Genomic DNA, 144,179 nt, shown 5'->3' with positions numbered 1-144,179 from the left:
TATTCCACAGGTGGAGGTCCACCTCGTTGTCAAACGAGGGGCATGCACACGGTGGGTCGTGCGTGGGCTGCTCTTGGAGGTTCCGGGAGTGGCCTAGTACTTCGTGTCGGTGTGTGTGCTTGGTCGTGGACCGGTAGACGGGCACCGCAACAGCTCGGTGACTAGCACTGCTGGCTGTGCAGATACATGGATTTGGGCCTGTGTCTGTGGGAGTTTGTGCATTCTCCCTGTGGTTGCGTGGGTTTCCTCCGAGCGCTCCAGTTTCCTCCCACACCCCAAAGATGTGCCCTTAGGCTGATTGGTTTACTAAATTGACACTATTCTCCCCTGAATCTGGCTAAGTTAGGGGTTCCATTCGTAGACACGCAGGGTAGAATAGGTGTAGGGTGATGCGGCGGCGCGGGCTCGTTGGGCCGAAGGGCCTGTTTCCCGTGCTGGGTTGTTCTTTGTTCTTTGTTCTTTGTTAATGCTTATATTTTTGCTTTTGACTGACCTAAAATTTTAAAGGTATATTTGTAATGGAGCAATGCGTACTATCTCGGAAATTATTTATATATGGATACAACTGGCAATCCTTGACTTTACAACGTTCAAGTTGCAGCGAATGGCACTTACAATGTTTATAAATTTACACCCTGTTTTGAATTTATGTCAATTTTGACTTTATGATGCCATGTCAGTGAACAAGTTCAGCATTTATGTGGATTGACATTGTGCATTGCCCACCTCCCTGACTCAGGTCGTTTAGTTGCTGTTCCGACACATTTTTACTTGGTGAATCTTTGTAATTCCAAATTTTTAATTTGGTAATATTAATTTGTTCTATATTACTTTTTTATAATTCATTGAGTGCAAAATTCTGGATCATGTTGGTGAAATTGGGTATGAGGCTTTGATTCAGGAGCCAATCCCCAATTTATAACATGTTCTCATGGGAAAATTGTTTCTGACTAATGACATTTTGACTTAAAACATGGTTTTTAGGAACCAACTGTATTTGTTACCTCCTATTGTTTATATGTATCTATTTCTCCCTGGTTTGATGTGTTCTGCTCTTCAAACACAGGCAACCTCCTACCTAGGCCCTTCACGGTTTGCAGCACTTTGTTTTAGCACTTTTAAATTAATAAATCTAACTTCTTCTTTCATGATATGTGCCTTTCTTCTGATGTTTGCCTTACATTTGCTAGTCAGAACAACATTGTAATACTGTGTTACCTTCTGTGTCACATTTACCTCTAACTTTAATCATACAGTGAAAAAAATCCCATGCCTGTTCTTTAAGTGCTATGGGTGCTACTTGAGGACAAAAACAACACCCACATCCTCTGCATACACTTTAAGGATGAGTTGCACCAGGCATTATTAGATACATGGTAAAAAGCTAATGGAATTATGCAGGGCAGACAGATTGTGGTATTAAATCATGCAAAGCTGATTTGATGCTAATAGTGCCATTTTGGAGCTCACCGCTCCAGAAAAAGCACTCTGAGGCTAATCCTACAGTGGTTAACATGCTTTCAGCAGCAGGAAGAACCCACACCTCAACACCACCAATAATATTTACAGATTAGCTATTGGTTGATACCCATATATTGTTATTATTTTTCCAGTGTTTGATGTTTTGTATAGTTGATTCCTGTTGTAAAAGCCTATAGGGAATGATGTGCTGACTTCAAGGCTTCTGCAGATTCTAGTACCTTCTGGACATAACTACATTAATAGTCATTTTGCTTGAAATGCAGCATTACTTGGACAGAGAGGATGCTGAACTGCAGAAACTGTTGGAAAGGGTAGTGGGAGGGGAGGCGTGGGGAGGAGGAGAAGGGATCTCGGTAGGAGATTACAGCTACCCAAGGTGTTTAGGGAGCAATTCTTTTCCTGAACCTCAGTAAAGAATAATGTGTGAGATAGTTGAACTTCAGTAAGATGTCCTCACTGAAATCCTCAACATACTGCATTTGCAACTGCCCAGTGGCACAGTGGTTAGCTCTCCTGTCTCATAGCGTCAGGGACTCGGGCTCAATTCCAGGCTTGAGTCTCTGTGTGGAGTCTGCATGTTCTCCGTGTCTTCATGGATTTCCTCTCAGTCTGAAAGATGTGCTGGTTCGGTGCATTGGCTGTACCAAATTCTCCCTCCGTATACCCGAACAGGTGCTAAAATGTGGCAATTAGAGAATTTTCACAGTAAGTTCATTGCAGTGTTAATGTCAGCCTACTTGTGACACTAATAAATAAATAAATAAACTTCAGAGCAGGAAAAGGAATGTATTGCCAATGGCTAGGAAAGTGATGTTGATGATGAACCTTTAACTGTCTGTCTGGCTTAAGTTTGGAGTTGAAGATTTTTGTTGTCTGCAGCTGGGTAAATGTTCCTGATAGCCTCTATTCATTGAGAGTGGACTACATTTCATTTCCCCTTGAACAGACAGGCCGGTGGAACAAGCATATGGTTTTGGAAGGCATGCAGGCTTTACATTGTTGTAGCATGCCATTAACTGCATGTGCATTACTTTACGGGTGCCACCTGTCTGCTGGATTGCAACCAGATGGACACCCTGGCATTGACCTAGACAGCGGAAATGACAATGGCAAACTCAGCCTTGTCAACTCTGCAAAGTCCCCCTTACTAACATTTGGGGACTAATGCTGAAATTGAGAGAGTAGTCCCACAGATTAGTCAATCAACAGTCTGATATAGCCATTCTTGCAGAATCATATATTACAGATAATGGCCATGACTCTCTTAAAAAAGTTCTAAGTATCAAATTCACAGGAAAAACAGGTGTAAATTATACTGGTTTCTTTCAGTGTGACTGCAGACAAGACTCTCCTACATTCTGTGCAATGCAGAGGTCACAATTGAGAACATCATGAAAAGCTCATGGGACGGGATCTATTCATGTCAGAGGCTGACAATTCTGGGCCTCTGTGCATGTGCCGTGGCCTCAAACTGTCAGCCTGCAGCTTGCTGGCCAGCTCAGGACCCCCACAGTGCTGTCCATCCACAAACAGCATCCCCCACCACCGCCCCCCGTCCCCCCGTCCCCATCTCCATCCCCGTCCCCTCAGCCTGATCATGGCCCCCCCCCCGTCCATTCGTGGGCCAGCCCCGAACACCCTCCTGTCCCATCCCGGACCGCCTGATCTCCAACTCCTCACCCACCCCACCCAGCAGTTTCCGATCCTCACCATACACCCCCGACAGAGACCCCACAAGTAGCCCCCACCTGCCCCCCATAAACTTGTAAATATCGTCCATTAAGCTGACAGGCAGATCCTGGTGGACACCAGCTGGTCGGACATAGGCTGCGTGCATCCGAGCTCCAGAAACTCTGTCATAAAATTCAAACATCTTCTCCCGGGAGGCAGACCCTCCCCCCAGCCTGCTCCAATTGCTGCCTCCTGCCAGCCCACATCAGTGCAATGCAGAGTGGCAATCAGGCCCCCCACCCCCAACAATCGCCCCAGGTCCTGCCTCCAGCAGGCCCCACTCCACTCCTTGACACTGCTTGATACTCCCTGGACATGGGTATTTTTGTCTTGGGAAGTGTCAAGGTGCACAGGCTGGCACTGCCAGTTTGCCCATGCCCAAAGAGCACCAGACCCCCATCACCCAATCCCCTGGGGGAGCCTCGACAGCCCCTTTTCACTCCAGTGGGGTTGTCCTGTTAGTTTTCCAGAAGTGGGGTACTAGTCTGAACTCCTGGGAGTTGTTAGTGGCCCCAGAGAATTTAGTCCTGGACTACTATTCCCATTAAAATAAAATTAAAAACAAATGCCGTTCCCGTCGGTTTCCAGCACTGCTCAGACAGGACTGGATATCCGGCCCTGAGGGACGCACGCGGGGCAGGAACGCATGCACAAATCCCATGAATTGGCTGACATGTGATTCCCCTGGCCCGCCACAAAATTAGCATGGTGGGATGGGAGAATCGCCCCAACATCTCTCACACCATTATCATCATCCATGGTTATATTTTGTCCCACCTGAAGGACAGATCCAGTACAGGTAATGGCACCATTATATACAGTTGGGAGGGAATTCCCCTGCGAGTCCTCAACATCAACTCTGGACCCTATGAAGTCTCATGGCATCAGATCAAACATGTGCAAGCAAGTCACACTGTTGATTACCATCTCAGCTGATGAATCAGTGCTGCTCCATGTTGAACATCACTTGGAAGGAACACGGATCATGGCAGGAGTGCAAAATGTGGAGGAACCTCAATGTTTATCAGCAAGAGTAGCTCAGTTGCACCACTACTGACCAAACTAGAAAACTAGTGTGGCACGGTGGGAGAATTGCCCCCATTGTTTCTGGCCACCTGTGGATTCAGGAAATTTCCAATTCTCCAGTGGAGTATTCAGAAATCCTGGAGTATGCACTTTCCCTTCTTGTGTCATTTTCCTTTGTTTTACCTGTGAGTTTCACATCCTGCCAGCAATTGATTTAACCACAATGCTCCTCCCCTTCAAGAGATTAAGGCAAGCTTTAAGCAGTGTATTCTAGCTTTAACTAACGTTAACCATGTCATGTCAAGTTGCTGCGTGCCAACTTCAGGAGAAGTGTCAGGAGCAGAGTCGCGAGCTCTACACACCCTTTGTTGACCTCGCAAAAGCCTTCGACACTGTCAGCCGACAAGACCTGTGGAGGATCATGTCAAAGTTCGGCTGCCTCCCCCAAATTCATTCAGATCACATGCCAGCTCCATGTTGGCATGATGGCCAGAATACTGGATGGCGGAAAATCCTCTGAGGCATTCCCAGTCACCAATGGCATCAAACAAGGCTGTGTGCTCGCACCCACACTGTTCAGCATGATGCTTACTGCCATGCTGAATGATGCCTTCCAGGACAGTGTTGCTGGGATCAGCCTCAAGTACAGAGTGGATGGGAAGCTCTTCAACCTGAGGAGACTTCAAGCTATTACCAAAATTTTAAAAGGGACCTGGGTGATTGTAAAAGATGGTGAGCCTAGTTACAGCTTAGGTGTCATATGCCCTCTTGTAGGCACATAGTGGATAGACGGAGCCACAACAAATTTGCTATTGAATATTCTGAGAGACTTCCTCTTTGCCGATGACTGCGCCCTGTATACTGGCTCAGAGCCAGAGATGCCAGTCAGTATGGACAAATTTTTCACAGCTTGTGACAACTTTGGACTCACCATCAACATTAAAAAGACTGGAGTCATGCACCAGCTTGCTCCTCATACACCACACACAGAACCCATGATCACAATCATAATCACAACTAAGCAACACCAGTCTCCACTTCCTAATCATTCTCAGTTACATTTCAGGGAACTGATTATAATTCCTGTAAACATGTATTTTCACAGACTTCATTAGTGAACACAAAGGTACTTATTAGTGAGAATTGTACAGCGGCCTCATGTTTGTAGCTTGCTCTGCCTTGGAGCTTTTCTCACCAAGGGATGATTCCATACTCTGAGTCCCAACTGGTCATTCAGGCCATACTCTGCTGAGTCGTCCTTAAAAGGACAATTACTACAATTCATTTATGCATCTTTTGATGTTGTGGATACTTTATTTTTTGCTTCCTCCTAACTCTATTATTTAAGGCTGGGAAAACTCTCTGAATCACCTATTTTCGAATACAATGCTGGAAGCCCTTAGTGATCACAGCTGATGTGAAGGAGTCAATGTTGACACCCAGGTGGAACAGGAGGTTGGTAGTATGGAGATTCAATTGATTTTAACAGCCAACCCGCATCAATATGCTGCTGGTTGACTTCCTAACCGAATCATTCAGGAAGTGTACAGGCACACTTTTATCACTGACAAACTTAGGTGTTAAAGGATTTCAGAGTTTTGCATTTATGTTCTAAAAAACATGTAAAACCGTGAATCATTTCATATATGCACCAAAACATCCGGTATTATGTATAGTAACCCAAAGTAGGTAAGAGAGAGATTGAAAAGGGAAATGATTCCTTTGGGGATCAGTGAGCATCCTTTCAAATAGAAGGATTCTCAGAAGCAAGTGGAAGGAACGGGTGAAAACAATTGGAACAATCTGAAGGAGGCACCATGCAATAGTCCCCTAACATGGATACAGGAGTTATGATGTATCTTTGACCCATGCCCGTTAACTATAATGCGAGCTTCGTGTTGTGAATGGTTTTAAATGATTTTGGTGTCCGTATTGCTGGTTGGCTGGATGCTGAGCAGGAGACCAATTTAGTGAATGGTTAATGTTATTGTTGTTGTTGTTGTTGTTGTTCGTCCGTCGACGTTGATGAGCATCTCGACACCATTAGTCATTTTGTGGCTGGATGCGATGTGTCTGAAGATGACCGATCAGGCCAATTCAGGCACGGAATGTCCTGGCACATATTGGACAGACTTGTGTAGGCACTGTAGTTGTTGCGCTGGGGGCTGTGGACTTGCACAGTTCGTGCTTAAGTTGTGCTTCAGCAATGCACCTTGCTTCGTAAGCTTGATATCCATGTGGATGAGGCAGCACCAGACAGGGCGGTTTTGTGCCAGCGTTTCCTAGGTGGTCATGTCTATGTCAAGCGACTTCAGGGAGGCCTTGAGTGTGTCTTTGTAACGTTTCTTCTGCCCTCCATGCAAGCATCTTCCAGCAGAGAGTTCCCCCAAAAGATGCTTGTCTGGCATACGGATATTATGACCTGCCCATCGGGTCTGCGCTCTCATCAGCAGTGTGTGGACTGATGGTAGACCTGCTCTAGAGAGAACTTCAGTGTCTGGTATTTTGTCTTGCCATCTAATGCATAATTTTCTGCAAAGACAAGTCATATAGAAATGATTGAGCTGTCTTGCATGCCTTCGATACACATTCTATGTTTCACAGGCATATAGGACGGTAATGAGTCCACGGCACTTTAGACTTCAGTTTTGTTGCTGGGCTGATTTCTCGACATTCCCATACAGTGGAGCGCAGTCTACTGAAAGCAGAACGTGCCTTTGCTATTCTGCAGTTAATGTCTATATCAATAGTCACTGCTTGGGAGAGGGTGCTGCCAAGATAAGTGAACTGGTCATGCAAACCCACTAATATGAATGTCATTAATGGGTTTGACAGTTAAATTACCAGCCTCCCAACATTCACCTAGCCTGCCACTGATAATGGCACCAGAGGGGATTTACAGTTTTACCAACAAGCGGAGACTTGGTGTGCTGGACGTCAAGAGTCCAGGAGAGCACTGCCAAACCCTCAGAAAAGAGACACAACCTCCACCCTATCACTCAAATCATGGGTCACACTCTCCACAGACCATGCAGGCATTAGGGTGACCTGACATCCCCTAAGCCCCTCTTCCCTTCAAAACCACCACTCAGCCCTCTTTCCCCTCAGATCTGCTGACCAAACTCCTTCCCCCCTTACACCCCCACTCAGCCTCCCTTCTGGCCACATTCCATGACAATGCCATTGGTGCAGTGCCAATGATGTACTTCCCCATCACCCTGGGACTGACACCCTGACCTGAAGTGCCTCAAGGTGGTGGTTCAGTGTCCAATTGCCTCTTTGCTGCTGAGGAAAGGTCCCTTAAAAGCCCTAGGGGTTGAATGGGACTAAAGGATTGACCTTACCACTCTCCATTGCAATGGGTCTGTCATGGCTGGATTGCTCCTTCTAGCCCTGAAGATCACCCTGGGTATAGTGATTTCAGGCAGGCCTGTGATCAACATCTTCATTCATGCCTGTCAGCTGTACAAATTCTGAAGTGGCCAGGTCACTTTAATTTCTATGCCGCTGGTTATCTGGCAGGCTCTTAAATTGTTGTGGCACAACATTCCGCAGCAGAGATTTTTCTTTCTCCCTGGCAAAAGCTGCAGGTGTGAGCAGATGCCTTTGAAGTCTTCTAACAGAAGAGAGATGTCAATTTTACCTGGGGGTGTGGGTTCCAGTCTGCATTGCTGTTCACTCAACCCCAATTTATCCACACAGCATTTGAAATTTCAGAGGCTTCCTTGCAAGTTGAATCTTTTGAAAACCTTTTCACTCCAATGGAAGCCTTTGATTTCTAACAAATTCGATGTGTAATGCCTTGAAAAATGTCTATTGACAGCACAATGGATTTTTATCATCCTCTAGCTACCTGTGTTGATTTTCATTTCCTCTCAAGTATCCTGCTGATCCTAACCAGTAAGTTGACAGAGTCTAAGCCTGACTGACAGCCTGTGGTTTAGCTTCCTCTTTTGCAAATCACAATTGATTTGAAGAAATTGCAAATTGTCAGGATCACCCTCGTGCCTCTGTGGTGTGGGCAGGGGTAGTAGAGGTGAGGCATTATCCAATATTTGTGGATGGGGAGAGCATGCTCCTCTTTGGTGAGGGGTTTGTGGTGCTCCCTTTGTCAGTATTGTGGGGTCACCATTTAATTTTTTGTTTAGAAGGGGTGCCTGTCTCTGAGCACAGAGATCTTTCAAAAATGATGGCTCAGTCTCAGAACAACAGGGCTGGCTGGTGCATTGCTCGAAATGAGCTCACCTGCATCTTTCAGGTGGGTGAATCCCATCTGGCAGGTGTTGCCATTGCCAACAGGAAAGATCCCCATTGTCCAGTCAACGTGGGCACTTAGCCTTAAAACGGGAGAATCAGGCCATAATATAAACAGAAAAAAATTCAAATTGATAGTGATCAAAGATGCTGTGGAAGAAGGCCTGTTGGGGGAAAATAAATCTTGTAGAACAAAAACAGGAAATGTTGGAAAATCTCAGCAGGTCTGACAACATCTGTGAGGAGAGGAGAGAGCCATTGTTTCGAGTCTAGGTGAAGGGTTTCAGATTCTCGCATCCACAATATTTTGCTTTTAGCTTTTTGCCTATATCTTGTAGATACGGTAGGATAAACTCCTGAGGAAATTGTAATAGAGAAGCTATTGAAACTTTCAGGACTGAAATCAATAGATTTTTATTAGGAAGGGTTTCAGTTTTTGTTGGGGAAATGGAGTTGAGGTGCAGGTCAACCACAATGTAATTGAATAGTGGAGCAGGCTGGAGGAGTGAATTGACCTACTTCATTTCCCATGTTCTTATTCTTTGCAGTACAATATAGATTAAAACAATTTATAAATAGCTAAGTGATATTACGTTAGAAGTTCCAAGATAGTTGGCAGAAGTTGCAGATGTTTCTCAAACATGATCAGTGAAATCCAGGAAACTACAAACCCATTAGTCTTACATCAATATCAGGTAAAATAACTGAATTAATCATTAGAAGCAAACTTGTAGACAAGAGCATAAAAGTAAATAGCAGATAACAGTACAATTAACAGTATTGTTCCAGTATAACCACAACAGTGGCACCTACCTGGCAATGTGAATAATTACCCAGATATGCCCTGTACAGAAAAAGCAGGACCAATTCAACCCAGCCAATTACTGTACCATCAGTCTCATTTTGATTTGATTTGATTTATTATTGTCACATGTATTAGTACACAACGAAAAGTATTATTTCCTGCATGCTACACAGATAAAGCATACCACACATACAGAATGAAAGGAGAGGGTGCAGAATGTAGTGTTACCATTATATCTGTGGTGTAGAGAAAGGTTATGAGATAGGTCCATTCCAAAATCTGATGACAGCAGGGAAGAAATTGCCCTCGAGTCTTTTGGTATGTGTCCTCAGACTTCTGCATCTTTTTTCCTGACAGAAAAATGTGGAAGAAAGTATGTCTGAGGTGCGTGGGGTCCTTGATTATGCTAGCTGCTTTTCTGAGGCAGCTAGAGTCAATGGATAAGAGTTTGGTTTGCATGATGGACTGGGCTTTGTTCACGACCCTTTGTTGTTTCTTGAGGTCTTGGACAGAGCAGGAGCAATACCAAGCTGTGATACAACCTGGAAGAATGCTTTCTGTGGTGCGTCTGTAAAAGTTGGCGAGAGTTGCAGTAGACACACTGAATTTTCTTAGCCTCCTGAAAAAGTAGAGAAAGTAAGAAAAGTTGGTGGACTTTCTTAACTATATAGTCAGCATGGAGGGACCAGGACAGGTTGTTGGTGATCTGAACACCTAGAAATTTAAAGCTCTCGACTATTTCCACTTCGTCTTTGTTGAACTAGGCAGGGGCATGTCCTCCATTGCACTTCCTGAAGTCAATGACTATTCCCTTAGCTTTACTGACATTGAGGGAGAGGTTATTGTTGTCACACCAATTCACCAGGTTCTCTATTTCTTTCCTGTACTCCGACTCATCATTGTTTGAGATCTGACCCACGATGGTGGTGTCAGCAATCTTGAAAATCAAGTTGGAAGGGAATTTGGCTACACAATCATGGGTGTATAAGGAGTAGGGTAAGGGTTGAGCCTACTCTCAGTCATCAGTAAAGTGATGGAAAGGACCATCAATAATTCTATCAAACAGCATTTGTTGAGCTGTAACTTGCTTACTGATGCTCAGTTTTGATTCAGCAGGGTCACTCAATTCCTTACCTCATTTTAGCCTTAATTCAAACATGCAAAGGAACGCTGAACTCCAGAGGTGAGTTGAGAGTGATTGTCCTTGACATCAAGGTATCCTTTGATCAAGTGTGGTATCAAAGATCCCGAGAAAAACTGGAATCAATGGGGATTGGGAGAAATCTCTCTGTAGGTTGGAGTTATACTTAGCACACAGGAAAATAGTTGTGGTGTTGGACATCAATCATTCCAGGACAAGAGAACTGCAGGAGTTCCTCAGGGTAGGATGGATAAGAAGTGGCTTGAAAGGAATAAAATTATCAGAAAATTGTCATTTGGATATCAGAATGATAGAGGTGCACCTCGGGAATCAGTGCTGTGATTCTTATTGTTTGTAATTTGCATCAGTCACCAGCTTTGTGAATCCAGTGCAAAGTGAAGAGGTTATCAGATGATACCAAACTAGGATGGAAGACTGAGGTTAGGTACTACACGAAATTGAAGGCATGGAGAATTAGACAGGAATAGGTGGAGGTTGTGATTGCGCACATTTAGCTGTAGAGTTGGATGATATGGAAAAAGTGATGCAAATTTGAAAACGAATTACTTTGAGCGAAATGTATGGAAGGTAAGAGTACAAGGGAAATTGAGAGTGAACAATTTGGAGGGGAGTTGGAGTGCATGCTGGATAAGAAATAAATGACAGCAGAATTAGGAGGAAAGAATAAAACAAGGGCTGAGTGATAGCATTGTAAAGAAGAAAATTAAAGGAGAGTTAAGGATTAACAACGTGGATGAAGCTAAGAGGATAGTACTGATGGAAGATGCAGGGGTACAGATGCAATAGGCAGAAAAGCATACGATGAGGGAATAGAACCTCTGGGTTAAAGATGGCGGTAGGAATTAAGGGGAATGCTGGGGTCACATTTTCCTTGTAGCCCCATTACAAAATATAATTCATAGCGCTTGGTGGTTTCTTTCCATGCTACACCATGTCAAGACAGCCATTTCCTCCCATTCAAAAGGATGTAACGAAAAGTCAGAGTCACAGATATGGAGAGAGTAAGAAGAAAAGGGGTGGGATAAAGTAGCAACATAAAGATAACAGAGGGAGAAACTGTATCATCCAGTCTACTGTGTGCAATGCACTGGTGATCCACTGGTACATCAAAGTATTGGGATGTGTTTGCCATGCCACAGGTGCCACTTCTTGCAGTTGTTTGTATTCAACAATCATAATAACTTACATTTATATAGCATCTTTTCAGTTATGAATCTTAACAGGAGCAAGGCATTGTGGAAAAAAATATGACAATGAGACATGTTTGGAGATATTAGATTAACTGACCAAGAACTTGGTCAAAAATGTGTTTTGAAGAGTGTTTTAAGGAGGAAATTGAGATAGAGAGGCAGAAAGATAAGGGAAAAAATTCCAAAACTTAGGATTTCAGCAGCTGAAGACATGGCCATAAAAGATGGAGTAATTAAAATTGGAAGTGCTCAAGCATCCAGAATTATATAAGCACAGTTATCTCAGAGGGTTCTGGGGCTTGTGGCAACTACAGAGATAGCCTGGGAGCAAGAACATGGAGGGTTTGAAAACAAGATGAATGCCAAAATCTTGCTGCCATTCAAGCTGGCAGGATCTTACATTCCCACTAATGGTACACTCTTGCTGCAGATTTCCCAGTGGCAATGGGTGCATTCAATGGAAACCTCAATGACAATGGCAGGACTATAAAATCCTGCCGCCAGCGAGCGACATGCCACCGTGCAGAGCCACAAAACATGCCGTGGAAAGGGAGAAAAATCCTGCCCAAGGATTTTAAATTCAAGATGCTCCTTGACTGGGAGTCTGTGTCCCAGCCTGGGAGTGAGTATAGTGTTGATAGGTGAACAGCATTTGGTGAGTTTTAAGATATGGACAGCAAAGTGTTAGATGGCCTCAAATTTATAGAGAGTTGAATGTGGAAGATCAACCAGGAGTACTTTGGAATAGTTAAGTCTTGAGGTAAGAAGCATGAATCGAGGTTTCAGCAGCAGATAAACAGAGGCAGGCAAAGTTGGGAAATGTTACAGAGGTGAATACAGATGATTTTGATGGAAATATGATTATGCGGTCAGAAACTCATCTCAGGATTAACTTATATCACCAAAATTGCAAACAGACTGGATTTGTCTCTGGTTATTGCAGGGATCAGAATGTATTTAACTATTTAAGCTGTGAGCAAAAAAATAGACCATCAAACAAGATTTTCTTTGTTTCAAGAAAGACCAAACAACTTATTAACTACTGAACCCGAGAAAAATAATACAAAGGCATTTGGCCCTCATGCAGTCTTCTGGACATGTGCACAAATGCACACATACACTTAAACTAACACACACATATATGTCAGAAATAAAGGGAATTCGAGTCCAATAAAAAAGTTTTAAAATTATACAGTTGAATATAATTTGAATGTCCTTGAGGCTTAGATATTTTAACTGTGGTTGATTTAATTTATCCGGTTTCTTGTATACAGTCAGCTGTGGACAATATTGCAGTTTTATAAAATTTCAGTTCACCAGTTTCTGGTGGTGTTGGCTTCTAAACTGGACAACGCTCTCATTCCAAAAGAGAGAAAGAGAGAATAGCACCAACCTGTTCCCTGAGCTGTGAACTTTCTTAACACCTCCTGTGTCACTTGCAATCTCTCTTTGGTGGCTAGGGAGCCTTGCCTTGAAATACTTCACTAATTGTGTTTTTCTAAGAGGTTTTAGGTGTATCTGTCAGATATTTCAATATCCAGGACTTTGCATTTTCAATGTCTCTCCTTGGACAGTTACAAGTTTCAGTGGGTGTTTGGATTGGAGAAAATGTCTCTCCCATCAGACTCCCAGAGGATGATTTATCTGTTTCTCACCTTCACCTTGGAAGGTGGCCTTGGATTTTGAAACAGTTTGCTCTATCTCAAATTGCAACATTTCCTGTCAGTTGAACATTGAAAAATCGTATTTTCAAAAGTAAAGAGGTTTTACCTTATGACAGTATACATGAACAGGAGGAAGAGCATTTGTCAGTTTCAATGCTTCCTCAGCAAAATAAAAACAAAACATTTCAATTATTCTCAGGGTATTCCTCCGAGCAATTGTTAACTGAATTTAAGACTGGCTATTTACTGAATTAATCGTTTCGCCTTAAAAGAATAAACCAGATCATACACGACACAATCCAGCTGCAAAACAATGCATTGAGAATTACATCCTCCCATATTCTCCATCTGTTGCAAATAATATTGCAAAGAATCTGTTTGATACTATACATATTTATATTACTACTTGTTGCTGTGTCACTGGACAGGCTGATGTAGTGACTGGAGCAGCTTCAAATACAACTGAGGCTGACCCTCAGGATGACATTACAGTTTATGCCTCAAGGACAATCACATTTATGCTAATAGTGGATTCACCAGAAAATGGAAAAAGAAAAGCCAGTTGCAGAGTAATGGCTGGAGCTAGATGAGTTGTAGAGTCATGGTCAAGAATGGTAGCATTCTAGTTATGTGACTGGACTAGTAAGCTAGAGGACTGAACTCCAGCTCCAGAGACATCAGTTCAAATCATAAAAAATGAGTTCAGAGCAATGGGGAAATTTAAATTCAACTCAGTTAATCTGGAATTAAAAAATAATCTCAATTTGGTGGTGATGATCAGATTGTTGTAAAAACCCATTTAGATTATTGTTGTCCTTTAGGGAATGAAATCTGCCATTGTCAACTGGTGTGCCCTACATGTAACTCCAAATAAACAGAAATGTGGTCGAATCTTTGTTGGTTCCTGAAACTAACTAGTAGGTCACTTGATTGTATCAAAGCATGACAAAAAGGTTAAATAAGAATAAAATGGGATGGACTACCTGGCATCGTCCAAGACATCGGATATGGCTCAGGCACATGCAATCCAGCTGACCACATTGACACCTCTTTACTACTATCTAAGAATTTGTGTCAAAGTTGTGATTCAAACTGTTTAAGCAGCAGACTGAGATAATTGCCAAAGACCTCTGACATTGTCTGTGGCTGGGATTCTCCAGTGCTGCTGCAGTGAATGTAGTTTTAGTTGAGTGCCAAATTCCATTTTCACAGGCAGCGAGAAAGGAATAGTCGATAACAGAGAATCCCACCCAATCATACTTACCTTTCAACCAATGTCCCAGATACCTCCATCAACATCCCTGGGCAGGTCCTGTTCCAGTTGCACTGTGGTACACATATGTCAGGGAATGGTCCTAGGGAGGACTCAATATCAACTTTGAACCCATTAATTCTTTGAGGTTCCAGCAAGGAAATTGCCTGTTGATTACCATCCACTGCTGTCTCACTTGCTGAATTAGTATGCCTCCATTTTGAGCACCACATTGAAGAAGCACTGAATGTAGAAGGCATGCAGCATACAATCTGGTTGGAGGACTTTAATGCCCATCACCAAGAGCGATAGCATCAGAACTAACTGAATAAGCTGAGTGTTGAAGGACGTATCTCTCAGGCTGGGCCTGCAGCAAGTGATGAGAAAACCAACATGAGGGAAAAACCTATTTGATCTCATGCCTGCAAATCTACCTGCTGCTAGTACATCTTTTTATGACAATGTTGGTAGGAGTGACTACAGCATAGTCTCTATGAGACATCCTCTGAGGACACAAACTAAGGATACTCTCCATTATGTTGAGTGACACGATCATCATATTAAATGGGATAGAATCAGGACAGGTTTGGCAGCTCAAAACTAGGTACATTGTGGGCTATCATCAACAGCAGAAATGTATTTCACACATTGGTAACCTCCTGACACAGGATACCCATTATCATCAAGCCGAGGGATCAACCCTAGTTCAATGAAAGGTATTGAAGATTATGCCAGGAGCATTACTAAGCACACCTAAAATTGAGTTGCCAAACTTGTGGTGCTACAACAAGGAACTTTATGCATGTTAAAGATTGGAAAAAGCATGCTTCAGATAGAAATATGCAATCTTACAACAAACAAATCATAAACAACATTCTGGATTTCTGCCACATCCAGTTATGAATGGTTGTGAACAATTAAAGAAATAATGGGAGGAGAATGAACCATGAACATCCCTATCCTCACTAATGGGAGAGCCCAGTAGGTCAGTATAAAAGGCAAGACTGAAGCATTTTCAACCATCTCCAGCCAGAAGCCTACACATGACTCCAGATAAACAGAAATGTGGTTGAACTATCATCTGTCTTGAGATCCTGTCTTTTGCTAATTTGATTTGTTCCACATGATATCAGAAAATTGCTGAAGGTATTAGATGCAAAAATGTCTATTGGTCCCATCCTACTTGCCTATGCTATTTAAGATTTGAACTTCAGAACTAACTGTATCCCTAACCAAGCTGTTCCAGCACAGCTACAAAACTGGTGCATAGTAATCAAGGAATCATAGAATTCCTACAGTACAGAAGCCAGCCATTTGGCCCATCAAGTCTGTAATTACCACAGTTCCACCCAGGCTCTATTCCTGTAACTCCACACATTTACCCTGCTAATCCCCCTGACATTAAAGTCAATTTAGCATGGCCAATCAATCTAACCTGCACATCTTTGGAGTGTGGGAGGAAATAGAGCACCTGGAGGAAACCCACGCAGATAGGGAAGAACATGAAGACTCCACACAAACAGTCACCGGAGGCCGGGAATCAAACTTGGTCCCTGGCACGGTAACCGCTGTGCACCGTACCACCCATGTCAAGGGTGAAAAATTTCTCAGTTATGTCCTGTACACAAAAACAGGACAAATCCAAAACAATTACTACACCATCAGTCTACTTTTAATCATTTCAAAATGATGGGAGCTGTTGTCAATATTGTTATCAAACAACACTCACTCACCAAAAACATGTTCAACTATGGCCTGTTTGGATTGTTCTTGGACAACTCACCTCCAGTCCTTCCTCCAACCAATGTTCAAAAGTGCTGAATTCCACAGGTGAGGTGAGAATGACTGCCCTCGACATCAAGGCAGAATTTGATTGAATGTGGCGCTAAGAAGCCCTAATAAAATTGAAATCAATGGGAACCAAGGGGAAAACTCTCCACTAATGGAACACGCTAGCACAAAGGAAAATGGTTGTGGTCAGTGGAGGTCAATCATCTCAGCCAAGGATATCACTGCAGGAGTTCGTCCAGGCAATATTCTACATTCAACCATCTTTAGCTGCTTCATCAATGACTTTCTGATTATAAGATCAGAAGTATTCTTCTTTGGCTGCATGGCAATGCAGCAACTCAGAAGTTCTCTCAATGGGCACAAGACTCTTCCCTTAAGGTACTTGTAAGTGCATGGCAATGCAGAAGAATTTATAGAATCCTTAAATGAGGAGGCTGTGAAGAACAAAGACAAATTCAAGGGAATGCTGGTTAGAAGTGGAGATATTTGATGATAATTGCAGTGTCCCGTTTCACCCACAACTCCTTAGGTAATGAAGCTGTTTGTGTCTACAGGTAGTAAGACCTTTCTACATAACATTCAGGCTTGGGATAATAACTGGCTAGTAACATTTATGCAATAATGTCCAAGAGAATGACCATCTCCAATTACAGAGCATCTAACCACCTCACTATTCAATGGTATTACCATTTCTGAATTCCCTACCATCAACATCTGAGGAATCACCATTGATCTGAGAGTTAATTGGTCCAGCCACATAAATTCTGTAGCCATGACAGAGCAACCTGCTTGACAGGCATCCCGTCCACCATATTAAACATTCACTCCCTACCCCACCTGTGCATTGTGGTAGCAGTTTGTACCATCTTCAAGATTTCCTACAACAACTTTCCAAAGGTCCTTTGCCAATATCTTTCAACTCATGACTTCTACCACCAGGAAGAACATGGCAAACGTCTGCGTGAGAACACCACCACTTGCAAAATTATCTCTGAATCATACACCATTGACATGGAAATATGCTAACATTCTTTCACTATTGCTGGATCAGATTCCTGGAACTCCGTTACTAACAATATTGCTCACGCAGCTACACCATAGGAATGCTAATGGTTCAAGAGGGTGGCTCCTCTCACTTCCTACCAACTTCCCAGGGGCAATTAAAGAGGGCAATATATGTTGGCTATGCCAATCCCCACATCCCACAAAGCAATAAAAATAAATAATCTAAAGAATGAAAGAAATAGCTTTGTGTGCACAGTGCCTTTCATATTCTTAGGATATCCAAAAGTACTTGACAACCATTGAATTACTTTTGAAGTGCAGTCATTGTTATTACCTAGGCCACCTGAATCCTGGCTGGCGTGAAATCCCATAGGCAGCCACCATACTTATTCATTCAATAGATCTTTTGCTTAGAAGAAGTCATAGGTTAGCGGCTAAACATAATGAAAAACATTGACACTGCTCACATATCACAAAGACAAGGAATAAATTGATTACATTCTGTTTGTACTTTGTCCAGAGATTTCCTTTGTGATTGTGCAGAATAAGGTATCAACAAGGAAAAGAATCATAGAATCATCGAAACCCTACAATGCAGAAAGGGGCCTTTTGGCCCATCGAGTCTGCACAGACCACAATCCCACCAAGGTCCTATCCCGTATCCATCCACTAATCGCTCTAACCTACACATTTCAGGACACTAAGCGGCAATTTTAGCATGGCCAATCAACCTAACCAGCACATCTTTGGACTGTGGGAGGAAACCAGAGCAACCTGGAGGAAAACCAGTGTGTGAATAGTGGTGGAATAAGTGCAGAATAAACTTTACTGATGGTTTTTTAGACAACTTTAATGTGGATATATGAACAAAGGGAAGGGAAACTTGGAAACTTTAGTGAGGGCCAGGTTTTTCTGGTGGAGGCAGGAAACAGAACACAGGTTCATTTCTGACTCATAAGCTTAACCCTGACAGGAAGCAAAAACTTTCCATTATTTTGGCGAGGGTGAGCAGTCAATTGGGTCAGGGATGTGCCTGCCAATTAGTGGCTGGGTGGGAACAGAGATTGGTCACTGGAAATGCAGACTACATTCTGATTCACTTAAGCACACATTGCTCTGGTTCTTATTTAGATAGTAACTTATAAATTTGGAAGAATAGTAAGTGCAGACTTATCACATTTCAGAGTTCAGATGGAAACATGGAACCTGGGATAGAATAGCAATATGGGAATTGTAAAGATGTTCTAGAATTATCCTGTGATGGAACAAGTTCGTCCACTTCATTTAACTTATTCACCATAACTTACTAGTTGGTTTTCTCAAAATGCAGCTGACCCTGTTCTTGATTGCCACGCTTGTATTGGCCTACATTAAATAGTTCATGAAGGCTATCTGCCCTTCATGCTCCCACCGACCTCACCCCCCCCGCCCCGAAAATTTATAGAGAATCAAAACTGTGCTCCTAATGAGTGCCTTAATTGGCTTGATTCATGGTGCAGGCAAGTTTGCAAGTCACCTCTTCTATCCCAGCTTTCCTTTTGTTCACACAAAACTCCTAGGCCAGGAACAGAGACAGCAGCCCAACTCCAGGTTGAGGCCAAAGTCTCCAATCCCAAAGAAGGGATCATTGGCAGTGAAGGCAGACCCTATGGCCCTGATGATTCTCCCATTGAGGCTTCCCTAAAACCTTTGTCCCCTTACTTTGTTTTAGTTCATTTTCCAGAAGATGTCCCAAAGTCTCCTAGTTGCCTTAGCAGTGATCAGTTTTCACAATGATGCTGTTGAGACTAAGAGCTGTCATCCCTCTGATTGGAGTAGCAGAATCAGAAGCCCACCCACTATCCTGAATTGGATGTGTTAATCAAAAAGGGATTTCCAATGAAGCTATTATGATCAAACCTAAACCAAAATAATCAAATGTACTGAATGATCCCCAGTAAAGAAATTACCAGTTCGCTTTCTTTTTCAGTAACTTTTACTGTTGCAGGAATTAGAACCAAGGTAAATTAAACATGAATTAACAGGCAAGTCATACCTTAAATAAAAAATAAAATTTAATTTAAATGGTTTAGATAACAGCCGTATTCAGCTCTTCATACTCCACATCCTGTAAGAACTCCATCCCATTCTTTCAGTTCCTCCACCTCCACCGCATCTGCCTTGATAATGCCACTTTTCAAAATAGCTTTGCCAATATATCTTCCTTCTTCTCAGTTGTGGTTTTCCACTCACCATGATTGATTGGCTCTCACTGTGTCCAACCCATCACCCGGACCACTGCTCTTACCCCCTCCCCTCCTTCCCAGAACCAGGATAGGTTCCCTCTTTCCCTCACTTTTCATCTCACCAGTCTTCGCACTCAAAGGATCATCCTCCACCATTTCTGCCAACCCTAGCATGATGGCACTACTCAACACATCTTCCTGTCAACCCTCCCCTGCCGCACTCTTCAGGGACCGTTTTCTCTGGGACACCATGGTGCACTCCTCCATCATATCCAACACCTCACCCCCTGCCCACGGCACCTTTCCATATAACCATGTAGAAGGTACAACATCGTGTCTCTGTCTCCTCCCTGCTCACCATCCCAGGTCCTAAACACCCCTTTCAGGTGAAGCAGCATTTCGTATGCATCTTCTTCAATCTGGTCTATTGCATTCGTTGCTCCCAATGCAGTCTAATCTACATCGGAGAAACCAAATGCAGACTGGGTGACCGCTTTGCTGAACACCTTCGGTCTGTCCGCAAGCAGAATCCAAACATTCCTGTCGCTTGCCATTTCAACACACCACTCTACTCTTCTGTCCGCATGTTCATCCTTGGCCTTTTACAATGTTCTAGTGAACCCCAAAGCAAACTGAAGGAATAGCACCTCGTCTTCCGATTGGGCACTTTACAGCCTTCTGGACTAAACATTGACTTCAACAAATTCAAAGCATGAACTCTCTCCTCCACCTTCATCCTATTTCCATTTATTTTATTTTGTTTCATTTCAGCTCATTCATTCATTTTATCAACCTTTGTTCTCACTTGTATTTTTCCACTTCTCCATTCCAGCCCCCCCTCTTCCAGCATGCGCCTCTGCACCCGCTAACCCCCCTCAACACACACACACACACACACACACACACACACACACACACTTTCAGGGCAACTGCTATATTCCCCAGGCAACTGCTATATTCCCCAGATGGTCCCTATACCATCTGTACTTCTGTTCTGCCATTACACATTCTGATCACTTGATGGACACTTTTAGCACTTCCTCAACCTTTGGTATCATCATGTACATTCCCTTTGTCCCACTGCATCCATATCCCCCACCCTCATGGTATAAATCTCTGCTGATTCCCTTTGCTCTTAGCTCTAACAAAGAGTCACCTAAACTCAAAATGTTAACTCTATTCTCTCCCCACAGTTGCTGTCAGACCTGCTGAGATTTTCCAGCATTTTCTGTTTCTGTTTCAGATTCCAGCATCCTCGGTACTTTGCTTTTATCCAACTGCCAAGCATTGTTTGAAAATTTAAAGCAGCTCGACTCTGATTTGTCAAGACATTACCATGAAGAATGAACAAATGAATGACTACCATGTATTTTGTTGAGCTGAAACAAGCACAATGGGTGGTATTTTTATGACCTCATCATGCCCATTTTGTGGTGGGAAAATGTAAAACCGGACGCAATTTAACTCGTGGGAATGATGCCCGTTTTTGCGCCTATTCCCATTTTACCAAAGAAAATTGGCATGATTGGAAGCAAACCCAAAATGGGCAAAACATCAATTTGCATTTTTCTGCATTCATTACAATGTCATTAGTGAGCTTCACTCCCAATCATCCCAGGTCACCTGCCTTAACAACCTTGTTCACTGCAGCCGTATCAGTTAGGAAAGCACCTCCTTTATAAAAGTCAGATTCAGGTGCTTGATTAGTGTGGGTGAATGAGGAGATTGGTCTCTGCGTTCAAACTGCTCCGTGCTGCTCAGAGGGGGTTGTTTCGTGGTGGCCATGTTACATTTCAGGCCAGGAGGTCCTGCAAGTTGTCGGAGGGAGGGAGACTGTTGTTGCTCATGAGGTCCAACCTCAGACTCTCAGCACAGACCCGGCTCAGAGTGCTGACCTCGAATTTCAGTGCTGATTCTGGGTCCCAGTGCAGGCAGCAGCACTGTTGCAAGTGGGGATAGGCAGGAATCTCTCTGATGTGGCAATGCTGCAGCCTTGGGAGTTGTCAAGCAGCACTGTCTGTGGCCACCACTTTATGGTTTCTGGGTATGTGCTTGTGTGTGGGGGTGGGGGGGTGAAGTAGAGGGTCTTTGTTGCCACAATGGGATGTCATGGGGGGTATGCGAAGTGTGTGTTCCTGGGGATCTCTGGCAGGGGATATGGGGAGTGTGTCTATGCTGTAGGGCTGTGTGGAGGTACGGGATGTATGCGGTGCTGGAGGTCTGTGGAGGGCTATGGGGAATGTGTAGTGCTGGGGGGCTTTGGGGGGGGTGGGGACAGTGTATGGGGAATGTGTGGTGCTGGCCTGGGGGTGAGCAGAGTTCTTTAACCTCTTCATATATCTTTCCCCTTCCCAAAACTCCGCCAGCCCCTTCAGATTAATGAAATGGCTTTTGCAGTGCAACCCATTGATCTTGCAGTTCTTTTGATTGCTGTTGGGGTTGAGGAGGAACAGGAGAATGAATTGCGAGCAGAGGAGGCCCAGGCCTTATCACTTGCAGGCATAGAGGAAGAAGACTACCAAAGGCAGGGTTTGGTGGGGGGTGAGGGGGGGCACAGAAGAAGGAGGGAGTAGAGACCCCAGCAGTTCAGTATATGAGTGTCCTTCGAGCAACTGCTGGACATTGCGTGCCGCTGATGACTCCAGCTCTGAAAGGAGACAGTGCAACACCTGTGCCATTTGTTACAGGACCTGGCACTCAGGTCATGGGGGTCACCCACTCCCAGTGGCTGTGAAAGTTAAGCATTTACGGGTATTTCCACACCACCAGTGGAGACCTCTATGGCATTTCCCAACCACCCATCCACAAGTGTGTAAATGGAGTCACGGATGCCCTGTATGCCTGGGCTGGCCAGAATATTAAATATGACCTGAACCAGGCCTAACAGGAAGACTGGGCTGCAGGATTCATGGCCATCATGGGGATGCCAAATGTGCAGGGGGCTATAGACTGCACCCACATCGCCATCAAGGCCCATCTAGGAAATTTCATGAACAGAAAGGGTTTCCATTCAATAAATGTATAATTGCTGTGTGACCATCAGCTGAATATCATTCATGTTTATACTAGATACCCTGGCAGTGTGCATGACAGCTTCATATTGTGGAGTTCTGATGTTCTGGAGGTCTTTGAGGGGGAGCCCAGAGTGCAGCGATGGCTCATGGGGGACATGGGATACTCACTTTGAACTTGGCTGATGATGCTTAAGTGGAGACCTGAGACTGATGCAGAGACCTGATACAATGAGGCTCATGTTGCCACCTATTCAATAGTGAGGTGCATAAAGCTCCCCACAATTTGGTTCAACTGCCTGGCCCATTCTAGCCCCCTGATATTGTCCAGCATTGTGATGGTGTGCTGTGCCCTACGTAAACTGGCGCAGCAGCAAGAAGACCTTTTGGAGAAGGAGGAGGACGTGGAGGCTGACCAGCCAGGCTTCACTGGTGAGAAGGCTACCCAGCAAGAGGAGGAGGAGGAAGGGGAGGAGGAAAATGAGCAACACCGCCCAGGCGATGGAGGGTTGGTGGCAGCAAGGATCAGGCATGCAAGGCAGTGAGGGAGGCCCTGATTGCCATGCGCTTTGGTAACTAGGGCTTGTGTTGCAGCATATTGGTTCCATTTTCCCCTCCTTCCTCCACCCGCACCCCCACCCCCCGCCTCTCCCTTGCACAATGTCCTGCAACATTGTAATACCAAAGTGGTGGACCTGGGTATGCTGAGTTTGCGAGTTTCTGTGGCAGACAGGAGGGTGGTGACGACTCACTATGCTCCATTGTGATGATGCTGTGGTGCAAACTAGTCTGAGTCCTACCTGAGCTCCGCATGCACATGTCTGCATGGTGGGTAGGGGAGTACTAAAGCCCCTTGCAGGACCCTGGGGTTGGCAGGGAACGGAATCTCTCATGGCAGATGCTATAAGTCGCTGCGAATGCATGCCATTCACTTTAGCCAATGAGTTATTTGAGCACCTTGATTTTCTCAGTAGCAGTGCATTGAGGGCCTTGCCCACTGACATCAACGTGCAACATCCCTCCAGAGATTGCCGGTGTAAGTACATTCCTGTGAGAGACTAATTAGAGACAAGTTAGTCACAGGTGTGGGGTGAAATTACATTTATTGTTGGCAATAATAGTGCTTTCAAAATAAGTGAGAATATATAAACATGTGAATGTAAGACTTTAAAGTGCTTTAATATTCTAATTGCCTCGTGTTGCTCTTCACCTGTACCATCTTAGTGCTGCTACAACTTCTGAACATTACATGGCCTACTATTACTTCTTGGTGCTCTCCAGGATGTACCTCAGAGGTGCAGGTGGCCAGTGCCTGCCATACCCCACATCTGTGTTGCAGTACATTGATTTCATTTTCCACTGCACCCAACCAACTCCCAGCTTGGAGTTTTACAATTTCCTGTGACATTGGCAGCGACTTACAGCATCTGCCGTGACCATGGCATCCCCAGAACCCACAAGAGATTCCTTCCCACCCCTTGGTGAACGTCTTCTGGAGGGCCTGGAACCTGAGGGCCCTACCTGACTTCCAGGTGCCAGGTATTCATGACGCCCTCTTCATCCAGCTGCCTCTAAGATGCCCCAGTGTCAAGAAGGGGGGAGTCAGAAGGTGTAGCCACAGCTGCAGTCCCCTGGGTAGAAGGCCCCGGCACAGGCTCGAGTCCTCCCTCCTCCCTCAGGGTTCTTCCGGGTCAGTCCATGGAATGTTGGTGCTTTTGCAGTAAGCTCCAGAACTCTGGTATCACCTGGCCTCTTGTGTTCTTGCCATGGTGGTTGAGCCTTTTCCGATGGCCCTCTGAATGGACCACATCTTCAAAGGCTGCAGCCATAGCCTGCTGTGTCTCAGCACTGTCCAGTTGGGTCCCCTGCAAGACTCGAGCTTCTTAGCCATGGGCTGCAGAATCTTGAGAAGCATGTTGAGGCCCTTAGCTGTGGCCTACTGTGACTGGCCGTGGCCCCCTGGGACTCTGCTGTGGCCTGCTGTGACTCGGCCATCGCTTGGCCTCTGCTACTCATAATGAGGATCTCCTGCTCCAGGCTTTTCACCATGGACACCGCGCTTGGCCTTGGAACCACGCAAGACAAGCAATAGATGGTCTGCCTAAAAGCTTTGGGGCTCCTCCAACAGTCTTTCAGTTGGCCAAGTGCTGCTGTCAGCCCTTCCTACATTCCTTGGCTCTGTTGCTGCATCTCCAGTAGTTGAGGGAGAAATGATCACAGAGGCCCAGCATGTAGCCTGGGACCAGTTGAAACTTCCCCTCCAGCAGTCCCTCATATGCCAATGACCCTGGACATTTCCTCCTTCACCTGATGTACATCAGCAGATGTGTCATGGTACCAGAGAGCGACCCAGTTGCCTCGCCACTAACTTGACCCACTGATGTGAGAGTCTCTGGGATGGTGAGTTGTAAGGTGTAAGCTGGCGCAAAACTGGTGTCGGTCTCAGAGGTGCTTACATTTGCTTCCCCAAGGAGTCTTCCGAGCTGACAGAGGCAGAATGTGTGGGAGCAGCAGTAGAGGCCGCAATGCCAGATGGCCCAGGTGCATCGGGGTCCCTTCCTGCAACACAGGACACAAGGTTGAGCGCAATGGAGGGAGAGGAATCTGGGCTGAATGCAACTTATTTGAGATTTCTCCAACAAGTGGAAGATTGGTAGGTGTTCACTTCTATGCTCCATTCTAACCATGCAGTCACTAATGGTCCACATGCTGTCATCTCCCACAAACTCCTGTGCCCGCTCCTCAAAGGGGACGAGGACCCAGATCTTGGGTACACCTCCCCCTGTCTTCGTCCACTTCCAGGTATTCTTCTGTGGGGACAGAAGGAGCCATGTCAAATATGATGGCATGAGTTCTGTAGGGTTTCAGGCTGTGGATCTCAGAGAGCAAGGGCTGTGATGAGGAGTGCGAGAAGGGAGATACTTGGAGGTCAGGGGCTGAGGGGGGGTGGGAATCTTGGGGTCATTTAGAGGGAAGTTGTTAGATGAGGTTACTGCCTGAATTAGATCATTCAGTTTTTTGTAGCACTGCTTCCTGGTTCTCCTGGCCAGTGCCCTGGCACTAACTCATTTTGCCACTGTCTTCCAGGCCGTGTTTCCATCCCTTCCTCTGGCATGGTGTCCTTCTGGGCAAAGAGGGTCTCCTGCCTTGCCTCCACTGCCTCTAGCAACCTGGCCAGATTGGCATCTGGAAAATGGATAGCTGTCTTCCTGGAGGCCATTCTTCCTGCGCTGCCTGCATGTCTGTCCATTCCTGGAGTTTCTATGGCACAGTCCCTTGCTAGGGAAGATCAGCTTTAGGCAGTTTGGGCAAGTCACACGCCCTTTAGAGCAATCCAAAGAGTTTAATGCTATTTGCATTCTTACCATGAAGGGGAAACCAAGTCAGTGTGCTGATGGAGGGAGGGGGGGGCATGGATTGTTCCTCTGGCTTGATCAGGGGCAGGAGCAGAGAGGGTCATGTCAGTCAGCCATTGGGGCCAGGGTAGGTGATAAGGGGGTCTGGGGGGGAGACTGATGTGGAGTGGGAGATTGGGAGTCCAGGGGGAGTCTGGGGGGATTGGGTGGATGTCCAAGGTGGGATTGATGTGGGGTAAGGGAAGGAAGTCTGGGGAGGGGTCTGGGGGATTGGGAGGGGGCCAGGGGTGGGGTTGGTGTGAGGGTAAGGAGAGAGAGTCCAGGGTGATGTTGGTGTGGGGCAGGGGGAGGGTGTCCCAGGTGGGATTGATATGAGGGTTAGGGGTCGGTAATGTTATGGGTGTTCTCCAATGTCCATGGCGGGTGATTGGGAGACTGTATCTGGCTGTATTGTGCGAGTTCTGTCAGGAGACCTTTTTTTTCCTGATTTTCCTGCATATGTGCAGTTTATGGTTCTGATCTGAGCTGCAGGCTGTCTGGTGAATTAGGCCCTGCCCACTGCCTGAAGTGGCTAGAAACAGTCTTGCCTATATCTTCAAAAATTAAGTGCATAAGTTCATGAAAACTCATCCGAAAAATGGGTTATCAGCCCTCCCATTTTCACGCATGTAAAATTCCACCCAATGTGTGTACATATTCTTTTTGTTTGGAAAGAACAGGGTCATGTGTATTAATATATGCAGTTTTCAATACACACAAATGTTTCACATTGTAAGCCTGACTGACAATCTTAAATTGATTGTCAGTGTAATTTTTAGCACACTGTAGATTATTTAGTAATTGTAGAATCACATCTAATGTTGGACACTGTAGCTGGAACTTTCTGGCTGTTCACGCTGACAGGGTCTTCTGGTCCCATCAATGGCATATCTCCACTGTGGTTTTCACAGTGGTGGGAGTACATTCGACAGGAAACAACAGGACCAAAGGACTCTGCTGCTGGTCAGTGGAGGTCTTCCCCTACCACCATTAAACATATGGTGGGTAGGATGGAATATCCTGCCCTGTGTTTTGAGACCTTTCCCATTGAGAACAGCAGAAAGGCATGCTGTTTGATACGATCTGCCAGTTTTTACGACATATTGCCTACATAACTAGCATCGCACTGAAATTCATAAACAACATTATTCATTTATGTGATAGGCTGTATGCTTTTTTAGCTTGGCAGCAGCATCCTGTTATTAGTTAATCCCACTCGCATAGCTACTGTATAGTAGCAGTATGAAGCAACTAGTTTCACCTGTTGCTCAAAGTTTCAAGATAGCATGCACTTCCAGGGTAATCTGGTTTGGATTGGGCACTTTTCAGGGCCAAAAATTCCAACCTTAGGTCTGTTCATGAGTATTTGCATCATACAGTGCAAAACAATCTGGTTAGGGCAGCCATTATCCCAAAGCATGTCTTGATGTGCCCTATTTCACCATCAAGTTTGTATGGTGAGCAAATGTCTTGGGCCCTCGTTAAAAGATTGCCAATATAGCCAATCTTGCAACTCATGGAACTATAAGAATCATGCACCTGTTTTGACCAATGTAGGAAGGCTCACGGTAGATCTTGGTAGAGAAGCCCTTGGTAGATTTTTCATCAAAGAAAGAGAGCTCATTTGACTACTCCATTTCAAAGGTGAACTTGTGTGCAGGATGGAGTCCATGAAGGCTTACAAAAAAATTATTAAATGCTGCTATGGATTTAAATATAGTGGACGCATCATTCACATAATGGAAATATTCAAGGAGTAGGGGGTTAATGGCATTCCATCAAAAGCACATTTTGCATGACACTCAACAAAAATGTTTGCAAGAACTGGACCTAGAGGGGATCCCATGAGAACATTATGGTAGGGAATTTCTGCCCACAACAGGAATCATAGCAGCCAGGACAGAAAATTCAGCAGACCCCATTGAAAGAGCTGTTGACCTTGGGTGGAAATTTCCAATCTTGGGGCATGCATGGTTGGGAAATCACGCATGGTGCTGTTAAAGCTGAACTCAGTGGTATGATTTGTTGTGTTCAGAAGCTCAGTGAATGCTGATCATCACTTATCCATGCTAAAGAGGCTTAGGGTTCAGAATCATTTATGGCTAGGTGCAGCAAGGTGACTAGAGTTTAGAGAAACCCTAGGGCAGTGCCAGCTAACTGAAACTAGCAGTTTGCGACAGAGCTGGCCAGCAATTAGAGGCAGGAACGCAGCTTTGTGAATGCTGTGGAATGCAATTTTAGGAAGAGGGATTGAACCATTGTGAGGTGAGCTGTCACTGAGGCAATACAAATTAAGTGACTTTCAAGGGAATTTAGAGGCAGATATTCAAGTGAAGAGTTAAAAATCCCTGATGAGGGAGTTTGAGTTTTACTGAGGTATTGTGATTAACAGTGGTCAACTCCTGGCTGAAATCCAGAAGACCTATCTTAAACATACCTGCTATTTAAGGTACAGTGTAATAAGGTAGGCTATAGCTTTCCTGTTAATTCACACCTACCTCATATTATTTTTGAATGACTGAGAGTAAAGTATGTTGCAGATTGATTTGCTTTTTTGACTTTGTTTGGTAAAGTTTATTTTGTTCGCTTAAAACCATGAAATCTTGTGGCTTTATTCTATGAGTGGATAACTTAGATTTCAAACTTTGTGTACATGAAACAAAAAATTACTGATCCTTAACCGGATAGTAACAAGGCACAAACATTGCACCATGATCACAACCTCAGCACACTTCACCCACTATGTACCAACATTTACTCACTCCATACTATTGTTACTGAACATCAGTGAGGTTTCTTTGATTGTTACTGATACTGATATTCCTCTATGTGACATAGTTTGTAGGTCCTTCTGAAACAGATGCCACAGCTATTTAACTACCTCTGTGAAGCTTCCAGAAGCACCTGCCACATTAATACATTTAAGCCAATAGGTAAAATGGCTAAATAATTTGGTTTGGTGCCATTCAACATCCCCAGACCTGTTCTCTACTCCTGCTCATTCTGTTTCACTAAGTACAAGGAGAATAATAGAAGCAATCCTGTGTGTCATGACCTTACAATCAGTAGAGACTTAGTGAATAGCAGTTCCTTGTATGGGTAGTAGCAGCACTGTAAATATACAATGCATGAGCTACGATCTGGTGGCTTACACTCTCCCCAATCTCAAATCAACAATTACCCAGGAAATAACAAATACCACAATAGGAGTGGACAGGCAAATACATCTTCAATGTCTAAAACTATCTAAATTTTTGGACCAAGTGGAGATCAGTCAGGAATTAATTATGCAACAGAGTCAACACATGTCTGCTCAGGATTTCATATTTTTGTTGTCATAAATGTTTATGGCAACTGTAATTTCGTGGCTATTTATATCATCAGCAACTGTAACTAGTTTATAGCACAGGATTTGAAATTCACACAATAACAAATTTGGATGAATCAGTCTGGTGTGTGTTATACGTGCCAATAAACATTAAAAGTAAATTAAGATTCATCCAAATGCCATTCCAGAAAAAAAAACAAACCTATCTATGAGAATTTCTTGCATTTCTGAAAAGATTAAATATGTGGAGAAATAATTTTGCCAGGACCAAAGGAATTATTTTGGAGAAAGAATAAAAGAGATCTAAGGAGATCCATCAAAGAAGCCAAAAGACAATATCGGACCAAGCTAAAGTCCTTGGCTAGCCACATGGACCCCCGCCGACTATGGTAAGGTCTGCAAGTCATAACAGGCTACAAAATGAAGGCATGTAAAATCACCAGTACCAACACATCCCTCTCTGATGAGCTCAATGCATTCTATGCCTGTTTTGAGCAAGAGGTCAGCGAGAGCATGACAACCACCCCAGAAGCCTCGGATGAAGCTGTATCCAACGTCATCATTGCAGATGTCAGAGCAGTCTTCTCGAAGGTCAACTATGGAAAGCAACTGGCTTTAAAGGGGTACCTAAACAAGCACTCAGATCCTGCATGGACCTGCTGGTGGGGTATTTGCAGACATCTTCAGCCTCGCTTTACAACATTATGAGGTCCCTATCTGCTTCAAGAAGACGGCCATCACTGCGGTACCAAAGGCAATGTGCCTTAATAAATATCATTTGGTGGCTCTGGCATCCATCATTATGAAGTGCTTTGAAAGGTTAGTCATGGCAAAAATCAATTCCGGACCCCCAGATTGTTTGGCTCCACTACAGTTCATTTACCAGTACAACAGATCCACTATAGACGCCATTTCCCTGGCCTTGCACTCAACCCTGGAATACCTAGATAACAAAGACACCTATGTCAGACTCCTATTTATTGAGTGCAGCTCAGACTTCAACACCATTAATCCTACGAAACTCATCTCCAAACTCCATGGTCTGGGGCTTGGCTCCTCCCTCAGCAACTGGATCCTGAACTTCCTAACCCACAGACCATAATCAGTAGTGATAGACAACAAGACCTCCTCCATGATCATCCTTAACCCTGATGCCCTACAAGGCTGTGTCCTCAGCCTCTTACTACATTCCTTATACATCTATGACTGTATGGCTAAATTCTCCTCCAATTCAATTTTCAAGTTTGCTGATGGTAGCACTGAGTGGGTCAGATCTCAAACAATGATGAGACAGAGTACAGGAAAGAGATAGAGATCCTGGTGAACTGGTGCAACGATAATAATCTCTCCCTCAATGTCAGTAAAGCTAAGGAAATAGTCATCAATTTCAGGAAGCACATCAATGGGGATGAAGTAGAAATGATCGAGAGCTTCAGGTTTTCAGGTGTCGAGATCACCAACAAGCTATCCTGGTCCGCTCATGCCAACATTACAGTGAAGAAAGCTATCAACGCCTCTACTTTCTCAGAAGAATAAGGGAATTTGGCAGGTCCTCTATGACTCTCACTAATTTTTACAGATCGACTATAGAAAGCAGTCTTTCTGGTTGTATCACAGTTTAGTATGGCTTCTGATCTGTCTAAGACCGCACAAAATTACAAAGGGTTGTGAACGAAGCCCAGTTCATCACTCAAACCAGCCTCCCAGATATTGACACTGTCTAAACTTCCTGCTGCCTCAGCAAAGCAGCCAGCATAATTAAGGACCCAACGCACCCTCAACATACTCTTTCCCACCTTCTTCTGTTGGGAAAGAGATACAAAAGTCTGAGGACACATACCAATCGATTCAAGAACAACTTCTTCTCTGTTGCCATCAATAGGCCTAGCTCGCATTAAATTGATCTTTCTCTACATCCTAGCTATGACTGTAACATTTCATTCTGCACACTCTCCTTTCTTTCTCTATGAATGGTATGCTTTGTCTGTATAATATGCAGAAAACAATACTTTTCATGACAATAATAAATCAAACCAAATCAAAACAAATCAAATCAATTTCCCCAAAACCATTTCTCCACTAATGCTGATTTCCTTCAGATCCTCATTAAACCTTGTTTCTCTTGGAACTTTTGATACATTTGTGAAGACTAAAGAAAAGTACAAATTTAATTCCTACGCTATTTCTTCATTTCCCATTATGAATTCTCCTGTCTCTGTGAGGGGCCTACATTCATATAGAAACTTTTATAGCCAGTTTTTATGTTCTCTGCTAGCTTACTTTCATACTCTACTTTTCCCTTCTTAATCAATCCCTTGGTCTTCCTTTGCTGAGTGTTAAACTGCTCCCAATCCTCAGGCGTATTGCTTTTTCTTGCCAATTTGCATGCTCCTTCCTTGAATCTGATACTATTTCTAATTTTCCTTGTGAGCTATGACTTGGCCACAATTCCCGTATCACTTTTGCGCAAAACAGGAATAAGCAATTTCTGGAGTTCATCTGTTCATTCTTTAAATGCCTGCCTTTGCCTGTCCACTATCTTTCCTTTCAGTACTGTTTCCCAGTCAATTATGGCCAATTCATGCCTCATACTAACATAGGTACCTTTATTGAGATTCAGGACCCTGATCTGAGAATCAATTACATCACCATCCACCTTGATAAAGAATTCTACCATATTATGGTTACTCATCCCCAAGAGTTTATTCACAACTAGATTGCCAACAAATCCTTTTTCATCACACAACACCCAGTACAAGATGGCCTGTTCCCTTGTTGGTTCCTCAACGTATTGGTCCAAAAAGCCATCCCTATGCACTCCAGAAATTCCTCCTCTATTGCAGTGACTAATTTGATTAAATCACCCATAATCACAGATGTTCCTTTAACACACGCATCTCTGATTTCCTGGTTAATGCTTTTCCCAACAAAACACTGATGTTTGGTCGCCTGTATACCACTGCCACTAATTTTTTTTGCCCGTTGTTGTTTCTTAACTTGACCCATATAGATTCCATATCATCTATGCTAATACCTTTCTTCAGTTTCATATCAATATCAGCTTTGATCAGTAATGCAACTCCATCACCTTTTCCTTTTTGTCTGTCCTTCCTAAACACTGAATAACCCTCAATGTTTCGTTCCCATCCTTGGTTAACTTCAAGCACTATATCATACCCCTTTACATCTATCTGTGCAACTAATTCATCCATTTTGTTTTGAATACTCCAAGCATTCAGGTACAAAACCTTAAAGTGAGCACGTTATACAGGTCCCACCTCCCACCGAACTAGTCCCAGTTACGTAGGAATCTGAAACCCTCCCCCTCACACCATCTTTTCAGTCAAATATTCATCCTGTTGTTTCTACTCTGACTCGCACTTGGCACAGATAATAATCCTGAGATCACTATCTTTGATGTCCTACTTTTCAGCTTGCTTCTTTGCTCACTATATTCTGCTTTGAGGACTCATCCCTTTTTTAGCTATGTTGTTTGTGCAAACATGTACCATGACCACTGGCTGTTCATCATCCCCCTTAATAGATCATAGATCTAGATCATAAAATCCTACAGTGCAGAAGGATGCCATTTGGCCCATTGAGTTTGCGTTGACCACTATCCCATGCAAAACCTATCCCCATAACCCCATGTACTTATCTTAGCTAGGCCCCCTAACATTAAGGGGCAATTTAGCTTGGCCAATCCACCTAACCTGCACATCTTTGGACTGTGGGAAGAAACTGGAGCACCCGGAGGAAACCCACACAGACACGAGGAGAATGTGCAAATTCCACATAGCGAGTGACCCAAGCCAGGAATTGAACTCGGGTCCTTGACACTGTGCGACAGCAGTGCTAACCACTGTATCACCATGACCCCAACTTCAGAATGACTTGCAGCTGTTCTGAGACATCCTTAACCCTAGCACCATAAAGGCAACATACCACCCTGGAGTCTCGTTTGCATCCACAGAAACACCTATCTATTCCCCTTACAATTGAATCCCCCATAACTATTGCATTACCACACTTTTTAGTCCTTCTCAATGCAGCAGAACTAACCATAGTGCAATGGATTTGGCTGTTGCTATTTTCCCCTGAAAGTCCATTCCCCGCAACAGTATCCCAAATTGTCTTGCAGGGTAATAGCCGCAGGAGATTCCTGCATTGCCTGCATAGCTTTCTTGCTCTGCCTGGTGATCACCTATTCCTTTCTTGCCTGTGGAGTCTAAGCCTGCAGTGTGGCCACTCGCTATATATGATACTCTCTGCCTTGGATGCTCCACAGTGTCCCCAGCTGCCACTCCAGCTCTGTAATGTGGGCTTCCAGGAGATTCAGCTGGAGACACTTCCTGCACGCGTTCTGGCTCTGGGCACTGGAAACATTCCTGGCCGACCACATGGAGCATGAAGAGCAGAACACGGCTTGAACTCTCCTGACATGTCTTGCCCATTTAGATTAAACTTTTGAAAGATGCTTTGTTTCAGATTGTATTCAATTCTCTAGGGTCCTTCTTTCCTGCTCCTCGTTACTACCGAATTTAACCTTTACCGACTACAAACCACAGAAATGACCTCTGAGACTACAAATGATAAAATGATTAACAACTTACCCCACCTTTCTACTTACCATTCAGCTTTTTCCCTTATGTCCTCTACTACTGCAGCAGGGCAAGATCACACCTTGCTTTTACCTTCCTTGCCCTCCTCACAGTGCCTTTTTTTTTGGTTGGGCGTTTCTTATGTTAAATCTATTGCTTCATTTCCGGTATGTGTATTAATACAGCATAGCTCCAGTGAGCCTGTAGGAATAAATATAAGTTCATAACAATTATGATTTTACTTTGAACGATCCTTGTAGAATTATTTAATTAAATAAAAAGTGACACTTGGATTTAATTGAAATTACTACGTATTTAATACATTTCAAAATGGTGATTCCTCACTTCCATGCAGGTGATTCATATTTTATACTTGCCATCAAAGTCGATCCACTTTTTGGAAGGATATTTTGAAGTTTCAAAAGTCGATTTATACATCTCAATCTACAGTACTTACAATAAATAAATGGGGTTTTTTAATATTGTACTATGTTGACAAGAGCACAGAGCAAATTTATCAGTCAGCAAATAGGAAATTCCAAGGTCAAGGCTTCAGTCTATCAGCATAATTAAGATGAGTGTGTTACAAAAGGGGTCAAAGGTTCAAGGGATTACTCAAATCTGTTTGTCAAGCTTCAAGAGTAAATTCAAACCCTGTATATAAAAATAATAATCAGGAGCCCTATGTTACCCACAATTCAGTGTTAGTAATGAGGCGATGTGTGAATATATTGAGCTTTATTTTCATAAAAGTCATCTTAGTAATTAAAATTTGTGCCAAAATAACTGATATAAAGAGTACAGTTTAAAAAAACTAAGACGTATATTATGTTGTGATAAAATAAATAAAATAATGGGCTGGTGTTTAAAGTGCACACATGTGAATAGACAGGGAGGATCATTAAATAATGAAAACACTGGGCCTGGCAAATACGTCAGGCCCAGTTTTTATCCTGGTTTGAAAAAGAGGAGCTAGGAGATCAACAACACAGGAAGGAAGCCAACACTTATTGCATTGATGAAATAGCTCCTCTGTGATAAGTCCAAATAAATTTTGATAGCATTCAATCAAATTTAATAATTAACAGTAAGTGTTTGACCCTTCCGCTATGAACCCCAATGATATTTGGAATTCTAAGGAATGCAAATCACATTATGAAGGATTTCTTTGGTAATACAGAAGCTGTCTACGAATGGCTAGTAAGCATGCAAAGTGTTCAAGATGATCAGTGGAGCAGTTTGGGGATGTAGCTTGTTTCCAACTTATTCTTCATTGCTCCAACATAGAGTATTGATAAAGAAATAGTGGACAAGATAAGTGAATACCATCTGAGATCTGAGGATAACGTCAATGACTTAGATTTTGATGCTGATATCTCTCACTGTCGGTACATCCAAAGCCTAATAAGGCAATTACAAGCAAACAACAGTCACCAAAATCATCTTAGAAATTATCAACAAGAACAAAACAAAGACATCAAGATAGCAAGAACTGTCTCCCCCTGGTGAATGTTGCAGGCCACTTAAAGTGGCGTTTCTTTCAGCAGATCTGCAATATCCTGCCAAGCAGGAGGGGCCATAAAATCCTGACCATGGTTTTTCAGGTGACTGTTTATACAATTAAGCTTGTAGTGGCCACAACTTAATATTGTATGAAACTGTTGTACAGTACCATTTTTTAAAAAAATTACAACATGGTTAATACATTTGTTCAGTTGGCACTTGCAACACAGGCTTACATTATGATTGCTTGCATTACAAGACCCAGATCATGTCAATATTTTTAAGAGGAAACTCTCAGCTTATGCAGGCACTTCTGTACAGAAGATGAGAATTAATCAGGTGGTAGATCAGTCCTGGAATACTCTATCATGTCTCAGACCACCTGGCATTTAGCAGTGGTGAAAGAATGACATGTGTGAGGAATCTAAAAGAGAAACTCACTTTACAAAAAACAGCAAAAACAATTTTTCAAAAAGTCAAGAGGATTAGAAGAAAATGCATGAGGGGAAAGGTAGTGAGGGTTGCAAGGGTGGACAGATAAACAATCAGCACACAAGCAGTTTGGATGTTCTTCTTGTTTTTATACTTTGGTTTGGTCTTGTTAATGCATTAAAAGGTGGGGGAATCACAGGACATTGCCTTCTCAGTATATATATGAAATACCGGCAGGAATATTAACATCGTGCAGTATATTAATCCTCAACAGAACAACAAGTTACAATTATATAGCATATTTAATGTAACAAAATATCCTGAGGTGCTTAACATGGCAATATCATAAAAATGTTTTGACATTAGGCCACAGAAGGAGATATCAGGACAGATGGCTAAAAGCTTGGTCAAAGACGTATGATATAATAAGCAGCTTAAAGATGGAGAGATGTTTCAAGAGGTTTAGGGAAGGAGTTTAGAGCTTTGGGCCCAAGCACAAGAATGATGATAAAATTGTGGCGGTGTCAGAATGGGAGTCAGTGTAGATAGATCAGCAAGTACATGAAAGGTGAATGAGACTGGTGATAAGATAATTAGGAACACAAGAACAGGGGTAGGGTATTTAGTGGAAGTGGGGTAGACTAATTAGTCATTTGGGCCTGTACCACAATATAATGAGATCATTGCTGATCTGTGACCCAACTCCATATAACTGCCTTTGCCCCATATGCTTTAATACCTTTGTTTATAACATATAAAGCTTCTTTAATGTACTGAAACATTCAAGGTGCTTCCCAGGAACATTACAAAACAAAATATGACATTATGACCCATAAGGCAATATCAGGTCAGATGACAAAGAGGTAGGAGGGACAATTCTCCCAAAAAAATGCTAAGTGCCGAATTCACATAAAAACTGGAGTAACTCCTGCTGGTTCTTTTAGCAGGGTTTTAAAAATGAACTCCCACATTCTGAGCACTGCAGAGAGCTCTAGCAGGATTCCCTCAGTGGGTGGGGCCTACTTCCACTGGAGAGGCCAGCAGCATAGCGCTGAGTGGGTCACTATGCATGCACTGATCTGTCATTGTGGAGAATAGCACAAGTGCAGCGGTTCTGCACTGCCAGCCTCCCGATCGCTGTCCAGCCCCATGACTCCATCACTGCCCCTCTGACCACCACCCCCTGATCGCTGGCCACTCGGACCTCTCCAGACTATGTCCACCTGACCCTGGCCACCTGAGCCTGGCCCACCTCAGCCCAATCTCCCCGCCCCCAGCTGACAGTCCCAACCCCCACCCCCTACAAGCCCTGACAGCAACCCCCCTGCCATCCCCACTGCAGCCCTGACCCCCTAGACATCTCTTGCAATAAAACATAGCATACTACTTGGTTTCCCCGTTACTTGCTGTACTTCTATACTAACCTTTCGTGATTCATGCACTAGGATACCCAGATCCCTCTGCATCACAGAGCTCTGCAATCTCACCATTTAGATACTATGCTTTTTTTAAATTTTTCCTGCCAAAATGGACAAGTTCACATTTTCTCACATTTTACTCCATTTACCAGATCTTTGCTCACTTACAATTAATTAGGAATGAATGAGGGTTTCAGCAACAGATAAGTTGAGACAGGCAAAATTCAGCAATGTTATAGGGGTGAAAATAGATGGCCTTATTGATTGCATGAATATGAGGTCGGCAGCTGATCTCATGTAACACCAAAATAGCTACAGATTCGCTTAATGTCAAAGTGTGGCCAGAGAGAATATTGAAGTCAGTAGCTGGAGAATGAAGTTTGATTAGGATCAGAAAGAATTACTTCTGTCTTTCCAACATTTAATTGGAGGAAATGTTTGCTCAACCAGCACTGAATTTTGGATAAGCAGTTTGATAATATAGCAGCAGTAGAATGGTTCTGGAAGGGTAGTGTGTGGATGACAAATAGGATGGAGGACCAAGAATTAATCCTTGGGGGAAGCAGAAATAACAGTGTGGGAGCAGGAAGATAAGCAATTACTACTGATTCTCTAGCTATGCTTAGGTAGATATGAATTGAACCATAGGACAGAAGTCCCACCAGTTGGACAAAAGATAAGCTTTGGCAAAGGCTGCTATGGTCAAGAAAATCAAAGGCTGCACACAGGTAAGGTTACCTTTGTCATAGTCACATTGGGTATCATTTGTGACTTTGACAAGAGATGTTTCAGTCCTCTGGTGGGGTGGAAACCTGATTGGAGAGATTCAAACATGAAATTTCAAGAAAGGTGGAAATGTGTTCGGGAGGCAATCCAATCTATGCAGTGTAGATATAACCATAATGCTGTGATGAAGGGAGTTCTAGATGTTTGATCCAGCAATACAGTTCCAAGTTAGAATGGTGTGTGATTGGAAGAGGAACTTGTAAGTGATGACGTTCCCAAGAATCATTCAGATGGTACACAAGACTGCCACTGTGTGCTGCTGATGGAGGGATTGAATGTTTAAGGTGATGGATGGGATGGATGGCACCACCTGCCCCACATGTGGTAGAGTTTGCAGTTCCACATTGGACTTACTAGCCATATCGGAACCCCTTGAATTGAAATGGAAGAAAATTATCCTCATTCCTGTGGGACTGTCAAAGAAGAAGAAGGAGAATGGGGTATTGATTAAGTGGGATGCTTTGTCATTGATGGTGTGCAGACATCCAGGCGAGTCCCAAAGCATTCTATCATACTCCTGCTTTGGGAATTGGAAACGTGGCAGACACGCGAGGGAGCAACGTGGAGCAGAGGATATAGAATGGCAACGAGAGTCAAGGCTTATATGCACATCTTGGCAGTCAGAGAGGCACACCAGTCAACTGCTCAGAACTAACCTGAACTGGGTGAAAAATAATAAATAGTAACGTCACAACAAATAAGTAATTTGACTGGTTGGTGAGTACCTGGTGAGTATTGAATAATGTTCAAGGTTTATCCTATACCTAGGATTTAAAATAGTTTAAGATCTGTACTTTTGTAAGTTGATAGTAAGTTGATTGGCCATTAAGTGCTTAATGTTAGATTAAAGGCAGGAGAACAAAATAGTAATGATGGTCCGAGAATGGTAGGAAGGAAGAAAGAGGAAAACCTAAGAATACACCAACGGTCAAAAGTAAATGTCACAAAGATAAAGGTTCTGTTTTTAAATGCCTGTAGCGTTCATAACAAAGTAAATGAATCGATAGCACACACTGAAGTAAATAAATATGACCTGATAGACATTACAGAAATGTGGCTGTAGGATGACAAGGATTCCTTTTGAGATTGTTTCTGAGAGTTGCACATTCTGGAACCACAGTAAGAAGTCTCACAACACTAGGTTAAAGTCCAACAGGTTTATTTGGTAGCAAAAGCCATAAGCTTTCGGAGCGCTGTTGCCCCTTTGTCAGGGCTCACCTGATGAAGGGGCAACAAGCGCTCCGAAAGCTAGCGGCTATTGCGACCAAATAAACATGTTGGACTTTAACCTGGTGTTGTGAGACTTCTTACTGTGTCTACCCCAGCCCAATGCCGGCATCTCCACTTCATTTTGGAACCAACCAGACAGCAGGTAAATTAGACTCGGGGCAGAATTTTATGAGATTAAAAAGGATGCTCGCCCAGTCAGAACGCATGTGAAATTGTGTGTGAAAACATTGGGTGCTCATCCCTACGCTGTTGTGCACATGAATGATATTACAGTTGGCAGGCACACATGGAAGTCAGAAACATTCCAGTCAATACTTAAAGGGCCAATTAAGGCCATTCATTTACCAATTGAAAATGATATAATATTGCCTGTGTAATTTTGCAATCATCACAAGGGCAGCGTGAGAGGTGGCCAACACATTTTCTTTACATCCTCATCCAGAGATGGGATAAAAGGTCCCCAGAGAAAAGGGTCTCTTTTGGCTAGCATTCTTGACTATACGACCACAAAATGTAGAAACAGAAGCAGACTATTTGCCCCATTGAGTCTGCCTGCCATTCAATGAGATTGTGATTGATTTGATGTGATAATTCTCAACTACACTTAACCTGCCAATTCCCATGCCCATTGATTCCCTTCCTGATTAAAAGTCTGTCCAACTCATACCTAACAACCCAGCCTATACAGCCCTTTGGGGTGAAGAATGCCACAGATTCACTACTCTCTGTGAGAAGAAATTCCTCCTCATGGCTGTCTTAAATGGGTGGCCCCTTACTCTGAGATTAGGCTCTCTGGTCCTGGACTCTACCACAAAGTGAAGCTCCCTGGTATGTCTCGATTAAGTCACCTCTTGTTCTTCTAAACTCCAATGAATAAAGGCCCAACTTAATCAACCTCTCTTCATTAGAAAATCCCTCCATACCCAGGGTCAACCCAGTGAACCTCTTTCAGACTGCTTGCAAAGCCAGTATTCTTTCCTTAGACAAAGGGACCAAATCTGTTCACAGTATTCCAGGTGTGGTCTAACTAGTGTCTTGTATAGTTTTAGCAAGATTTCCCTATTTTTATACACCATTCTCTTTGAAATAAAGGCTGGCATTCTGTTTGCCTTTCTGCTGTGAGGTTGATTCGATTTGTGAGGTTTCTCTGTCATTCCTGGTGCATTTCTGGATAGATTTCTTTTGTAATACCTTTCCTTGCTATCTTTTGTCTGAAGATTTCAGCAGACTGCACCAGTAAATGAATGAGACAGTGCATTTCTAATCAGGGGCATTGCATACACTGCTGTTGAGACCTCTTTTGAGGAGGAAGTGAGGGTCAGGAGGAAGAGGAGACCAGATGGCCCCAGGAGTAACCTGTGGGAGGCGAGGTACAGGCATGAGACTGTGCATCAGGGCCACCAGAGAAACAAAATGGAGAGGTCCACAGGAAACACCACTGCCCTGTAGCTAAAGTGTGTAGGCAGTTCTCCAACTACCTCAAAATGTCTGAGGTTTACTGCCAAAGGGCTCTGTTTTTCTAGGGACACAGTCACCACCATTTGCCAGATGATTGGGCCGAAGATTGCCTCTAACTGTGTGGATTGGAACCCTTTCTCAGTGCCACTGAAGGTCACAGTGGCCCTCCACTTCTTCCCAGGGGTCAGTGGAGGATCTATGTTGTATGTGAAATCTGCTGCCCACATTTGTATCAAGCCAATCAATGATGCTGTCTTCTGATGGATAGTTATAGTCGTCTATTACCGGAAGGATGACGCCAGCCAGGCTGAGAGATCCAGAGGCTTTGTGGTGATTGCAGTCTCCCCACATTCAGTGTACCAGGAACTGCACTCATGTGGCCATCAAGACACCTGCAGTTGATCCAGGGGCCTTTGTGAACTGAAAGTGGTTCCACTCAATGAACGTGCAGATCATTTACAATTACTAGACACAGACCTTGCAAGTCTATGACTGTTACCCTGGCAACTCATAGAATGCTTACAACTTGCAACACTCACAGATGCAAAGGCTATTCATTGCTACTCCTCATTTGAATAGTCTCAAGGGCAATGCCTTGAAAAGGTGTTTCATGACCCAAGACATCTAGGAGCATCTGAGAACAGGACTGGATGAGAGCTACAATAGTAGTCACACATTCATAACGGTAGGCGTAGAGAAGATTATTAGGCTGCTGAAGATAAAGTTCAGATGCCTGGACTGGTCAGGGGGCACTACAACATCCTCCAGAACATGTGTCCCGTTTTGTCATTGTCTGCTACGGTCTGCAAAAACTAGCTTGGGTACCTACCGGAGGCTGAAATCAAAAGGCAGCTCCAAATGCCATGAAGGATCTAATGAGGAGCCCAGGCAGGCATAGGGTGAGGACTTGCAGGCATATGTCAGGAATCTCCAGGGAGGCAAGCACAACAGTAAGACCTTGACCTTCAGCTTAGCTGCCATGTTATCAATTCCAGTTCATGCCAAAGGCACTGCCTCCGTGCCAGACATTTGTGATGCACAAACCTGGACCTCAAATTCCAATTGGAGCCCGTGTAATAAAATTCAAAGCTCCAATGGCCCCTGCACCATCACGTATACTCAGCCCATTACAACAAAATCAATGTTTATGTAATATTCAAAGAGATAGGGAGAAGCATAACATTTTTTATTTTGAATAATCACACCATCAAGAGAGTTTTGAAACGTGAATGGAAGTAAAGTCACCTATGAGAAGCACCTGTTGTGCTCAAGGAACCTTAAATTTACTGCACCTTTGATGGGAGTGGCAGTGGAGGCAGTCTGCTAACTGCCATTGTATCAGACCTGATGCCCTTGGCAGTTGGCCTTTGGACAGCTGAGCTTTAGTCTGGAAGTGTGTGCCCTTTGCCATTGCTGGGCACTCCTCAGTCATTATGGCTTCATCAGATGCATTGGTCACTGGCAGAAGGGTGGAGAAGCTGCTGCCCTTGTCCAAACCATCCTGAGAGGAGTTCTCAGAGACACATTCAGTTCATCTACCAGTGTGAACTTCGTTTGAACCTTGCTGCTCACCGCTGATGGACTTAATTGGGGATCAAATACTTCATCCGTCTCTCAATCCAGCAGTGATCTCCTGAGGTCATTGTGTGAGGGCTTGCAGGTCTGAGTGCCACCCCCGGACACCTGATTCTGTTTCTGGAATTGCCTCTTCTTGAGAGTTGCCACACTCTCAATGAAGAAGGCTCTGCGTTTGGTGCTCTCTCCTCATGAACTCCTCCATGACAGAGACCATGGAGTACAGACTTCCAGGAATATCTGCCAAATTTTCCTACACATTCTGCTACCTAGCATCTGCCACCTGATTGATATCTCCAAAGGCTCATTATTTGTTTTGGACATCATTTGCATTGTCCCTGTCTTCAGCAGTCCTCTGATGCCAGCACCCTAGGCACTCTCTGCCTCCACCAGCTTTCCATGTGAGTGTACTGTGCCCTCACCACTGTGCAGTACCATCTGAGCTGACATACTAATGCCCCTGATGTTCTTATATCTGTGCCGTGTCTGATTCAGAGGGTGGATGTGATGTGGATCATTCTGTCTATGTGTCATTTTCAGCAGCTAAATTGGGGACCTCAGGGTCTTTGGAGCCACTTGAGGATATTGCATCTGAGGGAAGAATACAATGACTGCTATTCTCCTGAACTGGGACTAAATGCCCATGCCAGCTTGAAACCTGAAGGGTTTCCCATTGACATTAGCAGCATCTATCCGGTGGGTTTCTCCCACCTGAAAGATTTAATTTATTCATGGTGAGCATCTCACTGGCCAGCCCCACTGTTCTGAGCCCAGGTTGCCATTTTTAAATTTCTGCGCTCCTCCTCCCACAAAAACATAAATGGAGGCCCCCATACAGACTAGAGGAGCACCACCAATCTCTCACCAAGAAGGGGCATCCTTTCCCAAACCCACAAATAATAGGTAACCACACCTCTCCACATCACCAGATATGTGGGTGACCTGACCACCTCCACCCCCCTCCCTCCTCTGACGTACTTCCTCCTCAAATCCCCACTCAGGGCCCCTTTTCCCCTTAGACCCCACTCAGGCCCCCTTTCCCCCTCAGACCCCTCCACTCAGGACCTTTCAAGCCATGCACCTTGGCAGTGTCAACAGTGCACTGTCTCCCAGTATCCTGACACTGATGCCCTGACTTGGCAACTTGGGGTTTGTGGGGGTTCATGGAGGTAGGTCCAGTGGCTGTTTGCCCTTTGCTACTGCCAGGCTGCAGAGAAAGGATCTCTCAAAGGTCCTGGGGCTTGAGTGAGTTCTAGCTGGAGGCATGAAATTGACCTTGCTGGGTAGCCTCAGCAGCTTCAAATCAAAGCTGTGTGAATACATTGAGGCTGAGTGTGGGGATGGGAGTGTAGTGGCTGGGCTTCTCTGTAGCCCTGGGAGACCTATAGTTCACTCCTGGCATGGTGATTTCAGGCAGCCCTGTGATCAATATCTGCATTCCTGCCTGTCAGCTGTGCAAATTCTGAAGTGGTCAGGTCACTTTAACCTCCATATCTCCTGATCACCTGGATTTTAAATCATTGCAGCACTCCATTGGGCAGCAGTGATTTTCTTTCTTCCCTATCAGAAGGTGTAGGTGAGAGCAGACCCCGCTGAAGTGGAGGCGGCAGAGAGGGATGGTTCCAGTTTGCCCAGCTGTGCACTCAACTTCAGAGTATTTACACAGCTTTGATTTGAAGTTGTTGAGGCTTCCCTGCAAGCTGAAATTGTTGAAACTCTCTCCATTGCACTTGAAACCTTTGATCTGTAACATGTTCAATGTGTGATGCCTCGTAAGAAATTCAGCTGTTGGCTCAATGGATTTCTATCAACCTCCAGCTACCTGTGTTTAATTTTATTTCCCTTCATAGTTGAATGCACCTGAAGTACCTCATTGACCCTGACCTCAATGTTAATAGCCTAATCATGATTGACAGAGGTGATCTAGCTTCTACTTTGAAGTGGTTTTGCCAACGAAGTGGCCTAAAGATAGATTGACTGAGGGGCTTTGAGGGGGAAAGTGGGCTGAGTGGGGAGTCTGAGAAGGAAAAGGTGGCTCTATAGAGTGTCTGAGGGGGAAGGAGTCTGTGTGGGGGTCTGAGGAGTCAGGAGGGTTGGGTGTGGGGGTCGAGTCAGATAAACCTCATGTCTGCATGGTGGGGGGAGTGGTGAGAGGGGAGGATGCCTCTCTTTGCTGAGGTGTTGGTGGTTCTTCCTCAATCCTCAGGTCCAATAAACTAGGTTCTCGCTTATGAGGACCTGTATGAAAGCCTGCCTGCTGCAGGACCTGCTGGGGAGACAGGTGAATACTGAAATATATTTGAATCGGGCTGTGCAAGCCTGCTAATTATATTTAAAGTTGTTCATTTAAACATGCATCGACTTCCTAGCCAATATGGGTGGGAAGCCAATTGGGACTGGTGAGGTGTGGCTTGAAAGGATTGCAATAGGTTGGCACGTGCCACAAAACCTGTTTTTGCAGCGACGTCATGAGGAATATGCTGGACCATAAAATTACACATTTTGGGGTTGAATAACATCTTACTGTTGATGGTCCACAACACTATATGGGTGGCCAGATTTAAGCTGCTCAACCTGTCATGAATATACCCTATTTAACACGATGGTTGTGACACACAATATAATGGAGAGTAATCATGGCATCATAGAATCCCTACAGTGCAGAAGTAGGCCATTTGGCTCACCAAGCCTGCACTGACAACTATCCCACCCTATTCCTGTAACCCTACGTATTTATGCTGCTAATCCTCTGACACTAAGGGGTAATATTGCATGGCCAATCAACACAACCCACATATCTTTTGAACTGTGGCATCTTTTCTCCATAAGGAATAGGTGTTGGTCAATCCTACCAACACTGTCATCAACAGATGTACCTGGGACAGAGAGGTTGGTGACAGCAAGATTAAGTAGATATTTTTATTCATGTTGATTCTCTCATCACTTGCTGCAGGCCCAGCTTGACAGATATGTCGTTAAGGACTCATCCAGTTAGATCAGTAATGGTACTACTGAGCTAGTCTTGGTGATGGACATTGGAGTCTCCTAACAAGGGTACATTCTGTGTCTTTGCCACCCTCAGTTTTTCTTCCAAGTGGTATTCGGTACGGATGGGCACTGATTCATCAGCTGAAGGAGGAAAGTAGGAGGTAATCATCAGAAGGTTTCTTTGCCTATATTTGACCCGATGCCATGGAACTTCATAGAATCTGGAGTCAATGTTAAGAACTTCCACGACCACGCCTTCTCACTGTATCCCACTGTTTCTCCACTTGTGCCAGTGGGACATGAACGGAATGGTGATGGTGGTGTCTGGAGCATTGGCTGTAAGTTATGATTCGGTGAGTGTTATGTCAGGTTGTTGCTCGGTATAGTAGCAGGCATGACTACATTCATCAGGAAGTGCCTGCTGCCATTTGAAACAATCTAGAAAATGAGACCCTCCGTATTAGAGATATATGCACTAAGGAAAACGCTTAATATTATTAGTATCACAGGATTCTGGCTACGAACATGAGATGGATTTAGGAACTGATGATTTATTTTGCAATGATTGAACCCTGAAGATGGATTGGTAAAATAGGAGTAACAAACTATTGATAGATTTGGCGTAAGAGCTGGTGGGGAGATTATAGAAACAAGATGTGTTTAAATTAATGATAAGGGAACAAAATAATTATTAACAACTGCAATTGTTCAAACTGAACAGAACAAAAAGATGTATCCTAAGTGCAGGCTGTGGGAAATCATAATGTGATTATCATGCCTGAGAAGGAAACTGGTCAGACAAGAGATGAGCAGAAGGAAGGGTTAAAAAACAAATAATTTCATCAAGGTAATTAGTGAGCACTTCTTAACATGACATGGAGAATAGAGCACTGAGCAGATGTTATATTAGATTTAGGTGTTGGCTTTACAAATGAGCAAAAAGCTTTGCATACAGAGCACAAATCAAGAATTCAGATATGGAGAGTGAGCATGCCTCAAACAATCTTTCATCCATTAATTCAAGCTAATCTATCAATGTCGGAGCTGCAACAAATGGATTAAGTAGGAAGCAGAAATAGAAAATAAAAGAGCAGGACATAAATTGAATTTTTTTCAACCACTTTAAGACAATTGAATGAGAAAAGAGAGAAACATGAGCCAGAGACCGTAATGTCACAATAAGGAGGTTGGAACTAACCAAACCTAATAAAAATAATGTAACAGATGCAGGGAAGCAAAAATGTAATAGAGTAGGAAGCACAGAAAATTTAGAAGAATTAAAATAGATAAAAAGTCAATAGCGAAGTAAATTGCTGATCACAAGGGGGATTAGCAAATACATTCTCATATCTGTTAGTTTAAATAACCATGTTAAAGACCAGCTGGTTCCTTTAAGGCAATGGTGTTCTAGTTTTTCTTTAATGACTGTCTAGCTCAATACTGGGAAGTCTTATTCCAATTTGCTTTCATTTATCTCAAGAATGAGAGGGCGCAGATTTAAAGTGATTTGCAAAAGAAACAAATGTAACTGAGAAAACACTTTTTCACACAATGAGTTATTCTGGTCTGGAATGTACTGCCTGGAATTGGAGGCAGGTTCAATCAAGACATTCAAGAGGGCATTAGATGATCACTTAAATAGAAGCAATGTGCAGGGTTACAGGGAAAAGGCAGGGGCATTACACTAAGCCATGTTGCTCATTTGAAGAGTCAGCAAAAACACAATGGGCCTAAGGGCCTCCTTCTGCACATAACAATTCTGAGAACTTAGCATTCTAATTTAGAATTTATCCATTAAACAAGGCAATAGAGCTAAATCACCCCACTTCTTATCTCCAACCTCACAAAATTCAAATAGGACAAATTAGCAAATAAGTCTAAACATAAATATGTCTGGTTTATAAAGCAGAATACTGCATATGTGAGCAATCTGAAATAGAACCATGAAAATTATTTTCTTTTATTTTTGCTTTCAGATAGCAGCACACCAACTGAAGGTATAACAATTGTTTCTATGTTTCTTTACTTGCCCTATCACCATTCTCTCTGACCCTTTAAAATTAACTCTTTGTCATTCAATCTCTCCTGTTATAGATCTTCCTTTGTCTTTGTCCCACCCACCCCTTAGTAAAAGGTTAAATGATCTCTAACTTTCCCAGTTCTGATGAAAGATCATCGACCTGAAACATTCACTGGAATCTTCTATTCTAGACTAAGTTTAGTGGTGGATGCAAAAATGAAAATGGTTTTTTTCTGGGAACAGCTAACTACATATGATCTTGCACTGTTTAGCACAATAAATATGCATTCACAAGAAGGTTGCTGATTTTCATGGTGGAAGCAGGCAGAAAGTGGCCATACCCGCTATTATCTGAAAGAACTGAACATCCAAATGCCATATTTAGAGGGCACCTGGACAGCCTGCAATATCCCTTCCACCTTTGTCCGACCACAGCTCTGCCCTTCCATTTTAGCTTTTCACCCTTCCTTAGACATTCTCCAGGCAACTTGACCTGTCACCTCCCACTTGCAAACATAGCCTGAAGTTGCTCCCCAAAGAGGACAATGTGGCAGCAATTCATCAATAATCATGGAAGAAGTTTACCTCACCAGATGTAGAGACTTATCTGCTATAATAAAAGTGAACTATTAAATTTCTTGCTGGCAGGTATCTTAATTTAGAGGGGACACTTAATTCCGATGGGCTGGCCTTTTAACGAGCATGTATGACATGCTAATTCATGCCAAAGAACTTTCCAATATTGTTCATTGAGAAGCTCAACCCACTTTTAACCTTCCTTAAAAATTTCAAGAACATCCTTGCTGAAGTTCATTTCACTGTGAGGAAAGTGATTTTTGGCCACATGCCACAATAAGCTTGTCGAACCTCCTGGTTTGACTGGAAGATTCCGTCCATTAACTGTGTTTTTCTCTCTCTATATATCCTTTTGTGTAGCCCCAATCTTCACTGCTCCACCATTAGTGGTTGTATCTTCAGTTGCTTAGACCCCAAGCCCTGGAATACCCTCTCTACACCTTTTTGCCCTGCCACTTCATTATTTTTTCCTTTAAGACACTTCTATCCTTTTGACCAAGCTTTTGATCATCTTATCTAATATCTCCTTTTGTGCCTTGGTTTTATAAAGTTTTATCATGCTCCTGTGAAGTGCCTTGAGACATTTAATTATGTTAAAGGTGTTATATACATTAAAGTTGCTGTTAAAATTTAATCCTGCCCCACCACATGAACAAAAATAGTTTTAAGAATTTAGAATGAATGCCATCTATGGAGATGGGCTACACAATGTGGTCCAATTCAGTCCAGCATACTGGTTCATTAAATTCTTTGTTGCACATAGTATACTTTTCTGACTTTCCCAATTTGAAACACATATTCTTATAATCACCCTTTTGGTTAGATATTCTTGCAACATAGTTGTCTCTCCAGACACAAAATCAAATGATGACCATGAAACCATTATCAATTGTCATTAAAAACCCACCTGGTTCACAAATGTCCATTAGGAAAGGAAATCTTCTGTCCTTACCCAATCTGGCTTACATGTGACTCCAGAGTCAAAGTTATGTGGTTGACTGCTAACTGCCCTCTGACATAGCCTGGCAAGCTGCTCAGTTCAATTAGGGATGGACAATAAATTTGACTCAGGCAGTGACATCCACATCCCATGAATGAATAAAGAAAATACTCAAAAGATACTGAAGGGCATTGGAGTAGTTAGTCATTTGCACTCGCCCAGAGGAACGCTTGACATTAATTTATGACAGGCTAAAATGCAAATGTAAAGATGAAAATCTTTTGTGCTATTTCATCCTCTTGCAGAAGAACACAATTCACCAATCTTTCTAATAGCCTTCTTGGCCTCATAACATGCTGTGTCATAATCTACCAGTGCAGAAGTTCTGTGTTGCTCTAAAGAGGCTTGAGCTGCAGTTTCAAAGGCTTATCATGCTTTAAAGCTTTAATATTCAGCTTGGATTTAGAAGCACCACTAATTCTTTGGCAACTGTTGAGAAAAAAAGTAATGGCTGAGAGTTAACCATTGAACTTAACTTGGATTTTCAGATATTTGATCAATGCCTTATTCAAGAAAGGGTAGAAGGACAGCCTAAGTAACTACAGGTTAGTCAGTGTGGGGAAAGTTTTAGAAACAATAGCCAGGGAAGAAATCAACAGAAAGACTTGAGTTTGTTACGGATAGCCAGCATAGATTTGCAAAAGGCTTGAATAATCTGACTGAATTTTTAGATGAGGTGACATAGAATGTCAGGGAGGGGAATATAATGAATATGGTCTAAATGGATTTTAAGAAAGCATTCAACAAAGTGCAAGTATAACATAAAAGCCTGGTTAGCAAAATTGAAGCTCATAAAATGAGTCAATTTCAACTTGCATAAGAAAATTGACTGAATTTATGTTTCATGATCAATGGTTGTTTTTAAGAAAGGAGGACTAGCAGACAACCCAGCATACTACCAGAAGGATGTGGATGCTTTGGATAGGGTGCAGAGGAGGTTTGCCAGGATGTTGCCTAGTCTGGAGGGTATTTGCTATGAGGAGAGGTTGGATAAACTCGATTTGTTCTCACTGGAATGATGGAGGTTGACTTGTAGACCTGATAGAGGTCTACAAGATTATGAATGGCATGGACAGAGTGGATAGTCAGATGCTCTTTCCTAGGATAGAAAAGTCAAGTACTAGGGGACATAAGTTTAGGATGCATGGGGAAAAGTTTAGAGGAGATGTGTGAGGCAGATGTTTTACATAGAAGGTGGTGACTGTCTGGAACGCACTGCCTGAGGAGGTGGTGGGAGCAGGTACTATTGTGGCATTTAAGGGGCAACTAAATGCATACATGAATCGGATGGGGATGGAAAGATATGAACTCTGTAAGTGCGTATGGTTTTAGTTTAGGCAGGCATCATGATCGGCACAGACTTGGAGGGCTGAAGGGCCTGTTCCTGCACAGTACTTTTATTTGTTCTTTGTTGATGGTAAACAGTAGTGCTCCCCAAGGGCCTGTCCATAACCAGCGCATTTTTTGATTATATATAAATTACTTGGATATTGGAATACAAAGTAAAATTTCAAATTTTACAAATTATTTCAAACTTGGAGTTGTGTCTAACAATGGGAATTATGCCAACTGGCTGCTGCAGGACATAGATAGGTTTAGTACAATGGGCAGACAGGTGATAGATGTAATTTACTACAGAGAAGTGTGAGGCAATGTATCTTGGCAGAAGAAAAAGGGAGGAGCAATAAAGACTACATGACACAGTTCTGAAAAGCATACAGGGAGAAACATCCATGGCCATCTTTGAAGGTCATGATGTGGAGTTGCCGGCGTTAGACTGGGGTAAACATAGTAAGAAATCTCACAACACCAGGTTAAAGTCCAACAGGTTTATTTGGTAGCAAAAGCCACTAGCTTTCAGAGCACTGGCTGCCCCGTCATCAGATGAGTGGGAGTTCTAATCACAAATAGGGCATATAAAGACACAAACTCAATTTACAGAATAATGATTGGAATGTGATTCTTTACACCTAATCAAGTCTTAAAGGTACAGACAATGTGAGTGGAGAGAGCGTTAAGCACAGGTTAAAGACTTGTGTATTGTGTCTAGACAGGACAGTTAATGAGATTTTTCTGGTCCATTCACATGGAGCAGCCATGGGGACCAAATTCGCACCTCAATATGCCAACATCTTCATGCACAGGTTTGAACAAGACTTCTTCACTGCACAGGACCTTCAACCAATGCTGTACACTAGATACATCGATGACATTTTCTTCCCTCGGACTCATGGTTTGTGATTAGAACTCCCACTCACCTGACGAAGGGGCAGCCAGCGCTTTGAAAGCTAGTGGCTTTTGTACCAAATAAACCTGTTGGAATTTAACGTGGTGTCGTGAGATTTCTTACCACCTTTGAAGGTGGCAGCACATATTGTGAGAGTGGTTGGAAAGCACATGGGATCTAGAGAGTGGGACTTCCTACTCCAGAAACTAAGTTTGGTGAGGGTGGGAAAAGAAGGGCCTTTCCTGTTGACTGAAATGGCAGGTTTCTGCACCAGATTTTCTGCTTTTCAACTCATTAAATATGAATGTACAGGAAATACATTGGATCCAGTGGTGGGGTGAGCTGTAGTTCATCCACCCTGTTGTACTTTCATCGTAGGTCATCTTCTGGGTGACATATTTAACCTGCACCCCATACATCTTTCACTACCTGCAGCCCAGGACTTGTCGAAGATAATGAGAGCCCACAAAGGGAAGAAGTGATAATGCACAGATTTGATTTCTGTCCGCAGTGGAGACACTCTGGAATGTCCTTTAACCTAGTGATGGGAGAAAGAAGTCCACCACCTCACCACTTTAGCTTGGGAGGATGTGGGCAGTGCAGTCAGTGCCAATTCAGCACATAAGAAAGAGGTAAACACATGAGAGTATAAATACAGTACATGGCCTCCCCACTGCTTTCTCGCCCATCAATTTTCTGTCTCACATTTTATGTTGTGGGGAGAGGGGTGCGGGGTAAGATGTCAAGAAGCCTGCTGGCCTATCCTTGGAACAATTGATGCCCTTAAGGCTAATTAATGGCCACTTCAGAGCCTCATACTGCTTCTGCTGCTGTTTCATCTTCCGAAGGAGGAGGCCCAGTCCAGGTGGCACAGTAGCACAAAGGGTGGTGCAATAGCGCAGTGGGTATCACTGCTGCCTCACATCACAGGGGGCCTGGGTGAAAATTCCCCTTAGATCGGTCCAAAGTCGATCCTTTAGTCAATTATTTCTGCTTTCAGATTAATATAGTTGTAGGCAGATAGTGTTTTGGTGGGTGGGTTCTCTACCGACTTTTTAGTTGTGGGGGGGTGGTGGGGTGGTGTATGGAAGGGGACAGGAAATAGAGATCCATAAAGCCAAGCTCAATAATTCTAATCTTTATATATGAGAGTAATAAAAAAAAGAAAGCTCGTGGAATTAATAACAAATTAACCAATAAACTGATTTGATTTCCCTGAGAGAGATTATTCATTTAGTATCATTTAACATTTTACTATGGATACCGTTGACCAAACACTGAAAGATTGATGAGAGAGATACTGATCGATTTATTCCCTCATTGTCCCTCCCTTAGGCAAAGCAATATCTCTTTATTTGATGCCAGAGGAGATTGATGATTCAGATTGTGGAAAATTATGGAAAAGATGTCACATTTTAGAACACAGTGGTGCAGTTCATCAGTTCACTCAATGTTCTGCATCATCATTGCCTTGAGAATTGGAAATCTTTAACCAACTACCTCTAATTGGTCATAAGGTATGTTTTGGTTGAACAAAATTTTAAGCCTGCAACAATCCTCAGTTAATGTGTTTAATCTGGAAAACAAAACTGTATTGATATTTCTAGGCTGTTGTTACTTTCTATTTCCAGTATTGTTCATGCATCCACAAATTGGTGACTTGCTTTTCTTGGTACAGCTTCAGCCATGTATACAGGCAATAAATTAATGGATTAAAGAAAAAGCATAGGATTCAAAATTCTAGTCTGAATAAAAGTCTGGCACTGCTTTTGGATGAGAGTTGCAAAGACAAATTTATTACCTGTCCTTGGGTGATGGACTTTATTGAATTATTATAGACCTTGTCGTAATGATGCTTCAATAATAGTGTTGCATCAACATATAATGCAAAATATGAACTGCCTGAACTTACAATAAGTTAAAAAGGACTTGTGAGTAGTGATATTGAAGGGTTAACAGTGTGTTGCTACTGTCAAGGAAAGAGAAAGAACCTGCCTGTTACCTTGCTTGTCCTTGTAAGTTATTTAATCTTTTTCTGTATTTGTCTGCTGTTCTATAGTTCCTACATCATTACCCTCTCAACAGTTTTCTGAACTTTCTTCCTAGGGCATGGAAAAATCGTAGAATCCCTATAGTGCAAAAGGAGCCATTCGGCCCATCGAATCTGCACCAATTCTCCGACAGAGCATCTTACCCAGGCCCTATCCCCATAGCCCCACATATTTATCCCACTAATTCCCCTCAAAACATATATCTTGGGACATCAAGGGGCAATTTAGAATGATCAATGCACATCTTTGGACTGTAGGAGGAAATCAGAGCACCTGGAGGAAACCTACATAAATACAGGAAGTATGTACAAACTACATTCAGTCACTTGAGACTGGAATTAAACCTGGGTCCCTGGCACTGTGAAGCAACAGTAATAACCACTGTGCCACCATGCTGGTTGGACTCATTAAAGCATTTTCTGTCTCCTTCAAATTGCCTTTTCCCTTCTTTGCCAGGAAACATTATCAAGACAGTTCACATAAGACATTTGATGCCAAGACTTTCTATATTAGTCTTACATGTTACTTGTATATCAATTAGGATTAACTATATTTAGATGGTGGGCATTAATTGGTAATTCACCTCTGCTTATATTATATATAGGAACAGGCATGTGCATGTCTGTAGCAAAATCTTGTAAATGCATAAGGGTTAGGTTACAGTTCTACCTTTACTACTTGGTTATCTGAGTTGTATAATTACAGAAGGTTCACTATCTTCTTGTTGCTCCGTCACTTTATAGTGAATGTTGACTTTTAATGGATGCATTTGAAGATTGTTTTCCTTTATGCACTATGTTAAACCAATGCCAGTGAAAAAGCAATTGAGATGATCCAATGAATTCTGACAGGGTCAGCATGGACTAGATTGGTGCCTGTAAGTACGAGATCAACTTCTTCAGGGAAACTGGCTGTAGGCAATTTTGGGGTAATTAGGAGAAAGTTCTTCAAGAAAATATTTAAGAAGCAAATGTGAAACACTTTGTGAGGAATTCTGGATTTAAATACTCAAATTTATGTGTAATTTTGATTGCTTTAAATATTTTTTACCAGTCAATAAGATTGCAAGATCCGAAAGTATATCTCTTGGGTTGGGTAATGTTTAGAATAAAGGTAGGATGGCGAAATAGTGCAAAGTTACAAAGATGTGAATATGTTAATTTCATGCTATTCTAGCTTTTAAGAAATCCTAAAACCCGTCTAAAAGATTCCTAGCTTTGTGAATGTATACGTAATCAATTATTTCTCACATTGTGGGAGCCCTACAATTCAGGTAAATTCTATAGCCTTGTGTCCCTGCTTTGCTGCCTCCATCAGGAACAAGATGAAATTCTTTGCTTTGACAAAGAGAGCATTCCCATCCTGCTTGAAGCAAGAATGCACAGCAATTTGACTATTGGTTTTTGTTACAGAAATGAGGTTTATAAGATTGTTGTGTTTATTAGATATTGGGACCATGTTATTAATTTTGGATAAAATGAAGGGGGTCAGATGACATGTCTGCCTGACAATAGGCCTGCATGATAGGACTGTTAAAAATTAAAACAAGGCCCTTTTTTATGGGAAAGCAGGTGCAAGTTTTTTTTTCATTTGGAGACAATGACAACAGCCTGTGTGTGAACAGTAGATAAACTTTGAGCCTCCAAAATCCCAGAAAAATTTTGTGTCCATTTACATCCAGGATAACAGGGAGCCAGGGATCTGAAGAACAACTAATCAGCATTTCTATCTGGGTACAAAGCTCATGTGACAGTAGACTTTGAGAAGAAAAGGGGCTTGTGATAAGGGGCTTAGATTGGAAAGACCAAACTCATGAAGAGCTAAAATGAGATTGGAAGATTTTCCTAGCTTCAACAAGAGTTCAAGTCTCAAAGGAAATTCACACCATGAAATATGGTTCTAGAGTTAAAAATTTCTTGGTTAAGAAAGGAAAAAGATCATTTGCAAACCCTCAGGAGCTAAGAATCATTTTGATCGAATTCTGGGAGAATTGAATGTCTAGTTAAAGCACAATGGAACATATATCTGATGGTGTTGGAAGTTTTGTCCTGTGTTTGAAGTATGATTTGAAGTATAATTTGTCTACAAATTATACTTCAAATTGTGCTTTTAGTTTGTTACAGTAAATGTCCTTAAACATGAAGGGGGCAATTCTCCAGCCTCCTCTGATGGTTAGAAGGAATTCCATTGCCACGGTAAATGAGGCATTGGCCAAAAATCGGGATTTCTGATAGACATCAAAACAATCGGGATTCACCTGAACTATGCCACCAATTTTGATTAGATTCCCACCCACACTGGTGGCAACCCAATAATTATGCAAACCTGCTAATTTGAATGTCATTACCGGGTTTGACTGCCTATTCATCAGTCCACCAATGGGACTGCCACTGGTGGGCCAATCACAAATGGGGACATGGCGTGCTGGACACCAAGTGTCCAGGTGAGCACCCCAATCCTCACAAAAGAGGGGTTTTGTACTGCCCCACCACTGAAATCACACGCCAGTTCCCACCCCTCCACACCACACAGGTATCAGGATGATCGCATCCCCAATCAGCTCCATCTGCCTCAGATCCCTTCCTCTCAGCTCCCTCTCCCTCAGATTCCTCCATTCAGCGTCCCTTCAGACCATGCAATGTCCTTTGATATTCTGGCCTGTCACCTTGGACACTGAGAGGGGTGAAGGAGATAGGTCAATGGCCATTTGTCCCTCTGCTGCTGGCTGGGTACAGTGGAAGGGTCCCTCAGGTTTAAGTCCAACAGGTTTATTTGGCAGCAAATGCCACTGCTCCTTCATCAGGTGAGTGGGGAGTTCTGATCACAAACAGGACATATAAAGGCACACACTCAGTTTGCAGAATACTGATTAGAATGTGAGTCTTTACAGCTAATCAAGTCTTAAAGATAACATTAAGCAGAAGTTAAAGAGATGTGTATTGTCTCCAGGCAGGACAATAAGTGAGATGTTGCAAGCCCAGCAAAGTCATGGGGGTTACAAATAGTGTGACTAGATCCCAAGATCCCGGTTAAGGCCATCCTCATGTGTGCAGAACTTGGCTATCAGTCTCTCCTCAGTGACTCTGCACTGTCCTGTGCTGTATAGGGTGCCTTGGAGAACGCTCACCCGAAGATCAGAGGCCGAATGCCTGTGATCGCTGAAGTGTTCGCCAACACGAATAGAACAGTCTTGCCTGGTGATTGTCGAGCGGTGTTCATTCATCCATTGTCTTAGCGTCTGCGTGGTCTTCCCAATGTACCATGTCTCAGGGCATCCTTTCCTGCAGCATATCAGGTAGACAACGCTGGCCGAGTTGCAAGAGTATGTACCGTGTATCTGGTGGATGGTGTTCTCAATTGAGATGATGGCATCCATGTCGATGATCCGGCATATCTTGCAGAGGTTGCTGTGGTAGGTTGTGTGGTGTTGTGGTCACTGTTCTCCTGAAGGCTGGGTAGTTTTCTATGGACAATGTCTGTTTGAGATTGTGTGGTTGTTTGAAGGCAAGAAGTGGGGTGTGGGGATGGCCTTGGCGAGATGTTTGTCTTCATCAATGACAGGTTGAAGACTCCGGAGAAGATATTGTAGCTTCTGAGCTCCAGGGAAGTACTGGACGACGAAGGGTACTCTGTCCACCATGTCCCGTGTTTGTCTTCTGAGGAGGTCAGTGTGGTTTTTTGCTGTGGCATGTTGGAACTGTCGATCGATGAGTTGAGTGCCATATCCTGTTCTTATGAAGGCATCTTTCAGCATCTGGAGGTGTCTGTTGCGATCCTCCTCATCTGAGCAGATCCTGTATATACAGAGGGCTTGTCCGTAGGGGATGGCTTTTTTAACGTGTTTAGGATGGAAGCTGGAGAAGTGGAGCATCATGAGGATATCCATGGGCTTGCGGTACAGTGAGGTGCTGAGGTGACCATCCTTAAAGGAGATGCGTATGTCCAAGAATGCATCCGATTCTGGAGAGTAGTCCACGGTAAGTATGATGCTGGGATAAAACTTGTTGATGTCATCATATAGTTGTTTCAGTGATTGTTCACCATGAGTCCAAAGGAAGAAAATATCGTCGATGTATCTAGTGTATAGCATCGGTTGAAGGTCCCGTGCGGTGAAGAAGTCTTGTTCGAGCCTGTGCATGAAAACGTTGGCATATCGAGATGTGAATTTGGTCCCCGTGGCTGTTCCATGTGTCTGGATGAAGAACTGGTTGTTGCAGGTGAAGGTATTGTGGTCCAGAATGAAGCAGATGAGTTGTAAAATTGCATCTGGAAACTGGCAGTTGTTGGCGTTGGGCACTGAGGCAGTTGCAGCAATGCCATCATCATAAGAAATAAGAACATAAGAAATAGGAGGAAAAGTAGGCCATCTGGCCCCTTGAGCCTGCCCCGCCATTCAATAAGATCATGGCTGATCTGTCGTGGCTCAGTTCCACATTCCCGCCCTCTCCCCATAACCCCTAATCCCCTCGCTTATCAAAAACCCATCAACCCGCTTCTTAAAAATATTTAGCGAGGTAGCCTCCTCCACTTCAACGGGCAGAGAATTCCAGAGATTCACCACCCTTTGAGTGAAGAAGTTCTTCCTCAACTCCGTTCTAAACCGCCCCCCTCTTTATTTTGAGGCTGTGCCCCCTAGTCCTACTGTCCTTTCTGAGTGGGAAGAGTCTCTCCACCTCTATCCCATCCATCCCATTCATCATCTTATACGTCTCAATGAGATCTCCCCTCATTCTTCTAAACTCTAACGAGTACAAGCCTAGTTTATTCAGCCTCTCCTCATAGCTCAACCCCCTCAACTCTGGCATCAGCCTAGTAAACCTCCTCTGCACTCCCTCCAAGGCCAAAATATCCTTGCGTAAGTACGGCGCCCAAAACTGCACACAGTACTCGAGCTGCGGCCTCACCAATGCCCTATATAGCCTCAGCAAGACCTCCCTACTTTTATATTCAATCCCCCTCGCGATGAAGGCCAGCATCCCATTCGCCTTCCTGACCACCTGCTGCACCTGCAAGCTGGGTTTTTGCGACTCATGCACAAGGACCCCGAGGTCTCTCTGCACCGTCGCCTGCTGCAGTTTTTCTCCAAGTAAGTAATAATCCTTCCTACCATTATTCCTACCAAAGTGGACCACCTCGCACTTGCCAACATTAAATTCCATTTGCCAGTTCCTGGCCCATTCGCCCAGCCTATCTAGACCCTTCTGCAGACTCTCCACACCCTCCGCACAATTTGCCTTCCCACCAATCTTGGTGTCATCGGCAAATTTTGACACCATACACTCGGTTCCCTCCTCCAGATCATCTATATAAATGGTAAATAGCTGAGGCCCCAGCACCGACCCCTGAGGCACTCCACTAGTCACCATCCGCCAATCCGAATAGCACCCATTGACCCCCACTCTCTGCCTCCTATTTGACAACCAGTCCTCTATCCACGCTAACACCCTACCCCCAACTCCATGTCCCCTGACCTTCTGCAATAACCTCTTGTGAGGTACTTTGTCAAACGCCTTCTGAAAATCAAGAAAGACCACATCCACCGGCTCTCCTCTATCCACCGCCCTAGACACATCCTCATAGAACTCCAGTAAATTTGTCAGACACGACTTCCCCTTAACGAAACCGTGCTGCATCTGCTCTATCAAGCAATTCCCCTCAAGATGCCTCGCTATTTCCTCCTTGATGACGGATTCTAACATTTTACCTACAACAGACGTTAAACTAACCGGCCTATAATTCCCCGCCTTTTGCCTGGCACCCTTCTTAAACAATGGTGTAACATTAGCCGTTTTCCAATCTTCCGGCACTTCCCCGGAATCCAGCGACGTCGGGAGAATAACCACCAAGGCATCCACTATCACCTCCGCCATTTCTTTCAGAACCCTCGGATGCATTCCATCCGGTCCTGGGGACTTGTCCACAATCAGCCCCTCCAGTCTGTCGAGCACCACCTCTCTAGTAACAGTAATGTCATCGAGACCCTCCAGTCCTACCACCTTTCCATCTCTAACACCCGGCAAATTATTCACGTCCTCCTCCGTGAAGACCGAAACAAAAAAGTCATTCAAGACCTCAGCCATTTCCCCATCCCCTACCACTAAGTCCCCCTTCTCATCCTGTAAGGGTCCAACATTCACCCTAGCCAGCCTCTTCCTTTTTATATACTTATAAAAACTCTTGCTATCCTTTTTTATATTACGCGCTAGCCCAGCTTCATAGTTTCTCCTACCCTTCTTTATCAATTTCTTTGTCAATCTTTGTTGATATTTAAACCTCTCCCAATCCTCTTCTCGCCCACTACTGTTAGCTACTCTAAACGCCTCCGCTTTTAATTTAACACTTCCCTTCACCTCCATGGGACAAGCCTTCCATATACAGAGGATCTGCTCAGATGTGGAGGATTGCAACAGACACCTTGAGACGCTGAAAGATGCCCTCATAAGAACAGGATATGGTGCTTGACTAATTGATCGACAGTTCTGATGCGCCACAGCGAAAAACCGCACTGACCTCCTCAGAAGACAAACACGGGACATGGTGGACAGAATACCCTTCGTTGTCCAGTACTTCCCCGGAGCAGAGAAGCTACAACATCTTCTCCAGAGTCTTCAATGTGTTATTGATGAAGACGAACATCTCGCCAAGGCCATCCCCACACCCCCACTTCTTGCCTTCAAATAACCACACAATCCCAAACAGACCATTGTCCACAGCAAAATACCCAGCCTTCAGGAGAACAGTGACCACAACACCATGCATCCCTGCCACAGCAACCTCTGCAAGACATGCCGTATCTTCGACACAGATGCCATCATCTCAATTAAGAACACCATCGACCAGGTTCACAGTACATACTCTTGCAACTCAGCCAATGTTGTCCACCTGATTTACTTCAGGAAAGAATATCCCGAGGCATGGTACATTGGAGAGATCATGCAGACGCTACGACAACGGATGAATGAACATCGCTCGACAATCACCAGGCGAGACTGTTCTCTTCCTGTTGGCGAACACTTCAGCGATCATAGGCATTCGGCCTCTGATCTTCAGGTAAGCGTTTTCGAAGGTGGCCTGCACTGCACACAACAGTGCAGAGTCGCTAAGGAGGGTCTGATAGCCAAGTTCCGCGCACATGAGGTCGGCCTCAACTGGGATCTTGTGTTCATGTTACACTATTTGTAACCCCCATGACTTGCCTGGGCTTGCAACATCTCACTTACTGTCCTGTCTGGAGACAATACACATCTCTTTAATCTATGCTTAATGCTATCTCCACTCACATTGTCTGCAACTTTAAGATTTGATTAGTTATAAAGACTCACATTCTAATCAGTGTTCTGTAAACTGAGTGTGTGCCTTTATATGCCCTGTCTGTGATCAGAACTCCCCACTCATCTGACGAAGGAGTAGCACTCCGAAAGCTAGTGGTGTTTGCTACCAAATAAACCTGTTGGACTTTAACCTGGTGTTGTGAGACTTCTTATGGTGATTTCAGACAGCCCTGTGATCAATATCTTCATTTCTGCCTATCAGCTGCAAAAATTCCAGGCCACTTTAATCTCCATGCTCCCCCAGTCACCAGGCACTCAATTAAATCATAATAGCACTCCATTTTTTTATAGAAATGACACCCCACCGATGAGAGTCTCGCTCCCTGACTCTTGTAAGATTTTGCGCCAGTGCCACTGTTTATGCTCGCGGCAAAAGGGGATGCAAATTCACTCCCCCCCCACTTTTGTTACACTTTCAGTTATTAACTGGAAGTTCAAATTTCTTTTTAGATGTTATTGGTTTCTACAGAGATTGTAACACTCTTTGCCACCTGCTTCTACCTGGACAGAGAAATCCAAAAGCAAAGTTACCTTCAAAACCAGAAGCCATAGTGCTGAGCAGTTGTAGCTGTTGCAAAAAAGCTTTGTAACCACCTCTCTGCTGCCAAACACACTTCCTCCATCACTGAAGGCACAATGTTCTTATAAATTTCTAATGGCGGAAACCTTTTTTTTTGTTCCCTTCTCCCTCCTTGTTGCTGGTCTATATATTCTTGCTTCCTGGTCTTCTTCTTCTTCTTGGCTCATTAGCTGTATTGTTACACTGACCAGCACAACATTGCAAAAAGAAATTTCTGCAGGAACTCCTGAGCTGCCGTTCTCTCGAAGCTCCAAAATAATTGAGTTGTCCCAAATTTTGTGGTTAACAATGACAGCCAAGGAAGTGTAAATATTTTTGTGAGGAGGCATCAAATAGAAATCATTTCTCCATTGGGAAAATTATTCCTGATGTTTTTCATTTTCAAGTGCTTTACTAGTCATAGATTTACTCAGGCACAGTATTGGAAGCAGATATTCTACATTTCTTCTCAATTGAAGTGGGACATTTGGAAACTGATCAGGACTTCTGGGCAAAATAATCATATACTTCAGAATGAATACCTTAATATTGATAATAACAATGTTTTGATACAATTCTCTCAATTTGGGACAGATCACAATCATAGAGTTCACGGAATTCTACCTGAGCAGAAAGAGATCTTTCAACCCATTGTGTCTATGCCGACTCTCCAAATGAACATTTCACTTAATGCCATTTCCCTGCCTCCTCCCTGTAACTCTTCACATTTATCCTTTTCAGATAGGTGTAAATTGAAAGAGGTGGATACTGACCTAGACCTTGTTGTCCTCATGCATCAGTTGCTGAACGTGTGCACAGGTACAGTAGACGGTAAAGGAGGCAAATGGTTTGTTGGCCTCCACAGTGAGAGGATTTGAATATAGGGATATGGATGTTTTCATGCAATTTTATAGGGCATTGGTGAGGCCACACCAGGAATGCTGTGTGCAGTTTTAGTGTCCTTATCTGTGGAAGGATATAGATATAAGGAACGATATATGACCCTCATTCCCTCCCCTCCCCAGTAAAGGATGGAGTCCCCCTTGTTCTCAGATTTCACTCCACCAGCCTCCACGTGCAAAGCATAATCCTCCACCATTTTCACCAAATCCAGTGTGATGCCACCACCAAACACATCTTCCCTTCACTCCCTCTGTCAGCATTCCGCAGAGATCATTCCCTCTGGGATAACCTAGTCCACTCCTCCACTATACCCAACACCTCTCGTGTCACTTATGGCACTTTCCCATGCAATTGCCCAAGTCCCTTTATCTCTTCTATCTAACCATCCAAAGTCCAAAACATTCATTCCAGGTTAAGCAGCGTTTCACTTGCACCTCTTTCAATTTGGTGTATTGTATTCGTTGCTCCCAATGTGGTCTCTTCTATATTGGGGAGATCAAGTGTAGACTGGTGATCACTTTGCTGAACACTTCTATGTGCAATCAGTACCCTGACCTTCCAGTTGCTTGCCATTTTAATACACAATCCTGCTCCCATGTTCCCATGCCTGTCTGGGCCTACTGCAATGTTCCAATGAAGTTCAGTGCTAACTGGAGAAACAACATCTCATCTTCCAGCTAGGCACTTTACAACCTTCAGTCACAACATCAAATTCAACAACTTCAGATGATTTGCTCTACCCCACCTCACTCTGTTTTATTTAATTTTTTACTGTTCTCTACCTTTTATTTCTTTATTGTCTTTCTTCATTTTTCTTCTTCCCGCACCGCCCCCTTCCCTTACCTTTTCTCATCCTTTGTTTCTCCTTTTCTAAATCTTACTCTGTCCCATCCACTTTCCTCTCCACCCAACTCCCCCAACAAACTCATTTTAGCTTCTCTGCTGTTTGGCCATTCACACCCTTTAATCTCTCTGTCGACAGCTATTAGCTGTCTTTTCCTTGATTTCTGTGTCTATGACTCATTTTTCATCCCCCCCCCCCTCGAGTATAAATATCTCCCACTTTCTATGCCTTTTAGCTTTGACAAAGAGCCGTCTGGACTCGAAACGTCAGCCATTTTCTCTTCTGCCAGATCTGCTGAGATTTTGCAGCATTTTCTCTTTTGGCTGTGGAAGGATATCCTTGATACAGAGGGAGTACAGTGATGATTTACCAGACTGATTCCTGGGATGGCAGCTCTATCATATGAAGAGAGACTGAATTCATTAGGATTATATTCTGGAGTTTAGAAGCATGAGAGGGGATCTCATGGAAACTTATAAAATTCTAACAGGGTTAAACAGAGTAGATTCAGAAAGAATGTTCCCAATAATGGGTGAGTCCAGAACTAGAGGTCATTGTTTGAGGATGAGTGGTAAACCTTTCAGAAATGTCTTCAGTGAGAGGGTGGTGAATGTATGGAATTCACTGCCACAGAATGTAGTCGAGGCAAAACAATGTCTGGTTTCAAGAAGAAATTAGAGAAAGCTTTGGAGACTAAAGGTGTCAAGGGATATGGGTGAAGGGAGGATCAGGATATTGAATTTGATGATCAGCCATGATTAACATGAACAGCAGAGCAGGCTCAAAGATCTGAATGGCCTACTCCTGCTTCTAGTTTCTATTTTTGTATGTTGTTAGATAACAATCTAATTCCCTTTTGATTGAACTTCCCTCTACCACACTATTTGGCAATACATTCCAGACTCAAAGCACTCATTGCATGAAAAAGGATTTCCTCAGACTACTATTGATTTACGACAGCTCAGCCTTCAACATTATTATTCCCACGAAGCTCATCTCCAAACTCCATGGTCTGGGCCTCAGCACCTCCTTCTGCAACTGGATTCTGAACTTCCTAACTCACAAACCACAATCAGTAATTTAGATAACAACACCTCCTCCACGATCATCCTCAACACTGGTGCCCCACAAGGCTGTGTTCTCAGCTGCCTACTATATTCCTTATATACCTATGACTGTGTGGCCAAATTCCCCTCCAATTCAATTTTCAAATTTGCTGACGACACCACCATAGTGGGTTGAATCTCAAACAATGACAAGACAGAGTACAGGAATGAGATAGAGAATCTGGTGAACTGGTGCGGCAACAATAATCTCTCCCTCAATGTCAACACAACAAAGGAGATTGTCATTGACTCCAGGAAGCGTAAAGGAGAACATGCTCCTGTCTACATCAATGGCGACAATGTAGAAAGGGTCAATAGTTTCAAGTTTTTAGGTGTCCAAATCACCAACAACCTGTCTGGTCCCCCCACATTGACACTATAGTTAAGAAAGCCCACCAACGCCTCTACTTTCTCAGGAGAGCAGACAGGTGAGTATGTATCCTTGCAACTTTGAGGAGGTCATTCATTTTCTTGCAAATTTGAACTCCTCCTGAGGTTCCTGCCAATCCTTGAAAATAGGGTGGTTCTCTTCTTCTCCATAGCATGCAGCATCCACGTGTGTGTCCAGGAATCTTGGGGGAAGCTTTTCTTGCAGCTATGTTCCTGTCTGAAATGAGAGTGGGTGCTGAAGGAAACATTCATGCTTCTCCCGCTGGTAAAGAGCTAACAGATAATTCCCAACTCCAATGAATCAGGTGGTGGTGGAGTCAGAAAATCAACTGCATTCTCATGGGGAAAGAGCTGGCCCATTCACATACGCTGAATGAAGCCTGTTCAGCGCTGCCAGCACCAATGGGAAACACTCCGGTGTGTCCGCTGGCAGCAACACTTAGGATCAGTTCAGGTAAATTGTGCCTTTAGTCTCAAAATGGGAGAATTCTGCCCATTGTTTCTGGAAATTCCCCCAACACTAAAATTAAACTGACTGGCATGTAATTGCCAGGTTTATCTTTATATTCTTTTTTGAACAAGGGATATTAAGATGCGACGGATTCTCCCAGTCTATCTCAATCCTGTAGGACCTGATGTGTGGAGACCTTTTGATTATTATGCCTTCTTTCTGCTGGTCTTGTGCCCATATTCTCCCTGGGCTTCAACACTGATAGATCTCTTACTCTGTGCCTGAAATTAAAGTTATGAGCCATGTTTTATTCGTTCATGGAGTTGGGTGCTGCTGGGTAAGCCAGCATTTATTGAGAAGTAGTGACAAGTTTCCTACTTGAACTGCTCTTGGCCATGTGTTATAGGAACACCAACAGTGCTGTTAGGAAATGAGTTCCAGGATTTTTTCCCAGTGACAGTGAAGGAACAGAGATATTATTCTAAGTTGTTATGTAACTTGAGGGGAACATGGTGGTGTCCTCAAGCTTCTACTAGCCATGTCTTTCTAGTTATTTAGGGTTATGTTTTTGGAAGGCGCTGTTATAGGAGTCTTGATGAGTTGCTCCAGTACATCTTGCAGATGATACTTGATGCTGCCACTGTGCATTGCTGATGGAGGGAGTGAATACTAAGGTGATAGATGGGGTGCAATTAGGTAGACTGCTTTGTTCTGAATGGTGTCAAGCTTCTTGAATGTCATTGGAGCTGAATTCATCTAGGCAAGTGGAGAGAATTCCAACATGCTCCTGATTTTTCCTTTTAAATGGTGAACAGGCTTTGGGGAGTTAGGAGGTTAGTTACTCGCTGCCGAATTCTCAGCCTCTGACCAGCTCTCGTAGCCACAATACTTATATGGCTGATCCAATTCAGTTTCTGGTTAATAATAACCACCAAAGTGTTGATATTGGACTCTCAGCCATAGGAATGTCATTGGGAAATGGACTGGATTTTGTTTCTCTGTTTTCCTCATGTTGCTTTATCCTCTTGTGGTCATTCAAGATAATATTAGGTTTTAGTTTCTGTTGCAATTAGGTAGACTGCTTTGTTCTGAATGGTGTCAAGCTTCTTGAATGTCATTGGAGCTGAATTTATCTAGGCAAGAGGAGAGAATTCCAACATGCTCCTGATTTTTCCTTTTAAATGGTGAAATTGTGTTCTCAATCTCCTTCCCATTAGCAATTCTGATGGTGAGAAGTCATTTTTTCGCAGTGAAGTTGGGTAACTCAGAAGAATGAAATTAATGTCTTCAATCTCCTTCACCAAGTCTTTGATGGTTTGTACATCTCTCTCAGCTTCTTCATTTGCCTGAGGATAATGAGGTGAGCTGATTACATGAATGAATTTCTATGTCTTCACAAAATTTTGTAATAATTCTTCATCAAACTGCAGACCATTTTTTGATGTTCACCACATTTATATATTATCACCAATGGTGTTGCATAAATTTTCTGCAGTGATTAAATGACTGCTTCCACTGTGATGCTGTGCAATCTGTTTATTTCAGTTTGCCTTGAGTAGTAATCAATGATCATAATGAATACCTTGCCTTTAAAATCAAATAAATCCATTCCCAGGTGCTCCCACAACTTGATGGAAAAGGAGAAGGGGATAGTCGTTTGTTTTGCTCTTGACTATTCACTGCACGTATAAGTCAATTACAACTCATTTCTGCTGTAGAACAAGTAATGCCTGGCCACCAGATGGATTGCTGGGCTCTTGCTCAATATTTTGCTTTCCCTAAGTGAATCTTGGTGAAGTTTATAATGATTATCAAGTTGACTACTAGGAGATCATCAATGATTCTGAGGTGCTTTCTTTGTAGTACTGAGGACTCAGAAATACTGCCATAGTACTGTATTGTTGGGAGTATAGTCTGGCCATCTTTCCAGACAATATTGCTTGTTTTATTTATGCAACATCTTTGCTGTAGTCACTTGGTGTTGAGTTATGTGATATGTAAATGATTCTAATTCCACAATGAAATGCAAATCTTCTAAATTTGTTCCTTCTATTGGTATCCTTGATGGTGCTTCTGCTGTTGACTTGTACATCCTTTGGATGTACTCAGTTATGCAATCATATCTCATTCGTCTTAATCTGAACCAGTGGATTCTGGGCAGCATCTTTGCAATTGCGATCCCATCACATCATCTGAGAATTTCTTGCGCACCCATATTTTTGCCGATGCTTCTTACTCAATCATGGCAAATCTTTTTTCTGTGTGTAAACTTCAGGCATAATAAACTTGTCTATGTTTACCATCTCTCTCTGTATCTGAAATAATACTGCATTCAAACTTGTAGACTATGCATCTGCTGCGTCTATGATTGGTAGCTGTGGGTTATAATGTGCCAAAAACTCAGAGAAAGTCAAAAGATTTTTTAATTTTGCTGGTCTAGCTTCCAGCACCTGGTTGATCCTGACACAAAGGCACATTGACTTCTGCCAGATTTTGTAGGAAATTGTCTATTTGGTTGATCATCCCAAGGAGTCTCTGAATCTCAGGACTGTTTCTGAATTATGGAAACCCTCTGATTAACTTTGTGTTTTGTAGGTCAATTGTCCTTCAGGATTCTTGTACAATATGACCTAGAAATTTAATCAAATTTGGTGAATTCATATTTTTCATTCAATGCTACAATCCTGTAAGACTCTCAGAACAAACTCTACAGTCATACTCTTCTTTCATGGGGCCATGTACAAGTATGTTGTCCATATGGCAAATTACTCTTAGGGTTTGAGATATTGTTCTCTGGAAATTTTCAGGAATGAGCATAATTCTGAATAGTTATCTATTAAACTAGTAATGACCAAATTATTTACAAAACTGGTCAGCAATCTGGATTCTTTGTCCAGAGGCAATTGCTGAAATCCATTGATTTCATCTAATTTGGTGAATAGCATATTCTTGTCTCATTTGGCAAGACTTTCATTCACTGCAGTCATCAGTTGGATCTCATTTTCCACTGACTTGTTGAGTTAAATCCATGCAGATTTTTATCGTCATTTGGATTTGGGATCATGACCATTCCTGAACACCATTTTGTTGGCATGGTGACTGTTGATGTTATGCTTTGCTGTGGTATGTTCTTGATTTCATTATTGATGTTGTCCAAGAGAAATTGAGTGACTTTCCTGAAAATTGGGCTAACTGCAGCTCTTAGGATTACAAGAAACTTATTATTTAGTTTTCATAAGCGTGTAGATAAACTTGGAAATTCATTCCTGAATGTATTGCTGAATGCCCATTAACAACTTCATCACCTTTATATATTTGCTCCAATTTTAAGCAGGTTTTCCTACTTAGTGAAGTAGAGTTTTGATTCTATATGACATACTGAAGTTCTTTGTACTTCAGTTTTGCTATGAATTGGCCTATGATTTTGTGTTGCTGCAGCTGGACCCTGCAATTTGATAGCTGAGAGCTGTTGTATAATATGCTTAGGCTATTTTATTTTGTCAGATAGAAGAGAAACTCCTGTCCCTATGTCTAATTTAAACTCTAATTTAAACTATGTCCATCACTTCCAATTTAATACTCCAGTTTTTTTTCTCTGTTGATTTCTTTGCCTGTCAGTAGAAAATTTGTTTCCTTTCTCTGTGGTTCTTCTACTTTTTGTATATAGTTTGACTTTAATATTTTCCTTCTTCTTAGAGGTTGTCAGCGTTTTAGAAATGTAGATAGTTTTAAAATGTCCTATTTTTCCACAACTTTTGCACCTTGCTCCCCTGCCAGGCATTCTTCCTGCTTATGTAGGTTTAACCCACTACACTGAGAACATTTAAGAGAGTGGCTGGCACAGTTTTTCCCTGTTTTCACAGGCTTCTGCTTTGGTGCCCTTTCTCTCTTCAAGTCTACATACTGAATGGCTTCACTTACTTGTTTCCATAGAGCATCACCTTTTCTGTGAAAAAATGCTGTATATTATTTTCTGAGGTCAGTTTGTCTTGTAATTTTTACTGCCTTGACGAGAGTTAAATCCTCTGTCATCTTCAAGAGAACTGATAGGGTTTCATCTAAGATCCCAACTATTATTCAATCATGATTCAACTCACCCTTCAACATTCCTTAATTTTTGCAATTTTCTTTTGGCCTGTATAGATTGTTGATGAGCGACTCTATGCTCTCACCTAGTCTTTGCTTTCACTTGTTAAACTTTGCCCTTTCAATAATCAAATTGCTTGCAAATTTGAAAAGCTGCAACATGCTTTAGTGCAAAGGGACCTGGGGGTTCTTGTGCATGAGTCGCAAAAACCCAGCCGCAGAAAGCAGGTGCAGCAGGTGGTCAGGAAGGCAAATGGGATGCTGGCCTTCATAGCGAGGGGGATTGAATATAAAAGTAGGGAGGTCTTGCTGCAACTGTACAGGGCACTGGTGAGGATGCAGCTGGAGTACTGTGTGCAGTTTTGGTTGCCGCACTTGTGCAAGGATATTTTGGCCTTGGAGGGAGTGCAGAGGAGGTTCACTAGGCTGATACTGGAGTTGTGGGGGTCGAGCTATGAAGAGAGGCTGAATAGACTGGGCTTGTACTTGTTAGAGTTTAGAAGGATGAGGGGGGATCTTATTGAGACGCATAAGATGATGAAAGGGATGGATAGGGTAGAGGTGGAGAGGTTCTTCCTGCTCAGAAAGGACAGCAGGACTAGAAGGCACAGCCTCAAGAGAAGGGGGGGTGTAGTTCAGAACAGAGTTGAGGAGGAACTTCTTCACTCAAAGGGTGGTGAATCTCTGGAATTCTCTGCCCATTGAAGTGGTGGAGGCTACCTCGCTAAATATATTTAAGACGCGGGTAGATAGGTTTTTGGTAGGCAAGGGGATTAAGGGTTATGGGGAGAAAGCGGGAAAGTGGAACTGAGCCACTTCAGATCAGCCATGATCTTATTGAATGGCGGGGCAGGCTCGAAGGGCTAGATGGCCTACTCCTGCTCCTATTTCTTATGTTCTTAAATGCTGAAATCTGAATCAAATAGTTGCAGAACTTCTTCATAAGATGTTAAAGTCTCATAGACTTGTTTCACTATCACATCATCATCAATAACTCCAACTGCATAGAATAATGCCATGACCTGACCCTTTTGTTCTTTTGTGTGCAATCAGAAACTGTTCTATATCTGGAAAACTTATTTTTCTAATTATATCAGTGCTGTACCTGTTGCAAACCTTCAGCACTATGGAATGGTTCTGGGAGTGATATTGTGGATTTTATGCTTGCACCAACCCCTAGAATAATTGCTGTTTCATTGACATTGCTTGTTGATTGACATTTCATTGACATTGCTTGTTGATTCTAGACTGTTCTCATTGCTGTCTAGATTCTGGATTTGTGTCTCAGGTCGCATCTGCTGCAACTTTGCTCTGGCTATTCGCTGAGTTTTGAATCTGTTACTTTCACCTTTATTTCATTGAACTCTTGACTTGCCAGGACTGAAGCTTTTTGTCTTTTATTCACTGTTGACTGCCATCATGTTTTGTCATGTGTTCAGGGTTTAGGTGAGGTTCTGTTGAGCTTTTCTATTCTCCCAAATTAAACTGATCAAGAATGTAGTTTATTAAAACCATTAGTTTATATTTACAGCTATTATGTACAGATTGGGACCCCTGCATGTGGTTAGAACTTTTGTTCCCTCCAGATCTGTTACTCAATCATGTGGTGCTACATCATCATTACATTAATGTCTGATGTCAACCCTTTCCAACAGGAAGCTAACTCCAGGATTCAGAATAGAGGGCCAGGCATTTCAAGTGAAATGTTTGTGACATTAATGCTTTATTTGATACAGATGCTGAAATAAGGGCAAGCTGAATTGATTCTGACACAGTAAATACTTTTCGTTTCTGGATGCCTAAGGTATGATCAACTGCAATTTTATGCTCAGCTTCAACTACATCATTCATAACATTTGACCACTCACTCCAAACAAGACATCTTTACAATGAAGATGACTTGAACGTATACAACCAAGCGTGAAGTAAAGTATTTGAAGATCAGTCAGTCAGTATTAATGCAGTTCAAGTTCAGATATACAAATAAGGGGAAGAAAAATCAAATTCTACAATTTTCTGCAAATACAGCTTATTAAATTGCAACTTTCTTGCTTGGCTAGTCTCTTAAAGCTACCTTAGCAGTGGTGATTTTTATCATTGAACCACTTTTGGGTCAGCTTTACCTCTGATTTTTGAAAGCTTTTTGAGTTATTTTCATTTTTCTCTGTAAACATGAGGCACAAACTTTTCTTGTAACTATCTGCAGTTTATAGTTTGTGGTATTAACATCACAAGATTCTTCCTTCTCTGGTATGACTGACAATACTGTGCTGCCCTTGGCTGTCAGTTTATCTTGGCTCCCACTGTGGTGTGAAAAAGGAGAAGCATCAAAAAGAAATAAATAACCCTGGTTACTTTCACTCTTTGCTCAGAGCAAAAAAGGTGAATCTATTTTTCAATATCCTTGAAAAATATTAATGTCAAATTATAATGTAAACATGCTGGCAGCACCTTACCTCAAAAATATTTCAGTTGGAGAAATGTTCAATCCAACACATTTAGTAATTTCTTTACGTACAACATAAAGTTCCTAGCTGAATTTGTGCTCAGTGCTGAATAGATTGATCTTGGCACAACGTTACAATTGGCCTTCACACTCCTAAACTGTGGAGAGAAAATAAATCCTACTTCTAATCACTGTCCAGCCAGTCTTGCTGAGAAGTAAGTATGTGGCTGTTGGGTGAGAGTTGGTTCAGTTGTGCTGCCCTTTGTGCTGAAGCTGCTTGTCAACACTTATTATTCAGACTCACACAAAAACAAAAGCACAGAACCTCAGGACCACTGGTGCCCCTGGAACATGCTTTGATAGGCGGTGCCTTCAAGAGAAGAAAGGTTTAACTAAAGAATGGTGAAAGGTAGGGGGAAACATTATACTGTAAATGTTAATGAAAGAAAACTGTCTAAGATACGTTATCTAATATTAGAATTCAGGAACAATTCTTAAATGTACATAGCATCATTTGAACTGAAATTAATTACAGAGCTGTCCTTACTCTTGTGATCCATGGCATCATATCTTGCAAGCAAAGATGAATTATTGCTCAAAAAATTCTGTCATGCTCACACATTTAAATTTAAAATACCATTCAAAAAACACACATCAGGGCCAGTGGACCCTTCTATCCATGAAATATTGATCAGTGAGATTTGTTTCTCATACAAATGTTTTCTTCTGCCCATTTCTCTCTATTCTGCCATTTAATCAGCTTCTGCTGGTGGCAACACTGGGGACATTGGCTTGAAGTTGGGCAGCACGGTAGCACATTGTGGGTGGCATGGTAGCACAGTGGGAGCAGCACGATAGCACAGCGGGTAGCACTGTTGCTTCACAGCTCCAGGGACCTGGGTTTGATTCCCGGCTCGGGTCACTGTCTGTGTGGAGTTTGCACATTCTCCTCGTGTCTGCATGGGTTTCCTCCAGGTGCTCCGGTTTCCTCCCACAGTCCAGAGATGTGCGGGTTAGGTTGATTGGCCATGCTAAATTGCCCCTTAGTGTCCTGAGATGCGTAGGTTAGCGGGATTCATGGATAAAGTATGTAGGGATATGAGGATAGGGCCTGGGTGGGATTGTGTTTGGTGCAGACTCAATGGGCCGAAGGGCCTCTTTCTGCACTTTAGGGTTTCTATGATTCTGATTCTAAAAGTAGATGCTGAAAAGCAGTGAAAAGGGTGTGCAATTACATTAATATAGACACAGCCATTAACCTGCCTGGGGTGCTTCAACATGATCTGAATGAGAAGCCAGTTTCCCCAAAGTGCCTGTGCTACACGTTTTCAATTGTATTGTCATCATTCAAATGAAGTTAAAGAAACAAGATATCAAAAACGGATATGGTAAAAAAAACTATTATTCACAATTTTCTTCTGAATATTTGATTTTAAATGAGGTGGTAACATTTTTCCTCAGAGCTAAAGGATGGTCGAAATTAGACAGGCTTCATTCTGTCTTCAATCTAATTAGTAATCCTGTCTAATCTATCCTCAACTTACTTTTATATTTCTGAAACGTTGAAACTCATGCAAAATAATATTTATATATACTAAACATGAGAAGAACATGAGAAAAAAAAACCAAGGGCAGCACTTTCACCAGGGATATGATTTACAAGGACTGCCAAGCAATCTTTAGCCAGAAGGTCGCAGATTGAATTCCCAGTTGGAGTGAAGGTAGCAGTTGGAGTATTTTAATTGATCTCACATTCTAAGGAAATATGGGACAAAATTCTGGCTCATACTCATTGTCCTGCTAAAAAAAAATTGACATGGCTGAACCTGCCTAAAATAAGATCGATTCAACTATCTTTAATATATACATTTATTCAGGTAGGAATACTTTGGGCACTTTTAGTTATTTTAGCATGGTTCACCAAAAGCAACAAGTTGAATATGCTGAAAAGAATTCTGGGCCTCCACTTGAAATGAATGTTAGCAATATAAAAATAGGGGACAAATTCCTACTCAAATTGGACAGCCCTTAATGTAATGGGTGCAGGGTTAGCTGCATTTTGGTGGTCCAGGGCTACCACTGGAGACCACCACCAAAACAGTCAAGCTTATTGTAATAACTGAGGAGGAACTGATGACCCATAAGACAGATAAACAAACAGGAATGGGGGAAAATAATTATATACAAGGCAAAGCTCCAATTCGATTCGTGTGTTTCATCATGATTGGCCCGATGGATCATGTGACCCCCATCAATAACTCAGCCCTTAAAGGGACACGCTACCATTTTTATTAAAATAAAAATTACATGAACAGGGAGTCAATGAGCAGAGCTACTTCTGGCTCTGGACCAGTACTGAAGATTGTTACCAGCCTTGTCCTGGGTCATCTTTGAGCTGTTGCTGGCCTTGCAGCTGTCTGAAATTGATAATGACATATCTTGTTTGTTCAGCTCTTGCTGTGAACAATTTTATTATATTACAACACTGACTGCACTTCATAAGTACTTCTTCACTCAAATGTTTTGCGATATCCTGTGACTCTATAGAAATGTCAGTTCATTCTTTATGTGTTTAATCTAAGAGTGGGACTAAAACACATGACATTAATCCCGTTTCCGAAACTAAACTCCAGTACAATCTTACCATTTGAAGTATGCCATTAAAGCAATGAGATACAGATTGCACAAGCCACAGGCTGGCTTAAACTCTTTCAAATTATTAAAGACAAGTTCAGGCAAAGAGCATGTATAGCTCAAGAGATTAATGGTCATATTTTTGTTCAGATGACAGTGTCAGTATGATCATAGAAGCCTATATTGACGTATGTACATAAATCTTCTTTGTTTTATATATTGTACTGTGGTTATTTCAATACTCATGTTTCTTAGTTCATAGCATTGGTTTAAAATAGTAGTTTTGGGCAGTTTTGTGCTATACTGTTGAATGTTAACAAGAATGCTTTAAATCTTCCCTGTATGCACATTGATTCCCACTGATAATCCTTGTCTTTCTTGGTTCCTTTCTTGCCTCTGCTCTTTATTATCAGTTTGTATTTTCTAGTGATCGGTGTTGTATATTGTGGTTTCACTTCAAGGCAAAGTAGAAGCCAAACCTGTCCATTTTTCAATGAGATGCAGTGGATAGTAGGGCAATAGAGCAATTACATTATAGAGTTTACTCATCCCATCCAGAAGACAAAAATAAAATAATATGTTAATTTGAGTAGGAAACATTTGCGGTAACAAGTAATCAACAAAAAACAAGATAGATTTTATGCAAGTAAGAGCACTTGCTGCCTATGCCCCTATCCTTGACCTGTCTGAAATTTTAGTGGGTGTTGAAGGCATTGTGCAGGCCATTTTCCCTTGAGCCTATTGAGTTCCTTAAGTGACCAATCAATAGTCTATTAAGGAACTCATTCAGCCACTGACAGAATTTTGACTTGCAGGGGGGGTGGAGGTCCATGCCATGTGCGAAGCCTGGTGGCTTTAGTTATGCAGGCTTTTGTTGCGCAAGGGTGCGTCCTCCTTTGTAGACCCATCTCAGGCACTCTCTCCAGATCAGCCTCTCTTTTAATCTTCCCTCGGTTCTCTTGACGGGGCCCCGATGTCAGGACAATGAAAATAGCTGAAAGGAACCTCCCACACTACGAACGCACACTGCCCCCCAACCCTCCACCCCCCCCACTACCACAGAATTCGTCCACTCCAATGGAATTGCTCCAATTCCCCCCAGCATGAAACTCCCCCAAAAAAACAAAGACCCACTTCCCTTCCCGCCAAGGACATCTCCCTCAAGCACGCACCCCCAGCAGTGCCTAGCCTTGAACCTCTCCTTCATGGGGATTGTACTTCATTGATGCAGCATCACACTGTCTGGGTGGGTGGGCTGCTCACAGCGCCATGTCATGAATCATATTTGCATGCTTTTGCATCTCATTAAAAACCCAGATTGTTGAAATCATGCCCCATTCCAAATCAAATGGCCATGCTGGTGGTTAATTGGACTGTCTTAAATCACACTCAATTATAACAGGTGTGCAGCTGGCAAACTGCTCTTCACTCAAAACTTTGAGGTTTGTATGTGCAATGCTCAACTACCTTTTACAGCACCGTGTTTGCGGCTGCTCGGGCTTGTTTTTTCTAACCAAAGGTGGCCCTTTGTTACTAAGCAATAACATAGTCTTCCTTTAAACACTTTCATGTCATAAATACTTTAATTACAGTGCAGGCAACACTATAAAGTCATGAAAACCTACAAACCCACAAATACAAATTATTTTAAAAATACAGATTATTTAAAATTACCTTTCTTTCCTGACAATAAGTACTCCACTTGTGAACACTGAAGAAATTTGACATGGTGCAATCTTTTCAAGCACCTTGCAATATTTCACTGCCTATGGCAGCCTTCAAGAGGCAGGTGTGGCACTGCAAACCTCCGTGTACTCCTGGCAGTATGCCTGAAGCATCGCAAGGCAGCTCAAGGGGAACAATAATCTATCACTGGTTCTTTGTGAACATAAGAAGTTCAGAGTAGGCAATTCAGCCCCTTGAACTTGCTCTGCCATTCAACACGATCATGGCTGATCTCATCTCATCTACAGCTCCACTCTCCTGCCCATTCTCCATAATCCTTCAACCCATTACGAATTAAAAATCTGTCTATTTCCTCTATAAATTTACTCAAAGTCTCGGTATCCATGGCACTCTGGGGTAGTGAATACCACAGATTCACAAGCTTAGTAAAAAAGTGTAGCTTTAAGTAAGTTTAATTTTGTGTTTCTGTATAAAAAACAGTTAAAACTTTAGTTCGCTCCATGTTATACAAAGGTGCCTGGCTAGCGTTTATTGTCCATCCCTAGTTGCCCCTGAGAAGGTGGTAATGAGCTGACCCATAATGCCGTTAGGGATGGAATTTCAGGATTTTGACCCAGCGACTGTGAAGGAATGGTGATATATTTCCAAGTCAGCATTTGAGTGACTTGGAGGAGAACTTGCAGGAGGTTGTGTTCCCTGTATCTGCTGGTCTTGTCCTTTGAGATGGAAGTGGTCATGGGTTTGGAAGATGCTGTCTAAGGGTCTTTGATGAATTTCTGCAGTGCATCTTGTAGATAATACACGCTGCTGCTACTGAGTGTCGGTGGTGGAGAGAGTGAATGTTTGTGGATATTGTGCCGATCAAGCGGGCTGTTTTGTCCTGCATGGTGCCAAGCTTCTTGAGTGTTGTTGGAGCTGCATCCACCCAGGTAGATGTATTCCATCGCATTCCTGACTTGTGCCTTGTAGATGGATGGAGATTAGGAACAGCAAACGGAGGAAGATGCTGGTGGGTGTCATCTATAGGCCCCCAAATAATGATCTGGAGGTGGGGAGGGCTATTAACGCGCAAATAAATGCGGCGTGCAGGAATGGAACGGCGATAATTATGGGGGATTTCAATCTACATATTGATTGGTTGACCCATGCTGGACGCGGTGGGCTTGAGGAAGAGTTCTTGGAATGCTGCCGGGATAGTTTCCTTGAACAGTGTGTGTTGGAGCCGACGAGGGAGCGAGCTATCTTGGATCTGGTGTTATGTAATGAGGCAGGTAGAATTAGGGACCTTGTGGTGAAGGATCCTCTTGGGAAGAGTGATCATTGTATGGTGGAATTTCTGATGCAGATGGAGGAGGAGAAAGTGGGTTCCCGGACCTGTGTCCTTTGTTTGAACAGAGGGGAGTACGATAGGATGAGAGAGGAATTGGCGAATGTTGATTGGGGGAGCACATTGGAAGGTAGGTCTGCTGAGGAACAGTGGAGGATCTTTAAGGAGATCTTTTTGGTGCTCAGCAGAAATTTATTCCGATGGTTAAAAAGGATTGTAAGAGGAGAGATAATCAGCCATGGATAACGAAGGAGGTAAAGGAGAGTATTAAATTAAAAGCGGATGTGTTTAGAGTAGCTAAGAGTAGTGGGCAAGAAGAGGATTGGGAGAGGTTTAAATATCAACAAAGAATGATGAAGAAGTTGATAAAGAAGTGTAGGATAAACTATGAAGCTGGGCTAGCACTAAATATAAAAAAGGATAGCAAGAGTTTTTATAAATATATAAAAAGGAAGAGGCTGACTAGGGTGAACGTTGGACCCTTAGAGGATGAGAGGGGGGACTTAGTGGTAGGGGATGGGGAAATGGCTGAGGCCTTGAATAACTTTTTTGTTTGGGTCTTCATGGAGGAGGACGTGAATAGTTTGCCGGGTGTTAGCGATGGAAAGATGGTAGGAGTGGACGGCCTGAATGACATTATTGTTACTAGAGAGGCAGTGCTCGACAGACTGGAGGGACTGATTGTGGACAAGTCCCCAGGACCGGATGGAATGCATCCAAGGGTTCTGAAAGAAATGGCGGAAGGTGATAGTGGATGCCTTGATGATTATTTTCCAAACCTCGCTGGATTCCGGGGAAGTGCCGGAAGATTGGAAAACGGCTAATGTTACGCCGTTGTTTAAGAAGGGTGGCAGGCAAAAGGCAGGGAATTATAGACCAGTTAGTTTAACGTCTGTTGTAGGTAAAATGCTAGAATCCGTGATCAAGGAGAAAATAGCGAGGCATCTTGAGGAGAATTGTTTGATAGAGCAGACACAGCACGGTTTTGTTAAGGGGAAGTCGTGTCTGACGGATTTATTGGAGTTCTATGAGGATGTGTCTAGGACGGTGGATAGAGGAGAGCCGGTAGATGTGGTGTTTCTTGATTTTCAGAAGGCGTTTGATAAGGTGCTGCACAAGCGGTTATTACAGAAGGTTAGGGGGCATGGAGTTGGGGGTAGGGTGTTAGCGTGGATAGGGGATTGGCTGTCAAATAGGAGGCAGAGAGTGGGGGTCAATGGGTGCTATTCAGATTGGTGGTTGGTGACTAGTGGAGTGCCCCAGTGGTCGGTGCTGGGGCCTCAGCTATTTACCATTTATATAGATGATCTGGAGGAGGGAACCGAGTGTATGGTGTCGAAATTTGCTGATGACACCAAGATTGGTGGAACAGCAAATTGTGCGGAGGGTGTGGAAAGTCGGCAGAAGGATCTAGATAGGCTGGGCGAATGGGCCAGGAACTGGCAAATGGAATTTAATGTTAACAAGTGTGAAGTTGTCCACTTTGGTAGGAATAATGGTAGGAAGGACTATTACTTACATGGCGAAAAACTGCAGCATGCAACGGTGCAGAGGGACCTCGGGGTCCTTGTGCATGAGTCGCAAAAACCCAGCCTGCAGGTGCAGCAGGTGGTCAGGAAGGCAAATGGGATGCTGGCCTTTATAGTGAGGGGGATTGAATATAAAAGTAGGGAGGTCTTGCTGCAACTGTACAGGGCACTGGTGAGGCCACAGCTGGAGTACTGTGTGCAGTTTTGGTTGCCGTACTTGCGCAAGGATATTTTGGCCTTGGAGGGAGTGCAGAGGAGGTTTACTAGGCTGATACTGGAGTTGAGGGGGTTGAACTATGAGGAGAGGCTGAATAGACTGGGCTTGTACTCGTTAGAGTTTGGAAGAATGAGGGGAGATCTCATTGAGACGTATAAGATGATGAATGGGATGGATAGGATAGAGGTGGAGAGGCTCTTCCCGCTCAGAAAGGACAGCAGGACTAGAGGGTACAGCCTCAAGATATGGGGGGGGGGCGGTTTAGAACGGAGTTGAGGAGGAACTTCTTCACTCAAAGGGTGGTGAATCTCTGGAATTCTCTGCCCATTGAAGTGGTGGAGGCTGCCTCGCTAAATATATTTAAGACGCGAGTAGATAGATTTTTGATAGGCAAGGGGATTAAGGATTATGGGGAGAGGGCGGGAAAGTGGAGCTGAGCCACGACAGATCAGCCATGATCTTATTGAATGGCGGGGCAGGCTCAAAGGGCTAGATGGCCTACTCCTGCTCCTATTTCTCATGTTCTTATCTTCTTATAATGGTGGATAGGAGAGTCAAAAGGTGAGTTACTCATCACAGTATTCCTCACCTCTGACCTGCCCTTATAGACACTGTTTTTATGTAGTGAGTCCAGTTAAGTCTCTGATTAATGGTAACCCCAAGGATGTTGACAGTGGTATATTCAATGATGGTAACGCCATTGAATGTCAAGGAGCAGTGTTAGAGTGCCTCTTATTTGTGATGGTCATTTCCTGGCATTTGTGTGGCGCGAATGTTATTTACCACTTGTCAGCCCAAGCGTGGATATTGTCCAGATCTTGTTGCATTTGAACGTGGACTGCTTCAGTATCTGAGGAGTTGTGAATGGTGCTGAACATTGTACAATCATTGGTGAACATCCCCACTTTTGATCTTATGACGGAGGGAAGGTCATTGATGAAACAGCTGAAGATTGTTGGGCCTAGGACATGATTCTATGGACACTTGCAGAGATGTCCTGGAACTGAGATGACTGACCCTCCACAACGATAACCATCTTCTTATGTATCAGGTATGCCCAGCGGAGTGTTTGCCCCTGATACCCATTGATTCCAGTTTTGCTAGTGCTCCTTGATGCCACACTCAGATCAAATGCGGCCTTGATTTCAAGAGTTGTCATTCTCATCTCACCTCTGGAATTCAGCTCTTTCATCTATGTTTGAACCAAGGCTGTAATGAGATCAGGAGCTGAGCGAACCTGGCAAAACCCAAATTGGGTATCATTGGGCAGGTTATTGCTGAGCAGATGCTGCTTCATAGCACTGTCGATGACTCCTTCTGTCGCTTTACTAATGATTGAGAGTAGACTGATTGGGAGATAATTGGCTGGGTTGCATTTGTTCTGCTTTTTGCGTATAGGACATACCTGGGCAATTTTCCACATTGTTGGGTACGTACCACTGTTGTAACTGTACTGGAAGAGCTTGGCTGGGAGAGCAGCAAGTTCTGGAGCATAGGTCTATTGCCAGAATGTTATCAGGGTCCATTGCCTTTGCAGTATCCAGTACTTCCAACCTTTTCTTAATATCCCTTGACAATACTCAATGCCAATGACTCCTGTAAAACTAGGTCCCACTCTCTGGTGGAGGACTTGGGTGAAGGTCAGGGGACATGGAGCTGGGGGTAAGGTGTTAGCGTGGATAGAGGATTGGTTGTCAAATAGGAGGCAGAGAGTGGGGGTCAATGGGTGCTATTCGGATTGGCGGATGGTGACTAGTGGAGTGCCCCAGGGGTCGGTGCTGGGGCCTCAGCTATTTACCATTTATATAGATGATCTGGATGAGGGAACCGAGTGTATGGTGTCGAAATTTGCTGATGACACCAAGATTGGTGGAATGGCAAATTGTGCGGAAGGTGTGGAGAGTCTACAGAAGGATCTAGATAGGCTGGGCGAATGGGCCAGGAACTGGCAGATGGAATTTAATGTTGGCAAGTGCAAAGTGGTCCACTTTGGTAGGAATAATGATGGGAAGGATTATTACTTACGTGGCAAAAAACTGCAGCAGGCGACGGTGCAGAGGGACCTCGGGGTCCTTGTACATGAGTCGCAAAAACCCAGCTTGCAGGTGCAGCAGGTGGTCAGGAAGGCGAATGGGATGCTGGCCTTCATAGCGAGGGGGATTGAATATAAAAGTAGGGAGGTCTTGCTGAGGCTGTATAGGGCATTGGTGAGGCCGCAGCTGGAGTACTATGCAGTTTTGGGCGCCGTACTTACGCAAGGATATTTTGGCCTTGGAGGGAGTGCAGAGGAGGTTTACTAGGCTGATGCTGGAGTTGAGGGGGTTGAGCTATGAGGAGAGGCTGAATAAACTAGGCTTGTACTCGTTAGAGTTTAGAAGAATGAGGGGAGATCTCATTGAGACGTATAAGATGATGAATGGGATGGATAGGATAGAGGTGGAGAGACTCTTCCCGCTCAGAAAGGATAGTAGGACTAGAGGGCACAGCCTCAAGATAAAGGGGGGGAGCGGTTTAGAACGGAATTGAGGAGGAACTTCTTCACTCAAAGGGTGGTGAATCTCTGGAATTCTCTGCCCGTTGAAGTGGTGGAGGCTACCTCGCTAAATATTTTTAAGACGCGGGTTGATGGGTTTTTGATAAGAGAGGGGATTAAGGGTTATGGGGAGAGGGCAGGAATGTGGAACTGAGCCACGACAGATCAGCCATGATCTTATTGAATGGCGGGGCAGGCTCGAAGGGCTAGATGGCCTACTCCTGCTCCTATTTCTTATGTTCTTATGTTCTTATCCAGTAGGTCCATAGGATCCATACCTGAGGTGGTCTGGGGCTGAGGCTGATGGGCTTTCTAGTAGTATGTCTCCTCCTCTTCTTTCTGGTGAATATGATAGAGAGAAGAGACAATTAGAGATTGGCTGGATAGTGAACTGCATTAAAGAGCACTCATAACTTTAGCAAGTTGGTGAAGACTAGTGGATGAGGCCTAACTGGCTTGTTGAGAAACACCAATCTCACCTTCAGCACAAGAAGCTTCCCTGCCCTCACAACAGCTCTCCTGCTGCTCCTCAAATGGGTGAATGGCCTGATTTCTGGCATTCTCCCTGTGCTGTTTGGGTCTCCCCCTGTTGTTGTGGTGAATCTTTTCCTACGGAAAGACAGGTGGACAGACTGTGAGCAGGACAGATGGCAAAGCAAATGATAAGTTTGCTTGCCTTCTGTGTGTGCTGAGTGGATCTGTATAAAAGCTGAAGACGTGACTTCTGCAGGATGTGACAAGAGATGAAGATGTAAAACTGTGTCAGAAAATCAGTGATGGCTTCCCTTATATTGATAGTGTGCAAGATCCTTGTGGACTGTAATCCTGCAAATGCCTGATGGCCCTGTGAGAGTGTGAGTTGAGATAATGAAGAAGATTGAATTATCCTGATGGGATGGATAATCATTCATTCTCTTTTTGTGCTGGAGAGTAGTCCTCAGCTAACGGGTGCAAGTTCTGACTATTCTGGTGACCTTCTCCCAAGCCTTTGTGGTGAGGCTAGTGGACCTCTAGCTTCCAGGAGTAAAGGATGTCCTGCTGGTCTTCGACTGCCAGGTGGAGTGCCACCACTGCCTTGTTGCTGAACTTGAGTACACAGTGTTTGTGTCTTCATGGGGCTATCACTCTCCATGCTGCAGAGTGAACACAGGATACTATGAAATATGCTACTCGGAAACATGAGCTGGTGAAGTCATGGCGGGGCAGGTGAATCCTAGCCCGCCCCCTCATGAATGAGTGGGCAAATGCTATATAATGTGGATAAATGTGAGGTTGTCCACTTTGGGAGCAGGCAGTGTTCATAAGGGCTTTTAAAACGCATTTCACTAAGTATCACATAGTTGATCTGTTAGCAAAATTAAAGGATTAATGGTCAATGGCAGCATGGATACAAAATTGGCTGAGAAAAGCAAAAAAAAAACAGACAGTAGCAGTGAATAGTTAATTTTCACACTGGAGAGGATTATGGGTCTTCCCTGGGATCAGCAGCAGAATTGCTCTTGTTGTCAGCAGCAGAATTGCTCTTTTTGGTATATTAATGGCCTGGACTTTGACATTTAGGGCACAATTTCAAGGCTTGAAGGTGATGCAAAAACTGAGTGAACGTAGTAAACAATGAGAAGAGTGGTAACAAATTTCAGAAAGATGTAGACAGATTGATGAGATAGACTGCCACATAAATATATTTGATTGGAAGAATAACAAAAAGGAATATGAACTAAATGGCATAATCTTAAATGTGATGCAGGAGTAGAGAAATTTGGGGTATATGAACACAAACATTTGAAGGGGGTGGATATTATTAAAAAGTATGTGAGATACTTTGTTTTAATAACAGAGGAATAGAGTATAAAAGTGAGGAAGTTATGCAAAACCTGTATAAAATGTAACTTGGCTAGAATATTTTATTTAGTTCTGGGCCTCACATTTTTGAAAGGATGTCAACATCTTACAGAGGCTATGTAGAATACCTTTACTACACTGGTAGCACAGATAAAGGATTTAAGTTGTGTAGAAAGACTGAAGAATCTGGGATTGTATCCATACAGCAGAGAAACTTTAGAGTAGATTTGACAAAAGTGATCAAAATCATGGATGGTTTTTGATGGTTTTGATAGAGTGTATAAAGTGAAAATGTTTCTAGTAACTTAGTGGGTTGTAAATACAGTACACAAATTTGAGTTGATTAGCGACAGGACCAGAGGCGACATGACAAAACAATTTTTCAACAAAGTGACTTGTTGAGATCTGGAATGCAATTCTTTAAAGTGTGGTGTAAGCAGTAACATTCAAAACCAAAATGGATAAATATTTGACTGTATTTTTTTCAAAATTTTTTTTCTGAATGAGTGTTCACTTCAGTTTTCTCAGCTTGGGTTATTTATCTGCCTGTAAATCCTACCAATATGCCTGATGGCAGGAAGTAAAAATGGGAGAGTTTCTTGATCAGCCCTAATGCAGAAGGCAACAGCAAACCTCTGCAGCACTTGTCAATCATTATCATGGACCAATCCAATGAAAGTCTATGATTGCCAGCATTCTGTTAGGGCATGATACCTGAAGGAGAAAGATATTCACTTCTTCATACTGTGAAGTACTTGTGTATAAATATTGGCTGAGAACTTGATCAGACATGTTTAAAAGTTCCCTGCCATTCACAGATGAACAATGGCTACTTATTCAAAACACTGGAAGACACCAAGGAGCCAATGGCATTGTAATTCAGCAAGAATCAATAGTCTCAGAAATCTACTGCTGCTTCATTACCCCACTTTAACTTTACTGGGAGTCCACCAGAATAGCCAGAAGGTCAACTAGTTTGTGAGTAAACTGAATCCCTACCTTAAATGGGGGATTGTGGGCTGTTGGGAATGATGATTCATCCAATTGGACATGTAATTATTTTGTTGTGTGCACCACTAGAACAGATTATGGTCTGATTCACCAAAGAGAAAGGCCATAATGTCTTAATTTATATATTACCACAGCCACTAACAACATGCAGCAGAGGAGGAAGGTATGTTGTGAAAAAAGAGCAATTTAGAAAACAGAGACATAAGGATGGAACCTGTCAGACCCACAGCCACATACCAAAGCGATGTAGGGAACAAGTTTGCTCAAAGGTTTTTCCTTATTTTAACTATACCTGTGGTTGAAAATGTCCTTCACAGGGCTGGGATAAAATTAAAGTGATGATCTGATTAGCAACTCTTATCTTCTTCATGCTACTGAAGTGTTATTACTGGTAGAACTAAAGTAAGTTATCATGCCAGAGCCAGGCTATTTGGCCCTTCAAATATGCACCAGTGTTAAAAGCAAAATACTGCAGATGCTGGAATCTGAAACTAAAACAGAAAGTACTGGAAACTCTCAGCAGATCTGACAGCATCTGTGGAGAAAGAATAGAGCCAACATTTAGCTGGATGACCCTTTGTCAGAGCTGGCCAGCTCTGACAAAGGGTCATCCAGACTCTAAACATTGGCTCTATTCTCTCTCCACAGATGCTGTCAGACCTGCTGAGATTTTCCAGCATTTTCTGTTTTTGATGAGCCAGTGTTTCCATATTATTCCAGCAGTAATCTTACTCTCCCACATTCTCCTGATACTATTTAATATTTTTATATTCCAAGCAACCATTTGATATTCTTTTCAGAGAATTTATGGATTCATGTTCAACAATGGCTTCCAGCAGATCATTTCATAGCCGAACAACTCTCTGCAAAGAAATGAATTGTTTGTTCATCGCCTTCAAGGTAGTGATTGGTGCATGGCCTGGAACATATAAAAGGGAGAAAAATCCTCAAAAAATAGATTTCTACTGTCCATTCTCAAAGAAAAGCATTGAGAGCACAGATATACAGTGCCTTTGATGTGATATTTTAAATGCCTGTGACTGCAGATAACAGGAACCTTTAGATTAGGTTTAAAGTTCTGAAGCACAGCATGTGGTACTGATGTTTAAATGATAATTTACTGTTGTGAAATATCATTTTTAATTTCACTGCAGCAAATTATCACATCAGGAGTTGGTGACTTTATCAGCAATGATCTCAGAACTCATGTATTTAGTACAAAAATATTTAAAAATGTCAAGCCATTTAAAGGAAAAATCTAGCAGGAATTTCCTGAAAACAGAATTTCAATTAAAACTTGCTTTCAATCCTCAATCATCCTGAAAAGCATCGCCAATATATTTAAGAAATATATGGTTGAGAGTACACTCTATAATGGCCATACAAGGTAGTCAGAGCTCTTAGAAGATGTAATTTTTGTGATTATTTAAAAATAAAACTCTTATCCAAGTTTAAAAAACAATCTCACTGATGATTTTAAGGTGAGAGGGGAGAGATACATAGGTGTCCAGAGGAGTAATTTTTTCACATAGAGGATGGTAAGTGTCTGGAACAAGCTGCCAAATGTAGTAGTAGACGCAGGTACAATTTTATCTTTTAAAAAGCATTTAGATAGTATGATGGGTATAGAGGGATATGGATAGTACGATGGGTATAGAGGGATATGGGCCAAATGCAGGCAATTGGGATTAGTTTAGGGGTTTAAAAAAAAGAGTTGCATGGACAAGTTGGGCTGAAGGACCTGTTTCCATGCTGTAAACCTCTATGACTCAATGATTGAATGATAAACGTTTTTTACCTTTTTACCTTTGGATGTAAGAACAGCATAGATTGGTAAATGTATCAATTCAATTTGCAGGTTTGGTTCGGTTGCAGTATGAGGGTCTGGTCAGTACTGACTACAGTACCAATGGTGCAATGATATAAGAAGGTATACATAGAATCCCTACTGTGCAGAAGGAGGCCACTCAGCCCATCGAATCTGCACCAACAATCCCACCGAGGTCCTATCCCCGTAACCCCACATATTTACCCCACTGATCCCTCTAACCTATCCCAGGACACTAAGGGGCAATTTAGCATGGCAATGCATCTAATCCACACATCTTTGGACTGTGAGAGGAAACCAGAGCACCTGGAAACACAGAGAGAATGTGCAAACTCCACACAGACAGTGACCCAAGCCAGGAATTGAACTCAGCTCCCCAGAGCTGTAAGGTAGCAGTGGTAGCCACTATGCCACCATGCTGCCTCTGGTACCTGCCAAGATACATGATCTAGAAACAGGGGTTAGTGTGATGTTGAGAAGATGGGAAAATACTAGCTATTATATATACTAGCTAATACTACTATAGTAATAGCTAGTAGCCTGTACCCTTTATTGTAAATGCATAAATAGTTCTACTTGTTAATAAAGACTTACATTCCCAAAATGTTTAGGAAAATTAATTTGTCATCACTGCGGTGCAGTGTGTTTTCTTAGGAGAGATCAATGATGTCCTGTGAGTAGAGTACCATGCTTCCACTTTAACAGGATGGGCCAGTGTGACAAATTGTCCAAGTCAAAACCCCAGTTAGGCACTGAAGGCCCAAACAGAGTTCAAGAGGCTGAGACTGACACACTGAGAAGACACACTACCCTACTTCTTGGATGAGAACAAGGACTGTAGTTTTTCATCTGGAATGCAGACATATTTGCCAATGGCCATTTAACAAATTTTAAATTATATTCGGGTCTTAACAGGAAATGGGTGCCCCAGCATCAGATTGCAGAAGTTTCTGCCTCTTAATTTGTCTCGCCAGCATCCACTTGCAACGGCAGCCTAGTAGATGTACCTACATGGGCACAATGCTTTACGAAGTATCTTGATGGTGAACCTGGGCAATTGTTATGCAAGACTGCATGCATTTTTACATGTCTCAATTCCACGTTTCACCTTCATCTCTTTTCCAATGACTCATAAGAACATAAGAACATAAGAAATAGGAGCAGGAGTAGGCCATCTAGCCCTTCGAGCCTGCCCCACCATTCAATAAGATCATGGCTGATCTGTCGTGGCTCAGTTCCACTTTCCCGCCCTCTCCCCGTAACCCTTAATCCCCTCTCTTATCAAAAACCCATCAACCCGCGTCTTAAAAATATTTAGCAAGGCAGCCTCCACCACTTCAACGGGCATAGAATTCCAGAGATTCACCACCCTTTGAGTGAAGAAGTTCCTCCTCAACTCCGTTCTAAACCGCCCCCCCCTTTATCTTGAGGCTGTGCCCCCTAGTCCTACTGTCTTTTTTGAGCGGGAAGAGTCTCTCCACCTCTATCCTATCCATCCCATTCATCATCTTATATGTCTCAATGAGATCTCCCCTCATTCTTCTAAACTCTAACGAGTACAAGCCTAGTTTATTCAGCCTCTCCTCATAGCTCAACCCCCTCAACTCCGGTATCAGCCTAGTAAACCTCCTCTGCACTCCCTCCAAGGCCAAAATATCTTTGCGCAGGTGCGGCGCCCAAAACTGCACACAGTACTCCAACTGCGGCCTCACCAATGCCCTATACAGCTGCAGCAAGACCTCCCTACTTTTATATTCAATCCCCCTCGCTATGAAGGCCAGCATCCCATTCGCCTTCCTGACCACATGCTGCACCTGCAAGCTGGGTTTTTGCGCCTGGCATTCTGCATGTGTTTATTTAGCTAGAGTGGGCGAGGACCTGGCAGATGGAGTACAATGTTAGCAAGTGTGAGGTTATCCACTTTGGCAGGAATAATAGTAGGAGGGATTACTATTTAAAGGGCGAAAAGCTGCAGCATGCTACGGTGCAGAGGGACCTGGGGGTCTTTGTGCATGAGTCGCAAAAACCCAGTCCGCAGGTGCAGCAGGTGATCAAGAAGGCGAATGGGATGCTGGCTTTTATAGCGAGGGGGATAGAATATAAAAGCAGGGAGGTCTTGCTGCAACTGTACAGGGCACTGGTGAGGCCGCAGCTGGAGTACTGTGTGCAGTTTTGGTCGCCGCACTTGCGCAAGGATATTTTGGCCTTGGAGGGAGTGCAGAGGAGGTTCACTAGGCTGATACTGGAGATGAGGGGATTAGACTACGAAGAGAGGATGAATAGACTGGGTCTGTACTTGTTGGAGTTTAGAAGGATGAGGGGGGATCTTATAGAGACGTATAAGATAATGAAAGGGATGGATAGGGTAGAGGTAGAGAAATTCTTCCTGCTCAGAAAGAATAGCAGGACTAGAGGGCACAGCCTCAAGATAAGGGGGGAGCAGTTTAGAACGGAGTTGAGGAGAAACTTCTTCACTCAAAGGGTGGTAAATCTCTGGAATTCTCTGCCTGTTGAAGTGGTGGATGCTACCTCACTAAATATATTTAAGTCACGGGTAGATAGGTTTTTGACAGACAAGGGAATTAAGGGTTATGGGGAGAAAGCGGGAAAGTGGAACTGATCCATTTCAGATTAGCCATGATCTTATTGAATGGCAGGGCAGGCTCGAAGGGCTAGATGGCCTACTCCTGCTCCTATTTCTTATGTTCTTATGTTAGACCTTTCCATATTGATTGACCACCTAAAGATAACCATGTGCACTGTTGGCCACACATCAGTATGCCTCCACTTGAATACAGACAGTCACTCCTAATGGCCAATCCTAGCACTTTGATTTGATTTGATTTATTATTGTCACATGTATTTAACATACAGTGAAAAGTATTGTTTCTCATGCACTATACAGACAAAACATACTGTTCATAGAGAAGGAAATGAGAGAATGCAGAATGTAGTGTTACAGTCATAGCTAGGGTGTAGAGAAAGACCAACTTAATGTAAGATAACTTGTGACTTTGATACAGCACTGACAATATGGAGACCTGAATGTGAGCCTTGGTTCACAAGGAAGAGCAAACTTAGGCTCATTACATCCTGGCTGCTAGGCAATTGCAATCCTCAACATTGTCTTCCCATTAAGCTGACATATGAACACCAAGAGCATGCTGAAAGGCTCAGCTGTGAGTTCAGAGTTCTCGCCAGTGTCTACAACAACACGTTAGCCAAGGGGATGTCACACACAATGTCAGGCACAGCACAAGCTTTTCTATACTGTGACAAGAGCCTTGTGGCCTTATGGGTGCTAGGCAGACAAGTACAAGGTGGAAGAAGCTTAAGGCTGTAATGTCAAGTTACACAAATACAAGGTGCCTGCAAGAGGAAGAGTTCCAGCACATTGAACTGGGAAGGTAATGACACTTATGGGTGAGCTGATTTTATATATATACTTAGAGAGTGGATAATGTTCAAGGCAGACAAGAGATTACTTGAGCTGTGATTTTCAGCTCTTTGAATGAAAACCTTGCTGGATGATAGAGAACATGATGTTACTGTATACATGAACCTTCTTAATGTGTTCCAACATCTTTCCTTGCATGCCAAACATTCATCTTTCAATAATGCTGAGAAGACAGGTGGACATCTCAGCCTCAATCTTACACAGCCAATATCTAACATTACATGATGCAACAAAGTAAGAAAATGAACTCCCTTCCATAAGCACACTTTACTTTAAGGATGAGGTTGAAAAGGGACACAAAGTTACTTTGGGAGCATACAACATTGACCAGAGGCATATGAGAGTGACATCTTTGATATATGGAAAGAGGGACCATGGTGTCATACATGACTAGAAACACAGCTGATCATGAAGAGGAGAGATATGAAAGATAATATATAAAATGCTTGTGATTCTATGTGCATTTGTGAAAACTATATACTCGTGTTAAACAACTGTGCTATACAAATGATCCCTATGTTGTTTTATCTTGCTTACCCTACCACTACATTTTGGTGCTTCTCCAACATCCATAGTAGAAGTGGAGGTATCTTGATGACTGCTATGGTCTGTTCTCTGTGATGACTTTGGCGGGCATCCTCTGGATGATTGAGACTTTGAGGGTGGATCTGCTTTGGCTTTCCTGCTGTGGGGCAGGTGCACCATCCTTGGAGCTGATTCTGATGGATTCACAGGAGGAGGGGATTGGGATCGGCTGGATGCTGCTGGAGTCACCTGAGTGGATGGCCCTGGGTGTCCAACTTCTGGTCCTCCTTCCTATGGGTGCTCGAGTGTCCCTGGCTGACTCCATGAGGAGAAGGGACAGCTGGAATGAGATTGAGATGTCCCTTCCACCTCTCATGTAGTCATTGGTGGATGTCACCAAAGGCTACAGTGATGGACTGCTGCTTCTACACCAGTGCAGTACCAATATCTCCAGGACAGCTGCCGTCCTGCCAGTGTTGACCTCAGTGTATTGACCTACTGGCTCAGACTGAAGGCAGGCATTTCTCCCCATTACCTGTTGCAATCTGGGGAGTGATGTTCCCATGATTTTGCTGCAGTCCCACCAATTGAAATTGGACCAAGTCCAGAGACATGTCATCTGACACAGATTAAGCAGTTCTCTGATTGCCAGTGACCTCGGATGTTCTTACTTGCGCTTGCTGTGGACCAGATCGTAACCCTGATCTAGAATGTGATCCCACAGAAGTGTGTGTCTCTGCACAAGTGGAAGGTGTCAGTGAATGCTGTGATGGGTCCTTAAAAGTGCTGAAGTCAGCTTCCTCATCTGATGTGTTGTTGGAGTTTGAATTGAGGGCCTTGTTGGCTGAGACACTTGGTAAAAGTGCCTATTAAAGAAAATTCGTGCATGGCAGGTGACTTGATAAACACTCAATTTACTGACAATGATTGTCTGAGGAATGGGCTGGAGCAAAATCCTCACTGGGGGATTGTCACCGACCTCTCCATCGCAGCTGGAATGTCCATGTCCTCTCCTGTCAGCTGAATGGCATTGTTCTCGTACTATGTGAGGCCCTTAACATTGGGCATTCTACTTGTGATCTGGGACCTCTCCCTCTGGTTAAGCATGAACTTGTCCTGCATAATGATAGTTGGAGAGAATGCGAGCAGGACACATGCCAGGGTAAATGATAAGGATGCCTATAATCAAAGCAAAATACTGCAGATGCTGGGAACTGAAACAAAAACAGAAAATGCTGGTAAACTCAGCAGCATCTGTGGAGAGAGAATATTCATCTAGCAGTAATAATTCTCCAGTAGCAAGCAAGAATAAATAAAACAATACTTCACTAAGTAAATTGAAAGTAAAGATTTAATAAAGATCCTTCTTTACTCAATCACTTATACCATATCCTAGGCCACAAAAGCTCCCCAAAATCCCCATCTGCTTCCTATTTCTATTGGATCAGCTGGCCACCACAGTGTGTTGCCATTGGTTATGTTATAACTGAAAAAATACAGTTAAAGTTTTGAGCCCGTAGGACTCTTCTACACTCAAACAAGAGTCCTCTTTATCAGTTTTGATAAGGATACCTTGTGTGAACATTGAGTGGAGCTATGGATGGGATGAGGATGCAAGCCCCAGAGAATATGATGCCAGATGGAGATGTGAAAATGTGTGTGGAAGTGTGAGTGGTATTGTCTCTCAAGCTGGCAGTGACTGAGATCTCTGCGGAGTGTCATCCTACAAATGGTTGATGGTCTTGTGAGTATGGGAATTGACAGTAATGACCTGGTTAACTTACCATGATTGAATGGATGAGATCAGTCATCCTCTTTCTGCACTGGATGACTGATTCTCTTCTATGGAGTATTAGTTCAGGGAGGTGTCACTGAATTTGGGGGCTGCTGTCCTTTTGCCTTTTGGGCTCACAGCAGTAAGACTGCTGTGCATGGCACCCAGATTGACATACCGGTGAGCTCATGGCAGGACTGGTGAAGCAGAGGCCACCTGCTTGCAATCCAGCATGTTTCCTATGTGCATAATTAATTAGACAGGTAGCAGATAATATGGCATTAAAACCCACCTTGCCGCCAGTGGGAAAAATGTTGATTTTCATGCTCAGCATTGCACTGAAAACGTGATGTGAAAATTCTGTCTTACAGTTAACCTAAGGCTACAAAGACTTCTTTAAGAGACATTGTTATGTAAACAACACCCTCCCAACAACTGGCACATCTGAGATTAAAAGTTATGGTGTCAAATCCTGCTCCAGAACAAAGTGACAAGTCCTGCTACACCCTTAATAAACTATAAAGCATGTGTGCCAAGCATCTGCTTTCACATGATATAGACTTTTACTAAGGGCTTTATTTTAGAGTTCAGCTATATCAACGGCTTTCGCTGGTTTCTAAGCATGACAAAGAGAATGAAGGCCCTGAATTTCCATGCCATGTTCTACACATCGCTAGTGATAGCCTGACAATTTTATTTTTTGTGACCTGTAGATTGGAGCCACTCACCCTTTCACATACATCTTCACATTTTTTTAAATCCCATTTATTTTATTTTAGACCCTTTAAAGCTGCAGCGCCATTTCTGATCAGGTCTGAAGTCATTATGCAGTGAGTATAAGGATGCAGCCTGAAGCTCATTGTAATCAATGCAAATAAGGATTGAAGTGGCTGAAACCCATTACTTATGCTTCCATTAAGAGTGTTGTGAATGAAGTCAAGAAGATGCACCTGTTGCTAGCTCCAGTTGATACTGATGGAAGTGTTTTATTTGCATGTGGCCTGGAGAAGCGATAATGAATGATTACCTGACTAACAAAAGAATACAGAGATCTGAAAGGTACATCTTTTTGCATCCAATGAAATAAACAAAATCAACTTAACTGAAGGGCAATTCAAAATGGACAGCTTCCTAAAAGCAGGGGAACTGCCCGAAACAAAAGATAAAGCGGAAAGGAAACTTAAAACATCAAATTAAAATGTGATTAAAGGGGTCAATAATACACTCCAGTCCCTACGGAAGGCATCACCTGTGTCCTCGGACACCACATGCTCCCATTCCAAGGACACTCAGCCTGCAAATGTAGCCGCGGTAAAAAGGCAGACAGTCAGGTTGGACAACCCCATTGATCACCCACTCCTAGACCAGTAAATGGCATGCCTTGCCAGGCCCAGGAGTAGGTTCACAAGGAGGTCCTCCTCCTTCCCTGTCCTGCTCCACATCAGGTGTCCATAGACCAGAAGCATGGGACTGAAGTGCAAACAAAACATCAACAAAAGGTTTTTGAGAAAACTGAAAAGGTTGTGTAGCCGATTACATGCAACATAATGGTCTACCCACTCCATAAGGTCTGATCTGAAAAGGTATGTAAATGAATGGTGGAAGCAGATTCAGTTATAAAGGAATTAGATGTGAACTGAGAAAGAAAATGTATGGGGGGGTGGAGGGCAGTGTTGCTGGTGAGGAGGGAACAGAGAGTGTGACCAAATAGTTATCTCTTTCAAATTGGCAGGGCTGGTATGGTGGTCTGATGGGTTCCTTGTGTGCTACATGATTCTATGGTAAAAGTGAATTTGTAGCTCTTTTTAAAATAGTATCATGAGTGACATGACAAAGGATCATGAAGTATGAAATTATATTTCAGTTGTATGGAGCTCTGGTTCAACTCTATCTGAGGTATAGTATTCAGTCCTGGGCACCACACCTCAGAAAATATATTTTGGCTTTGGCCAAGGCCAACAGGGCCACATTATGAAGACAGGTAGAGTAGGCTTCTATTCCTTTGGGGGTGAATTATTTGGAATATCGTAGATAAATAAGAATCTTTTGGGGCAGATAAAGAGAAACTATTTCTTCAGCTGGGGAAGTCTAGAGCAAAGGGGTATAATTTTAAGGTCGAGTGATGCCAAGAAATGCTTTGGCACAAAAAGGGTAGTAGATACCTGGAACTGTCTCTCCCAAAACAGCTATTGAGGCCGGATCAATAAAAAATGTTAAAACTAAGATTGATAGATTTTTGTCAGGCAAGAGTATTAAGAGTAGGAAGAATAAGGGAGCTGAATATTATTTAAATGGTGAAAGATTGTAGAAAGTCAAAGGACAGAGAAATTTGGGGTCTTAGTGCATGAATCACAAGAAGCGAGCATGCAAGTTCACCAGGTAATAGAAAAGGTAAATTGCACGTTAGTCTTTATTTCAAATGGAGTATAACAATAGGGAAATCTTGCTAAAACTATACAAGGTGCTAGTTAGACCACACCCAGAATACTCTGAACAGTTTAGATCCTCTTATCTAAGAACAGTCATACAGGCATTGGAGGCTGTCCAAAGAAGGTTAATTGGGTTGCTCTAGGGTGTGGCAGCACTTTCTTATGAGGAGAGGTTGAGTTGGTTGGACCTGTACTCGTTGGAATTTAGAATAATTGAGAGGTAACTTTATTAGACATATAGGATTTTCAGGGGACTTGATAGGGTAGATGCTGAGAGATTGTTTTCCTTGTCGGAGACTATGGGATCAGAAGGTTTAAGTTCAGAATAAAGGATCGTCCATTTAAAACATAGATGAGGAGGAATTTCTTCTAAGGGTAGTGATTCTATAAAATTATTTACTACAGGGGGCTGCCATTTTCTCTCATGGCCAGCCAACAATGTTTCCCTACTTTGCTCCATGCCAGCCAGCAGTGCCTGAAGACTAGCCTTATTAAAATTTTGGACAATGCCTTTCTGCTCCCTTTCAACACCCTGCTCTCTTCTTTGATGTCACTGCCTGTTTCTTTATTATTGTTTTACAAGGGATGTAAAGATTGCTAAAACCGTCAATCATAGCAAATTGACAATTGGCATAGTTTTTGAAAAACGAATACTGCTGACTTGCTGCTTTCTTATTTTTCTACTTAAATTTTCCACCACTCTTTGTCCTTAATAATGTGCTTCTAGCTCTCTGCCACAACCAATGCCCGAACATAGTACTCCAACATTACAGGGGCATTGTATTCAGTCAATGCCATTGGATATAACAATGACTAGACTCAGTGATGCATAGATGGTCTTTGTTAAAGTGGATCAGGAAGCAGAAATCCCTACTCAGAGATACAACTCAGGAACAAACAGTCACGTGAAGATATGTTTCACATAGTGTCTTTGATAACCCCAAAGCACTTTACTGCCAACAAAGTATTTTTAAAGTGTAATCACCATTGCATTGTAAGAAATGTGGTAACCAGTTTGGCCCTACAAACATCCATAAACAGCAATGAAATAAATGACCTGACCATCTATTTTAGGTGTTGACCATGCATTGCTCTCTTACTACTGCAATGATCTCTCAGCATAGAATATGAGCTGAAGTCTCTGCAGTAATATGGTAAGTTGTTGCTGGGGACATTGTTCTGTCAATATGGAAATAAACTTTCTACAATTGATATCGCATTAGCAAGAAACTAATATAAAGATTACTGGTAGTAAGATTAGAATATAAAACACTTTTGGACAATTGTTAATACATAGACAATAATAACCAAATTGACTTCCCTATTAAAATAGGAACAGGGAAAGTCATCTTGTTGAGCATTTGTTCACTAATATTGCAAACACTGTTTTCTAGGCTAATATTCTTTCTCCAAGAAAAAGTCAATAAGACAAAAAATATGTTTACACTTATTTTGTATTTTCCTACGCTCTCCAATCTCATTAAAAGGTGTTCTCATTTGCCGGGGTCCCACTTCAAGAGTACCAAGTGCCCTCATGAACTTTACCCAAGTGGACATTTTTCGAAACTGATCCTAGACAGTTGATACCAGCAGGTATTAGATTATCAAGGATAACACAGCTGAGTTCAATCACTTTCTCACTCAGCATCCACACAGGTAGGCGTTTGCCTGTAGGGTACTGGAATAACGAACAGGATTGGAAATCTCCTCTCAGCCTTTTCCCTACCTTATCTATGGATGTCGATACCACATGTAGTGCGCTATTTTTATGGCAGCTAAGATCAGCTAATTCAAAGCAGAACAGGGAATTGAGCCTGTTATCTTTTGCCCTCTATGTGCAGTATTGTCAGGTGTTTTTTCCCAGTTTTTGCATTTAATAAAATTTGCTGATGCTGTAACATTCTTGTGAAGACGATGCCTTTCTCCCTTAATTTTTTATTCAGGAAATACTGTTGTTGCATGAATTGCAAGATTTAGACTGCTGTGTCTCTAATTAAAAAGATAGAACCTCTTTTAAAAGAGTGAACAATAGAATTTAACAGGAACCTATTAAAACTTTGAAGTCTAATTATTAGTGCTTGTTATTTGAGGAATGTCACACTTAGAGGTCTCTGTTTTGCCTTCGTCAAGTTATTTTTAATTGCTTGAGAAAGGCAGTTTATAAAATTATTAATACCAAGAAAAGTTTTTGCACACTGTTATTATAGAGTTTTTATAAATATATAAAAAGGAAGAGGCTGGCTAGGGTGAACATTGGTCCCTTAGAGGATGAGAAGGGGGACTTAGTGGTAGGGGATGGGGAAATGGCTGAGGTCTTGAATAACTTTTTTGTTTCGGTCTTCACGGAGGAGGACGTGAATAATTTGCCGGATGTTAGAGATGGAAAGGTGGTAGGACTGGAGGGTCTCAATGACATTACTGTTACTAGAGAGGTGGTGCTCGACAGACTGGAGGGGCTGATTGTGGACAAGTCCCCAGGACCGGATGGAATGCATCCGAGGGTCCTGAAAGAAATGGCGGAGGTGATAGTGGATGCCTTGGTGGTTATTTTCCAGACGTCGCTGGATTCCGGGGAAGTGCCGGAAGATTGGAAAACGGCTAATGTTACGCCGTTGTTTAAGAAGGGTGCCAGGCAAAAGGCAGGGAATTATAGGCCTGTTAGTTTAACGTCTGTTGTAGGTAAAATGTTAGAATCCGTCATCAAGGAGGAAATAGCGAGGCATCTTGAGGGGAACTGCTTGATAGAGCAGACGCAGCACGGTTTCGTTAAAGGGAAGTCGTGTCTGACAAATTTACTGGAGTTCTATGAGGATGTGTCTAGGGCGGTGGATAGAGGAGAGCCGGTGGATGTGGTCTTTCTTGATTTTCAGAAGGCGTTTGACAAGTTACCTCACAAGAGGTTATTGCAGAAGGTAAGGGGGCATGGAGTTGGGGGTAGGGTGTTAGCGTGGATAGAGGACTGGTTGTCAAATAGGAGGCAGAGAGTGGGGGTCAATGGGTGCTATTCGGATTGGCGGATGGTGACTAGTGGAGTGCCCCAGTGGTCGGTGCTGGGGCCTCAGCTATTTACCATTTATATAGATGATCTGGAGGAGGGAACCGAGTGTAGGGTGTCGAAATTTGCTGATGACACCAAAATTGGTGGAAAGGCAAATTGTGCGGAGGGTGGTGAGAGTCTACAGAAGGATCTAGATAGGCTGGGCGAATGGGCCAGGAACTGGCAAATGGAATTTAATGTTGGCAAGTGCGAGGTGGTCCACTTTGGTAGGAATAATGGTAGGAAGGATTATTACTTACGTGGAGAAAAACTGCAGCAGGCGACGGTGCAGAGGGACCTCAGGGTCCTTGTGCATGAGTCGCAAAAACCCAGCTTGCAGGTGCAGCAGGTGGTCAGGAAGGTGAATGGGATGCTGGCCTTCATCGCGAGGGGGATTGAATATAAAAGTAGGGAGGTCTTGCTGCGGCTGTATAGAGCATTGGTGAGGCCGCAGCTGGAGTACTGTGTGCAGTTTTGGGCGCCGTACTTACGCAAGGATATTTTGGCCTTGGAGGGAGTGCAGAGGAGGTTTACTAGGCTGATGCCAGAGTTGAGGGGGTTGAGCTATGAGGAGAAGCTGAATAAATTAGGCTTGTACTCGTTAGAGTTTAGAAGAATGAGGGGAGATCTCATTGAGACGTATAAGATGATGAATGGGATGGATAGGATAGAGGTGGAGAGACTCTTCCCGCTCAGAAAGGATAGTAGGACTAGGGGGCACAGCCTCAAGATAAAGGGGGAGCGGTTTAGAACGGAGTTGAGGAGGAACTTCTTCACTCAAAGGGTGGTGAATCTCTGGAATTCTCTGCCCGTTGAAGTGGTGGAGGCTACCTCGCTAAATATTTTTAAGACGCGGGTTGATGGGTTTTTGATAAAAGAGGGGATTAAGGGTTATGGGGAGAGGGCGGGAATGTGGAACTGAGCCAAGACAGATCAGCCATGATCTTATTGAATGGCGGGGCAGGCTCGAAGGGCTAGTTGGCCTACTCTTGCTCCTATTTCTTATGTTCTATTGTGTGCAGCACATGCCATTTGTTTTCTGTGCAGCAGATGAAGGTAAGATCACTACTTCTGAGTTGTAGCTACAGCCGTCCCTCAGAAGGCCAATAGATTATTAATAACAGCTTTCAAACCACAATGAATAAAGTGGTAAAATTTCAGAGATATGAAATAACCTGTAATGATATTATTATGGTAAACAATCAACATGATCTTTCATTTGTAGAAAGAGGGTTCACAATATGACCTCAGGCTTGGATGGCAAAGGTCAGCTTGGACAGATGGTATGTTTAGGATGACAGATGTAAATTGGTTGAAATCTGTTAATGACAGTCTCAAGCCTATTTCAGAAGACAGTTCCTCTTGTTGGTGGTGAAGGTGAAGGATCCATTATTCATCTACACAGTTATTAGTTATACTCTTGTTAATTTAATGTGAATCATTCATTTTTAAAGGCAACCTGGGATATGATGCATGGCATAGACATTTAATGACAATTATTTTATAATTTCCCTTCAGTAAATAACTGTATCAGGACCAGAGCAGTTAATGAGAACACCAAGATGATAAAAGGGGAATGCTTTTTTTCTTATTTTGACCTCACTGTGGATAGAAGGATTAAATTTTGATGCAAGTTATGATATTTATGTGACTGGGCTTTGATGATGATGAAGTCCACAACATAGATTTTTAAAATGTAGCTAATCAACAGGAAATAAATATGTGCACTTTATTCTTGTATATTCCTCCATAAACTTGAGTACACCCAAAGTTTGCTGCTTGTATCCCAATTAGCACAAAGAACATAAGAACATAAGAAATAGGAGCAGGAGTAGGCCATCTAGCCCTTCGAGCCCGCCCCCATTCAATAAGATCATGGCTGATCTGTCGTGCCACATTCCCGCCCTCTCCCCGTAACCCTTAATCCCCTCGCTCATCAAAAACCCATCAACCCGCATCTTAAAAATATTTAGCGAGGCAGCCTCCACCACTTCAACGGGCAGAGAATTCCAGAGATTCACCACCCTTTGAGTGAAGAAGTTCCTCCTCAACTCCGTTCTAAACCAAAAAAAAAACTCAAAGGGTGGTGAATCTCTGGAATTCTCTGCCCGTTGAAGTGGTGGAGGCTGCCTCAGTGGACCACCTTGTATTATTTTTAAGACGCGGGTTGATGGGTTTTTGATAATAGAGGGGATTAAGGGTTATGGGGAGAGGGCGGGAAAGTGGGACTAAGCAGCGACAGATCAGCCATGATCTTATTGAATGGCGGGGCAGGCTCGAAGGGGTAGATGGCCTACTCCTGCTCCTATTTCTTATGTTCTTATGTTCTTATAAACCGCCCCCCCTTTATCTTGAGGCTGTGTCCCCTAGTCCTACTGTCCTTCCTGAGCGGGAAGAATCTCTCCACCTCTATCCTATCCATCCCATTCATCATCTTATATGTCTCAATGGGATCTCCCCTCATTCTTCTAAACTCTAACGAGTACAAGCCTAGTTTATTCAGCCTCTCCTCATAGCTCAACCCCCTCAACTCCGGTATCAGCCTAGTAAACCTCCTCTGCACTCCCTGCAAGGCCAAAATATCCTTGCGTAAGTGCGGCGACCAAAACTGCACACAGTACTCCAGCTGCGGCCTCACCAATGCCCTATACAGCTGCAGCAAGACCTCCCTACTTTTATATTCAATCCCTCTCGCTATGAAGGCCAGCATCCCATTAGCCTTCCTGACCACCTGTTGCACCTGCAGGCTGGGTTTTTGCGACTCATGCACAAGGACCCCGAGGTCCCTCTGCACCGTCGCCTGCTGCAGTTTTTCGCCACGTAAGTAATAGTCCTTCCTACCATTATTCCTACCAAAGTGGACCACCTCGCACTTGCCAACATTAAATTCCATTTGCCATTTCCTGGCCCATTCGCCCAGCCTATCTAGATCCTTCTGCAGACTCTCCACACCTTCCGCGCAATTTGCCGTTCCACCAATCTTGGTGTCATCAGCAAATTTCGACACCATACACTCGGTTCCCTCCTCCAGATCATCTATATAAATGGTAAATAGCTGAGGCCCCAGCACCGACACCTGGGGCACACCACTAGTCACCAACCGCCAATCCGAATAGCACCCATTAACCCCCACTCTGTCTCCTATTTGACAACCAATCCTCTATCCACGCTAACACCCTACCCCCAACTCCATGCCCCCTTACCTTCTGCAATAACCTCTTGTGAGGTACCTTGTCAAACGCCTTCTGAAAATCAAGAAGGACCACATCCACCGGCTCTCCTCTATCCACCGCCCTAGACACATCCTCATAGAACTCCAATAAATTTGTCAGACGCGACTTCCCCTTAACGAAACCGTGCTGCGTCTGCTCTATCAAGCAATTCCCCTCAAGATGCCTTGCTATTTCCTCCTTGATGACGGATTCTAACATTTTACCTACAACAGATGTTAAACTAACCGGCCTATAATTCCCTGCCTTTTGCCCGCCACCCTTCTTAAACAACGGCGCAACATTAGCCGTTTTCCAATCTTCCGGCACTTCCCCGGAATCCAGCGACGTTTGGAAAATAACCACCAAGGTATCCACTATCACCTCCGCCATTTCTTTCAGAACCCTCGGATGCATTCCATCCAGTCCTGGGGACTTGTCCACAATCAGTCCCTCCAGTCTGTCGAGTACCGCCTCTCTAGTAACAATAATGTCATTGAGACCCTCCAGTCCCACCACCTTTCCATCTCTAACACCCGGCAAATTATTCACGTCCTCCTCCGTGAAGACCGAAACAAAAAAGTTATTCAAGACCTCAGCCATTTCCCCATCCCCTACCACTAAGTCCCCCTTCTCATCCTCTAAGGGTCCAACGTTCACCCTAGCCAGCCTCTTCCTTTTTATATATTTATAAAAACTCTTGCTATCCTTTTTTATATTAAGCGCTAGCCCAGCTTCATAGTTTCTCCTACCCTTCTTTATCAACTTCTCTGTCAATCTTTGTTGACATTTAAACCTCTCCCAATCCTCTTCTCGCCCACTACTCTTAGCTACTCTAAACGCCTCCGCTTTTAATTTAACACTTTCCTTCACCTCCTTCATTATCCACAGCTTATTACCTCTTCTCCTACGGTCCTTTTTAACCATCGGAATAAATTTCTGATGAGCACCAAGAAAGATCTCCTTAAAGATCCTCCACTGCTCCTTAGCAGACTTACGTTCCAACGCGCTCCCCCAGTCAACATTCGCCAATTCTTCTCTCATCCTACCTTACTCCCCTCTGTTCAAACAAAGGACGCGTGTCCAGGAACCCACTTTCTCCTCCTCCATCTGCACCAGAAACTCCACCATACAATGATCACTCTCCCCAAGAGGATCCTTCACCACAAGGTCCCTAATTCTACCCACCTCATTACATAACACCAGATCCAAGATAGCTCGCTCCCTCGTCGGCTCCAACACACACTGTTCAAAGAAACTATCCCGGCAGCATTCCAAGAACTCCTCCTCGAGCCCACCGCGTCCAACATGGGTTGACCAATCAATGTAGATTGAAATCCCCCATAATTATCGCCATTCCATTCCTGCACGCCGCACTTATTTGCGCGTTAACAGCCCACCCCACCTCCAGATCATTATTTGGGGGCCTATAGACGACACCCACCAGCGTCTTCCTCCCTTTGCTGTTCCTAATCTCCACCCACAACAATTCCACTTTCTGCTCTTTGGTTCCTATATCATCCCTTGCTACCACCCTGATGCTATCCTTAATCAGCAGAGCTACGCTCCCCCCCTTTTTCCTCCCACCTATCCTTCCTAAACACTTGATACCCCTGGACATTCAGCTCCCAGTCCCTGTCACCTTGCAGCCATGTCTCTGTAATGGCCACCAGATCATATCCATTTGTGCTGATCTGCGCCACCAGCTCATCCACTTTATTCCGAATGCTTCGTGCATTCAGATAAAGTGCCTTCATCCCAGCCTTCACCTGGACCCTATTTGCCAGAACGCCACCAACCATACTCACGCCCCCTACTCCCTTTATTATTGGGACATCCTCGGCCTCTTCCCTTACCTGTACCCTCTCCTTAACTTTAGACCCCGTAATGTCACCTACCCTCGCACCCTCCCCCCCTCTCTAATTAGTTTAAAGCCCTGCCTTCAAAGTCTGTTAGCCTAGTTCCCTTGTGCTCACTGACATACGTTGGCTCCTGGTCTGCAACTCATTTTTAAGTTTCTCATCCTCATGTTCAAATCCCTCCACAGTTTCACCTCTCCCCATCTCTGTAATCTCCTCCAATTATACAAGCCTTCAAAAACTGTTCTTCCAATTCAGACCTTAAATTTGCATCACCGTTGGTGATTGTGCCTTCAGTTGTCTAGGCATTACATTCTGAAATTCCTGCCCTATACCTCTCCACCATTCTACTTCTCTCCTTTTCTATAAAGTATTCCTGAAAACCCCATCCCAATATCACCTGCCCTAATTTCTCCTGCTTTAGTGTCAATAGTTTGGCTGATTACTCTTCAGTGGACCACCTTGTATTAGTACATAAAAAGTGCTCTGTAAAGGCAAGCAGCTCTTAGTATCACAAAATTACTGGTGGTAGTTTGCTGATGTATAACAGGTAGAAGTACTAACCATAAGATGAGAAAATTCTTCGTTCTGTTGTACAGAATTACATAGAATATAAAGCATAAAAAGGTGACGTGAGCCAGCTGGTACATGTTGGTTTTTATGCTGTGCATGAACCTTTTCCCTACACTCTTCATCTAACCCTATCAGTGCTCTCCATTCCTTTCTCCCTCTAGCTTATCTTGCTTCCCCTTAAATTTATCTATGTGGGTTTGTGCCGAGTTAGTTCATCTCAGCCAAGATAGCAGGTGGAGATATTGCAATTGGCCTCAACAGCTAGGAAGGTGAAAAATGAGCCAGGGTTCCTGCTGCTGATTGCTATTCAATAATTTATTCTGAAAAGTGTAAATGTGTAGCAATTTGAATGAGGTACCAGAGGCTGCCAGAATCGATGGAATTATAGCCAAACTCTTTAAGTAAGGATTAGAGTTCATTGCAGAAAAGGAAGCATGCAATTGATGATAGAAAAAAATTGAAACTTAAAAAAATTGTAACTCAACAGAAATCAGAACAGCTGAGTGGATAGCTTAAGAATGGTCATTTGCCAATGACAAGAAGACAAAAGAAAGGCCTTTGTTAATGAATTAATAACTAACCTAAACAGAGAAAATGGCAGTTTTAGAGCATTTGGCTGGAATTTTTCATGTTACCCCCACTGTCAGTGAGAATGGAAAATTTAGCCACAACCAAATCTCGATTCACTGAAGTGGAACCGAATATTCAGAGTTGCGGGTCAGCTCGGAGAATTCCAGCCTCTATCTTCTGAAAACATGAATCTCAGTGTCTTGATTTTGCTGGCTAACGTTTTAAATATCAATCAGTTTAAAAATAAGTGATATCTTATTGATACTTGTTTACTTTCATTTACATTACATAAGGCTTTGTAACAAAAGTTTAGTCCAGTGTCGTTTTTTGGATTGTCTCCTTCTCAAATGCCACTTATAAAATTATGTTTATGCCTATGATTCTTTCACTTTCAATTCTCCATCAATTCTAGTGGCTGATAATGCATTGTCATGCCAACGCATTGGTAAATTATGTGAGATCAGAAGTCCCAATTACCACTCCTGAGCTATTGATCATGGGATGTGGGCATTAGGACAACATTTATTGCCCATCTTAATTGCCTCTGGGAAGGTGGTGATGAGTATGTGATGTAGCTTCACCCATCGTGCTATAAGGGAACGAGTTCCAGGAATTTGACCCAGTGACGGTGAATTAACAGCTATTTAATTTCAGAACAGAAGAATGCAGTCTGGAGGGGAACTTGCTGGTTGTAGTGCTCCCAAGAATGTGCTGCTCTTTTCCTTCTAGGTGATAGAGGTTGCTGGTTTGGAAAATTCTGTCAAGCTACACTGACGTAGTTAGTCTCAATTTGGGGACCTGGATGCTGACTGGAAAATCCCAGTGAGCCTCAATTAATTAGTTTTAATAGGTGGTTTTCATGCTGCATCCAGATTGCCTCTGGATAAACAACCTGTGAGTGGGTTGAGCCAGGGAACTGAATATAACATAGCACTATTTTTAGCAGTTTCTCACCTCCAATTCTGGTCCTGGATGGGGCCTAAAGATTGATACAGTGTTTTCAGCAAAGGAAATGAGAACATGAACTAAAAGAAAAGAGGACAAAGATTAAGAAACATATAAATCATAAAAACACTACAATGCAGAAGGAGGCCATTTGGCCCATCAAGTCTGCACCAACCACAATCCCAGCCAGGCCGTATCCCCATAACTTCACTTATTTACTCTGCTAATCCTCTGACACAAAGGGGCGATTTATCATGGCCAATCAACCTAATCTGCACATCTGTGGACTGTGTGAGGAAACTGGAGCACCCGAAGGAAATCCACACAGACAAGGGAGAATATGCAAACTTAACACAGACAGGGACCCGAGGCAGGAGTTGAACCTGGGTCCCTGGTGCTGTGAAGCATCGCTGCTAACCACTGTGCCATCGTGCCAAGAACTGTTGAAGGAGATTCTTTTACTCCCTCATTAGTGTTACATATTTGGGATCATTGTTGAGTTGCTACACAAGCACTTGAAGAGTCTAGTTGCATTTATTATTGTGATATCATCAGCAGCTTTGCCTCAAACTTAAACAAGCTTTTGTAGAGTTAGTAGCAATTCAAAAAACAAGTGTAGTGTTTGCATCCAACCCCATGTCCTACAAAACTACATTCTTTGCTCTGAGAGTGCAGTGCATAACAGGATGAAAACAATACTGGTGATGAGGAGCAAGTTAAAATTCTTTTCAGATTGGAGCTGCACTTACCAACTGAAAACTTAGAATGTTTGGCACTGGAGCAGGATCAACAGCAGGTCAGTTGATTGCATGTAGCATTGGACCAGTAACATTGTTGAACTGAGGGGAATGAAAGTCCATACCTACAATTAAAACTGTTACCCTGACGAGTTCAGGCTGCATACCTCATTATTCACCCAAAGCATTTTAATTTCTATGGAAGAAATCAACAAGGAAAGAATATAGCATAATTTGTTGTGACACTAAAAAACCTCACAGAGCATTGTGAATTTGGTGACTCTCTGAATGATGTGATTGGAGACCATCTAGTTTGTGGGTTAAGGAATGGGACTCTACAGCAGAGATTGCTGACTGAATGAAAACTAAGTCGTAAAACAGCTGTTTCGAGGGAGGATGCTATTAAGGAGGCTTCAGAAAAGGAACAAGGATGCATAAAATGTCTGCCCCACAGAGAAAGCCTACCCACCAACAAGCGTGTCATTGTTGTGCAAGAACAGGCCATTCACAGTCTGAGTGCTGGGGCAAAGTCAGCCAATGTAAAATTTGTGGCAAAATTGGCCACATAGCCCAAACTTGCTGAAGGAAACCAGTTTCCCCAGAAAAGAATGTTCAAAGAAAGAAGCAGGATGCACCAGAAAGAAAAAAAACAAAAGGAATTCCACCAAAAAAATTTACAGGGTTGAAAAGAAAACCAATAAGAACAATGAAGACACAGTCCATGAATCTGATGAGGAAGTTAAATGTACTCTCACAGTGGTTCTGGGCAGTTCCAAAATTAAGTGGACAGCACATGTGCATGGAGGTAGATTGGGGTGTTGCCATCTTCTAATTCCTGAGACCACCGAAAAGCAAAATTTGAATCACCTACCATTAAAGCTAACAGATGTCATCCTGAAGACCTACACCAAGGAAATAGGTGCCATTAAGAGGATAAATCACAGCCTAAGTGTAGTTAAGTGAGCAAACAGTAGAGCAGCCACTCCAGATTGTCTGAGGCAGATTTCCAACTCTCTTTTGGTATAGCATCAGCACCCATCAGACCATAAGACAGAGGAGCAGAATTAGGCCACTCGGCCCATTGAGTCATCTCCACCATTCAATCATGACTGATACTTTCCTCATCCCCGTTCTTCTGCCTTTTCCCCAAAACCCCTGATTCCTTTATTAATCAAGAACCAACCTATCCATCCCCCAACATTTTCACCTACCATAGCTCACAGCTTCTCTGCCATTTGGACATTCACACTCTTTACTCTCTCTCTCTGGACAGCTATTAGCAGTCTTTTCCCCTGGTTTCTATGGCTATGACTCATCTTTCGTTCTCTCCCCCGCACTATAATTATCTCCCTCCCTCTATGTTTTTTTAGCTTTGACAAAGTGTCATCTGAACTTGAAACGTCACCTCTTTTTTCTCCTTACAGATGCTGCCAGACCTGCTGAGATTTTCCAGCATTTTCTCTTTTGGTTTCAGATTCCAGCATCCACGGTAATTTACTTTTACCTATCTATCCCTGTTTTAAAGACACTCAATGACCTGGCCTCCACAGCCTTCTGTGGCAAAGAGTTCCACAGACTCACTGCTCTCTGGCTGAAGAAATTCCCCCCACCTCTGTTTAAAGGATCATCCCTTTAGTCTGAGGTTGTGCCCTCTGAATCTAGTTTTTCCTACTAATGGAAACATCCTCTCCACGTCCACTCTATCCAGGCCGTAAGTATCCTGAAAGCTTCAATAAAATTCCCCCTCATCCTTCTAACCTCCAACGAGCACAGACCTAGAATCCTCAACTGTTCCTCATACAACAAGCTCTTCATTCCAGGGATCATTCTTATGAATCTCCTCTGGACCCTTTCCAAGGCCAGCACACCCATCCTTAGATACGTGGCCCAAAACTGCTCACAGTGCTCTAAATGGGCTCTGACCAGAGCCTTACACAACCTCAGATGTACAGCCATGCTCTTGTATTCTAGTCCCCTTGCCACGAATGCCAACATTGCATTTGCCTTCCTAACCGTTGACTGAACCTGCACATTAGCCTTCAGAGAATCTTGAACTCTCAAGTCCCTCTGTGTTTTTGATTTGTTAAGCATATCACCATTTAGAAAATAGCCCATGTCTCCATTTCTCCTTCCAAAGTGCACAACCTCACACTTTTCCACATTATCTTCCAGCTGCCATTTCTTTGCCCACTCTCCTAACCTGTCCAAATCCTTCTGCAGTCCCCCTGCTTTCTCAATACTACTTGTCCCTCTACATATCTTTGTATCATCTGCAAACTTAGCAACAGTGCCTTCAGTTCCTTTTTTCAAATCGTTAACGTATTTATGAAAAGTTGTGGTCTCAGCACAGACCACTGAGGCACACCACTAGTCACCGGTTGCCAACCTGAAAAAGACCCCTTTATCTCCACTCTCTGCCTTCTGCCAGTCAGCCAATCCTCTATCCATGCCAGGATCGTACCCTTAACACCATAGGTTCTTAACTTATTTAACAGTCTCCTATGTGGCACCTTGTGAAAGGCCTTCTGGAAATCTAAATAAATCATGTCCGCTGGTTCTCCTTTATCTAACCTCCTTGTTACCTTCTCAAAGAACTCTAACAGATTTGTCAGACATCACCTCCTCTTGACGAAGCCGTGCTGATTCAGTCCTATTTTGTTATGCATTTCTAAGTACTCTACGATCTCATCTTTAATAATGGACTCTAAAATCTTGCCATTGATTGATGTCAGTCTAACTGGCCTATAATTTCCCACCTGGTGCCTCTCTCCCTTCTTAAACAGCAATGTTACATTCGCTTCTTTCTAGTCCTCTGGCACCTCCCTGCCTTCAGTGATTGCTGAAAGATGACCTCAGCTATCTTTTTCTCAGCTATCTTTTTTAGAACTCTCGGTTGTAGTCTATACAGTCCAGATGATTTATCCATCTTCAGATCTTTCAGTTTCCCCAGAACCTTCTCTTTAGTGATGGCCACTACACTCACCCATGCCCCCGACTCTTCTGGAGCTCTGGCGTCCCTCTGGTATCTTCCACCGTGAAGACTGATGCAAAGTAATTATTCAGTTCCTCTGCCATTTCTTTGTTTCTTATTATTATTTCTCCAGCCTCATTTTCCAGTGGTCCGATGTCTATTTTGCCTCTTTCTTACTTTTTGTATGTTGAAAAAGACTGTTCCTATCTTCCTTTGTATTACTAGCTAGCTTACACTCATATTTCATCTCCCCCTTATTGCTTTTTAGTTATCCTCTGCTTGCTTTTAAAGGCTTCTCAATCCTCTGGCTTCCCACTAATCCTTGCCACTTTGCATGCTTTTTCTTTTGCTTTTATGCTATCTTGACTTCCCTCGTCAGCCATGGATACCTCTTCCTCCCCTTACCATGTTTCCTCCTCCTTGCCATGATTTTCTGTTGTGCCTCCCCAAATAACCCCAAAAACTCCTGCCATTGCTGTTCCAGTGTCTTCCCTGCTAGGCTCCCTTTCCAATGAACTCTGGCCAGTGCCTCTCTCATTCCCTTGGAGCTACCTTTATTTAATTGCAATACCATTATATCTGATTCTAGCTTCTCCCTCTCAAACTGCAGGGTAAATTCTATCATATTGTGATCATTGCTCCCTGAAGACTCCTTCACCTTAAGTTTCCTAATCAAATCTGTCTTATTACACATCACCAAATCCAGAGTTGCCTGTTCTCTAGTAGACTCAGTCACAAGCTGCTCCAAAAAAAACATCTCTTAGACTTCCACGAATTCCTATTCTTGGGATCACTACCTGATTTTCTCAGTCCACCTGCATATTGAAGCCCCCCATGATTATTGAAATATTGCCTTTTTTATATGCCTTTTCTATCTCCCGATTTATTTTCTGCCCCACATCCTGACTAGTGCTTGGGGGCCTGCATATAATGCCCATCAGGGTCTCTTTACCTTTGTGATTCTTCAACTCTCCCACAGAGATTCCATGTCTTCTGACCCTGTATCACTTCTTGCTATCGATTTAACTTATTTCCTTCCTAACAATGCAATCCCGCCCCCTTTGCCCATCTGCCTGTCCTTTCGATAGGTCACATATTCTTGGATATTTAGATCCTAGCCCTGATCCCCTTGCAGCCACATCTGCGATGGCCACAACATCATACCAGCCAATTTCAACGTGTGCAACAAACTTATTTACCTTGTTCCGTATACTGCCCACATTTAGGTACAACACCCTCAGTCCTGCATTGACCATCTCCTTTCTCATACTTGTCACTTTTTTGTTCTGCCTGAGGTTAGATTCCTGCCATCTTCTATACTCTATGTTCTATTACGTGGTCTGGAAACATAACTAACTTCCCCTGAGTCCTCAGCTCCTTTAACTAATTGAAAGTCCTGATCATTACCCTGCTCTTCTACCCTCTCCTTTAACTTTGATCTTCTAATTTTCCATACAACTGACCCTCCTCTTCCCCCCAAGTATTTAGTTTAAAGCTCTATCTATAGCCCTAGTTATATGTTTCACCAGGACTCTGGTCCCAGCATGATTCAAATGAAGACTGTACCATCAGAACAGGTCTCCTCTTCCCCTAATACTAGTGCCAATGTCCCATGAATTCAAACCCATTCCTCCCACACCAATCTTTGAGTCACGCATTACCTTTTTGGTTCTACTTTTTAATTTAGCTCCTAGCTGTTCATACTCCCCAAGCAGAATCTCTATTTCTGTTCTACCTATGTTGTTGGTATCCAACTGAACCATGACAACTGGATCTTTACCCTCCCATCCCAAGTTCCTCTGCAACCCAGATGAGATATCCCAAACCCGAGCACTAGGCAGGCAACACAACATTCGGGGTTCTTGATCCTGGTCATAGAGAACATTGTCAATGCCCCTAACTATATATATACTAACCCCAATTATGACTATAGCTCTTTATTCTCCCCCCACTTGAACGGCTCCCTGTGCTACAGTGCCGTGGTCAGTTTGCTCATCCACCCTTCGGCACCTGTTCCCGTACACACAACGAGCAAGAATCTGGAACCTGTTGGACAAGTTCAGGGACTGAGGCTCTTGCAAACCTACCTTCTGCATCCCGCTACCTGCCTCACTCGTAGCCACACCCTCCTGTCCCTGACTAGTGGCTGAATTCAAGGTATTTAATTTAAAGGGTGTGACTGCCTCCTGGAACACAGTACGCAGGTATCTCACCTCCACCCTGATATGTCGCAACGTCCAAAGCTCAGACTCCCGCTCATCCACTCTGAGTTGGAGTCCCTCAAGCTACTAACACTTACTACAGATGTGCTTACTGAGAACCACCTACTTTATTCCAACAGTCCATGGAACAGATTTTAAGTGATCTTTAGAGGGTATGATATCACTTTGATGACATGGTAATGAATAGCAACGCTTAACTTAGAAGCCACATTGAAATGCCTTCAGACACATGTTCTTTGTGACATGAAAGATAAGTATGAGTTCTTTCAAAATTTCAATACAACATTTAGGCCGTGTGATTGATAACATAGGTTTATACAAGACACCTAAAATGATGAAGGCTATTATGAAGGATCCATGACCAACAAATGTAGCAGCTAAGATCATTCCTAGGGTTGATTCATAATTATGGGAAATTTGCTTTGAATCAAACAACCCTGTTTAAACCATTGCATCATTTGTTGTTCATAAAACAAATAAGACAATAGACACCAGAGTGTGAAAATGCATATCAGTTAGTTAAAGAAACCCTGAAGAAATCAGTGTTGGTATGTTTCAACCCAAAGTTACCACCGCGACGTGCTGGTGATGCATTGCCGCATGGAATTGAAGCATTGGTATCACACGTACTACCTTCAGAGGAAGAAAGCCCATGAGTTTCTGTGTCACATACCTTAACAAGTACTGAATCAAATTATAGGCAGTTGGAGAAGGAGGCACTGAGTGCAAAAGTTTCACCTCTGGTTATCATTTCACACTGCTGACAGACCACCGTCCCTTCCAGATAAAATTATTTTGTTGTTTTCGACAAACAGACTTCAACAATGGTCTTTAATATTATCAGCATGTTCCTACGAGATCAAGTATTGTTAGTTAGTGAGCCATGCCAAAGCTGATACATTGTCGTGCTTGCCTTTGCTGGTCAAGTACCACTTAGTGTTTCTAATATTTTGTGTTTTTCAGAGATAGATAATGCCCCAGTGACTGCAGCTCAGGTCCAACAACAGACCAGAAATGATCCCATGATGGGGAAGGTACTGGAAATGGTGTTAAAAGAGAATACAGCAGGAAAGTGCCCTGAATGTTTTCCATTCCGGACATATATTTCCAGAATACTTGGAATTGACAGTACAGGGTGAATGCTTACTGTGGAGGATGGTGGTAATAATTCCTCCAATTTTGAGACAAAGAGTGTTAGAATAATTACATGAAGAACACCAGATATAGTTTAACTTGGATGTAGAAATAACTTGTGAGGAGCTACTTCTGGTGGTCTGGTTCTGATGTCCAGATTGAGGAAAAAGCAGGACTGTGCCAGTCATGCTTACAGGTAAGGAACACATCACCATTGTCCCCATTACACCCATGGGAGTGGCCTAAATGCCTTGGGCAATGTCTACACATTGACTTTACAAGTCCATACAAGGGGCACATGTTCATGGTTGTCATTGATGCACACTCCAGATGGCTGCAAGTTATCCTAATGTAGACAACTGCAGAACTAATCATTAAAAAGCTTAATAAGATTTTCACCAACTTTGGGAAACCAGAACAAATTGTAAGTGATAATGGGTCACAATTTACAGCTCACCGATTTGAAGATTATCTAGAAATGAGTGGTACACCATACCACCCACTAATGAATCAATTAGCCAAAAAGTTTGTCCAGTCTTTGAAGCATTCACTGAAAGCCTCCAAGGACCAAGGTTTATTAAATCACCATCTGATCAGTTTCTTGGTGACGTTTCACAACCCACGCACGTGACCACTGAGAGTTCCCCTGCTTTGAGACTACTGAAGAGAAAGCTAAGAATTATATTTGATCTAATCTTAACACGAGATGTTAGACATAGTAGAATGCAATCAACAGTTGCAAATTTTGAAAAGGTAATTCCAAAAGATGCTTGTTTTCCCAAAGCAAGAAAGTTTTGATGCATAGCTATACCACGAGAGAAAAGTGAATTGGCTCAAACTGGCCCTATCTCCTATTCAGTACAATGTGAAGATGAGCTAGTGTGGAAATGACGTGCAGATCAGTTGTCAGCTACACGCACCAGCATGCCAGTACTGTATATGCCAGAATGGATGAACTGCCAAACATACTACCAGAGAATGTGACTGTGACTTCAGGTCAATCGGCAGATTGCCGAAGAATCTCATACCACTACTCAGCTTCCTTCTGCAAAAGAGACTGTTATGCCTTCCAGGCTAGAGACATCCTCTGGTATAGTGGAGAATATGCTTCAGGTCAAGAACAACCAAATTTCCGAAGTGGGCAGGCAGCCAGTGCAGATTTGGACCCATCAGATTGTCTTTCTTCTTTCCTATTAGCTGCATTATTACTGTGTAATGATTTATGCCCTACCCTTGTATATATGTTGTCATGGGACCTTAAAGATGTTATATGTTTGGGGTTGTTGTTTCATGGTCAGTTTAAGTGACTAGGTACATGTATAGTTTGATGTCATTGGTTGCTTTGCCTCAGTCTTGAGCAAACCTTTGTAGAGTTAACAGCAATCAATAAACTGCATTGTTTGCATCCAACCCTGTGTGCTACAACTCCACTTTCTTTTGTCCTGAGAGTGCAGTACATAACAAATAGAATCTTCATCGGTGTACTAAACCACTCTCAGAATTTCTGAGTGGCTAGAAGACCTTTTTCAGAATTGACTACAGGGCTACCTTTGAAAATAACTACTGGCCAACTTCTAATTTAAAAAAAAATGCAATAGTTTACAGACAGCAGCAACAATCAGAAATAATATCAGTAACAGTATTAGAAACTTTAGTATTTGATTAGAACAAAGTGGCGACAGATAAAGGGATTTGGGGATGGGATGATTCCAAATTAAATTCTCTCTTCAGGTACCAATCCCCAAGGCACATTGGCAACCATATATTGATCCATGGTCATTCTTGACAAGATGGTGATTTGCTAATGTCTTCTGCAGGTTCGAGCTGACCAGGAAAGTCTTCCATGTTTATCACTTGTAAAAGGTGAAGGATTTACAGGTTGATAATTTATGATGAGCACATCTTCTGTGGTCACAATTGTGTGAGACTCAAATCTGAAGCTTCTGTTTCAGATGGGATGCAACCCACTGTGCCATAAGATCTTCCCTAATGTGAAATTACTCAGTTACAGAGAGCAGAATGAAGAGGTGTCAGTGAATCACAGAAAGTAATACAAGAGGTAATCCAAGGAATAAATCTCAAACTTTATGTCTATATTGGAATCTTGAGATTATATTCCTGCTTTAAGTTTTCCACAAAGATAAGTTTACAATTTATAAAATACTCTAAACAATGCTTGAATGCTTTGTCCCAACAGGATTGGAGTAGGAAACTGAAACCAAAATTGTTTTGTGAAATAAGGACTGTGAATACAGTGGATCAAATTTCTGTGTCATCATTGTTTATGATCGTTGATTATAAGGCAAAATGTTTTCCTAATAAATATTCCATGATAATAACAGCTTTGATAAATATAATGGAAAAGCAATGAAGTTCACATCTTCAGATGAATATTAGGAAGCATCCAAATTATTAATGAAGGCACGGCATCCTGTTTCCCATAATAAATTTGGCAAACATTGGATTATTTACTGCACAAAGCTTTCAGCACCATATATAACAAGCAGATGGTTATGATAGAACATTTGAGTAAGATGGGCACATGGGATTTATACTGGCAAATATCACAGACATTGTTTGGGTGATCAGGATAAATGGCAGTAAACTGCAGCAAAACTAGAACTTGGCAAAACAGACAGTCAGATCTCATTTATTAACTAAAAGTAATTCTGACAAAATCAAATAAATGGAAAACATAATTGAATTGCTATTTGGATAACTTGGGTACTTCAATTTAATTTGGGCCACTATTCAGTTGATAAATAGTAGTAGCTGACACAATGGATAACCAAGTGTACACAAACTTTTGCGACCCTAAGTAACTGACTGATGATGATAACACTTCATTCCGTTAATTAGTGATCATGTGGTGACCTTTAATGATGCGCACAGAAGACATATTTTACAACAAATATGTACAGTTAGTATTATAACTAGTGTTTCACTTCTGTATATAATCACACAAATAGCAAAAGCTATTAGCCCCAGAACTTTTGGTTCAGTGGAGGGCCCTTACCCAGGACTTTGCTGAGCGATCCCTCATGCAAGACTGCATAGTAATTACCCTGGAAGTTCCGATGAGCAATTATCCTACACAGGGATCTATTTGAAATTCTGATTTAAGTTGGAGACTATGGATGGTTTGGGCTCTCTTAGCAGAATATTCAACGAGGAAAATTTGAAGGATTGAAACTATTTCCAACTCCCCCGACCTCCCCCCACTACTAAATATCAACTACCCACCTGACTAACCTTGACAACTCCCATCACCAACTACTCTCCCTCCCCTTACCGATTGCTCCCTCTATCCTATCCTACCCAATCCATTGCCAGCATCCCCGCATCACTGGGTATCCATCTTCCTCAATTTACACCCATTCAAGTAATAAACTATCTTCCTAATGTTGCCAGCAAAGTGGATAATCTCATATTTATCCATATTATATTGCATGCCATGCAGATGCCCACACACTCAGCCTGTCCAAGTCACAGTGAAGCACCTCTGCATCCTCCTCATAGCTCACCCTCCCTCCCAACTTTGGAAATTTGGAGAAAGTACATTCATATGGTCAGGCAAGAAATGTACAAGTCCTGTCCAAGATAAGTACAAAGGAGTGGAGAGTTCTGGAAATTAAATTAAACAGAAAATCCAAGAAATACTCAGCAGGGCAGGCAAAATTCATGGAGAGAAACAAAGTTAATGTTTCAAGTTGATAACCTTTCATTGGAGCTCCACTTTGCATTTGTATAATCTATTACTTCTCCACCATGCAGAGGATTGTGTATCTCAGTAGGACACTGCAGTATTAGATAACATTACATTTTTTATTCAACCTGGTCAGCTAGTGGAGATGTTGGCATTCTCATCAGTTCTTATAAAGACACTCTTGTCTGAGATCCAGACATGACTACACAATACTTTCTTCTTTGCACTGTCAACCTTCCCAAGAGACTCCACCCATGCTCCTGTTAATTCAGAAAAAACTTCCATCATTTGTAATTCATACAAGTAGGATACAGGTCATTGCTCTCCTTCCTGTAATTAACTGCTATGATGCTGAATTCAATAGTGGCTTACCTTGATCATAAGGGACATTTTACCATTCCAACACACTATTTACAAAAGATCCAAGCCTCCCCATTGTCAATTCAATAATGCAGTATAGCACTGGTCACTGGCACTTAAATGTACATCATTCACAGCTGGATTGGTTCACAGAGAATGCTTCTGGCTCTTATTTACATATTGTAATGAGGTTAATAATTGAGTGATCAATAAGATGGAATATTTGTTTTCATTGACTGTTCAATTGTATGTGAAGTTTACATATCTGACATCAAAGAATATACGGAGTAAACTAATGGTTTTTAAATTCAGTTGTGTAATTGAGACATATAAGATGATGAATGGGATGGATAGGATAGAGGTGGAGAGACTCTTCCCGCTCAGAAAGGACAGTAGGACTAGGGGGCACAGCCTCAAGATAAAGGGGGGGCGGTTTAGAACGGAGTTGAGGAGGAACTTCTTCACTCAAAGGGTGGTGAATCTCTGGAATTCTCTGCCCGTTGAAGTGGTGGAGGCTGCCTTGCTAAATATTTTTAAGACGCGGGTTGATGCGTTTTTGATAAGCGAGGGGATTAAGGGTTATGGGGAGAGGGCGGGAAAGTGGAACTGAGCCACGACAGATCAGCCATGATCTTATTGAATGGCGGGGCAGGCTCGAAGGGCTAGATGGCCTACTCCTGCTCCTATTTCTTATGTTCTTATGTTCTTATGTTCTAATCAGGTGTTGCTGGCTAGGCCAGCATTTATTACCCATCCCATATTGTTCTAGGGAAGGTGGTGCTGATTTGTCTTCCTGACCATAGCAGTCCATGTTGTGTAGATAAACCCATAGCGCTGTTAGGAAGGAAATTCCAGGATTTTGATCCAACTGTGAAGGAACAGTGATATATTTCCAAGTCAGGATTGTGTGTGACTTGGAGGAGACTTTGCAGATGGTGGTGTTCTGCTGTCCTTCTCCTTCTTGATGGTAGAGGTCACTGGCTGGTGAAGAAGCCTTGGAATGTTTCTACGGTTCAGCTTGTAGCTAGTACACCCTAAGGCCACAATGTCCTGGTACTGAATTGAGTGTATCTTTAAGGTGATAGATAGATTGCTGATCAAGTGGGTTACGTTGTCCTGAATGATCTTGAGCTTCTTCCATGTTTATTGGAGCTGCACTCATATAGGCAAATATTCATCACATTTCAGTGGAAATGCCATGATGTGGAGATGCTGGCATTAGACTGGGGTGGGCATAATATGAAGACCCACAACACCAGGTTAAAGTCCAACAGGTATATTTGGAATCATGAGTTTTCAGAGCACTGCTCCTTCACACCTTCTTACCAAATGAAAGAGCAGCACTTCGAAAGTTGTGATTCCAAATAAACCTGTTGGACTTTAACCTGGTGTTGTGAGACTTCTTACTATTCCTGACTTGGATTTTGAAGATGGTGGACAGATTTTAAGTTGTTAGGAAGTGAGTTACTTGCCGCAGAATTCTCAATCTCTGACTGACTCATGTAGCCACTGTATTTATATGGTTGGTGCAGCTCAGTTTCTGGTTAATGCTAATTCCCAGAATGCTATTCAGGGGGATTAAGCATTGGTCATGCCATTCAATATCAATGATAGATGATTAATTTCTGTCTTATTGAAGCTGGTCATTACCTGGCACTTACGTCTTGTGAATGTTATTTGCCACTTCTCAGCCCCACCCTTAATGTTGTCAAAGTCTTGCTGCATGCGAGAATGGACTGCTTCATTATCTGAGGAGTTATGAATGGTACTGTGCATTCATCAGCAGACATGCCCACTTCTGGCTTTAAGTTGGAAGTAAGATGGTTGGGCCTAGGACACCAACTGAGCAACTCCTGGATCAATGTGTTTTGGGGCTGAGATGATGGGCCTCCAACAACCACAATCATCTTTCTTTGTGCTAGATATGAGTCCAACCAGAGGAGAGTTTTCCCCATTACCCATTTCAATTTTTCTATGGCTTCTTTATGCCACACGCTTTTTCCTATGTTTGAGCCAAGGTTGCAATGAAGTCAGGAGCTGAGTGGCCCTAGTGAAACCAAACTGAGCACTAGTGAGCAGGTTATTGTTGAGTAAATGCCATTTGATAATACAATTAATGGCACCTTCCATCACTTGGTTGATGAGCAAGTGTAGATTGATGAGGTGATAATCGGTTAGATTTATTTGTCTTACTTTTTATGAACAGGATATATTTGTGCATTTTCCACACTGCTGTTTGGATGACAATATTGCTTGCAAAGGGTTGTGGCTTGTTCTGCAGCACAAGTCTTCAGTACTGCTTCTGGGATGTTTTCAGGGCCCATAGTCTTCACTGTATCGACAACTGAATGTGACAGGAATGCAGAGCTATGATCTAATTGTAGATTGTGGGATTGTTAAGCTTTGTCTGTAGCACATTGATTCCACTATTTAGCTTGCAAAGAGTTCTGTAACGTAGCTTCATCAGGTTGGTACCTCATTTTCAGGTATGCGTGGTTCTGCTCCTGATATGCTCTCCCACACATAATCAATGAACTGAATTTAGAATCATGAAATCATTACAGTGCAACAGGAGACCATTCAGCCCATTGAGTCTGCACTAATTCTCCAATCTTTTGAAAGAGGGAGAATATGCAAACTCCACACACAGTCACACTACAGAATAGAAGGTTAGGGATAGATCGGAGCTAAGAAGAGATCGACAAAGATGTCATGGACTCGAAATATTAAGTCTGTTTCTCTCACCACAGATGCTGCCTGACCCGAGTTTACCCAGCCTCTTCTGTTCTCATATGATGATGGATCCTACAGATCTGGGAGGAAAAAGACCCTGCCCTCTCCACCGCACCCAGCTCCCCCCCCCACAAACTGCCCAACAAATGCAACAATTGTAACTATCTTCAAGAAGGGAAATACCTCAATTATTTCCACAGCATGAGTTACTTTCCTCTTATACATCCTGGGAATAATCTTGGCATGTTATCTCCTGAATCACCTACTTCCTGTGACCAAGGAAATCCTCTTAAGTTGCTGCATGGCTTTAGAACTTTCAGAGGAACATCTGACATGGTCTTTATTACTGACAAATCCAAGAAAAATGAGGTCAACAATATCAAGAACTCTTCATTACATTAATTGACCTGATTAAAGCATTTGAGTCAGGAAATTATGAGATGCTATGGATTGTGCTCTGAAGATGTGGATGACTAAAAAACTTCATCAGAATTCCAGAACTGATTCATGATGATATGACTACAATAGTCTTGAATGCAAACTTGATGCTGAATAGGGCGCAACAAAGCCATCCTGCAGGATAATGGCTACCTTGGTCAGATTATTGTTCACTGCATGTTACATAAACTGAATGGACGTCAGACTGGCACTTACATCCCTGAAAAGTGTCCACTCTACCCCAGATTACCTTGGAAGGGTGAAGTGTCTCAAATATTTGAGCAACAGGTGAAGCTAGTTGAATGCTGTTACTACTAAGTAGTAATGAGTGGTATTCTCCATTAATAAGATGCTGTCAGGCAAGAAAGATAGAGTAATAAAGATATACATTGTGAAAACAGGCCCTTTGGCCCAATTCGTCCATGCAGACTGAGTGATGCACTATCCTGAGCTCCATGAGAGGTCTGCTCACCTGGTGCATGCCTCGGGAGACCAGTCAGATTTCACACCATTCTGCTCTCACGCCGACGTGAATGGATTTTCTGACAGAGGGGGATGATTCAGGCACAGAGGCCTGATGATATTAATCAATGCAAATTATGTTTTATATATATATGTTTTATAAAAATATCTGTTTTGGGGCCACTGCTGTTTGTAATTTTTATTAATGATCTGGATGAGGGCATAGTTGGGTGGATTAGTAAATTTGCTGATGACACCAAAGTCGGAGGTGTGGTAGATTGTGAGGAAGGGTGTCATAGTTTGCAGGGAGACTTAGACAGGTTGCAGAGCTGGGCCGAGAGGTGGCGGATGCAGTTTAATGCGGAGAAGTGTGAGGTAATTCACTTTGGTAGGAATAACAGATGTGTCGAGTATAGGGCTAACGGGAGGACTCTGAATAGTGTGGATGAACAGAGGGATCTAGGTGTATGTGTACATAGATCCCTGAAAGTTGGGAATCAAGTAGATAAGGTTGTTAAGAAGGCATACGGTGTCTTGGCATTTATTGGTAGGGGGATTGAATTTAGGAGTCGCAGCGTCATGTTGCAACTGTACACAACTCTGGTGCGGCCGCACTTGGAGTATTGTGTGCAGTTCTGGTCCCCACATTATAGGAAGGATGTGGAGGCTTTGGAGAGGGTGCAGAGGAGGTTTACCAGGATGTTGCCTGGTATGGAGGGGAGGTCCTATGAGGAGAGACTGAGGGATTTGGGGTTGTTTTCGCTAGAAAGAAGGCGGCTAAGAGGGGATCTTATTGAAACATATAAGATGATTAGAGGTTTAGATAGGGTGGATAGTGATAGCCTTTTTCCTCGGATGGAGAAAGCTAGCACGAGGGGGCATGGCTTTAAATTAAGGGGGGGTAGTTATAGGATGGATGTCAGGGGTAGGTTCTTTACCCAGAGGGTGGTGAGGGATTGGAATGCCCTGCCTGCTGCAGTTGTAAATGCGCCTAGTTTGGGGGCTTTAAGAGATCCGTGGATAGGTTTGTGGACGAAAAGGGATTGGTTTAGGTTAGAGGGTCATTGTTTTTTAACTGGTCGGCGCAACATCGTGGGCCGAAGGGCCTGTTCTGCGCTGTAATGTTCTATGTTCTATGTTCTTGACATTGCACACTGGGAAACATACCCCGTCACTGATGGGGGAAGGACACACGTGTCATGCATTTATTTTGACATAAAATGTGATTTGACTGTTCCCATGATATTATCCATTCTTGTTATCAAACACAACACAATCAGCAGCAGAAAATCTCAGCCTAAGATTTATTTTATTCCTGATTTACTAATTGACTGCATTTCAATTCCCCAGTGTGGTGGTGGGATTTGAACTTGTGTCCTCAGAGCATTAGTCCAGACCCCTGTTTGCTAGTCCAGTGATATTTCTACTATGCTGGTACCCATTAGACCTGCTAAAAATTAATTTGATTTAATATACCATTTGTGTATTAAAGTCAAATTATACACATACTGCTGTCCTAGATAATTCAACATACTTGAAACAAATCCCCCAGTTTCTATATAGACATGCTGACAAAGCCGTAGCCCAGCACTTGAAAGATCATCCTATCTACAGCTATAAGCTTTATTAACATAAATGAACTGAACTCTGAGGGGATATTTCTCATTTGGTAGCAAAACAACATCTACGGAATATCAACTCTTTTCTGCCTTTCTTCTTCATAATCAAAACCCAGCTTGCAGGTGCAGCAGGTGGTCAGGAAGGCGAATGGGATGCTGGCCTTTATAGCGAGGGGGATTGAATATAAAAGTAGGGAGGTCTTGCTGCAGCTGTATAGGGCATTTGTGAGGCCGCAGCTGGAGTACTGTGTGCAGTTTTGGGCGCCGCACCTGCGCAAAGATATTTTGGCCTTGGAGGGAGTGCAGAGGAGGTTTACTACGCTGATACCGGAGTTGAGGGGGTTGAGCTATGAGGAGAGGCTGAATAAACTAGGCTTGTACTCGTTAGAGTTTAGAAGAATGAGGGGAGATCTCATTGAGACGTATAAGATGATGAATGGGATAGATAGGATAGAGGTGGAGAGACTCTTCCCGCTCAAAAAAGACAGTAGGACTAGGGGGCACAGCCTCAAGATAAAAGGGGGGCGGTTTAGAACGGAGTTGAGGAGGAACTTCTTCACTCAAAGGGTGGTGAATCTCTGGAATTCTCTGCCCGTTGAAGTGGTGGAGGCTGCCTCGCTAAATATTTTTAAGACGCGGGTTGATGGGTTTTTGATAAGAGAGGGGATTAAGGGTTACGGGGAGAGGGCGGGAAAATGGAACTGAGCAGCGACAGATCAGCCATGATCTTATTGAATGGCGGGGCAGGCACGAAGGGCTAGATGGCCTACTCCTGCTCCTATTTCTTATGTTCTTATGTAACAATCCCAGATTTTGCTATAACAATAAACGGTATAGATGGCTACGTAGGGATAGGATTAGGAAGTTTGCAGATAACACAAAGATTGGCTGGGTGGTTAACAGTGAGACAGAGTGTTTTGGTCTACAAGAAGATATAGAAGGAGTGGTCAAATGTGCAGATAAGTGGCAGATGAAATTTAACCCTGAAAATTGTGAGGTGATACACTTTGAAAGGAGTAATTTGACAAACTATTCAGTGAATGGCAGGACACTAGGAACTTTTGTGGAACAAAAGGACTTTGGTGTGTTTGTCCACAGATTTCTGAAGGCAGAAGGGCATATTAGTAGTGTGGTGAAAAAGGTGTATGGGACACTTGCTTTTAACAATTGAGGCACAGATTACAAAGTCAGAGAAGTCATGTTGGAGTTGTATAGAACTTTGTTGAAGCTACAGCTAGAGAACTGTGTGCAGTCCTGGTTGCCATATTATGGGAAGGATGCAATCGTACTGGAGGGGGTGCAGAGGAAACTCACCAGGATGTTGCCTGGGATGGAACATTTAAGTTATGAAGAATGGCTGGATAGTCTTGGGTTGTTTTCATAGAATCATAGAAATCCTACAGTGCAGAAGGAGGTCATTTGGCCTTTTGAGTCTGCACCGACAACAATCCCATCTAGGGCCTATTCCTGCAACTCCCAGATATTTACCCAGCTAATCTCTCCAACTGATGCATCCCAGGACACTAAGGGGCAATTTAGCATGGCCAATGCACCTAACCCACACATCTTTGGACAAGGAAACTGGAGCACCCGGAGGAAACCCACACAGACATGGAGAGAACATGCAAACTCCACACAGACAGTGACACAACCTGGGAATTTTCATTGAAGCAGAGAAGACTGAGGGGCAAACTGATCGAGGTGTACAAGATTATGAGGATCAGTCATGATGGGATATAGGTTCAAAGTGAGGGGAAGGTGGTTTGGGGGGATGTGAGGAAAAACCTTTTTATCCAGAGGGTGTGACCATCTGGAACGTGCTGCCTGGGAGGGTGGTAGAGGCGGGTTGCCTCACATCCTTTAAAAGTACCTGGATGAGCACTTGGCACGTCATAATATTCAAAGTTATGGATCAAGTACTGGTAGATAGAATTAGGCGTGAGTTCAGGTGTTTTTAATGTCTTGGTGCATATTTGGTGGGCTAAAGGGCCTCTTCTGCACTGTATGATTCTAATCACAAACAATTACATAGGCATAAAGAAAAAATTGGTTAAAGTTAATTGAGTAAATAAACTGTAAAGTATCGAACTAAATGAACAATTGAAGATATTTAAAGAAACAATTCAAAATGTTCAACAAAAAATAGATTTAATTGTAATACAAAAACTCAATAAGACAGACCTATTTGTGGCTCATGCAGAAAGTTAAGTCTTAGATTAAAGAAGAGGCTTACAATGTTGCACAGAAAAAGTACTAAGTCCAATAATTGGGAGTGTTTTAGAAACCAGCAAATGGCCACCAAATCATTGATAAAAAGGGAAAAGTTGAAGAGAATAAACAAACCAGAAATAAAACAAAATGCTAAGAGCTTTTCTAAGTATATAAAGTTGAAGAGAATAGCTGGAGTAAATATTGAACTCTTAGAAGCAGAGACAGGAGAAATTATCATGGGGGAATGAGGAAATGCAGAGGCATTGAACAAATATTTTGAGTCTGTCTTCATAGTAGACGACATGTTTCATACCAGAAATAGAAGGTAACCCAGGGGTTAAGAAGAGTATGGAAATTAATATTAATAAAGACACTTAAAAAAGAAACTTAAAGGACTAAAATTGGATAGAGATCTGAAAAAGATAGCTGCAATAATGACAGATGCTGATTTTTTCAAAATTTCTTAGATTTGGGAACAGTTCCATCAGATTGAAACATTACAATGCTTTTCAAGAAAAGAGGGAGAAAGAAAATAGTGAACTATTAGTAGTTAGCCTCAGATCAGATGTTGGGAAAATGCTGGAAACTATTATTAGGGAAGTCTTAACAATGCACTTAGAAAAACATAGTTTGATTTGAACAAATCAACCTAGTTTTTCTACTGGAAAATCCTGTTTGACTAACGCATTAGAGTTTTTTAAGGATGTAACAAATAGGGTGGATAAAGAAGAACAAATAGATGTAGTATATCTAGATTTCCAAAAGGCAGTTGATAAAGTGCCACACAAAGGTTTAAGAGACAAGATATTAGAATGAGTAGAGGATTAGTTAATGAATAGAAAACAGAGAGTGGGCATAGAGGGAGCTTTTTCAAGATAGTAGGCATATAATGGAGAGCTGCAACAAATATTGCTGAGGCCTCAGCTATTTATAATCTATACTAATGACTTAGATGAAGAGACAGGGAATAATGCATATAGGTTTGCCCATGATACAAAGCTAGGTGGAAAGCCAAGTTGTGGAGAGATTTATGAAAGGCTGCAATGAGATCCACACAAGTTAAATGAGTAGACAACAATATGGCAAATGGAGTATACTGTAAATTATTCAATTTGGACATCAGAATTTTTTTTAAAAGGTGCGAACCTATAAGTGCTGATGTCTGAAGAGACTTGGGTCTTCTAATGCAAAGAATTCATCCAGTTAGTGTACAGGTGCAATGAGGAAGACAAATTGAATGTCAGCCTTGAATGCAAGAATATTGAAGACAGGAAAATAGAAATTTTGCTGCAACTGTACAGGATTTTGGTATAGTGTACATAGTTTTAATCCCCACATACAAGAAAGAATATGCTTGCATTAGAAATAGTGTAGTGGAGTTTCACAACATTGGTCCCTGGGATGAGGAATTGTCCTATGACGAAAGGCTGAGTAAATTGGGATTATATTATCTAGAGTTATAAAGAATGAGAGACAATCTCATTGAAGCTTGCTAAATTCTGAAGGAGCTTGTTACGGCAGATGCTGAGAGATTGTTTCCTTTGGTCTGAGAATCTACAATGCGGAACACAATCTCAGGACAAGGGGGTGATCATATAGGATTGAGATGAGGAGAAATTACTTTGCTCAAAGGGTTATATAGCCTTGGAATTCTCTGCCCCAGAAGGTTGTAGATGCTTCATCACTGAATACATTTAAGGTTGGGATAGACAGATATTTGGTCTGGGAATCAAGGGATATGGAGAATGGGTGGGTAAAGTTGAAGCCCAAGATCAGCTATGATCATGTTGAATGATGGACCAAGCTCTGTTGTCCATATGATCTATTCCTCTTCCTATTTCTTTTGAGTGAACTCAGCATGCAACATATTACCAAGCAGAGAATTGATTTGCAAATTACATAAAAGTTGCTTACAAAAAAAAACGAAGAAAAATCAGAAGGAAAAATAGAAAATGCTGAAATTACAGGCCAGGTTGCACCTGAATGGTCAAAACTTTAAAATGCTAAGTTCTGATGAAAGAAAACATAATCCAATCTTTCTATTTCAGATCCTGACTGATCGTCCTTCGAAAGAAGTTATTTTGTTTGCATTATTACCAGAGGTATCTGTGACCCTCTCACCAAATATATTGTTTCTGAAAGGTTTGACTGAACCTGTTGGTTAGGTTGCTGCAGTGTCCTAGTGCCCGCCTGATGCAACTACCGACTAGCTTCGGTGAGTTTGTATTGATTGGGCTTAGTTTCTGTTATCACTTGTAATAACAGAAAGCATTCTCTATTATTTATTCCATCTTTCAATATGGTGGAGCAAAATTGTTTCAAATGTAACCAAGGGCCAGGACTGGTGTTGTAAATGAAGTTTCTCATCATCGAGCCTGAGCAGCCTGAGCTACAGACCTGAAAGACTAACTTTTTAAAAAAAATCAGAACCATCAGTCTGAGAGTTCCAATGTTTCAAAGTCAGTTTTACTGTTAGTAGCTGTGAAGAGGAATGGCAACTGTTTTGACCTTTGGGCACATTTGTGGTTCTGTTGGCTGAAGATTGAAAATAGTTGCACTTTTCACAGTTACTACCATGAGAGTATCCTTGGTTAAATTCTGTTTAAAAAATGGTAAGCCAGATTCCTTTAATCATTTTGGGGCCAAATGAATGCTGGAGTTTGGGTGGGGTTGAGAGGTTGATGTGGCTAGGGGAATAAGGGGTGGTGGAGTCGTGGAGGGAGTGAGGAGATGGTGTGGGTCAAGGGGGAAGGTTGGGTCTTATGTTATCAAACGGAGGAGCGCACTTAAGGGGTGTAATGGCCTATTCCATATGTTCATTCCTATGGCATTCTGGATGGATGAGATGAGCTGGACTCAGTGACCTTTGTCATCCATAATTACTTGCGAACAGAGGGTGGAATTATGGTTAGTGTTCCATTTATTTTGTGGCTAATGGAAGTTTTCTGTGAACAGGCTTTATGGGGTGAACATGACAGGACAGGAGGGTGCTGTGGTCTCATAGTAAATCAGTAGCTTTTTCACACTGCACATGATTCTCCTGAGTCTTCTCCACTGACTTCAATTTTGTCCTTTTGTCTACTTACCTCTTACCACACTTTATCTTGGTACTTTAATGGAATATTATCATGATGAAGTTATGCTGCATTGTGGATATTGAAAATATATTGTAGTGAGAAAAAGCAATAGCAGACTCTTTAGATTTGCTAATCAAGAAAACACTGATACAACTGTGAAACATTCACTCTTTGCCCTCTGGTCTCTTAAAAGTTAACTGTATCACAAAGAGACACCTGGGGTTTCAATATTTCTCACTGAAAGTGAAGACTTACGTTGTCAATCATTCCACTTTGTTGCTCAGGAGTTATTTGATGTTTTTACCCTTTGAGATTACTGATAAAATAGAATCCAATTACACCCCCTGTATGAATTAATTATATTGAATAATATCATGTACCCTGACAGGAGAAAGTTTTCTAATTCTTCTACAGGATGGAAAAGTTCTGTGCAGCTCATCTGGGTTGCAATCACTCCCCCAAATATGATACAATGTCCAGAACACAGAGTTATAAATAACTAATGGGATATTTTCCTATCAAATTTACAGTTTTGTACAATGTGGTTAATGTAAAATTTGTAGTTTCTGACTTGTTTAATAGTCATAGTGGGATTACCAGTATAGCAGGCCATCTCAACCAGTGGAGTCTGAATGGATCCAGTTTATAATCTAGAATCCTCCCAAGTGTCTGAGTAAAGCAGGTTTGTAAATTCATTTAATTTTGGCCTCACTTCAGGACCATTCTGTTAGACAATAATAAGGTCCAAGACACTATAAAAAAATTGCTACTTGTGGTCTGCTTAATTATGAATGCAATTACATTTTCTGGTAGTGTTTGTATGTGTCTGAAGTAGTCCAGTGCAGGTACTCAGATCAATCATAGGAAAGGGTTGGCTTGTCAAATGAATGGCAGTGAAGCATGTAGCTGTGACTCTGAATGATTGTCACTGCCACTCTTCACCTATCTATAATTGAATTCAGGATCTAACATGCAATGATCTGTAATTAACACTTCCTTCAATATTACCATGTGATATATAAAAAACAAGTATTGAGTGGAGTATTCAGTGTGTAAGGTAAACTTGAGTTTCAGCAGTGTCAAGCATGATTGAGAATCATTTCAGTAAGCCTCAGATCAATAGTTAGTTCTACAGTCCTCAACTGTAGTCAATATTTATATAACATCATGAAGACCCATGCTATAATAAGCAACACGGAAATCAGGAAGGGCAAAGCAACAGTCATATATTAATAACACCTATTGGTAAAAATGCTGGAATAATGCTCTAATTAATTTTGATGTTTTTTGTTGATAATGCACAATTTTGCTTGGTTTTTGAAGTTAACTAATCAATCTCCTGTGCTTAATGAGTCAAGATCAAGTGTTGTGTTAATATTAAGTAGGGTTGGGTGAACTTGTGTGAAAAGGACGAGGGAGAGAAAGAGAAGAGCTAAATCATAGAGGGCAGGGGAGGGTTCTATAGCGAGAGAATGAAGGAGATTTGTGGAGTTATGGATCAGCAAAGCATAGCCAAAGGTCACTGTAGGCATCAACATGGTGTGATGTACCTAACAGATGTGGCTAGAAGTATATAAAAACCTGTCTGAACTGAGGAAAATACAGAAGTAAATGGTAGACATTAATGTGAAGGGTCACAAAAGACATGTGGGGTCATTTTTAACTCCAAGCATGTTTTGGAAGTTTGGGTTGTGAATCACACTCTGTGAACCATATTCCTGGCCTGGAGTATGTTAACCTGCAGGCTTCATTTCAAATGGTCCAGAAATTGGGCACAATGCCATTGGAGATAGGAAGATTGAGCAGCCTCCACTCTCCACATGAGAAAGTGAGGGTTCCAATACAGTCTTCCATGAGCGAGAGGGAAGAATCCAGGATGGTGAAGCACATGACTTCCGCTGTGAAGCTAGGAGGAGCAATGTTATGAGGAAACGGTTGGTCAGAATTCTTGCTTTATCTTTCTAGTGAGCCTCCTGGAACTCGTAGTTTTAGATATCAAATGAATGTTCGATTTTGTTCTCCTTATAATACAATAGCTAACAGTCTGAACTCGCATTTGAAAAATAGCTACTTAAGCTAGTATGGGATCAATGCCTTAGGGACCATAGCACAATTCAAGTTAAGAGCGCCTCCATTGACATGGTTGTAATAATAAGATTCAAAATTTGATTAAGTCTTAGCAGTGTCATTTATTCACTTTGGTGACTGCACTGAAATACAAGAATAACATTAATAGTTTCAACATTGTCCTAAGGAGTTTTCAGGGCCCTGTGGCAAGATTTTGAATTCATCACTCTATCTGTTATCTATGTAGAGCCATAAATGTAGTTATCCATATTGTACTAAATGATGCCATGTTAGTTATGCAACTAGCTAATGCTTCAGCAGGACAGCATAAATTGCATTATTTATGAGATTCTATTACCTGAGATATTAACTACATCAGTCACTTCCCAGGTATAACAACTTCAGGTAAGTGCCCTGTTTTTTCAGTTTACCCCTGTCTTCTGCACAATCACAGAATTAATCATGTATTAGAGTTTTTCACACTACTGTGGCTATTGCAGGGTCTTGAAATTTATTTTAGACCCACTTAAGTATCACAGTGACTGAATTTGATAAGGTAAAATTTAACAAGTATGATCATATATAGAATTGATGGGTAGAGAAAGATATACTGGACTTTCAAACCAGACCCACCACATGATTGCTGAAGAATCATATTAAATCACTTCTTCTAACAAGCAACAATTTTATACACCCCTCCCTCACTGAGGCATTTGGGGGGAGGGAGTTTAAAGTACTTGCCCACATCTATGCTTTCTTATTGCCTGTATTCAGTTAAATTTTGTATGGAAAGAGGTGCATTTTTTCATGCCGTTATGGTATATATTTCATTCAAGTAATTCAACAGCAAGCTCTCATGAATTTAAATAAAGGATATTCTCACCCACTTATCCCAAATTAACAAATCACACACTTGGTCTTACACACACACACACAGCATAAACACACAAGACAAAGATAACGCACTTTCACAGAGTATAGTTAATTGAATCACTGACTTAGCGATTTTGGAGAGGCGAGCTGGAAGGTAAGCTTACTTTTTCAGAACTGTTTCAGAACAGCACGAAACCGGAAGTCGGCCATGGGGAGACCTGGGCAATTTTGTTTTACCGAATAAATTTGAATGGTGAGGAAACCTGAGCCCACCCTCTCTCCTTCTCAAATCTAAAAAAGACTTGCTGTGAAAACAGGTAAGTTTTTATTTTCTTTTTCTAACTCTTCTTATCTTGTTGGGAATTTGGGTGGAGAGCATGGCAGTTAGGGCAGTTAAATGCTCCTCTTGCAGGATGTGGGAGGTAAGGGACACCATTAGTGACCCTGCTGATTTCACCTGTGGGAAGTGCACCCAGCTCCAGCTCCTCACAGACTGCCTTAAGGAATTGGAGCCGGAACCGGATGAACTTTGGATCATTCGGGAGGCAGAGGCGGTGTTAGATAGCAGTTATCAGGAAGTGGTAACACCTAAAAATGAAGCTAGCTGGGTGACAGCCAGGAGAGGGGAGGGGAGGAAGCAGTCAGTGCAGGGATCCGCTCTTGTTGTTCCCCTCCAAAATAAGTATACCATTTTGGATACTGTGGAGGGGCTGATTGACCTTCCAGGGGTAAGCTACAGTGACCAGGTCTCTGGCACAAAGTCGGGCTCTGTGGCTCAGAAGGGAAAGGCAGAAAATAGGAGATCTATAGTAGTGGGGGACTCAATAGTTAGAGGCACAGACAGGCTGTTTTGTGGGCGCGAACGAGACTCCCGAATGGTAGCCTGTCTCCCTGGTGCCAGGGTCCTGGATGTCTCTGAGCAGGTAGAAAGCATCCTAAAAGGGGAGGGTAATCAGACAGATGTCATTATCCACATTGGTACAAATGACGTAGGCAGAAAGAGCAGGGAGGTCCTGCAAGAGCAATTTAGAGAGTCAGGTAGAAGGCTAAAAAACAGGACCGCTAGCGTAGCAATCTCTGGATTACTCCCCGTGCCATGTGCTAGTGAGGCTAGGAACAGGGAGATTGTGCAGTTGAACAGTTGGCTAAATACCTGGTGCAGGAGGGAGGGTTTCAGATTTGTGGATCACTGGGAAGTCTTCCAAGGAGGATGGGACCTGAACAAGAAGAACGTGTTACAGCTGAACTGGAGGGGCACCAATATCCTGGCTGGAGGGTTGGTAGTGTGGTTTGGGTGGGTTTAAACTAATGTGGCAACGGGGTGGAAATCAGAACAATAGGTCAGCAAGTGTAGAGACTGGGGATGAGCATGGGGCCAAGAGAAGGCTACCAAGAGAAGGAAGAGCAACCTGGGGGAGGATGAACTCAGTGGGCCTGGAAGTCTGGAATGCATCTGCTTAAATGCAAGGAGTGTAACAGGCAAGACAGATGAACTTAGAACGTTAATGCATGCGCGGAACTTGGGTGTGGTTGTAGTGACAGAGACTTGATTAAAAGAAGGACAGGACTGGCAGCTGAATATTCTGGGGTATAAGTGTTTTAGGCGAGACAGAGGAGGGGCTAGAAGAGGTGGGGGAGTAGCAATACTGGTTAGGAGCATATTACAGCGGTACAGAGAGTGGACAATTTGGAGGGATCGTGTAACGAGTACTATGGGTAGAGCTCAGAAACTGGAAGGGTGCAGTCACTTTGCTGGTGGTATACTACAGGCCTCCCAACAGCCCAAAGGAAGTTGAAGAATGGATATGTAAAGAGATTCTGGACAGGTGCAGAAAAAATAGGGTTGTTGTAGTGGGAGACTTTAATTTCCCTCATATAGACTGGAAATCCCTTAGAGCTGGGGCTCCGGAAGGGAAGGAATTTGTAAAATGTGTCCAGGAAGGTTCTTTGGAACGATATGTTGATAGTTCAACTAGAGAAGGGGCTATAATGGACCTAGTACTGAGGAATGCACCTAGTCAGGTCATCAAAGTTTCAGTGGATAAACATGTGGCGAACAGTGACCACAATTCTGTAAACTTCCAATAGTTATGGAAAAGGATGTGTGTTGTCCTATGGGTAAGGTGCTGAATTGGGGGAAGGCTAACTACAGCCGGATTAAGCAGGATTTGGTGGCAGTTGATTGGGAGAAGCTATTCAAGGGTAAATCCACATCTCGCATGTCGGAATTTTTTTAAGGAGCAGTTGACAAGAGTGCAGGACAGGCATGTGCCTGTAAAAAGGAAAGACGGGAAAGGTAGGATTCGAGAGCCATGGATAACCAGATAAATTGCTGGTCTAATTAAAAAGAAAAAAGGGACATACATAAGGTCCAGGCAGCTAAAAACAGATGAAGCACTGGAGGAATACAGAGAAAGTAGAAAAGAACTCAAACAGGGAGTTAGAAGGGCAAAAAGGGGTCACGAAATATCCTTGGCAGACAGGATTAAGGAGAATCCCAAGGCATTTTATACATACGTTAGGAAAAAGAGGGTTGTCAGAGAAAGAGTCGGACCTTTCAAGAACAAAGAAGAGGAATTACGCTCAGAACCCAAGGAAGTAGGTGAGATCCGAAATGAATACTTTGCATCAGTATTCACAAAGGAGAGGGACACGTTGATTGGTAGTGTCTCAGAGGGATGTGTAGACCTGTTAAAACAAATCACAATTACAAGGGAGGAAGTGTTAGGCGTTTTAGGAAGCATTGTGGTAGATAAATCCCCAGGGCCAGATGGCATCCATACTAGATTACTAAGCGAGAAAAGAGATGAAATTGCTGGGCCTCTAACAGAACTCTTTGTTTCTTCATTGGACACAGATGAGGTCCCAGAAGATTGGAGGATAGCAAATGTTATTTAAGAATGGTAGCAAGGCTAACCTGGGTAATTATAGTCCAGTGAGTTGACGTCCAAGGTGGGGAAACTGTTGGAGAAGTTTCTTAGAGATAGGATCCATACACATTTAGAACCCGAGTAGTCTCATTAGCAATAGACAACATAGTTTTGTGCGAGGGAGGTCATGCCTCACAAATTTGGTTGAGTTTTTTGAGGAGGTGACAAAAAGATTGACAAGGGAAGGGCCATGGATGTCACCTACATGGATTTTAGTAAAACATTTGACAAGGTCCCTCATGGCAGGCTGGTGCAAAAAGTTAAATCTCACCAGATCAAAGGTGAACTAGCTAGATGAGTACAGAACTGGCTTGGCCATAGAAGACAGAGGGTAGCAGTGGAAGCGTCTTTTTCTGACTGGAGATCTGTGACTAGTGGTGTTCCACAGGGCTCTGTACTGGAACCTCTGCTGTTTGTGATGTATATAAATGATTTCGAAGAAAATGTAGCTGGTCTGATTAGTAACTTTGCAGATGACACAAAGATTGCTGGAGTTGCAGATAGTGATGAACATTGTCAGAAATTACACCAGGATATACATAGGCTGGAAAATTGGGCGAAGAAATGGCAGATGGAATTTAATCCAGATAAATGCAAAGTGATGCATTTTGGTAGATCTAATGCAGGGGGGAGCTGTACAATTAATGGCAGAACCATCAGGAGTATAGATGAACAGAGGGATCTGGGTGTGTAAGTCCACAGATCCTTAAAGATGGCAGCGCAGGTAGAAAAGGTGGTGAAGAAGCCATATGGCATGCTTGCCTTTATTGGCAGGGCATGGAGTATAGAAGTTGGCATATGACATTGCAATTATATAGAACATTGATTAGGCCACATTTGGAATACTGCATCCAGTTCTGGTCACCACACTACCAGAAAGACATGGAGACTTTGGAGAAACTACAGAAAAGGTTTACCAGGATGTTGCCTGGTACGGAGGGTATTAGCTATGAGGTGAGATTGAGTAAACTAGGGTTGTTCTCCCTGGAAAAACGGAGGTTGAGGGGTGACCTAATAGAGGTTTATAAGATTATGAAGGATGTAGATGGGGTGAACAGTTGAAAGCTTTTTCCCAGGTCAGAAATGACAAACACAAGAGGTCACAAGTTCAAGGTAAGGGGGGCAAGATTCAATACAGATATGTGGGGGATGTATTTTATACAGAGGGTGGTGGGGGCCTGGAATGTGTTGCCGAGCAAGGTGGTTGAGGCAGACATGCTAGGATTATTTTAGACTTATCTAGATAGCCACATGAACAGGCTGGGAGTAGAGGGATACAAATGGATGGCCTAGTTAGGAACACATGATCGGTGCAGGCTTGGAGGGCTGAAGGGCCTGTTCCTGTGCTGTATTGTTCTTTGTTCTTATCTCCTACATGGCAGGCCTGTGGTTTCTTGAATGGATTTGATGATTTAAAGTTGAAAGTGTCTTGTTAATCAAAGGGTTCACAGCAGATTGCAAAGTTTATTGTAGTCAAATATTGAAGATGTTTGTTCTCTGGTGAACTTCGAAACTGGAATAGGTTAAATACTTTGCCTACTTGATGACTTGGAGCTATTTAGTCTGGTTCTCAGACTGAATGTTCTTAAAAGGCAAAAATGGCACAGCCTTTCTCAACAGATTTTGTTATATCAGTGTTGTTCCGCAGTTTGTACTAGTACCTCTCAGTCTTTGGATAAAACTCATCATCACAATGATCACCTGACCAATATTGGCATTCGTCCAACCAGAGTGGTTTGGAAGTGCAAAGCTATCATTACGCTATAGGAGACAGATTGTGGTCTTTGACACTTAGCTGGTGGATAACTGTCCTCATCGACTTCCTTTTGTTAAATTGCAAACCTGGAGCCATAAAGTCCAGGAGTCCATTGACTCTCTTTCAAACAATGACAAGTGCAAATTTCACAGATAACATTCATCTTGGTATGTCCATTCCAGGGAGGAGGTCTACACCCATGGGTAGTCAGTTCGGAACTTTCCAGAATCTGTGGTCAATAAGCAAGGTCATCAGCATCCATTTCAGATAAAACACAATTCCAGAAGCTGCCATAGGAGCTCCATCCATGTGCAAAGTTATGAATATGACATGCCTTTACTGGGCATGTCAACCTGGCTAACAGAAATCAATCAATCAATCTCAAATTTAAAATGAACTATTGACCCAGCATCAATTGATACTTGTGGAAGAACCTTCCAAATATTTTGTGCAGTTGTGTTTCTTAATTCCGCTTCTGTATTTTATCAATCCTCTCATTTGTAGGCTATATTCCCCAGTCCTAGATTTCTCATCAATGGAAATAGCCTATCTATATCTCTCTATATTAGTTCCCTTTAGTATCATGAAAACTTTGATGAAAGCACCATTCAAACTTCTAAATTCCAGAGAATTAAATCTTACATTGTGTATTTGCTCCTCTTAATTTAATCCTTAGAGTCGAAGTATCATTTAAGTAAATTTATACTCCAAGGTCAATATTATCCTTCCTAATGTGTGGTGTCTAGAATTGCTTTAATGCTCCAGCTGTGATCTAACCACAGCTTTATGTAGCTATAGCATGACTTTTAATCCATTGTATTCTGGTCTTCCAGATATAAAAGTCAGCATGCCATTAACTTTTTGGATTATTATTGATATCTGCCCATAACATTTTAATGTTCTATGTATCTGGACCCTTTTATATCTTTGGATCTTCACTGCCCCTAGCTTGTCATTGTTAATACATGACTTTTAGGCACAAAGCGGATGTTCTCTCTCTTGGCTACATTGAATTCCATTTACTACAGTTTTATAAGTTCACTTAATGTATTTTTTTATGCTTCCATCTACACTTCTTATCATGCCGCCTATCTGTGTCTTGAGCATACTTGGTTGGACTTTTGGTTTTCTATCATGTTATCTATTAATAAATATGATGGAATCATTGTGGCCACAACTCTGATCTTTGCAGGTTTACTGAAAAACAACTGGAAAGGACAAGTCTGGGAATTGGGTTTAGGTGTATATTTCTCTCCTCCACTTACGTGCTGACTCCAGCATTCATCTCTTAAGCTCAGTAACTACTATTAAGGCCTCTTCAGGAATGTGACAGGCCTGGTTTGTGGAGATCCTTCAATCATGGACAAATCCAGAACACACTGGAGGAAAATTGAGGGACTACACAGATAACAGAAAATATAATTTAACAAAGAATCACAGGTCATGGTGTGACCAATATGAAGGTAACAAGAGCTTATTTTCAAGAAGCAATCAAATAATAATGAGCAATTTAAGGAACGATTCTAGTTGTGAACATTTACAAATGTCGACGTGATATCTAAAAAGTCCCTCACTTGGGAAAAAAGGATCGTAGTGAGAAGTGAGGGTTACCTTGTGAAAATGTAGCCTGCTATAAATGCAGCTGGTCTTTGATGCCAGAAAGGTAAAATATAGGTCACAAACATGTTTACTTATGTTCCTTGGTATGATTAACTCAAAAAACTTCAGCCATGTCACAAAAATGATCAATGTGACAGGCCTGGCTTGTGGAGACTCTTCACTCATGCGTATGTAATTTATTTGTATTTTCTTCTATAACCTGATGTACTACTTCTTGATCATTTTTGTGGCATCCAGATATTTAAGCGACAATTGTTGTAACAGCAATTGTCCACCCTTCACAGCAGACTTCAGTGCTTGTTTGGTATTTTTTGGTTGCATTTGAAACAGTTCACTGCTGATTTGTGTTTCAATCCGTTGACATAATTTAAAGAAGGATCTAGATCTATAATGATTCAAAATTGAAAGGAGTAGCAGAGAGGTAAATGAGGATCTGGTGATCATTGATACTAAGGATGCCCTTCAAGTGCCTTAGATCTTTATGAACCATCACATTGGATACACTTTAGTCAAGATGACGAATTCTGTTCTCTTGACTTCCTTAAGCAGACCCATTTTGGTAAACTAGCATTGCTTAATGAACTTCCACAATGATTAATGAATTATGTATTAAACCATGCATTTCATTGAGCAGTTCATGCAAGTGCTCAGAGTTGGCAGGAAAAGTACCATTAATAAAATCACAGCTACTGCAGACTGTTTAGAATGGATCCATTCAACAATTATTTCCTCAAAACCTTTCATGTGTAAAAAACTCGTAGCTGATGCTAGCAGTGTTTGTTATGTGCTTATGTTTTGTAGTAGATTATTAACACACAAGACACCCTAAATCATTCATCTTGTGACACAGGGGTTTAACAGTATCAATGGGCAGTCATTCTACAAAGAATTTAAATGATTTTTCTTGTGAATCATTCATGAATAAAAATCACAAAAATTAAAAATATTCAAATCCAAAGACTGATAATTGACTGGGGTAAACATAATGGCAAAAGTGGAGAAGGAAAGGAATTATACCTGTGCACAGGAGAACATTCTCAATCTAACTATCTTGCCCAACAAGGAAGGAAGCTATTTTGGATCTGGTTATTGGTAATTAAGTGGAGCAAATAGGTTGTGTCACCAGGCCAGAGTATTGGGGCAGTGCACCATTGGCCCTGTCAATGAAGGGGGGGGCTTGAGGGAGGGTCTGAGAGGATTGAGTGGAAAGTCTGAGGGGTGGAAGGGGCTGATTTGGGAGACATGAGGAAAGGAGCCTTCCCTCAGTGGAACTGAGCCACTTCAGATCAGCCATGATCTTGTTGAATGGCGGGGCAGGCTCGAAGGGCTAGATGGTCTACTCCTGCTCCTATTTCTTATGTTCTTAGGAGGGTCAGGTCACCCTCATGCCTGATCGGTGTGTGTATGTGTGTTCAGAGTTGGGAATTGGGGTGGGGTGGAGGGGGGGAAGGCTTGTCATGAGTAGTGGGGGAGAGGCTGCCCCTCTTTGCGGAAGGTCAGTGGTGCTCACCTGGTCAGTGGTGGGGAGGGGGAACATCTCTGCATACGCAGAGATTGAGTCACCTTTTAAAAACAGTGCTCCGATCTTTGAACCGATCGGCCTGCCAGCGTAAATCACAAGAATTTCCATCCATTGGTTGGGTGAGTCTCTCCTGATGTGGAGGTGCTGGCGTTGGACTAGGGAAAGCACAGTAAGAAGTCTCACAACACCAGGTTAAAGTTCAACAGGTTCATTTGGCTGCACAAGCTTTCGGAATCTCCCTCCTTCTTCAGTTGAGTAAGGAGTTGTGTTGACAAACAGGGCATATACAGACACAACTCAGTTTACAAGATAATGATTGGAACATGAGTCTTTACAGGTAATCAAGTCTTAAAGGTACAGACAATGTGAGTGGGGAAAGAGAGACAAGCACAGGTTAAAGAGATGTGTATTGTCTCCAGCCAGGACAATTAGTGAGATTTTGCAAGCCCAGGCAAATCGTGGAGGTTACAGATAATGTGACATGAACCCAAGATCTCTCCTTGTACAGGCTCCCAGCACCAACGCAAAACTCTTTTCACGTTTGCACACCAGCAAGAGCACTTAAAGCTGATAAATTCAGAATAGCAGTGGGATGTGAATATACAAATAAATATGAATTATTGGTAAATAGAGCTGGTTATCAGAAGGAAATAAAGTTTCTTCAATCAGCATTAAATCAAAATATTATGAAGTGTCTCCCTAGGTTGATGTGACGCATCTGCTGGGTGCGTGAAGAGCATTAGCATGCTTTCTACCTTTGTGTGCAAGTTTGCTTCTTATTTTTAGCTGCATCATTTATCAACTGCAATATGAAAATGGGAGCCAAATGTGTAAAGTCTCTTCCTATCAACACACTGCTTCACTGGCAAGTCTTCAGCTGTGATCCTCATGGTGACGCATGACTTCTTTCAGAACAAACCATTCACAAGGGACTTCCAAAATCCGGGCATTGGGCAACAGGTGGATCTGATCAACATGAGACGTGACTCTCTGAAAAGCATTCTTAATTCACACAAGTACTACAGCATTGACTGTGATACAGATTACTCCCTGGTATATAGGCTTACTGGCATGTAGAAACCGCCAGGCATCATGAACGAAACTGCAGGTTCTCAGCGTACCGTTCCGCTGCCTTGTGGATATCTCGGAAGAATTGAAGGTGAAGGGAGAATATTCCTTATGAAATATCGGGAACGGAGCCCAAAGAGAGAAATGAATATCTAAATATCTCATCTTTTTGGTTCTCTTGCAACCAAGCCAGTGCAAAACATAATGTTTGCATTCATTTGGACTAAACTGGGGAAACAGAGAGGGAGCCCTGACATTTGAGCATTCTGGGGTCTCATACTTGTGCCCAGTTTCACTACCTAGTAGGCAGCAATTATGAATGAAAAGCCCAACTCGATTGATATAGAGAACAGGTGCTATAGCTGCCTCTGATGATGGAAAGAACCGTTGTATCCCACTATTAAGACATCAATTTGGGCAGCTCCTGAAGTGTGACCTGTCATTGCCCATCTGTTTAAACGGGTGCTTGGAGATTAGGGTCAATGGAATGCATCAGAAAAGGTAAAGAAACAAACAAACAAACAAAAAGAAAGAAGATGCCAATCTTCTATTTGTAAGCTGGAATGTCAAGACTGTGTGCATGGGTTTGACAACTGATTTGCAGCTGGTCAATAATGTAAGCAAAGTTGCCATAATCAACATGGAACTTGAATGGCTGAACATTGAGATAGTTTCTCTTCAAGAGACCAGACTTGCTGAGAACAAATCACTGGTAGGCAAACATATATGTTCACCTGGCATGGAAAGAGTTCACAGGAAACATATGAGCAAGATTTAGATTTCCCTTCAACAAACCCACTACTCTTAATGACAGATGCCTCCGCAAATAGTTCAGAATGTGTTCTCTCCATCAGCCTCTCAACTCAAACAAGGCCAGTTAATCCCATGAGTACCTACACTCCAATGCTGTGCTCCACCACAGAAGTGAAGGTTAATTCCATGAGAAATATGACACTGCTATCAGCAGAATCTTTAAGTAGAACATCTTTACCTATGGGGAATTTCATCATGGACCATGAGACATGACCCTCCTGCTTCAGACATTGTGGCTTAGGAAAGATAAATAAAAGTTTTGTTACCACCGTAAACTTTTGGTAACTAGCAACTTCGTTCAGAACAAACAATGCACCAGGTATCGTGGGGACATCCACAATCAGGACATTAGCACCGGCTTGAACTGAGGTAGCTATGACTCTCTGAACAGCATTCTTAATGCACACAGCTACCACAGCATTGACATCATTCTCTGGCAGGCACAGGGTTTCAATGCTACCCTCAAATTTATTTCATTCAAGCAGAAATGCCACCCTCACTTCAACGTCAGCCATGCTGCTCACCTAGATATAAACCAACAATTTGTTGACTGATTAAACAGGTACTATTTGGCCTTCCCACACAGTGCAGTAGTGAAATGGAACATACTTGAACACACCATCTATGATGCTGCCTTCTCAATGTTTGGGAAATGAGCAGGAAAATGCTGACTGGCTTGGGGATAACATCACTATGATGGAACCTGCAACTGAAATCAAGTGATACTCTTTCACTAATTACAAGAGAGAAGATTCTGCACTAAGAGTCGTTCAAAGTAAACTCCAGCAGGCTGCTAGGCCAATGACTACCTTTTACAACTCTGTCAGAATATGCAGATGTCGTTTGAGATCCGAATGTTACAGCATGTATGATGGCATCATAAAGGTACATCAGCAAAGAAAAAGAATCAATTGACAACAAAAGCAGGGGAGTCTTTATCATCTGCAATAAATAGTTGGAGTAATAGGTAGAACTCTGCCTTGAATTGTACTCTAGGGAGAACACTATTACCAAGGAAACGTGAGACAAAATAAAAATCCTGCCTGTCATAGCAGATCTGTCTATCCAACCCAAATTGAAGGAGCAAACTAATGTTTTGCTTGCCATGGGAAAAGCTCCAAATAATAATGCTATATTGCCTGAGCATAAGCACAGGGCACTCCTGTAGCATGTGATAAAACTTCTCTGTCTCTCAAGGAAGGAGAGGGCAGTGCCTCAAGATGTTGGTGATTCTGGACAAGAACAAGGTCAGCACAATGAATGCAACAGATATCAAGGCATCTCTCTCAAAAGTTCTGTCCATGTTGCCCTTTTCAGGCTGCATCATATTGCCCTTGAGTGCAACTCAAGGCATCTTCTACCTATTTCTCCAACTATTTATTGCAGATGATAAAGATTTCCCTGCCTTTGCTTTCAATTGATTCTTTCTCTTTACTGATGTACTTTTATGATACCATCATCAGTGCCTCGTGGTATTATTGCTGGACTATTTATCCAAAAACTCAGCCCGGGTTCAAATCCCGCCATAGCAGATAGTGAAATTTGAATTAAATGAAAAATATCTGGAAATTAACAATCTACGGATGACCATGAAGGCATTGTCGATTGTTGGAAAAATCCATCTGATTCCCTAATGACCTTTTGGGAATGAGATCTGCTGGCCTTACCTGGTCTGGCTGACATGTGACTCCAGAGGCACAGCAATGTGGTTGACTTTCAACAGCCCTCCAAGGATAACTAGGAAAATTAGGGATAGGCAATAAATGCTGACCAACCAGCAACGCCCATGTCCCACAAATGGATAAATAAAATAATCCCAGTACAGTTTCAGAAATGAAAGATTTACAATTGACATGTTTTTCTCAGTTCAACAACTGCAAGAGAAATGTCATGAACAAATGAGATCAATGTATTTTGTCTACATTGATCTCACCAAGATATTTATTAGACCATGTGACCACAGGCAGTCTATTTGAGCTGCTGAAGAAAATTAGCTGCCCACTGAAACTGGCTAATGTGATTTCCTCTTTCCATGACAACATGATGGGTAATATTGGCTATGACAGAGCAGCATTGCAACCCTTTGAGATTTGCAGTGAGGCCAAATAGAACATAGAACATTACAGCGCAGAACAGGCCCTTCGGCCCACGATGTTGCGCCGACCAATTAAAAAACAATGACCCTCTAACCTAAACCAAACCCTTACCATCCATAAACCTATCCATGGATCTCTTAAATGCCCCCAAACTAGGCGCATTTACAACTGCAGCAGGCAGGGCATTCCAATCCCTCACCACCCTCTGGGTAAAGAACCTACCCCTGACATCCGTCCTATATAGGATTGTGTTCTGGCACTGATGCTGTTTGGCATATCCTATGACTTCCAGATGATGAATACTTGGACTGTTAGGGACCAGATCAGAAACCCCAAGGAATATTATGAAGTTAGGTTAGGTCCCAACAATTTTGATTTTGGCATTAGTGTGAGGATAAGGTGGTTCACTCCAGGTATGATTCTATTGACTCCCTAGGAAGCCTTTATCAAAATAAACTTTATTTAGCAATACAGGGTAAATATGAGGGCTTAGGGAATAAAGCCTGGGTGGGATTGTGGTTGGCGTAGAGTCTATGGCTTGAATGGCTTCCTTCTGTACTGCAGAGATTCTATGGATACAGTTTAACTATGACAATTTAAGCAATATTCCTCATAGATGTAATCTCCTCTTCAAAATCAGTTAGCAAAAACATACAGGCTTATGTGCTAGTCCACTTTAGTAATCCTAGACTCTTTTAACACTTCTAGAGAAAGATACATAGAGACACTAGTCTTCTGACCCTCAAACAACAGCCTCTGTGAGGGAGAGAGGAAGAGAACTCCTGCACCTTAGAGACCCTAACCTGCTTGCCTCTGTAATTCCTTATCAATAACACATTACTCTGCCTTTGTCAATCAACTTATTTAAATCTAATTCTGAAACTCCAGAGGACGACCGAAAGAAATAAAGAAAACTGTATTAGCTCAGATTAGAACAAACACCCCAATATCTCAGATCAATTAATCTCCTGCATTCTCAGCATGTGGGCTGCCTGGTGCAGACAGATCAGCACTGTAAATCAGAGTTGAATTTTAAATATATCTTTCACACAAGTGACACATACATTTCTTAAAGGCACAGTATCATCACAGGAGGGGCATGGGAAGATGCAATCAGAAACAAAATTCTTAGCTGGCCAAGAAGGGGAGAACACAGAGAAAATAAAGGGTAGCAAACCTTTCAACTTCTCAGCCTGATGTCTTTCTTTGCAGCATATACAGCAGAGGCTGCCATGCCAGAGTGGAGCTCCTGAGGCACACTGGGATGCAAACCATCCTCTTAAAAGGTGGAAAACTGCCAGCATAATTTTCAATGACAGTATCTTGCTTGAAGTGTTGAATATTGCTCTGTGCATGGAAGGACTGTCAGATGTGAAACCACTCTGGAAGGATTATTCAACATCTCCTCTAATTGAAATTATTTTATAATGAATTCATCATTCCATTGTAAATTATTTATACTAAATTGCTTCAAAAGAATTGAAGTAACATTTTAAAATCACTGTAGCAGTTTCTAACCCCTCAAAGTTGTAAAGTTTGTGAAAGTAGACAGGAATCTACAGCCAGAAAATATTGTGAGTGAGGATTTATCTTCATGTTACAAGTCTATAGAACAGCAACACACATAGGAGCTTTGCTCCAAGTAGATTAAGAGGACAATTACCCTTTGTAAACATCCATTAAGAACAGGCTGCATGCAGATTTTACCAATTAAGCTACAATAAATCTTTTAAGGCAAATAGTTTTAATGCAACATACTTGTCCCAAGCATTTAAAACAGTCTGTCCCTTTCAGCAGAGTAATTTCATTGTGCTCTAATGAGATGCCTTGGCTGCAGAATTTGAAAACCCCCAAAATATGCAAGGGGGATCCTGAGGCACAATTAATTTGTGCCCATTGCTTCTGATGCAGGCAGCATACAAACCTATTACGTAAGTTCAGGTTAACATACATTATTTAAACCCAGGTTGTACCCCTTAAAGGTCTGGTGTATTTTGGCTAAAGTAGGTGCTGAAAGTCATTGTAAACTGATTTTAACAAGAAAAGGTGCAGGAATGGCATAATTTGAAATTTTCTGCCCACTTCATCAATGCTATGTCCTACCAGAGATAGATTTGCACCCAGGTTTTTCAAGACTATATTAATGCCTAGGCATTGGCAGAACTGAACAAGGGCAGAAGTGCAGAAAATCCTCCTCCTTTCAATTTTTTAAGAAAACTTGCTACAGTCATTCTGGTATAGAAAGAGGCCATTTTTCCCATTGAATCCACGCTTGTTCTCTGTTGAGCAAATCAGTGAGTCTCATCCCTCTGCTCTATCTCTGTGGTTTTTCACGTTTTTTTCCACTCAAGTACCTATCCAATTTTCTTTTTAATTGATTGATCATTTCAACATTGTCCTAGGCAGCAACTTCCAGATAATTACCACTTGTTGCATACAGAAGGTTCATTCTCATATTCCCCTGTATAAGTGCTCCAGACCTTCTTTTTGTCATCTAAAAATTTAAATAAGGAAAACAATTTTCAATAGCTTCATGATTGTTCTTTTGTTGACATTCTTGACTTCATTTTCTCGTCTGATCCCAGAAATTACTGTTGCTAATATTAGTTTGCATTAGCTTAATGTTTCTCTATGACATTTCTGTTATTTTACCAGAAGTGTTGTCTAAACAAGTGAATGCCTGTGTTAATGCACAGGAGGCAGAGAAAGGTCAACGCTGTGTTCTTTTAAACTTCTCTTTTTTTCATGATGTAAGTATATCAACATACACTCTTTGCTCCTTGTTGCATTCAATTAAGATCTAATTCATCGTTACTGCTCTAATTTATTTCCCAAGTGTGGAACACATTATCTGCCTCAATGTTTCCTTTCTCCCTTAAATTTCTGATTTTAAATCCATATTTGCCATCACTACTCTCTGACTTAATTAAGAACATAAAAACTAGGAGCAGGAATAGGCCATCTGGCCCCTCGAGCCTGCTCCCCCATTCAATAAAATCATGGCTGATCTTTTTGAGGACTCAGCTCCAATTACCCACCTGCTCACCATAACCTTTAATTTCTTTACTGTTCAAAAAATTATCTATCCTTGCCTTAAAAACATTCAATGAGGTAGCCTCAACTGCTTCACTGGGCAGGGAATTTCACAGATTCACAACCCTTTGTATGAAGAAGTTCCCCCTCAACTCAGTCCTAAATCTGTTCCCCTTTATTTTGAGCCCATATCCCCTAGTTGTAGTTTCACCCACCAGTGGAAACAACTTCTCTACTTCTATCTTATCTATTTCCTTCATAATCTTATATGTTTCTATCATTCTTCTAAATTCCAGACTAGTCAGTCTCTCCTCATAAGCCAACCCTCTCAATTCCAGAATCAACCTAGTGAAGCTCCCCTACACCCCTTCCAGTGCCAGTATATCCTTTCTCAACTAAGGAGACCAAAACTGTATATAGTAGTCCAAGTGCGGCCTCACCAGC

The sequence above is a fragment of the Carcharhinus amblyrhynchos genome, chromosome 23 (assembly GCF_965287045.1).
Source record: "Carcharhinus amblyrhynchos chromosome 23, sCarAmb.v2.hapA, whole genome shotgun sequence".
NCBI lineage: Eukaryota > Metazoa > Chordata > Chondrichthyes > Carcharhiniformes > Carcharhinidae > Carcharhinus > Carcharhinus amblyrhynchos.
This window is presented reverse-complemented; position numbering follows the sequence as displayed.